Below are 144179 nucleotides of genomic sequence, written 5' to 3'. Positions count from 1 at the left end.
AGCTTGGTGTACAGCTGATGTTTCCAGAACAATTAACAGTCGGCCATCGAGTTTCGAGACCTTATAAAAGTTGTCCACCTACGTTGAAATTTAATAAACTTGTTCCAGCTCTTGTTATTGCATTTCGCTAGTGTCGACGTCAGTAACTGAATAAATCATCGAGATTCATTTTTTACTACATTCTATGACTTGTTGCAACATTCATTTAGGTTTAGTAATTTTATACAGTGTGCACTATCCTTTGCTCGACCTGGTACAATATACGATCTTCACAGCATTCTGGGGCGTCTTGACCCGGGCTAGAATTGATCCCGACTCGATTATTTACAGACCGCAGTCATACAGCTGGAATATTGCTGAATGCGGTATTAAACAACATTCAAACGCGCTTTCAGCATTCAGTCACCAATGTGTCTTTTATAATCACCATAAATTCGAGCAAAGTATTGATGTTGACTACGACAGACCGTTATGTACAAATGTGACTGATCAGTAGCCTTGAACGTCAGCCAGTAGATCCACAGACATCCATCACCCTCCAATCACGTCATCCTCAGGCTTCAGAGCCAGGAGATGGATAGCAGTGACCCTCATTACACGGGGTAAGAGCCGCGCCCTTTTTGCGTCTCCTTGATTAAGATGACTCGAGAATTTCAATACATCGTCGAATCAAACATGTGGCTTTCAACTATATTCTTCGTACACTACGTATCGAGACTACCTACTGCCGTTTCAATGAGTTGGGTTAAACGCCGCTTTTAACAGAAATCCAGTTATATCACGACGTGTCAGCTTAATGTGGGAGGAAAGCCCGAAATGATGCAGGTCTCAGACATTCACCTTGGTGAAACCCACGAGCACGGGTATGGTGCTGACAAACCCAGAAACAATCTGGGCGAATCGGGATTCAAACCCACAATCAGGTTTCTGATGTATGCAAGGGACGCAACCCTGCACAGCTAATTGCGGCGCCTTAGACGACTAGACCACCATTTCCCTCTTGCCTTTCAGTGATAGTTGATACGTTAGTTCATACATATAACTTCATTCAATACACGGTAATGCTCCACAAATATATATGGTTTGGTATGTTTATTTTTTTAACGCCGGCAATATTCCAGCTTTTTGACGACCGTCTGTTAATATTCGAGTGTGGCCAGAAAATCCAGGGATTGATATCATGAGCATCGTTCTACGCAATTGGGATACGATGACATGCATCAACCAAGTGATTGAGTCTGACAGTCGCCTCTTGCGACCAGCATGTGTGCTGAAGACCTATTCTTACAGGGATCTTCACTGACTGATACTTTTGTGCGTCTGAACAGTGTGTGGTTGAAAAAAACTGAGTCTTCCCACGTAGGATATATAGGACACCATTAATAATGTTCATGTAATAAGTACAGTACATTCCATGCTTACAGGCTGCATTTGAAAACCAAAATGCACCACCAGGCACCAGTGTCTAGGTGAGGTGAGGTGAGGTGAGGTGAGGTGAAGTGAAATTGGGTTTAACGTCGCGTCCAAGATTATTGCACTTATATAGCGACGTGCATGTACGTGTGTGTGTGTTTGTGTGGCTGCTTGTACTAGTCCCGACTGATGCCGATTTATAGTGCTAGCCCACTGAGATACCATGCCGCAGACACAGTTTACTGACTCCGAGCCGACCAGTCCTTGTTTTAGCCCCTTAATGCCGAGCGCCAGACAAGGTAACAACAAGTACCATCTTTTAACGTCTTTTGGTATGACGCGGCCGGGGATCGAACCCCGGGCCTTCCGCTCTCCGGTCGGACGCTCTACCACTAGACCACGGAGGCGGTCCCAATGACTAGGTATTCTCTGTTGAAAATGGACAGAATTGGTTACCAAGCTGCCGTCAATGACCTCCCAACAGCCATCCATGCGAACATTGTTTCGACTTTAGTTGATGATGTTCCTTCATTTGCCGTTGTGATGCGGCGGGCCGCGGAGTTCAAGTGGGGATGAGAGAGTCCGAGGATGAACCAAGTTCTGGAAGACCTTCAACTGCCCCACTAGGAAAATGTTGACACAAAGCATGCCATGATTATAGATGATCGACGACTCCCCACACGCCACAGAGTCTATACATTAGTCATCTTTCATGAGAGACTTGTCAACATTCTGAGAATGAACTGGGTTGCCAAAGGTTTCAGCAGCTGCGTTGCAAGGCTTCTGATCAGAAACTCCAGGCTCTTCATCTCGCGTGAGAATATACAATGCCTGGCGGTCGCCAGTGGTTTGTTTGTTGCTTAACGCCGCACTCAGCAATATTCCAGCTATATGACAACGGTCTGTAAATAATCGAGTCTGGGCCAGACAATCCGGTGATTAACATCATGAACATCGCTCCACCCAATTGAGATACGATGACATGTATAAACCACGTCAACGAGCCTGACCACCCGATCCCGTTTGTCGCCTATAAGGACAAGCATAGTCGCCTTTTACGGCAAGCATGGGTTGCTGAAGACCTATTCTACCCCGGATCTTCACTGTTCGCTCGCCAGTAAGGAGACAAAACAAAGGACTGGCCGCCTCGCAGTCAGTATAATATTTTTGAGTGGGGTATCCATGTTAAACTGCGGCATGGTATCACAGTGTGCTTGCAATATAAAACCGGCATTAGGGACCGACCATTTCATTTTCCGGGGTACCGTGGATTTTGATTAGATATTTTTTTCAAATACTGCTACAAAACCAGATTTTTTTTAATTTATAAACTATGAGCATGAATTTCGTATGTAGAAAAATACCTTTCAACAACGTAATTTTTTGCAGCAGCAATTTCTTTTTTTTCAACAGTCTGAAACATAATTAGTACTAGCAGCCACACTATAACCTTGTACACGACGTTAAACCTCATTTCACCTCACCCACCACATATGACGGAGTGTCAGTTTAATGTCGGGTATCCGGTCCCAAGTTTCTCCGTTTGGTGAAAGCTACAAGCTTAGGCATGGTGGTGACAGACCAATGATCATAATCAGATTATATCTGAGATTCGAAACAACAATTAACGGATCCTGGCAGAGCTAAGGGACGCAACACTGCAAAGCAAATCACAGTGTCCTATACCGCACATGTGTGTTACGTATATACTGAGCAACTTTTGTTTGTTTGTTTGTTGTTTAACGCCGAACTCAGCAATATTCCAGCTATAGGACGGCGGTCTGTAAAATTTAATAATCGAGTCTGGAGCAGTCAATCCAGTGATTGACATCATGAGCATCGATCCACGCAACTGGAATACGATGACATGCACAAATCAAGCCAGCGAGCTTGACCACCCGATCCTGTTAGTCGCCTCTTACGATTAGCATAGTCGCCTCTTACGAGAAGCATAGTCGCCTTTTACGACAAGCAAAGTCGCCTTTTACCTGAGCTACTAATACTACAATGCAATTTGTTCAGCAAGACAATAAAATCTTTAGGAATATTCCTGAACCTTTAATGCAGATTCGCTATCCTAATGTACTACGGACTTTGGCTATTAAAGGTTTCAAATGAGGATATGAGTATCAACTGACGTGTGAGTGGGGGGAGGGTGGGACAGGAGTCCCTGACCTGCCAAAACTCGCATAAAAACACCAAACTTCCACTGAAAATTAGTACTGGCAGAACACATTATCGGAACTCGAACCGTTCCTAATGCTGGCTGCAGACCAAGATACATCAAGACATCAAGGGATGTCTCCCAACATCCACTGCTGGAGGAACATGAAGATGCAAGACAACATCCGCTTTTATAATAGAACCAGGGTCACCAGGATCAACACATTGGATCAACCGTAACCACACAGGACGAATCAACCGTAACCACACGGGATGAATCAACCGTAACCACATTGGATCAACCGTAACCTCACAGGACGAATCAACCGTATCAACACAGGACGAATCAACCGTATCAACACAGGACGAATCAACCGTATCAACACAGGACGAATCAACCGTAACCACACGGGATGAATCAACCGTAACCACATTGGATCAACCGTAACCTCACAGGACGAATCAACCGTAACCTCACGGGATGAATCAACCGTAACCACACAGGACGAATCAACCGTATCAACACAGGACAAATCAACCGTATCAACACAGGACGAATCAACCATAACCTCCCGGGATGAATCAACCGTATCAACACAGGACGAATCAACCATAACCTCACGGGACGAATCAACCGTATCAACACAGGACGAATCAACCATAACCTCACGGGATGAATCAACCGTTACCTCACGGGACGGATCAACCGTAACCTCCCGGGTGTGAATCAACCGTAACCCCACGGGATGAATCAACCGTAACCACACAGGATCAATCAACCATAACCTCACGGGATGAATCAATCATAACTTCACAGGATGAACCAACCGTAATTTCACAGGATGAACCAACCGTAATTTCACAGGATGAATCAACCGTAACCACACGGGATGAATCAACCGTAATTTCACAGGATGAATCAACCGTAATTTCACAGGATGAATCAACCATAACCACACAGGTGAATCAATTGTAATCTCACAGGATGAATAAACCGTAACCACACGGGATGAATCAACCGTAATCTCACAGGGGAATCAATTGTAATCTCCCAGATGGACTAATCAAGGCCGCATTGATCAGTATTCCAGTTGTATCATGATGTGTCAGGTTAATGTGGATGGCCCGACGTGATACAGGAGAAACCCAAGAGCACGGGTATGGTGCCAACAAACCAAGAAACATAACCGGGATTCGAACTCGCGTCCATTGGTTTCTAGGGTGCCTAGGGGACGCGTAAAAATAATAAATTTTATATGGGTTTCCTGATTGTTGTAATCTAGCTCCTTCCAAATGTAATTTTCCACCCTCGGAATATATACCATGACGGTAGTTTGTTTGAAGGATTTGAAGGATTCAGGTCTTGTGTGTGTTATACAATACTCCCTGCTGTGGAGGGGTATTATTGCAGAGTGTAAGGTCAAAATTAACTTTCGCACCACCACGCCCCTTGTTCGCCTCTTTCTACCCGTAAGACGATACAAGCAAGGTCATTGGTGTTCTGTAATTGTGCGTTTGAGAGACCGTCATCTTACTTTGCATCACAAAGCCAGCACCAGCAGTGTAGAAACCAGTGTTATTTCCTCATCCAAGTACACCACGTCTAGGTCATCCCCGCCGAGCGGTATCGTTTTCTTCATGCTCTAAATCAGGACCTCCTATCTATTTGAATAAAAAGCGTTAAATGGGTTTAAAATGAAGGCGTATTGGTTGCATAGCTTCCGTATTGGAACCGAATGCATTTATTATATCGAACGAAAAGAAACACTATCGGATTTGACAGCGGTCGTCAGCGGAAGATGTGCACAATCACCATGGGAAACTCCGTCAAATGTAGCGAAATACATTTGGCTGTATACGTCAAAAGCCGATCGTAGTTAAAAGCGTGTCGTCTGAGGCGACTAACGGGATCGGGTGGTCAGACTCGCTGACTTGGTTGATGCATTTCATCCCTCCCAATTGCGTGGATCGATGCACATGTCGTCAATCACTGGTCTGGTCCAGACTCGAATATTTACAGACCGCCGTCATATAGATAGAATACTGCTGAGTGCTGCGTTAAACAACAAACAAATAAACAATGAGTCGCGCCCAGAAAGAAACGGCTCTTGACTTAACAGGTCTGACGAGCTGGGAGGTGCCTTTGTTCACGGTTTTGCATCGTGCACAAAGCGCATGGCGTTCACGGTCTCCGTTGTTTCAGTCCGTTAACGTTTGTCTATACAGGTTCTACCCCAGGTACAGGTTCACCCTCAGGCATAGCAACCTGCTTTCTGATCATCATTGTTCATTTTGAAGATCCCGATTGCCTCGGTTCTGTGGCCTCACATGTACAAGATTTAACCGTAAACATTTTTTGTTTGTTTGTTTGCTGTTTAACGCCACACTCAGCAATATTCCAGCTACATGATGGCGGTATGTAAATAATCAAGTATAGGCCAGACAATCCAGTGATTGACATCATGAACATCGATCCCTGCAAATGGGATCGTTGACATGCACCAACCATGTCAGCGAGTCTGACCACCCGATCCCGTTAGTCGCCTTTTACGACAAGCATAGTCGCCTTTTATGGCTAGCATGGTCTGCTGAAGACCTATTCTACCCCGGATCTTTACGGGTCTCGTAAACATTTATACAAGTTGAATAAAACACGCGTCCTTCCTTTAATATCCTCGTGCTAAAATGTACACGTATAATAATATAGATTTGTGATATTACACAGATGATACGTTTTCCACTTAACTCAGTGTATGTATTAGCAGTTTCATAACGGGCCATTAACTTTAAATTCTAGCGCAAATCAGAGTTAAAATGCGGAAAACAGATATTATCGTGATTTAGAGCTTTGATTTGTCAAACGATACATGGAGCCCTATGCCATCCATTTTACTCCATTGCATAAACCCACTCACCACAATAATCTGTACTTTTTAATCAATCGAACAAAGCATCCTACTAGCACGGCCTTTCATGGCTGCTCCTGAAGATTTGCTCAGACCACGTGCAGGTAACCCGCGTTTTCCACGTGAAGCTCGTGATCCTCGCCTCATGTTAATCCGGTTTCATGAGAACCGGCTGAACCGGTTGCAGATTGGTGTTTAAGAAAAAAAAAATAACGCTTCGAATTTGTTTGTGACGATTTATATTCCAGAGAAAACACTTCCCGGTTTTGGTCGAAACGCCCTCTCCCTGTGTTTACGTTTACAACCAAACCCCGGGGCGTGATTTCAAAATTTCCTAATAATATTCTTATTGGGTGAGTTTCCATTCCTCCCGGCTCATCCAGCGGTCAACGGTTCCGGAAGTGATGACCGTTGCTCATACTGTTAACCACTTGTTTGATGTTGATGGTGTGTTGATGTTGACGGCGTGGATCGTTGCCCGCATTATAAATCACTGGACTGTCTGATCCTCTATATTCATAGACCGCCGTGCTATTTATAGCTGGAATATTACACACGCAGAGAAACACACACACACACACACACACACACACACACACACACACGCATGCACACACACACGCACGCACGCACGCACGCACGCACGCACGCGCACGCACGCACGCACACACACACACACACACACAAATAAACCCGTTTCTGCTTTGCCTTACATAACCCAAGGGCAAACTGTGTCAAACGCTTGTTGTTGTATAACGCCCGTTTTGTTTCAGTTATCTGATTTGAAACAGCTGTGTCAAAATGCGGAATATCAGACAGTATATATCGTTGTCTGTCGCGTTTGACATTTGTCTTCTTACCTATAACGTAGGTCCGACATATTACATTAATGGTATTAATGACGTTGAGGTGGGTTATTAGCATCGTGAAGCCAAAATAAGTTCAATTATTAGATTTTTTTCTGACAACAAATCCTTTAATAACTTGAGATTAGTTAGGTAGCCCATGGTGTGTGTGGAGGAATTGAGAAACACCCCCGCAATATTCAAGCTGTTTGACGGCGGTCTGTAAATAATCGAGTCTGGACCTGACAATCCAGTGATTGACTTCATGAGCATTGATCCACGCAATTGGGATACGATGACATGCATCAACCAAGTCAGCGAGCCTGACCACCCGATCCCGTTAGTCGCCTTTTACGAAAAGCATAGTCGCCTTTTACGTCAAGCATGGGTTGCTGACGACCTATTCTACCCTTGGTGTTCACGGGTACACAAGGTAGTGAGTGTGTTGGGTTAACAGTATTTCAGGAATATCGTGACGTGTCAGTTGGATGTCTGTTGAATGCCCAAAGTGATGTCAACGCTAACCACTTTGGTGAAATTTAAAAACAAGAGCATGGTGCTGAGAAGCCAAGAAGACCAGTAAAGATCCGGGTTATAACAGGTCTTTAGCTACCCATGCTTGCCGTAACAGGCGACTATGTTTGTCGTAAGAGGCGGCTAATATGCCAGCTCAGCAATATTTCAGTTATATGACGGCGGTCTGTAAATAATCGAGTCAGGACCAGACAATCCAGTGATTGACATCATGAGCATCGATCAACGCAAGTGGGATACGATGACATGCATCAACCAAGTCAGCGAGTCTGACTGCCCGATCCCGTTAGTCGCCTATAACGACGAACATAGTCGCCTTTTAACTCCATTATTAACAGACCGCCGTCATATAGCTTGAATATTGCAGAGCGCGGCGTTAAACAACAAACAAACAAACACTGTGACCACTCTTGAGGCGGTTCTTAAGACAGACGTGATATTTTGGAAACCTATGTTAGCTCGGAGGTAACATATATGGTACAATGTCAATGGCAATAGACAGGGACATGTAAAACAAAGTTTAACATTGGGGAGGGTCAGTTTGTGGTTTGTGTTTTCATGCATATATCCCCCCTCCCCTCCTCCTACTAGTGGACTACATGTTGTCTTGGGTAAAGTTTCCTTGACAGAAGTTTCAGTGACGACTTTTCAAGTAATTATGTTGGGCATGTATTACAAACAAGAAAACAGGCTGGTCAAGCCTAAACGTGAATGTCCAAACTCAGGAAAGGTCAAATACCGGACTTGCTCGGACACATAGGTAGACGATAGAATGTAAACACAGAAGTGTTACTCCCATGTCTGTATCCTAGCGCTGGATAATCACAGTTATCGTACCTCCATGTTAGAATGACGAGATCTGACTGGTCCACGAGATCTTCACAAAATACTTCATCATACCTCCATGTTAGAATGACGTGATCTGATTGGTCCATGTGGTCTTGATAAGATGCTATGAATCCCGTCTGCGAAGGAAATACATTTCGAAGAGGGAGTATAAATCCTTTATACCCTACCCCGGCACGAAGAAAACGGGATGCACGTGGATTAGAATTAGATTAGAATAAATCCCTTATATACCCCACTTCGAAGAAAAAAGCCGCACGCTTTTCAATAAAAGTCACGTGACATGGCACAAGTTAACCTCAGCTCAATCGAACAGCTGTTTTCTATCAATCTTAAATTTGCTTTTAATTCTTTCCCAATAGCAAATTAAAACATGTCGGTAAGATACATCCGTTGTAGCAAGATTACTCGGGGTACATGAGGTTTTATACGTCCCTCTTTATTTTTTATACCACTCGCCTACGATCTCAACTGCGTGGATCGATGCTCATGATGTAAATCCCTGGATTGTCTGTTCCAGACTCGATTGTTTACGGAACGCCGTCATATAGCTGGAATATTACCGAGTTCGGCGTTAAACAACAAACAAACCTAACCTACCGCGGGATGCCTAAAACTATGTTCCCCTCGTGATCCTGCTACAACTTATACTATCTCCCCCCCCCCCCCCCCCCCCCCCCCCCCCCCCCTCCCTCGTCATCAGAATATACACTGACCCTGATCGTGTGAGATGAGATTAGTTGTCAGCACTATCTGATCAAACAAGATTAACACTTCAACCTGGATATACATAAACTATAGCGTTGCTGCGTAGACCAGTGATGGTCTAAGTCCGTTGACCTAAGGTTCACATGCCTTTTCGGAATCATTGGCAAAGGGTGGTGTCAATGTTTATGTCACTGATTAAGATTACTGGTTGTTCGGGGACGTGCTTAGATGAGAGCCTGACAAGACTAGACTTCAATTGAGTGAGACAGGTTATGACGTGAATTGACCAGACCCGATCCGTTTTTCTCGAAATATTTTAATTCATACGTATTTGAGTAATACGCGATTATTATTACGATTTGATATCAATAAGGTATGAAAAATCGCCATAGCACGATAATGTTCAATAATGTTTTCTAACCACTCCGCAGCAAAACCTTTTTAATAAATCATTCAATATTTCTTGATGCAACTTTGTAAGCACATCATTATTTGTACACCATTGGGAGTCCGAGTTAAAATAGGTACCCGGCAATATATGATTGTTTTGAGAGGCGACTAAATGGATCGTGGTCAGTTTTCGTGCCTTGGTTGATTGTGTGGCACCGTACCCTCACAGTGGGACGAAACCAAACAAATATCAAATATGTATATTAATTTAAGAACCTTCAATTTGTTTCCTGTTTTGTTATATAATTATAAATATCATATCCAACACTGTTATCAAATCAAAAGTCCCTTGAAAAGTACCATTACTAATTCACATAGACTGCAGCACCGGATTGAAAACATGAAGCTTCTACTATTTGTTATTCTGCGGAAAAACTTTGCTACATCGATAAGCTATCGGTACGTGGGTACATATGAATTTGGGTTCTCAGTTTCAGTTCATATCTGTTCACATCTGCGACACCGAGCAGACGACAACCAGAAAGACATTGGCCAGTTAACGTGAGGGTTGACCTCTTACCACTTGGCCCAACAAGACGGGCGAAATATATATGTGGACTTGAAAAATATATGGGTCAGACACATCATGTTTCCCTTCTCATCTGTAATTCAACTCTCGTAGCAGACGATACACTATCTGAGACTGGTCAAGGCTGGTCATCTTAAGGAATAAATGACCTTGGGAAGGGAAGTCGAGCATCCACGAAGATGGCACCCGTAAAGATCCGAGTTATAATTGGTCATAGGCAACCCATGCTTGCCGTAATAGGCGACTATGCTTGTCGTAAGAGGCGACTAACGGGATCGGGTGGTCAGGCTTGCTGACTTGGTTGATACATGTCATCGTATCCCTCCTGCGTTGATCGATGCTCATGATGTCAATCACCGCATTGTCTTGTCCTGGCTCGATTATTTACAGACCGCCGTCTGCTGAATGCGGCGTTAAACAACAAACAAACAAATCATACAGTGAAGGCCAAGAAGGTATAAACATTATTGCTTGAACTACTTCACAGGTACGTAGAAGTGAAAACATAAAATAAAGAATTGTATTCAAAATTTATTTCACAGCATAATTTAAAGTTATATTTACATATTTGCAGCAATTTCCAAATTTGCTAAATATCATTACGTGATCCTTACATTAATAAGGTAGCATTCAACAAATCATTGTTACATGATCAAAGTGAAAACATCTTCTAAAGCTGCATTACAAAACTCTGTGTCATATTTTACAAGTTTTAAAATAATATATGTATATCAAAATCGTGATGCTAAATATGTACGTTAATAAATAAATAAAATAAAATATCAACAAATCTTGCTTCACTTGCAATAGTCTGCTTTGTTATTGTTCAGATCGGACAATGTACTTGTCAACGAAAACAAAAGGACCCAAGTAAAGATATATTTTCGAAAAAGGTCAAGGTTGACCGTCAAAACATAGCCCCAGGGCGGCACAACAAAGCCTAATTAGGTCAGTGTTCCTTGTATGGTAAAACGTGCCTGATATAGGTTACTTGGCTATGTATTTATACAAATATCTCCCTCGGGCGAAATATTTCACTCAAAATACGATTAATGAATGTCATATAGCGTGCCATTTAATAACCGTTAAGCACGGTGAGGACTTTGTGAGCATCAGGGAACGTGATGAGAAAATATAAGCTCACGTGACAGCGCAGTAAAACTAGTTCTTTACGTATCCTCAAAATAGAAATACTACCGTTATGTATTACCTCATCATATATTTGATTGCAGAGAGTTCATATCTAGTCGGAGTAAACAAGATAATAAAGGGTATTTATAAATGACAAGATAAAGAACATTAATAGGATGTAAATATTCCTTTGCCTGACAAAGAGCAATGGTTAAATCACCATATAACGACTCCTTAAGACGTGTTTGTAATGCCATTCCGTGACAATGGCGTTTCTTGTCCAATGCAATACCTGTGATACTGCTATAAACGTTGTGTGTTATACATTATTAAAATAGCCAAGATGTTAGTGTTCATCTGTGTTAAAATTGTGGGCTTAAGTTCTAAAGGGTGAAGTAGAAATAGTCTGAACATAAGAACTTCGTCAGAAATAAGTGTTAAAAGTAACGATTGTCCTTAATGCAATTACCAGAGATTTATCTTGGATTCCAAACTAAATTACCTTCAAGTTGTCATTCAATTGCGAAACAGTTGTTGTTTGTTTCAAACCTGGGATTGTTTAAAAGTTTGTTTTTTTCCGAGGGACCACACACTGAAATTTACTCTACATTCAATCCAATCATACATTTAAAGCCTCGTCCTCCAAATGGATCATGTTATCAGTGGAATCGACATAGCCGAAACATTAGTTATAACTATATTAACATGAATTGGCAACTTTACTTTATATTTGCTGCAGACTTGGGGCCGAATATCGACCTCTAACCAGATCTAAATAAATCCCTCTAATTACACACACAGAACGGGTGGTTGTACATTATCAGAATAAGATAAATTGTTGAAGACAATTTTCCCGTACTGCGATACATCTAAATACGGAAATCCACGAATTATGAATTGCCCTGACAGATTAACTTTATACATATAAATTAATCGGGTGTTCTTAACTTATTTTGAGTAGTATGGATCAAATGTTGCGATCTTTCATTGCACAAAAACCTGTTTTGTGGTTGAACATCCCAAAACGTCGTGTTAATTTATTAATATTGTAAGTCGAACTTCGTTATCTCGAACACCGTTATCTCGAACCCGTTCTCTTGTTGGGAATGCCTTACTACTTCGATTGCCCGGATATCTCGAAGTTACAACACGGTCCCGCTAGGTTCGAGACAATGGGGTTCGACTGCAGTGCCGGTTTAAAAACATGAAGCTTTACTATTTGTTATTTTGCGGAAACAATTTGCTACATCGATAAGCTACATGTTCTGATAAAGTCTACAAACGTAGGTACATATGAATTGTGTTTCCCAGTTTCAATTCAGATCTGTTCACATCTGCGACATCGAGCAGACGACAACCAGAAAGACATTGGTCAGTTGACGTGAGGGTTGACCTCTTGCGACTTGGCTCAACAAGACGGGCGAAATATATACGCGGACTAGAAAAATATATGGGTCAGACGCACCATGTTTCCCTTCTCATCTGTAATTCAACTCGCGTAGAAGACGATAAACTATCTGAGACTGGTCAAGGCTGGTCATCTGAAGGAATAAATGACCTTGGGAAGGGAAGGTGAACATCCACGCAGAATGGCTTGAACATTGCACGAAATACAAGGTAGCAGTTCATTCGAAGGCACACAGAAAACACACCGTACTCCTAAATGTATTTATACACCTCAGAAAAGAGGTCCCGATGTCTCGCCTTCCTGAGTCTCATTGCCCGCGAGAAGACGTGTTGCATTTACAATATTGTACACACATTTGCTTGTACGTCACGTGAACCGTCTTGAACTTTAAGCACAGACGCAAGAGCATTATTGATAGTCCTTCGCACCTTTTTCTCCACTTCCGGTGAGGCTTCCACATAGCACGTGGCCCCCAACTTCCGAGCGAGGGTGTTTCCCTCGGCCGCTGAGATAGGTTTCTGTCCGTTTGTGCGAAGAAGTCTGAGAATGGTCGTCACTTCACGAAGATCGGCCTGTGTTCCGACTAGAATATATGGCTTCTCCGGTGCGATCTGACGTATTTCCGGTAACCATATGTCCTGCACGTGTTGTAGAGAGTCCGGTTGGACTACCGAGAAACACAGCACGAAAATGTCTGTTCCTTCGTATATCTCTTTCCTTATCGGCCGCTCATCCTGAAACAGAAAAACTCCATTACTCCACACGCTCATTGAACGCCAATTTAGACCAAGAACTCCTTAACAAAATGCTGGACAAGCTCCGTCTTCTAAAGTTCAATTAGCAACGCTCTAATACAGGTGGATGATCGTCATTTTATCTAGATCGATTTTGCAAGTATCAGGGATTCTGGTGGCGTGGTTGATATTGAACTGTTGCAGTATGGTGCAGGACAAAATCAACACCATGTTTACTTAAAATATTCGATGATAATGGCCCATCACCCAGCTGTCAAAAAGGATTATTTATCTGACTTGGTGTGGAAGAAAACAAATATTTTAATGGGAGTCCGGTATGATGGGCTTGGGTACTTAAAGAAGCTTATTACTTATGGTAATTGTAGATGAGTGAGTCAATGGGTCTTTGGCGTTGTACTGAAAAAATAAATTTAACGGTTTGCAAGCATAGCCCAACCGGGAACACGGAATGTAGGCATTGATCAGCGATGAAAACGCTGTTAATACCATCACATCTGAGATTAACTATTGGTGAGTGGGTATCGTTTTACGCCGCTTTTAGCAATATTCCAGCAATATCACGGTGAGGAAGCAGAGTGTGTGAGTGAGTATAGTGTTACGCCGCTTTTAGCAATATTCCAGCAATATCGCGGCTGGGGACACCAGAAATGGGCTTCACACATCGTACCCATGTCGGGAATCGAACCCGGGTCTTCGGCGTGACGAGCGAACACTTTAACCACTAGGCTATCCGACCGCCCCCTCTGAGGAACCAGAAATTGGCTTCACAAATTGTACTCATGTGGGAATCTTAGGCGTGACGCGCAATAGCTTATATACTAGGCTACCCCATCGCCAATGTTGACTTTGGTGATCGGTCACCAGTCCATGAAGTAGACATACTCCTGAACCATTGTGATCATCCCATTCCAACTAAGGCACTATTCCACCATACCTAGTGTGCTTCAACATTATTTCAACAATGGGCTTGATATACGAATGAGTGAGTTTGGTTAAGCGCTGCTTTAAACACCAATATCACTGCGTAACAAAAGTCAAAATTATGGAACCCGACCTTCAGCGTGACGAGCGAACGCTTTAACCGAGGGGCTAGTTCGACATGACAAGGAACTAGATAGAGCAATCTTCCTTCCGTCCTGAGTGTCGGTTTCAGTGTACGAGGGCAGTTGGCCCGGAACAAACCATGTAAACAGTTGCGATGTTGTACGTGATCTCACACCACCGCTCCCGGACAGGCACTTTAACTGGAATAGGGCTATGGTCTAATTACGCGAAACCTCCATTGTTCGCTTTGAAGTGCATAACAATGAGTGTCTATAGGCAGGGGAGTTAAATGGAGGAACTTATACTGTATACAACCCCCGTGAGGATTCTGAAGACAATGGATTCACGGTATACATCATGCTAGCCCTGTTATATGAAAACGGTGTGAAGTGCAACGTAAAACAACATTCACTCGCTCTAGTGAACCAGGTTATAATTTCAAAAAGGGTGTGTGTGTGAAGGGGGGGGGGGGGGGGGGGGGGGCGTTGGTGAAATATGTAAGTAAATGAATGAGTAATATTTAACGCCGCACTCATCATTATTGCAGCTTTTGCTGTAAATGTATATAGGTGAGCTTCGATCAGTGAAAGAACTTGCCGAAGACACGAGACAGTGGTGTCCCGATTCAAAACGTCAACGCCAGAAAACAACCACTCTCGGTGACCCTTCATCACGGATCCGTGCTTGTGTCTGACCTTAGTTTCAATTGACTCTTAGCACAAGTGACCTTCACACCCGTCCATCGGAAGTAGTCGATATAATCTGCTCAAGCAGAGAGAGGGTCAGGTTACCTTCGAAGGGGAGAGTTTAGTGGCAAATTAGTGCCGAATAACAAACGAACTGTTACATGGATTTGTTTATTTGTTTGTTGTTTAACGTCGCACTCAGCAATATTCCAGCTATATAACGGCGGTTTGGAAATAATCGAGTCTGGACCAGACAATCCAGTTATTGACATCATGAGCATCGATCTAAACAATTGGGATACGATGACATGTATCAATAAGACAGCAAGCCTGTCCACCCATCCCGTTAGTCGCCTCTCGTTGCTGAAGACCAATTCTAACCGGGATCTTCACGGGTAACAGCTACTAGTACATGGAATGTTATATACACCATTAACAGACCCAAATCAGCTGACCATAGTATGATATATTTCCCAAAACAATATCACTTAAATCAATACCATTTGTTTTCATATTTACATCTCAACCAAAGAATCCTATAAATATACCCACCAAATAAAACATTTTATTCATGACTTTATTTGGCTTTAAGCTTGTCCTTTCTATATGTATATTCGATGTGTTTGTAAAAATGTAGCTGTGTATTACATCGCATCGATCTGTTCCTTAAGGGAATGTATTGCAATAATATCATCTTATTTATAATACAGACAATGCATGTTGCTCTACGGAATAAACGGTACACGAAACGTTAACTTCAAACAGGTCTAACGGAGCCAGTCCCTCTATTCCTTAGAAATAGTGCCGGAATTCAAAGGGCCTGGTGTTCGGAGATGGTATGGTATACATCTCAACAGAATCAGGCATTCTAATCCAAACCGCAATAACTCGAAAGGTTATTTATGTATTTCAATTATTTGAGGCGACGTGGCTATTCTAAATGTCTTCTTGACTTTAAAGTCTGTAATATTAAACGGTATAGTTACAAACCGACGTATTCGAGTACAGATTTGAAACAAGACGTGAGGCGTGTTAATGCGTCTGGCCACATTTCACGTACACGAACCATGATATTGCTGGAATAGTTCTAAAAGCGGCGTAAAACCATACTCACTCACTCAAGGACACAAAAGTCACCATTTAGTACTTAAAACAATTACAATAGTTCATGCATAGTGAGTGTGCTGGGGTTTGTGCTTTTTGCAATATTCCAGCAATACCACGTTAATGGACACCAGAAAATGGTTTCACACGTTCTACCCATGTTGAGAATTAACCACTAGGCTACCCATCCACCCTTAAATGCATAGGATGCACTGATAGACATGTAGACATTGTACAGAAGCCCTGAAACTGTCATTGTGCCACAAGACACCTAGAACTCATTCAACATCATACACATGAACAAGCGAAAACTAATTCAATCTTCTGCAAGAAAATATCACAAAGCCCGTTTGCATATATCACCATGATGAGACAACGAACACACTAACGCGGAATCGAATGACTAACTACCCATCGCCGTCGTTGACGAGACTAGCCTACTCCGACTGCCGTCCCTTCAACATTAAATCAGCTGTTTCGTTTCCATAGCAACACGGCTGAGATAGCTTTTCTAGTACATTATACTAAAAGAATGAAACCACGTATCAAGTACGTCGACAGCAAACTACTACGTAATCTCGATCAGGGCCTATGATACATGAATCAAGACCCCGATGATGAATATAGAACTTTATCGCTGAACACTCGTTCTGGGCTGATGGTCCGTGTAATGGAACCGCGTTGAGTGTATATAGCACGTTTGTGGGAATGCTCGTTAGGGGGCGTTCATTTTAAGAATACAGCCCTAACTAGGGGTATCGTGGAAAATGTACAAAGCGCTGCTGTTATCGTTTGACAGGATGCAATAAGGAATGGCGAAACGTAATGATCACAGGTGCGCTGTTCTCCGCTATTAAGTGAAGTCACAACATATGCATAGGGTCGCCAGACATCTAGGCTTCCTCATGTTTCGGGAAAATGTCCACAAAGGCCTTCTGTTATGGTCGGGATTACCATATGGCCTAGGGGGAAGGTCTGTTGGAACAATGCCTGATCGACATCACTTTGTATTAGCTGCCCATTGATAGGTTCCACTAGTTCTAGCCATGGAAGTAATTACCACAAACTCAAGCGGCCTCAGAAACAGCCTTCACTGCACATCCCCATCCTTCTGTGTGGCCATCTACACATGTGCATGAGATAGATGCAGTGCTAGTTTGCAACAGTAAAACAAGGGAAATGTGACTTGATATGTCTTGAGTGAGTGAGTGAGTTAGGTTTTAAAGCCGCTTTTAACAGTATTCCAGTTATATCACGGCTTGTCAGCTTGATGTGGGAGGCAAGCTCGAAGTGATGCATGTCTCGGACGTTTACCACTTTGATGAAACCGACGAGCACGGGTATGGTGCTGACAAACTTAGATACATAGTTATATGTCTTGATAATTAACATATTGGGGATCTTTTTTAAAAAGAGATCGCATATATGGTCTCTGTTTATACAGATGAAGACCTTTCTACAATTCTTAAAAACTATAAAACAATTAGGAATTTCACGCGAACAAAAACTGTCAAATCAATTTTAAATTTGAATACTCTCTTATTTCGACATTTTTGACAGAATTTAAGACATGCGTTGTATGCCATTGTGATAAACCGATCTAGAGTGAGTGAGTTACATGACGTCGTGTCACCTTACAGTGGGAAGAAAACCCGAAGTGATGCAGGTCTTAGACATTTACCACTTCGGTGAAACCCACGAGCAATAGTATGGTTACAAACCTGGAAACATAATCGGAGCAAACCGGGATTCGAACCCACTATCATAGTTTCCTGTCGCGCTGAAGGGACGCCACACTGCACAGCGAATTGCGCGCCTTAGACAACTTGGCCACCCGTGCAAATCTAGAATTAAACGTCAATGCCAAGGACCTACTTCACTGATACTCTCCCTAACCGTAGTTTGCTTGTTCGATTGGATTACTTAATCTCACAAGCCCTTTAACAGAACTGGCATATCGCATGATGTTATCAAATCGAACATCTATAAGGGAAGCGAATGTTTTAAAATTTTCAATGTTTGTAGCCAGTAGTGCATTATAGATGGATGAAACACAAGAGTCGTACATAAGTCTTGTAGTTGACATGGGTTATGAAACAGCATGGCATGCACATTCTGAGTATGTGTTCCAATAATCATGGCCCTTAAAAAAACACGCTGGAGAACGTAAACAAATTCCTGTAAGAGTTTGAACGGTTCTATTAGCTTCAGGCTCGCTCGTTAGATTTGCTACACCTGTTCAAAAGCTGCACGAGAATGAGGGGGAACACGGACCCCCGCCCCCTGGGTTTTTCCACACCGACACGCACACAGACATGAGAGACTGTATGACACGCGATACACTAACCAGTTTGATCGAACAAACGGGATGATTTTGTGCGATAAAAATTGGCCGTATTTTATCTCCTAATGGTAAAAACAGATCTTGATTATTTGTCCAAGGGTGAGGAATACAATGATATTCGAGCGCCGCGCGTGTGTGTCTCCATTGGAGCTATGGAATCCAGGAACTGACAACAAAGGATAAGGTTGGAGGTTTTTGGCACCTTTTCAAACCAGAAAGTCAAGAGACTGGTCGCTAACTGTTATCGCATGAATCAGAACACAGAACATGTTCTTGGTGCTTGTCATGCCAAACGGATCAAGGTATAGCGGGCTTATTTTTTATGGCAAACAAATGTACTGTTTGCGTAGGTAAAGCCGGAATAAGGAGAATAGATGCACTTCTGATTCACTTTGTAAGAGTGCATTGGCATGCTGACCTTCAAAATGTCGGATGTTTAAAAACTAACCACGTGTCTGGGATTGTTTAGCACGGGCGTCCAATTTCGGTGCGTCTGCACCGCCTGAGTATAGAGCGCTATGACATTCTTGTTAAGACACCGACAACGCAACTGAAAACAAACCTGAAATTGAAGCGAGGATTTCAAGCTGCATCATGAGTGACATATTTATGCGGTTCAACTGGCAGTATTTAATTTGTTCATGCTTGGTCAGGATTAAATACCAGTTCTTTCCTGTATATCCGGGGGCCTTGACAGTTACTGGGCAAGGTTTGGAACATAACACCGAGTGACAGTCTGCCGGTCACCCGTTAAGACTGAGGAACGTAGATGTGGTCATCCAATGATGTTTTATGCCGCAGTTTAAAAACAGTAATATGGCAGGGGCTGTAAAATGGTCGTTTACCTCTGGTTTTTACTATCACACCGATATTATTATTACTATTATTATTATTATCATTATTCTAATCATCCTTGTCTTTCAGCAATCTTTCATAACATATACAAGGCACGCACAACGTAAGAATCTGACCTTCATTTCCACCGCTGATGCTGACGTTGCTATGTACGTTCAGTAAGCACGAGATAAAATGTTTGCATTACGTATTACCACATCAGCAGACAAAACAAAACTGCACTTTAACCTTGACTCGTGGTGGGGCACATGACAAGGGTCAGGTGTACGATAACAATCTCGAGTTACCTGGGCGGTCAGCGTTATCTGCATTGTGTACGTGATGCTGCGGAGTTCAAGTCTGGTCACGTGATGACATGGCCTTGACCTTACATTTTTTCTCAGTTCTACTATGATTGACATCTGCACTGAAATTCATCACCATATGATCGGTCATTAGACATTTTATGGGGTTTTCTTACCGCCTTGAGCTATATGTACCGATAAATAGGGGAAAAGTCTCAGTTTACAAACAACTGTTTGACCCGGAGGAAAGAAGACAGAACATAAAGCCGGATACGAAGGGGGAAGTTGTGTTGAAATATGTATCGCCTCATGTTATGACAGACCGTAATCACATAAATCAATATGTTTCACAAAAGTGTTGTACATAGCATCTGTGATAGTAATAGGGTGACAGCTGATTTCTCTGCATGACTTGTTTTAATTAACTGGCAATATGAGACAATATAGTGTACAAATACTTCGTATATTCCCTGTAGCTCACCTGGATATTGTTCATTTGGACATTATTAGTAATCACCACAAGGGTCAGTTACAAACGACTACGATTTAAGCCATAAAAAAGAGTAGTGTCCGACAGGCTATAATTTTGAAGGATTCTGGCTGAGGGGCAAAGGTTTGCATCCAAAATGGCTATCACAGCGGCCATGTTTGAACTGAGTTTCCGACATAGGATCATTGCTGCATATATAACAAATCAATTGTTGCTTCAATGACTTTTCAATATCGTTGTCTTGGCCTACGAATGAAATCAGATCTGTTTTCTGTGAAAAAACATGTTTGATAAACTCCAGAATTTTAATAAACTTTGCAGAATTTACGACAGACGGTCAACGTCACTCGTGTATATTTCTTTTCAATAAAGCTATTTTATCTTCGCAGTCTATGTAGAAATACTCTGTTACTTATGTCTGTTGTAAGCCTCATCCTTCAAAGCCTTCATATCGGTTCTAACATTCATCTGATTCAAACGGTGTTACCTCTTCCACTGTGTCTATCAACTCCAGCTTGATTCGCCGACCTGCCAGCTTCAGACTTCCTGAAAATACCGAAAAAAGTGGAAATAGTTATTTGTGCATACATGAGTTGAAATTCAGAACAGGCTATCCCTTCTTCTAAATGTAAGGTGAGTGGGTGAGAAGGGTTGTATGCCGCTTTTAGCAATATTCTAGAAATATCACGGCGGGGGACACCGGAAATGGACGTCAGACATTGTACCCATGTGGGGAATCGAACCTGGGTGTTTGGTATGACGAGCGAGCGCTTAACCACTAGACTACCCAACCGTCCGAAAGGTGAGGTGGGGTGTAATGGATTTCAACGTCGCGGGGCGGTGGCGTAGCCTAGTGGTTCAAGCGTTCGCTCGTCACGCCGAACACCCAGGGGCAGATAGAGACCCCAAGTTCAAGGTGCGAAGTTCGCTGTTTCAAGGCTGCCTCAGCGGCATTCCTGGGGGAGGGGTATGTTATGCCGAATAAGTGTACACAGAAAATAAACATCAGCCAGGTCCTCGAATATATTTTCGTAACATAAACTGTTCTTTGGGCATCATAAAACTGTACAATTAAACAGACCTATGTCAAACAAAGGCCACAGCTGGGCCACGACATGTCAACGAACTAGAAGACATGAGGTTGAAGGTCAGCCTCCTAAAATATATGAGTTCTTTGTTTGTTGTTTAACGCCACACTCGGCAATATTTCAGCTGTATGACAGCGGACTGTAAAATATTTAATCCAGAGATTTATAGTATTATGAGAGCAACGTGTCATGCCATTGTTTGATGTAGGGTTTTCCTGTTCAACGCTGTACTCGGAAATATTGCAGCTATATGGTGGCGGTCTGTAAATCGTCCGGACCAGACAATCCAGTGATTGACGATCATCATCCAACCCCCCCCCCCCCCCCCCCCCCCCAATGCTTTAACATAGATTTACAAGTCGTAGCTTTGACGATCGTAACTCCCATGCTCTAACATAGATTTACAACAGTCGTAGCGCTAAGACCATCGTAAATCCCATGCTCTAACATAGATTTACAACAGTCGTAGCGCTAAGACCATCGTAAATCCCATGCTCTAATATAGATTTACAACAGTCGTAGCGCTAAGACCATCGTAAATCCCATGCTCTAACATAGATTTACAACAGTCGTAGCGCTAAGACCATCGTAAATCCCATGCTCTAACATAGATTTACAACAGTCGTAGCTCTAAGACGATCGTAAATCCCATGCTCTAACATAGATTTACAACAGTCGTAGCGCTAAGACCATCGTAAATCCCATGCTCTAACATAGATTTACAACAGTCGTAGCGCTAAGACCATCGTAAATCCCATGCTCTAACATAGATTTACAACTGTCGTCGCTCTAAGACGATCGTAACTCCAATTCTTTAACATAGATTTACAACAGTCGTAGCGCTAAGAGGATCGTAACTCTCATGCTCTAACACAGATTTACAACAGTCGCAGCGCTAAGAGGATCGTAACTCTCATGCTTTAACACAGATTTACAACAGTCGTCGAGCTACGATCGCTTTGTTCAACGGGGTCCTTCACTTCGGTCTAGTTTAACACGTGGCTCGTAAAAATCGCGTAGATTCCAAGGTTTCATTCTTGTGGTGACCGCTAATTAGGAGAGCTATTGACTCTGACTGCACGGTGCATAGATTGGTGACACTCAGCGGAGATCAAAGCGTCTATGAACACGAGCCCTATTAGGCTCACCATGCACATGAGTGAGTGAGTGAGTGAGTGAGTGTGGTTTTACACCGCTTTTAGCAATATTCCAGCAATATCACGGCGGGGGACACCAGAAATGGGCTTCACACATTGTACCCATGTCGGGAATCGAACCCGGTTCTTCGGCGTGACGAGCGAACGCTTTAACCACTAGGCTACCCGACCGCCCCACCATGCACATGAAGGTGCCACGGGAAAATCTACTGAAATAATATTCAAAACGTGTAAAGTCCGTACTTTTTTCCCATCACTCACTCACCTTTGTGATACCAAACCCTCCTACATCGATTTACCTCACTCATTAACGACACTAGATGTACTTATACTGGGAGTATCATAGACTTCATTGAGTCTCTGAAAACAGAATTTTGATAGAAAATAGCATTTAGTTAAATGTGAAAGGAACCCCAGTGAGAAGAGTCCCACAGTCCCTGATCCATATTATTTTCCCTTCCGCCCAGTTCTTTCTGTAATGCAAAAGCCCTAAATGAAGCAAGTCTAGATTTTCCTCAGGTCTGAATCTCTCATCTCACTGGGGGCTCTTTTTTAATTCAAACGGAGTTATTTGTTTCTATCCAAATTTTATATTTTCAGAGACTAAGCTTTAGTCTAACGGAGATCCTGAACCTGTGAAAAATCTAGACTTACTTTGTTTAAATCTACAGCATTACATACAGTAAGGGCTGGGTGGAAGGGAAAAAATATGGTTCAGAAACCGTAAGACAGGCTTGTGCTATCATTCATATGTTTAAAATGTCAACCACAAACTAGGTTAAATATGCTAAAGTGCAACCGTCTCCATCTTCTTCATGAAGATGAATTACAACGACTTGAATGTGATAACCTTCTATCCTTTTATTAGTCTGTATTATTTGCTATCTTTTTTTCAGTTGCTGAAGATGTAAATTCCATCTGTAAAGGTCAAACACAAGCTCTAGAGCATACACCAAGCATGCATGGCACGATGAACAATGTCTTGTGCACATTTCTAGGCTAAGGGACCGACCATTTGCTATTCTGGGGGATGGGGAGTTGAGGGGAGGGCTGAAACTAAATGACAAAAATAAATTATCCCAGAAATAGTCACAAAATATTTTCATGCTCATAGTTCTATTTACAAATAAAATCTAATCTCAAGACAAAATTACCAGCAACCCTCCTCCAACCCCTCGAATATCAAATGATCGGTCCCTTAATGGTAGTCCGTTAATATTAATACTAATAATGCTAATACGTATTAGTACAAATGAATAATTCAGACAACATGCGACCGATTCAAAGTACTGAGTAGTTGAATCATATTAAAAGATCAAACATATAAAATCTAAGATATTAGAGTTGGTAAGTGTTGAACGATGGCCACGTTTATAATGTTCGCTAATAACCACAGATGTATCATCTAAATACTCAATCTCGTTTCGCCTTAGAAATTCTAAGAGACCCATGCAGTGCTGCGTATTTGTTGTTTTATCGCCCTGAATACGACACCCTTGCCCCGAAAGAGACACCCATATTGATTTTCTAACTGGCAACCTTCTCAACTGAAGCCACGTTTCCGCAAACACCCAAGACACGCGTTGCACTTTCGTTGAGATTTCGCTTTTGAAACCTTCCTGCATTGTGTCTAACGTCGCTCGCTCTGCAATCTCCTAGATCAAATGATAGCGGATGAGATCGCTTCTTCTTGTAATGTGACCCGCGATGAAGGAGACGAAGCTAAATACAACGCGAATAAAAAATACGGTCATGTCAGCTACCGCGTGTTTGAAACTGGGACACTTGGTGTGGCATGGCCTGGTGTAGTGTGGCGCCTGCACGTGCACATCATTTGTTTAACAAGGGAGATATAAGTATTGAATCTCGATTTCGAGGTCGGTCATTTCTCTCGGGGACAGTCGGACATTATACATTTGACAGCCATACATTGAAAAGCTGGTTTATGGATCCAATGAGCAGTATTCTAGCTATATGACGGCGGTCTGTAAAGAATCGAGTCTGGACCAGACAATCCAGTGATTGACATCATGATCATCGATCTACGCAATTGGGATACGATGACATGCATCAACCCAGTCAGCGAGCCAGACCACCCGATCCCGTTAGTCGCTTTTTACGACAAGCAGAATCGCCACTTACATGGCAAGCATGGGTTGCTGAAGACCTATTCTAACCCGGATCGTCACAGGTCTACTACATCACTCGTAAACACATGAGGCTGATATGTGGTTGTCGCCTTTCTCAAGCATGGGTTGCTGAAGACCTATTCCAACCCGATCTTCACGGGTATCTTCGTGTTAACAGTAAGGGATGCGTATAACAAGTCAAGGCTACAATAACGCTTTCAAAGCGTTAGATTGTGCATAGTCACCTTTTACGGCAAGCATGGGTTGCTGGAGACCTATTCCAACCCGGATCTTCACGGGTCGAGTGAGTGAGTGAATACTACTTAACGTTACGCGTATTCGCGGCAGTTAAACACTGACGATGATACACTAAACAAGCCACGCTGTAGTTACTTGAGTGAGTGTGTGAGTTGGTTTCACGCTGCTTTCAACATGATTCCAATTATTTCAGCTAAATGTGGAATGAAATCCTAGTTACTTGAGAATGTGTGTTTGCACTAATTCATAGGACACAAATAGGACAAAAAAACAGAAAATATATGCAATTATTCTTCTTTACAATTTGACATAGACGGAGTTGCGTCCCTTATTCGTGCCAGAATCTGCTGATGGGTTTGAATCCCCGTACGCCTATTCTGAATCTTGGTCTGTGTTCAACATTAGCGTTCTTGAGGATTTAACACAAATGGTAAACGTGGAAGTCAAAAGAGATATTCCAACCCTAGCCGCGTCGCGATTATGTTTCTCGGTGTGTCAGCACCATACCCATGCTCGTGGGTTTCACCAAAGTGGTAAACGACTGAGACATGCATCACTTCGGGTCTTTCCTCCCACAATAAGTTGACATGCTGTGATATACCTGTAATACCGTTAAAAGCGTCATCAAACCCAACTCACTCACTCCTAACCTTAGAATCAAAGGCCCAAAACAGTTACCTGTAGCGTGTTTCTCGCTTCCCGGCTAACTCTTACCTGGATCTCCCGACCTTACAAATTATTTTGTTTTTCTCGATGCGCCATAGCGTTTATCACCAAGCTCGTAGTGTCCGTTAGACTAACATATAGTCTCTGAAATGAACATATCATACAGAAAAAAACAGTTGTTCAGTTATCTTAATAAAAATCTAATAAAAAGGGAGCCCAGTGATTCTCTTCATTTTCAGAGACCCTGATACTGCAGTAATCTAGACTTGCCAAACATTATAGACTTGCATGGGCTGTAGTTGATATAAATGTATCAGGGTCTGTAAGACAGACTAAGTGTCCGTGTTTTATGCCACAAGCGGAATTTGTTGGGCTAAACTATACATTATCTTCATCTGCATTCCAAAGCAGGCTTTGACATACTGCACGTTTCCGTTTTAAAGAGAATTTAAAGTTTTTAAAAAACACAACGTTCCTTACTATTTTCGGACGGGCGGGAAAAGCTAACACATCTTAGTGGGTGGGGTGGTTAAGCATTCTCAAACAAAGAATGTTAAATATGAGGGTCGCTAGCCAACAAACGTTTATAAACCTCGTGTTGACACTTTGCACTTGCTGGTAAAAGTTATTCGTTGTGTCACAGCTGGTAATTCAGCCTAATGTATTTCTGATGGTCTGTCATAACTGTTTTGCAACAACGGAATCAAAATCTGCAACGCGGAGTGAAATCAATAATACAGCCCATCGAGTCTTATACAGTTACCGGTGAGCTTCAAGTCCGTGCAACAATCAGCAGAACTGATTTCAAGACTTCTACCCTCGTCACTGTGAAGTGCTCACCGCAGATACATATTTACAGTACAACATCCCGCGGGGTTACCGTCTCAGACAACGTCCACAGCACGCCATGCTTGGCTCTAAAAATGAGGATCGGATGGTCCAAATATGGATAACTCCCATACCTTAACACAGATTTACGACAGTCGTAGCGTTAAGGTTGTTTTGGACACTGGCATCCAGATCCCAAGCGAATCATGCTTGTCGTAAGAGGCAACTAAAACGAGGATCGGATGGTCACAATGTGTGATTTTTTAACATGCTGATTATTTGTAATCGCACACTGACGAGCAGGGCGTCGTTGTACAAAGCGATCTTAGCGCCAAGTTGATCGTAACTCCCATGACTTAACACAGATTTACGACAGTCGTAGCGTTAAGGTTGTTTTGTACAATGGCACCCAGTTCCCAGCGAATCATGCTTGTCGTAAGAGGTTACTAAAACGAGGATCGTATGGTCACAATGGGTTAACTCTCCAGATGATAACTTAGAGAACGCCGTGATTTCTCAGTACAACATTCCGTGACAGACCAGATCCCCAGCGAGTCATGCTTGTCGTAAGAGGCAACTGAAACGAGGATCGAATGGTCACAATGTGTAAATTGTTAACATGCTGATTGTTTGTCTTCGCACCCTGACGAGCAGGGCGCCGCTGCACAAAGCGATCTTAGCGCCAAGTTGATCGTAACTCCCATACCTTAACACATATTTACGACATTCGTAGCGTTAAGGTTGTTCTGTACAACGGAAACACGGATTGTTGCTCACGGTATCAACAACGAGTTGCCTGGCTCTAATTCGTTAATTGCCAAGAGGCCGCGATTCGTTCAGAAATGGTGCTGACTTGTAAATCAACATTTGTTCATTCTGTCACAGGATAAGATCATAAAGTTACCCTAAACCACAATTTTAAACCACCTTGATTATTAACGTTACGATGTACAATTCATCGAACATATTCGCATTCTAATTTAACCCATACAGAACCCCTCCACTCCTTTGTTATTTGATTCGACCGGAATTGTGCTCCCAGTATAAAGAAATTGCAAATTTCGACATTCCAAGTTCCGTCCTTGGATCCAGCCTTGTGCTGAGTGGTTGGGGACAAGGCTAGGAGTACTACGGGGGCTTATAGCTTGGCGTGTACAGGTAGGCGGGTGATCAGTTGTCAGCTTCTGTTTCTAGGCCAAGACTCGTGCGTGTGGGTGGGGACTTGCGAAACATCAACACTTCTCTAGGTTAGTGGGTCCTGTGTTTCTTACTTCACATGGCCTGAAAACATGACCCTGTCTCCATGTGTGTGGGTGAAAGGGCACACCTGAAATAACGCTGTCATAATCTACTAGATTCAGTTAAAGTATTGTTTAATTAATATAACCTGTGGCTTACCTGTCGTTGTCTTAACAAAACGAATCTATAACGAATTGCCAAGAGTCGGAACCCTGCATGGCTACCCGAAATATTCGATATATTAAATATGGTTGTCCATTACTCATTAATGAGATACACACAGAGAACCCTGTATAAACCGGATTGCTCGTAATGAGACCGTCTAATATGCGGGTCGTTCGTAATTAGAACCCTTTCTAAACCCAACTTCGTGTAATGATACGGGTTTCTGTCTAAACGGGTTGCCCATATTGAGAATCCTGTCTCAACAGGATTGTTCATAATGAAAACCCTGTCCAAACCGGGATTTTTATAATCCGAACCCTGTCCAAATCGGGCTTATTAATAATGCGCACCCTGTTCAAACCGGATTGTTCTGAATGCAAAACCTTTTCAAACATGGCTACCGCTAATGCGAAGCCTATCGAAGTCGGGTTGTTCTAATGACAACCCAGTTGAAACCGGATTCTTCCAAATACGAACCCTGTTCAAATCGGGCTGTTCCTAATGCGAAACTTGTCCAAATCGGGCCATTCCTAATGCGCACCCTGTCCAAACCGAATTTTACCGAAAATGAATCCTGTTTAAACCGGGCTCTTCCTAACCTGAAACCTTCCAAACTGGCCTCTTCCGAAATTAACAGTTTGATTGGCATTCTAGAAGTTGACGAGTAAACAAGAAAACATACAACTTCTGATATAGTGCTTTCGGTGACGTTTAAATGTAGATTCACTCCAGCTTGAGAACGGTGTAAGAATCTACATCCGTGATCCAGAAAGTTGTATATTTTTATTTATTTACTTACCTTTCGAAATTGAACTCTGTCCTAACCGGGCTATTTCTAATGCGAACCCTGCCTAGTTTGTCATATGTGTGTAAGGTTACTGAATATCAATCACTGACGCTAGTCCATACGGCTCAGTCTAAATTTGGAGCACCTGTGACTGGGCTATAAAACTGACCTGAATAAGGAGCAACGTCCTATGCCAGTGTTTGTTTGTTTGTTCTTTAAAGGTTCTTTGTCTGAACCAGACAATCCAGTGACAGACAAAAAGAGCATCAATCTACGCAATTGGGACACGATGACATGCATCAACCAAGCCAGCGAGCCTGACCACAGTTAGTCGACTCTTACGACAAGCATGGGTTGCTGAAGACGGTGCTGGAATAACTTGTAGTTGTGAGTGAGTTGGGTTTTAACGCCGGTTTTAACAGTATTCCAGTTATATCGCGGCGTGTCAGATTAATGTGGGAGGAAAGCCAGAAGTGATGCAGGTCTCAGACGTTTACCACTTCGGTGAAACCCACGAGCACGGGTATGGTGCTGACAAACCTAGAAACATAATCGGGGCGAACCGGGATTCGAACCCACAATCATAGGTTTCTGGCGTGCCCAAGGGACGCAACTCTGCACAGCGAATCACGGCGCCTTAGACGACTGGGCCACCCGTACCCCCAATAACTTGTAGTAAGCACTTTCACACACCCGTAACAATGACATACCAAGCTGGTATTTAACATGAATGTCCTGTCTAGAAGCTGGGCCAAGGAATCTATAAGATTATATTTTTATATAAATACTCCATATCCCGGCTGATATACTATCTTGACCACACATGTGTTACCACCAGGATCCTTCCATAGCTTAGCCCCAGGTCAGCGAGTAGTTCAATCACCGGGCATATAGACAAGGTCATACGAATATACAAAACATCGTCTTCCTTCATTCCACGGTCGTTGCACGTATTTCAAACATAACACACAAACAGGCAATGTGTTCACACTACAGTGGACCTGGTTAAACCGGACGATGCCGCCGTTCGCTATGAAACAGTCCGGATTAATGCATGTCCGGAATAACTGGTGACAGGGGGTTTAACATCACTTTCAAGATTATTGCACGTGCATGTTTTGCATTCGTGTGTGTGTGTGTGTGTGCGTTTGCCTGTATTATACGAACTAATGCCGGTTTTATAGTGCTAGCCCACTGAAGTACCATGCCGCAGATATAACATGAATAGATCACTCAGACACAGTATACTGACTCCGAGCAGGCAAGTCCTTGCCTTATCCCGTTATTGCCGAGCGCTAGGCAGGGTAACAACAAGTACCATCTTTTAGCGTCTTTTGGTATGACACGGCCGGGGATCGAACCCCTGACCTTCCGCTCTCCAGGCAGATGCTCTATCCACTAGACCACGGAGACGGTCGTGTCTGGAATAGCGTGCCACGGTAAATGCCCGGTCTAACGAAGTGTCACTGTATAAGACAGGTGCCTCTTTTGTCGTAAAACGTGGTTTTACGCAACCTTAAGAAAATGACGTCACTGCGGAGTCACAAGTGACGTAAGCCGCGTAGCTGACAAAGCGACGTAAGCTTTAAAACCGTAACCTAATACTCTGCAATAGATATAACAAGTTATGACTCTTTTTAAAAAAAAGAAAATGTTTCATGTATTATGATGTTATTGTTATTTGTTGTTTAACGCCGCACTCGGCAATATTTCAGCTAATATGACGGCGGTGTGTGAATAATCGAGTTTGGACCAGACAATCCAGTCATTGATATCAAGGGAATCGATCTACGCAATTGGGTAAAGATGACATGCGTCAACCAAGTCAGAGAGCCTGACCGCCGGATCCCGTTAGTCGCCTCTTACGACAAGCATAGTCACCGTTTACGGCAAGCATGGGTTGCTGAAGACTTATTCTACCCCGGATCTTCAGGGCATATGTTTTATGAAGATAAATATCATGGCACTAGTGTGAATAAAACATACAGTTATCAGAGATGAAATACATGGGTAAATATATTAAAAAAAACGCTTTCATTGACAACATTTGTTAATCCGTAAATGGATTAAGAGTATCAAAATGATTTAGAAACAAAATTGTCACCCATATAAATCTACTCATATTTTAACATCATGCGCTGTAGGGAGGTTCCGGGAATACGGTTGTATAATGGGCAGGAGATGTTTTTCCTGAATAAACATATCTGTCTGTTTGACTGACATTGCTTTTCCATATTTTCGAGTTTTTTTAATCTTGTTTTATACACAGCGTACGGGAAAGGGAATAGCTGATCGAGGAGCGTCATTAAAGAGCCATTTAGGCTTATCTGTGAAACAAATAAACTAAATCAATCATCATCACCATAAATTTGCAAACTTATTTCACAGCCTCTCGAGGATGTGAGCATGTACAACAGAGAATAAAACAGCAGTGAGCAACACGGAGGTAATTAGCCCTGACGCTGAAACCCAAAGGCAGGGATGTACATATCCCAGCGTGCACAGTTAATGAGAAGGAATACTGCAAGTTTAAACTTGAATAACACACAACATAGAGCCTACGTTGGTACATCCTGATTGCTTGTGAGACAGCGAACACTTAAAATAGCACCAAGCAAAGTTGATTTTTTTCCGTAACTCGAGCTGCGAAGTGGAAAATAAAGTCGAGGAATTTTACCAAGTCATTTGACAGAAAGATACACGTGTGCCAAGACAGCTCCACCTAGCGGGAACGTTGCGAAGCCCAAGGCCATGTTATTCAGGAATGCGGTTGGGAATGACGTTCAAATTTAATTACGATTTCTGAGCGACATCCTTAACGGACTGTATCCGACTTAGCCTCGTTCTCTATCAATATTAAATGGTGTCTGACTGGGATATTGCAGTGAGCTCCAGATAACAGGCTACTGATTCCTATGATTGACGTAACACGACAGTGGTGAGGTGACATGGGGTTTAACGTCGCGTCCAAGATTATTGCACTAATATAGCGACGTGCATGCATGCGTGTGTGTGTGTGTGTGTGTGTGTGTGGCTGCTTGTAGTAGTCCAGACTAATGCTGATTTATAGTGTTAGCACACTGAGATATCATGCCTCAGTTTAACATGACTGCCCCACTCAGACACATTATACTGACTCCGAGCCGACCAGTCCTTGTTTTAGCCCCTAAATGCAGAGCGCCAGACAGGGTAACAACAAGTACCATCTTTTAACGTCTTTAAGTATGACACGGGCAGGGTTTGAACCCCGGATCTTCCGCTCTCCGGTAGGACGCTCTACCACTAGACCACGGAGGCGGTCAACAAGACAGTGAGAGTACCAGGATGACCGCATCACTGCCATGGACAAGTCGGTAGCAAAACGCAAACGTACATGTACGCTGCTGCTTATTTGCGTTGTCAATATATAAGAGGTCCTTCGTGTGAGTACTGGGGGTTTCAAGGTTTTAGATGTTGCAATTTGCTGTGAAGAGTTGCGCCCCTTACCCGTGCAGGGATCCGCTGGTTGCGGATTCGAATCCCGATAAGGCTGCAGAAAGCCCACTGAACTTGGCCCTTTATTACAATGACCAGCATCACTTCGGACGACCCTCCCACATAAAGCTGACACACCGCGATGTGACAACTTAAAAACTGTTTGTTAACATTGTTTTGAGGTCAGATTCAGTTATAGGGATTTTCAACATTATTAAAAAGAGTTGTCCCCGGAAATTCTTGAAAAAATAATAATGCTTGTTGGGAAATAAGAAATTGTCAGCCACATAAATTACACTGTTGCAATGTGGCTTTTAGAAAAACGAACATGAAATGGCCCTAACATTACATTTATGCCACGGGTTGCCCAGTCGTCTAAGGCGCCGCGATTCGCTGTGCAGAGTTGCGTCCCTTGCGCACGCCAGAAACCTATGTTTGTGGGTTCGAATCCCGGTTCGCCCCGATCATGTTTCTAGGTTTGTCAGCACCATGATGGGCTTTCCTCCCACATTAGCTGACACGCCGTGATATAACTGGAATTCTGTTAAACTCAACTCACTCACTCACTAAAACACGGAGTCAGTATACTGTGTCTGAGTGGGGTATTCATGTTAAATTGAGGCATGGTATCTCAGTGGGCTAGCACTATAAAATCGACATTAGACCGGCCTAGTACAATCACACACACACACACACACACACACACACACACACACACACACACCTATGATTGTGGGTCCGAATCCCGGTTCGCCCCGATTATGTTTCTAGGTTTGTCAGCACCATACCCGTGCTCGTGGGTTTCACCGAAGTGGTAAACGTCTGAGACCTGCATCACTTCAAGCTTTCCTCCCACATTAAGCTGACACGCCGCGATATAACTGGAATACCGCTCAAAGCGGCGTTAAACCCAACTCAATCACTCACACCATGGCCCAAAAGGTTTCCGTCGTAACGTTCCTCGACCACGTTATACACGTGTGGTAAATGTCAAAGGTGGACCGCGGCATGGACCTGATCTGTGCACCCTTATAATAACATGCTTTCGTCCTCACGATGCGATCAGGCGGTGGGAAAAATATCGCAGATGGGAGAATGTGGAATTGCAGGATGTTTATCAAACGAGCTTTTCTCACGTGCGCACGGACGCGATAGGGATCATTGACACGCCATGCACAGTAACCTATCATTATAAACTGTGAGTCGGGTGGAGAACTGACGAAGATATGTCAAGTGCTGGTATTAGAGTATATGATGCAATCTTATCTCAGATCGTGTTTCGAGACGAATTACCTGAGGAAACCTTTATAATGACATGTTTCCTCCGTAAGCATATGCTTTGAGTAAGAGAATGTAGACAATGGTGGTCGGGGGTAAATCATGTTGCATTAAGCATGCTATTGCTGGCATTTCTATATAACACTGATACTCGTGCTGAAGTAATAATGTGCCGGATTTGGGGCGAGGTACACTGACATTTAGTCCCAAAATAAAGCTATCTTATTTCAAAATAAATATCTACAAAATAAAATATAAAATCCAAATCGAGTCCAGAAAAATCCTTAATTCAGGCTGACGCAATCTAGACTTGCCAAATCATTCTTGACTTGAGTTGGACTTTTTTTCTCTAGGGTCTGGGAGACAGATCAGGGGCGAGGTGTCGGGCAATGATTTTAGTAGGGACAGAGGGGGGGGGGGGGGGGGGGTTCTTCAATAAGCGTAGTTCCACAGCAACAAATAACTGTCACCCCTGACTTCGGTCACCGGTTAGCCTGTTATGGCCTCGAGTGTTACAGGCCGTCGCGAAATACTTGGAATAGTGTTGATTTCGGTGTAAAACAATATTCACCTCAAAGAAGAACATAATATTAATAGAACTTGGGTGTCCATTTCAGAGTGAGTGAACGAATGTTGTTTTACGACGTGATCCCTAAGATGATGAAATCTAGACCTGGAAAACCAGTGATTGAGTCTACAAAGGCGCTGTGAATGAATCATCAGAGAACGGTTTGTTTTGTTTGTTTGTTGTTTAACGCCGCACTCTGTAACGGCTGTCTGTAAAGACTGGAGTCTGAACCAGACAATCCAGTGATTGACATCATGAGCATCGATCTACGCAACTGGGATACGATGACATGTATCAACCAAGTCAGCGAGCCTGACCACCCGATCCCGTTAGTCGCTTTTTTTACGACAAGCATAGTCGCCTTTTCACGGCAATCAAAGAACGGTGTATCGCAACAGAATGTGCCACTGTGTCGTGTAAGGTGGTATGCATGCACCAGATTAAGAAACGTGTTATGAAAATAAATTCTAATATTCTATCTTATGTCGATTTACTGATATAATTAACTCAACTGTTTCAAAAGATGTATATAGTGCTGTTTGGTATCGCAACATTATCAACTGCAAAAGAAACGTATCATGTAAATATCGTGGCCTTAGGTTTTACATACGTATCGTGGCCTTAACGTTTAGATACGTATAATATCGTGTATCGTATCGTGGTCTTAATTTTATATACGTATCGTATCGTGACCTTAATGTTATGATGCGTATCATATCGTGTATCGTATCTTTAATACGTATCGTGTCGTGGCCTTAACGTTTAGATACGTATAATATCGTGTATCGTAACTTTAATACGTATCGTGGATGGCATCGACGTTTTTGAAATCAGATACTTATCGTATCTCGGCAGTCTAGTTACGTATGTCATCGTGTATTCTATTGCGGTCTCACTAATAACACACGTAGCGTGTCGTGGCACTGACGGATACGTACCGATTGTGTATAGTAGTGCCGCTTACTAACTTGATACATATCGTGTATCATATCGAGGCCCGATCTCATTAAAATCAGATCTTTTTCTCCGACACGACACCTCTCTGCGCTAAGATCTGAAGACACCTCCACAGAAGGTCGGAGGGTCGGGTAGACTAGTGGTTTAAGCTTTCGCTCGGCACGCCGAAGACCCGGGTTCGATTCCCGACATTGGTACAATGTGTAAAGCCCATTTCTGGTGTCCCACGCTGCAATATTGCTAAAAGCGGCGTAAAACCATACTCACTCACTCACTACACAAAAGGTCGCTCCGGGTGAACACTGATCGAACCTTGACCGCTTACGCCAAAAGAAAGCTCCGTTTCGATTTATTCAAATGAAAACACACATAGAATATTCCTTCGATGATACTCCTCTGAGGCGTAGAAACCATAGAGCTCAGACACAACAGGATGTATGAAATATCCCCAATATAATAGCACTGCTTTACATTCGGAACTTGTCGTTTTTGTTCGTTTTCGCGATACAGAAATCAGATATACTGGTTTGAATGCTTCGCCCACTCGTACCGAGAATTTAGAAGCCTCGACGCTGATTAGAAAGTTCACCTATGTGAGGTCATTACGCAGAGAGGTGTCGTATTGGTGTAAAATGATTTAATGGGATAGGTCTCAGCGTTACTATCAAGATCCGTATCGTGCCGCGACCTGGCTAACTTGATAATACACTTATATACCTTGAAGTACAGTCACACCGGGAAAAGGGCGGTGGGTTAGCCCAGTGGTTAAAGCGATCGCTCGTCACGCCGAAGGCCCGGGTTCGATTCCCCACATGGCTACAATAGGTGAAGCCCATTTCTGGTAACCCTCTCCGTGATATTGCTGGAATATTGCTAAAAGCGGCGTAAAACCATATTCGCTCACAACCGGAAAAAGGACACTATAAACTAATGTGCGCTAGACTGGCTTCCTTGTGTTAACCACTGCGCTACCTATGTATGTCACGTTGAACACTGCAGCGAGGGAAACTGGCGACGTGACCCAGTTACCATCAGTAGACTTACATTCGTCTTAATCTAATTTAGAGATCGTATGAACTGTGGGATGTGGAAATATACAGGGAGGCCTTGATGGCACGAGTTTGTACATCCCATCTGTCATCGCCGAGCAGTATTTCCGACATATGAGCTTGTACTAACGTGATCTGTAGCAAAGGATTAAAACCTGTCCACGAGAGTTTGTCAAGGTCATGTGTTGTTAAAAAACAATTTAATCCCGAGTTTCTGTATGTTCATATGTACCGGCACTGTCAGATAAATTAAACAAATGTACATGATTTGTTGTTAATAATATAAAATGTTTCAATGGAAATCTATTAACAGAAATTACAGGTCGTTGCTTCGATCAGGCTCAAATGAATAATTTTGAGAAGTTTTGTTTGTTGTTTAACGCCTCACTCAGTAATATTCCAGCTGTATTACGGAGGTTTTAAAATAATCGAGACTGGACCAGACAATCCTGTGATCGATATTGTGAGCAACGATCACCGCCGTCGGGGTACGATGACACGCAATAAACCAAATCACCGAGCCTGACCATCCGATCAATCTGGTCGCCTCTAACGGACAGCATGGGTTGCTGGGGACCTATTCTACCCCGGAATCGCATGAGGGTTTTGACAGGTTTCTGATTTGAAAAACTCGAATAAGCCATGTCAGAGCAGCCAAGTCTTGTTGTGCATTGTGCTTATACGGAGAAACATAATCGTATATAATAGACCTATCGGGAAGCACATGAAACGTTCGCCTGTAGTTGAATCTATGTTGCGGTGGTACTATCGTCAGCCGACAGAGGATTAGCCTTGCTCCAAGGCTGTACTGAAAGATAAATCCATGGATGTGTAGTAAATTTCTCCTCCTAATAGGCAAGTCTAGATATGTGCACTCCGGTCTCTTTTAGGGATAACCTGTTCTTATTATTTACATAATTAAAAAATGATGATTAAAAGTAATAATTATTGTCTTAGAGACTTATGCAAGTCTAAGTGAAGATATTTATAGGCAAGTAGACCACGGTCGCTTTTCGCGTTGAACGCTTTATGTCGTTATTCGCTGTATTTAACTCGGTGGTCCTTGAACCGGGTATGTCAAATTCCGGTAGACGATGGTTTGATGGGTGTGTCTGTGACAAAATGTTTAAACATTTATAACAAGGATGTAGTAATTACAACAGGTGTGTCAAATATCCGATTTACGTGTGAAAGTTGACAGTGTGTATTGTCACCGTTGAGATACATGTTTCCAACATGACGTCATATTGTGATAAAAAGCGCGTGTTAACAGAGCTGCCTTGTGAATCTTGTTTACATAAAGCTGCTGTGAAATATACATTATGTACTCAAAATTTCCTCCAAATTTCGGCACAGTTCAAAGGCTTATACGAGTTTATCGTGTACGAGAATGTAACGGTAGTTAAAAAATCGGGGTACGTGACTTCCGGCCGTGCCCCTAACTCAATAAGCAGTCGTCCAAATCTTGACATTTACAACCATCTTGAGGACGTACTGATGAAATGCGGATGTGAACAAAAAACTATCTATAACAATGCGCTGTTTCCCATGGCCGTTTATGCGCACATTAGCCAAGACGGGAAGTGAATACTTTACACATGACGGGTGTCAATGGGGAGTGAAACGCTGTCTACAGAGTTAAAACAAGTGTCAAGTTTAAAATTTAAAAGATTTTTAAGCAGGGAGCGTTAACCAGTTTCGTTTGAAGAGTGACTTTTGGTATTTAAATGCAATGTAGCTCAATGAATCAGCACACGTTTGACCTCAAGTTTTATGATGATGATGAGGAGGGTGTGAATGATCAAGAGAACTTAATTGTAATGGTAATAATATTCATTATCTTTAATTCTATTTATGATTTATACTTATCATAATCAACATTATTATTTAACTATAATTATCATGTATTGTCTCATAAGACATGTAATGTAACTATATGAAAATAAATATCACATTTGGGAATCACAGACATGCCAAACACATCAAACCACAAAATTGGACCAAATTCAACATACACGCTTCTAAGTCGCCAAGAGGCAAACCTGTTTAAGAAGAGATAGAAAAGGCTGAACTTGGAAAAAGCCGTTTTCATTGATAAATGTCCTTCCGTGTAGTGCTGCGTCAATAATACTCAGGGAATGATATATTCATAATGATCATATTCATAAACAGGGAAATGATCTGATATGACGCCAATAGATTTAAAAAATGACATTGAGACACCAACATTCGTAACGTAACACAATGGTAAAGATAAACAAAAATCAGAGAAACAAAGGATATATGACAACACAAGCACGTGCGACTTACCCGCGTGGTTGTCAAAGACGGATGGTACGTGCTGTGTGGGGTAGCGATTTGTTGCATACCCCAATAACATGCTCGTCTTGCCTATGGAATCATCTCCAACAACAACACATTTAATCCTTTTCTCGTTCCTCGCCTCTAGCACCATTTTAATCGTGCTCCGAGCACCTGGTTTTGTCGTCTGTCATAGGCTAGCTCGCCACACTCCACAACAATGTCGCTGCTAGCGAGAGACTTATTTAATATACAGGCCTGGCTGTCGTCACGGTGCGCGAGGAAATCCCCTTCCGTCGGTCTCGTGCTAAATTTAGCTGACGACACATCAGAGTGACTGTCATCACGCACGACTGTCCTTCCCGCCTTCTGTACCCAGTGTCGTCTGCTCGTTGTCGTCTGCTTGCGACTCCTGCCTGACACACCCAGTGACCGCGCGAGTTGTTGAACCTGCCTTGAACTATCTCAGCTCGTGGCTCTCCTTCCTACCAGAACAAGAGATCCGTGATGCGCTAATGCAAAATGAGGCTCTAGAAAGATGGGTCAGCTTCCAGTCGAAATCATTCTTTCAAACGAGGCATCAAGATCCGCGAATGCAACTAAAATAGATCGACGTATCAATTTACATATTTACCATATGGCTCGACATCCTTGAAATGAACTCAAAATAAGAAGGAGTATATAGTGGAGCAGGCGTTTGAATAAATTTGGCAATCATGATGTTTATATTACCCCTCGACATACCTAAAGGAGAGCACGCAATTTCGAGCGCTCTTGCATATGGTAACGTGAGGATTTTAAGGTGCCTTATCAGTGTTGGTTGAGAGAGGGGCCTTCCTCATTTCGGAAAGACATGTTTAGAAAAGCACATCTCGCTTTCAAACAACATGAGTATAAATAGACGGGAGAGATATGTTTCAGCTATCAAGCCTTGAACGCATTAAGCTGTGATACGTGTGATAGCATTATTTTGAGGAAAATTCGATATTGATAATGTGTCTTAGTAAAAACTATTCCAGCTCCGCGATACATTATTTTCTAAGCGTTTAGTATTCAGCCACATTTACCACAATTTGTCTCGTGCAGTCTCAAAAATAGCTTTGTACATTATGTCGGTCAACGGTTTTACTGATAATGGCACGGTTTGTACCGATGCCAAAAAAAACTGAGTAGCACAGATATATTTGCATCAATAACAGATTACCCTGAAGGGTTGGTAGTTTCATCGTTTCAAATAACGGATGAGTTTGTGTAAGATAAACCTCTGAACCTCAACGATATTTGAAGAGCATATATTTTAGTTAAAAAATGCCCTATAGGCAAACTACGAATGTTGCATGAAAGATTGATGCTATATCACTACTTGCGGACGTGATAGTTTACTTTTCTTTAACTCAAAACATAATTCATATATTTAATTTATAATGAGAGTCTTTAAATCAAGAATGTGTGATAAATGTTGCCAAATGTCTTCTCTATGCAAATGAGGAAAGATATTTGGTCCTATTAATCGTGAAATGTATATCTGGTATTAATTACTGTCAAATATATATGGTATATATCTTGCTCTGTATATGCGCAATAGGTCTGTGGCTAGACGTATCTAAATAAAGACTGGTACTTCTTTATTTATTTATTTTTGTTTGTTGTTTAACGCAGCACTCAGCAATATTCCAGCTAATTACCGGCGGTCTGTAAATAATAGAGCCTGGACGAGACAATCCAGTGATTGACATCATGAGCATCAATCTACGTCATTGGGATACGGTGACATGCATCAACCAAGTCAGCGAGCCTGACCACCCGATTCCGATTGCCTCTTACGGAAAGTATTGGTTGCTGAAGTACAATTCTAACCAGGATATTCATGGATTCTTCCTTCATGAAAGTCATGCATCTGTTGAAACGTAGATCGTATACACATGTGAGGAAGCAAAAGATACAGAAGCGAGAGGGGTGGAGGACATACTACTGTGACGGCATCATTTCATGGAAAGCGTTCCAGGCCATTCTCAAGGGTCTGCAGCAGAGTTCAGATCTGTAACAGTTAAACCATACAGGTGGAAGCATAGCTACAACTGCATATTAAACACTACCCAGCAGGCATTACAGCGTTGAAACAACGTTGAAACAACGTCACTCTTCAACGTTGAAACAACGTTGCAAATTAATTTCATATGAAAATTGAACTGACGTTGACACTTCAACGTTGTTTCAACGTCAGTTGTCAACGTTATTTCAACGTTGCTTCAACCTTATTTCAACGTTGTTTCAACGTTGCGTGCCTGTTGGGTAGATATGTCCGTATTTCATTCTGATTACCGAATACCTGAAACAAACACAAACTGTGTAAAGGGAAACCATGACTACATTATAAACGCTTACTCCTGCCATTATAATATGACCAATAGAACACGTGCTGTCCGAAATAGAATATTTGTATTCTGTGGCAGAAGGCGTGAACGCGTCCAGTGTTCAATAAAAGAACACGTACATTTAGAGGATGGGTAAGGTCATATTTTTATATTTCTGACCGATCGCCTCCACGATATTTTTAACCCGAGATTTACGTCAATCACAGTGGTAAAAACAAGCCCTTTCTTCACTCTAAATAGGCTTAAAGGTGTCCAGCATTGACAAAGACACGTAACATCTGGCCTTGAAGCACGACGTGAGCAACTACGGCGCTGCACTCTACGACGTTGTATACGGGGATCTTTATGATTTGTCCGTGGCTGAAACAAAAGGAGCCTGCTAAATAAATTTAGAAGACATGCGCACTCATGTTTACATTACTGACAGAGTTGGTGAACATGTAGTGTTGTGTTATTTGTGTTGCTTAAACAAATGTATATAAAAACACACCCTTGTTCTCCAAGGTTGAGATATCTCTTGTTCTGGATTTTAGAGGAACGGGAAACGTCCGCAGGCGTGTCTAGACAATGTGTCACATCTCTGTCTACTCCACGAATCCATCATTTAATAACATGTTTCTTTAAGCATATTTACCACTGAATGAGAAATAACTTAAAATACAAGGTATGAACTTTGTCGATGGATTCATAACACTTAGTGACCCATATTTCCGAGCAAACAAAACTAAATTTAACACAATGGGTGCAATTTTACCATCAAGTACACTCTTCAAAAAAAGAAACGCACAGGTAAATTTTTAGTAAACTATTACATGTATGTCTACTGTACCACGACACTATTACACCACGTGTCTGTCTACTGTACCACGACATTATTACAGCACACGTCTGTCTACTGTACCACGACACTATTACACAACATGTCTGTCTACTGTACCAAGACACTATTACACCACATGTCTGTCTACTCTATCACGACACTATGACACCACATGTCTGTCTACTTTACCACGACACTATTACACCAGGTGTATCTCTACTGTACCACGACACTATTACACCACATGTCTGTCTACTGCACTACGACACTATTACACCTCATGTCTGTCTACTGTACCACGACACTATTACACCACATGTATGTCTACTGTACCACGACACTATTACACCACATGTCTGTCTACTGCACTACGACACTATTACACCTCATGTCTGTCTACTGTACCACGACACTATTACACCACATGTATGTCTACTGTACCACGACACTATCACACCACAAGTCTGTCTACTGTACCACGACACTATTACACCACATGTCTATCTACTGGACCACGATACTATTACACCATTTGTCTGTCTACTGTACAACGACACTATTACACAACATGTCTGTCTACTCTATCACGACACTATGACACCATATGTCTGTCTACTGTACCACAACACTATTACACAAGGTGTCTCTCTACTGTACCACGATACTATTACACCATATGTCTGTCTACTGTACCAAGACACTATTACACCACATGTCTGTCTACTCTACCACGACACTATTACACCATATGTCTGTCTACTGTACCACGACACTATCACACCACAAGTCTGTCTACAGCACCACGATACTATTACACTACTTGTGTGTCTACTGTACCACGACACAATTACACCACATGTCTGTCTACTCTACCACGCCACTATTACACCACATGTCTGTCAACTGTGCCACGCCACTATTACACCACATGTCTGTCAACTGTGCCACGACACTATTACACCACATGTCTGTCTACTGCACCATGACACTATTACACCACATGTCTGTCTACTGTACCACGACACTATTACACCACATGTCTGTCTACTGCACCACGACACTATTACACCACATGTCTGTCTACTCTATCACGACACTATGACACCACATGTCTATCTACTGTACCACGACACTATTACACCACATGTCTGTCTACTGTACCACGACACTATCACACCACATGTCTGTCTACTGCACCACGACACTATTACACCACATGTCTATCTACTGTACCACGACACTATTACACCACATGTCAAGATCATATATATATATAGTGTAAATACATGGTTTAAATACATTGCTAAAGATTTGATAACATCTGTGTTTTTGGAGTTCAACAAATTTATCAGTAATTGATTGTCTTTGTGTGATATATTTAAATTAGATAGAAACTTTGGTCTTACAAGTTTATGCATTGAATGAATAAAAAGAACGTGATTCTCGTCTTCAATCTCCTGTTTGGTACAGTTAGTACATATACAATTACCAGAATCAATAGCATTGGTTCTACGACATGTATTGACATGGATGTTATGGAGAGAGATTCAAAATTTACAAGGACCTCTCAATACAAATTCACATGGAAATACAATTAAATATCTTTCTGGTTGCAACAATGATTTAATACCAGCATTATGCCTGAGGAAATGGGAGGAGAAAATTTTTTGGTGCCTGTTTTGCTGAATATTTTTAATTGTCTTTGTTTAAATGTAATTTTTTTCATTACAAAAGAAAATCCAGCATTTAATAAAATGTTTCTTTAAGCATATTTACCACAGAATTAGAAATAACTTAAAATACAAAGTATGAACTTTGTCGATGGATTCATAACACTTATTGCCCCATATTTCCGAACAAACAAAACTTAATTTAATACAATGGGTGCAATTTTACCATCAAGTACACTCTTCAATAGAAGAAACGCACAGGTAAATTTTTAGTAAATTTATTGTACCTAATAAAGTCGATATACTTAATTTAATATCATAGATACAAATATGAAATTTTGGAGCTCGATAGTCACATGTTGTCGTTGTACAAAGGCCTTGAAAACTGTTCATGTCACATAAGGCCACAATATTGCGCTGAACTCAGTATCTCGTGTGACCGCCCCGGGCAGCAATCACGGCTCTGCAGGTCCTCGGCACTGACTGGATTAGTGTACGAATCTGGAGATCTCGACGGCCAGGGCAAGGCGCTGATGTTTGCATTGTGAAGGTAGTCTACCGTGACACGAGCTGTGTCCGGTGGAGCGTTGTCCTGTTGAAACAGCTCCCTCTGGCGGTCAATGATTAGAAGAAGGTGGGGTTGAAGAATTTGATTCATGTAGCGATTTGCTGTCAAATTTCCCTGAACCACAACCAAGTCAGATCTCATGGTGTAGGATTTGGCCCCCACACCATGACATTAGCGCCACCGACATTGTCGAATTCACGTACACAATGTGGGGCAAAAAGCTCATCTCGACGACGATAAACACGTTGTCTGTCATCTCGCCGGTGAAGAAGAAATCGTGATTCATCGCTAAACCACACGTCCCGGGTTTCTCAAATTAAAAGGCTATAAGGTATGGCACCAACGCAAGCGTCGCTGTCGATGGATCTGTTACAAAACAGGGACGATAACTGGTCTTCTGGGTCAGAGTCCAGACTCGCGAAGATGGTTCCTGACAGTCTGACAGTATACAAATTGCTGTGGAAAATGAGATAAGTTTGTTTTCTTTAAATAATTTATAAACAGGAAGCATTGTCTTAGGCGCCTGTAGCGCTAAATGTTTACAAGCCATAGACCAATTGGACATTGAGGACATTATTAGTCCTAAATGCTTATAATAGCTAACTACTTTCAAATATTCACCACAATATGTCCAATTGTCATGCTTCGGAAAACAATTCCACTTTTGCTAAAACCAACAACACTGGCTTTCTCAAGGTTTACTTCTATTTAATGCTGAAGAATTGTAATACATTAAGCTGTTTCTGAGAGCCTAACCCACAGCAGGACACCAGAGCAACATCATCCGCGAACAGCAATAGCATAATCTCTATAATGTCTTGTGTCACAAACACACCATGATGACATTCTTTTTAAATTTTAGGAACAGGTTTGTTTATGAAAGTGATGAATAAGACTGGGCTTAAAATGCATCCTTGTCGGACACAGCAGGAATGTCTTGTCAAGTTCTGCGCAACAACTGTATTTTCAGGCCCAACTTAAAGACATAATAATAATCAAAACAGAAGTGGTGTCAATGTGGAGGTTGGTCTTCATTTGTCAGGGTCGTGATCTGGACAAGTCGTGACTCATGAGACCCCAAGACGTATGTGTGTGCTAGCAACGACACTATGATTAAAGGGGGTTAGCGACAGCCATCAACTCGATTTAACCGCGATCAACAAGCCTCAGTCTCTTCACATGTAGACCAAATTAATGGAAATGGCGGGGTCGTATTTGTCTACGGAAAATAGTGTCAATGGGTTCTGGTGGTCGTCCACGTGACTGGTAGTTAGAGTGACGTGCGGCGGCCCGCATAGTAGGCTCGCGCCTTTGATGAGTCGAGACAGGAACTAGTCGCTGTCTGACTGGTCGCTATATGTAACATGCGACTACACCGGAGATCGACTCTACCTTTTGAGGAATTGGGACGGGAACTCGTCCATGTAAAGAATTTCGCGTGGGCGTGTTGTAGTTTTGAATGAACTCGCTGTACTGTTTACCCGCTACTAGTAGTGAACTAATTCCACACTCAGGTACAGTCAATATTTAACTGCCCGGTCTCTTATCTACATTTGATTTATGTACGTGACTGAAAGTTCGTGTTGTGAATGAGATATAGATAAAGCCTTTGATAGGCATTTGAAGTTGGAAAAACACGAATACATGCCACTTTTTTTATGGATAACCACTTTGTTATTGTTTGTCACGACGATTCAGAGCTACTTCTCACTCCTTCATCGGATAAATACTGCATAAAGTTAATATATATCTGTATATAAATCATGTTACGTTTACACAACAGTTATACCACAAAAGAAAACAAAATAATGAAAAAAGCCAATGAGATAGGATGAATGTACAAAGATAACAATGTAATCACAAAGCCAATGAGATAGGATTAACGTACAAAGATAACAATATAATGACAAAGCCAATGAGATAGGATTAACGTACAAAGATAACAATACAATGCCAAAGCCAATGAGATAGGATTAACGTACAAAGATAACAATATAATGACAAAGCCAGTGAGATAGGATTAACGTTCAAAGATAACAATATAATGACAAAGCCAATGAGATAGGATTAACGTACAAAGATAACAATATAATGAAAAGCCAATGAGATAGGATTAACGTACAAAGATAACAATATAATGAAAAGCCAATGAGATAGGATTAACGTACAAAGATAACAATGTAATGACAAAGCCAATCATATAGGATTAATGTACAAAGATAACAATATAATGACAAAGCCAATGAGATAGGATTAAGGTACAAACATAACAATACAATGACAAAGCCAATTAGATAGGATTAACGTACAAAGATAACAATATAATGAAAAAGCCAATGAGATAGGATTAACGTACAAAGATAACAATACAATGACAAAGCCAATCAGATAGGATTAACGTACAAAGATAACAATACAATGACAAAGCCAGTGACATAGGATTAATGTACAGAGATAACAATTTAATGACAAAGCCAATGAGATAGGATTACGGTACAAAGATAACAATACAATGACAAAGCCAATGAGATAGGATTAATGTACAAACATAACAATACAATGACAAAGCCAATTAGATAGGATTAACGTACAAAGATAACAATATAATGAAAAAGCCAATGAGATAGGATTAACGTACAAAGATAACAATACAATGACAAAGCCAATGAGATAGGATGAATGTACAACGATAACAATATAATGACAAAGCCAGATAGGATTAACGTTCAAAGATAACAATACAATGACAAAGCCAATGAGATAGGATGAATGTACAACGATAACAATATAATGACAAAGCCAATGAGATAGGATTAACGTACAAAGATAACAATATAATGACAAAGCCAGTGAGATAGGATTAACGTTCAAAGATAACAATATAATGACAAAGCCAATGAGATAGGATTAACGTACAAAGATAACAATATAATGAAAAGCCAATGAGATAGGATTAACGTACAAAGATAACAATATAATGAAAAGCCAATGAGATAGGATTAACGTACAAAGATAACAATGTAATGACAAAGCCAATCATATAGGATTAATGTACAAAGATAACAATATAATGACAAAGCCAATGAGATAGGATTAAGGTACAAACATAACAATACAATGACAAAGCCAATTAGATAGGATTAACGTACAAAGATAACAATATAATGAAAAAGCCAATGAGATAGGATTAACGTACAAAGATAACAATACAATGACAAAGCCAATCAGATAGGATTAACGTACAAAGATAACAATACAATGACAAAGCCAGTGACATAGGATTAATGTACAGAGATAACAATTTAATGACAAAGCCAATGAGATAGGATTACGGTACAAAGATAACAATACAATGACAAAGCCAATGAGATAGGATTAATGTACAAACATAACAATACAATGACAAAGCCAATTAGATAGGATTAACGTACAAAGATAACAATATAATGAAAAAGCCAATGAGATAGGATTAACGTACAAAGATAACAATACAATGACAAAGCCAATGAGATAGGATGAATGTACAACGATAACAATATAATGACAAAGCCAGATAGGATTAACGTTCAAAGATAACAATACAATGACAAAGCCAATGAGATAGGATGAATGTACAACGATAACAATATAATGACAAAGCCAATGAGATAGGATTAACGTACAAAGATAACAATGTAATGACAAAGCCAATGAGATAGGATGAATGTACAAAGATAACAATATAATGAAAAAGCCAATGAGATAGGATTAACGTACAAAGATAACAATATAATGACAAAGCCAATGAGATAGGATTAACGTACAAAGATAACAATACAATGACAAAGCCAATGAGATAGGATTAACGTTCAAAGATAACAATATAATGACAAAGCCAATGAGATGGGATTAATGTACAAAGATAACAATATAATGAAAAAGCCAATGAGATAGGATTAACGTACAAAGGTAACAATATAATGACAAAGCCAATGAGATAGGATTAACGTACAAAGATAACAATACAATGACAAAGCCAATGAGATAGGATTAACGTTCAAAGATAACAATATAATGACAAAGCCAATGAGATAGGATGAATGTACAAAGATAACAATATAATGACAAAGCCAATGAGATAGGATTAATGTACAAAGATAACAATACAATGACAAAGCCAATGAGATAGGATTAATGTACAACGATAACAATGTAATGACAAAGCCAATGAGATAGGATTAATGTACAAAGATACCAATATAATGAAAAAGCCAATGAGATAGGATTAAGGTACAAAGATAACAATATAATGACAAAGCCAATGAGATAGGATTAACGTACAAAGATAACAATATAATGACAAAGCCAGTGAGATAGGATTAACGTACAATGATAACAATATAATGACAAAGCCAATGAGATAGGATGAATGTACAAAGATAACAATATAATGACAAAGCCAGTGAGATAGGATGAATGTACAAAGATAACAATATAATGACAAAGCCAATGAGATAGGATGAATGTACAAAGATAACAATATAATGACAAAGCCAGTGAGATAGGATTAACGTACAAAGATAACAATACAATGACAAAGCCAGTGAGATAGGATTAATGTACAAAGATAACAATACAATGACAAAGCCAATGAGATAGGATTAACGTACAAAGATAACAATATAATGACAAAGCCAATGAGATAGGATGAATGTACAAAGATAACAATACAATGACAAAGCCAATGAGATAGGATTTACGTACAAAGATAACAATATAATGACAAAGCCAATGAGATAGGATTAACGTACAAAGATAACAATATAATGACAAAGCCGGTGAGATAGGATTAACGTACAATGATAACAATATAATGACAAAGCCAATGAGATAGGATGAATGTACAAAGATAACAATATAATGACAAAGCCAGTGAGATAGGATTAATGTACAAAGATAACAATATAATGACAAAGCCAGTGAGATAGGATTAATGTACAAAGATAACAATATAATGACAAAGCCAGTGAGATAGGATTAATGTACAAAGATAACAATATAATGACAAAGCCAATGAGATAGGATTAACGTACAAAGATAACAATATAATGACAAAGCCAGTGAGATAGGATTAATGTACAAAGATAACAATACAATGACAAAGCCAATGAGATAGGATGAATGTACAAAGATAACAATATAATGACAAAGCCAATGAGATAGGATTAACGTACAAAGATAACAATATAATGACAAAGCCAATGAGATTAACAGGAGAGGATTCAATTAAGTACATAAGCAATTAAGCGATAAGGCACTTACAGGTAACTGTCCACACTGCAAACAACCAGAAACCCCAGAACACGCACTCGTCCACTGCACACACTACCTAACACATCGAACCGCATTACAAACCATCCTCATTCTAAACAAGGCTCTCACTCTAGAAGCAATATTAAACCCGCAAAATAAACTAGAAAACTTCAAGGCCTTAGGCGTATTCTTAATAAAAACGGAACTAATAAAACGCATCTAAAAACACAATAACCTACCAAATCAAAATCACATAAACAAACAAACATCCACCATACCCAGCTCCCTTAGTTCTCCTCCCCAATCCCATCGGTATCTATTCCAAATTTCAAAATTCCCAAATTCTATATAAGCAACCCCTAAAACCCCCCTCTTGGGTTGCACAGACCACTTTCGCCCCTTTCGGAAACACATTAAATGGCCTGGCCGGGCCCGTGTGCGAAATACGCATCAGTCGGAAAGCGCACGTTAAATCTCCAAAGTAAGTAAGTAAGTAAGGCACTTACACGGCATTCATCTGATGAAGGAGCAAGAAGTAGGAACGTCGTTACAAAGAATAAAAGAAGTTGTTATCCAGAAAGAAGTGTCATGTATTCGAGATATTGTGTCTCTCGTACATCTAGCATCAGTTAACAGGAACCAACCATTTAGTTTGTTTTCGCACACCAAACGAGCTGGTTCTATAATACTTGTGACTTTAACCAAAGTAGTCTATCTATGGAGGGGCGGTCGGGTAGCCTAGTGGTTAAAGCGTTCGCTCGTCACGCCGAAGACCCGGGTTCGAATCCCGACATGGGTACAATGTGTGAAGCCCATTTCTGGTGTCCCCCGCCGTGATATTGCTGGAATATTGCTAAAAGCGGCGTAAAACCATACTCACTATCTATGGAATCCTAGAAAAGATTACGCCCCTACAAAAACAGGTGAGGTGAAATTGGGTTTAACGTCGCGTCCAAGATTATTGCGCTTATAAAGCGACGTGCATGCACGTGTGTGTGTGGCAGCTTGTACTAGTCCGGACTGATGCCGATTTACAGTGCTAGCCCACTGAGATACCATGCCGCAGTTTAACATGAATATCCCACTCAGACACAGTATACTCCGAGCCGACCAGTCCTTGTTTTAGCCCCTTAATGCCGAGCGCCAGACAGGGTAACCATCTTTTAACGTCTTTTTGTATGACGCGGCCGCGGATCGAAACCCGGACGTTCGCTCTCCGGGGGGACGCTCTACCACTAGACAACGGAGGCGGTCCGGTCAACCTATGGAATCCTAGAACGACATTGTCGCATTGTCGCCCTTGCAAAAACAATCAAACAGTGTCAAAATTACCCAATGCGCGACAACGCGACATTTTGGCCATTTGTCGCGTTGTCGCGCTTTGAATAATATTCTTTTATTTTACCAAAGGGCGACAATGCGACAACGCGACTTATTTTGACCTTGAAAAGTGTCGCGCTGTCGCTTTTGCGACATTTACTTGCCACTTTAACGACTTGTCACCAAAAACGATTATGAAGAATAATCACCGCTCTGCTCACAGTTTTAGACAATCGATACCGGATATTTTGTGTGAGGGTGAATGCTGTACCTGCAAGGCTACCGCACCTTCCAGTCTTCTAGAAGACTTGTATCATCAACGAACAGGTTAAATCGCAGAATATAGAGGGCACATGTTATCACATGTCTAAATAGATGGAAAAAATCAGTCAGCTATATAAAGGAGAGGGAACATTTCATTACCTATCTAAACGAATTGAACACTTTACTCAGCTACATAATGTACACTTCTAAGGATTCGATTATATTCGTTGGACCAAGTATTGCAGATCTATACCCAAGGGTAGTTGGTGACATCTGAAATTCACCCCTAAACCGTAGAAACTATTTAAAGCATTACTGTAAGCGTCTGGTTTGTGATGGAAAGCTTCACATGCTAGAAATAGTCCGATGTTACCCTGAGACGTATCTGCAGTTTTCATTGAAAACAAATACACTCTTCCTTTAATCATATGGAGGGGGGTCGTCTACGGCGCCGCGATACGCCATGCAGAGTTGCGTCCCTTGGGCACGCCAGAAACCTATGATTGTGGGTTCGAATCCCGGTTCGCCCAGATTATGTTTCTAGGTTTGTCAGCACCATACCTGTACTCGTGGGTTTCACCGGAGTGGTAAACGTCTAAGACCTGCATCACTTCGGGCTTTCCTCACACATTAAGCTGACACGTCATGATATAACTGGAATACTGTTAAAAGCGGCGTTTAACACAACTCACTCACTCATTTATTCATTTGAATGGACATGAACCCGCGTCTCGGACTGATTCACCTTCAGATACATGTCAGCGGCGGAGTTGACGCCACTGACGACGTTCATTTAGCCAGCGCTGACATCGGAGTACAGAACGCAATCAGTGTGTCGTGCACGGGTAACCAGTACTTCAATCAGACGAAACCGTATCAACAGACAGAACCCAGTTCTGTATGCCCCGGATGTTCGGGCAGATTCCTTGAGTTGGGGTAGAGATCTCATCGATTCTCAGCGACAGGCTACCGCTCACAGGTGACTTTGATCATGACCTTGACAAAGTAACATGATTTTTGTCTCGGGCACACTCGGTAATGTCCGGATCGATAGTTCCGATTGACATCGTGTTTGATCGTCTGCAGAAATTGTTTCACGGACGCAGCACGTCGAGGTTATCCAGTTGAGCATGCAATGTAACATACGGGGAATTGGACTACTTTTATCGATCACAGTTGACATTAAAGGTGCAAAAAAATCAATACGTTATTTCTTTTTTATATGAGAAACCAAACATCAGAATTTAATATATTTTACATTGTTTACGTAAAGATATCTGAATTTTGTTTTGAGTGTCAGACATTTTTCATGATATTATACACATTTATAGCATACACTACAGGCTACATAATAACGAGTTTGAAACATGTTTTTGCAGCTTATGATTAAATTCATTTTTAATCATGGAGTAAGAGATACGTCGGGTAATGTGCGAATATATCGGACTTTAAATAAAATAACTCTCCATTATCGCGTATCAGCTGTAAATAGAACCAGCGGGAAAAAACCTCAAAGAATCCATCTCTACACTCTGTCGCGCCGCAAAGACAGCCGTGAACCATCTATGAGGGATGTAATGGAGAAGGAACAGATTCGTTACACCCTCGTGATATACGCAAAGACCGCCTCCGTGGTCTGGTGGGAAAAGGGTCTGCCTGGAGATGTCGGGGCTCAATCCAAAAAGGCGTTAAAAGATGGTACTTGTTGTTACCCTGTCTGGCGCTCGGTATGAAAGGGATAAAACCAGAACTGTTCGGCTCTGAGTCAGTACACTGTGTCTGAGTGGGGTATTCATGTTAAGCTGCGGCATAGCATCTCAGTGGGTTAGCACTGTAAAACTGGCTTTAATACGGACCAGTACAAGCTCTCTCTCACTCACACACACACACACACACACACACACACACACACACACACACACACGTGCATACACATCGCTATATCTCTACCCCAAATTGTGACGTCACGATTAATTATGCATTTTCATTTAATTATCATTTTCGACGGTTAAACCGTCTTCAAAACAATCAGCTTGTGGAAGGGTGTGTGTAAAATAACATGGGCTATATATACAAAAATATTCGATAAAAATGTAACCAAACATCATTTTCGACGGTTAAACCGTCTTCAAAACCATCAGCTTGTGGAAGGATATGTGTAAAATAACATGGGCTATATATACAAAAATATTCGACGTGTACCTTTAACTGGGACCATAGATTTTTTCCTTAAAAATATCATTGTGTTGTTTGATTAACATAGCGGATTCCAACACTTATTGCTTTTGAACACATGTCACACACAACACGCACAACTGAATATATTTGTAACATGAAATTTGTATAGAAATGCATCTATGAATGAATAAATAAAATAACAGCATGCTGTCGATGTTGGATTTCTATACTGAATATGATATATAGATATAGATAATGGCTTGATGCTAGAATTGAGTGAGTGAGTTAAAATTTAACGTCGCTTCTGCATTATTTCAGCCATAAAGCGACGAGACCAAGATAATATATTCACAAGAGTGAGTAGGTGGGTGTTTGGTTGGGTGGGTGTCTGGTTGGGTTGTGGATGGTTGTGAGTGAGTGAGTGTTTTTTAACAATAATCCAGCAACTTCACGGCCGAGGACACCAAGGATGGGCACCCTACATTGGGCCACCGTCACTAGAGAATGCTTCACCCACTAGGTTACCACCCCAACGACCCCCAATCGAGACCCCCGGGACACGCCCAGAGTTCCCAGCGGCCTTGCACAGGATTTCTTTGTGTGATACTTCGGCTGTAACACTGTGATTCAATTCAATTACGTTATCCATAACGTTATGGAGACCATCTGCCCGTGGTTACAATGATGGTGACACACGAGGAGTGAGACGTTTATGGCTTGAATAATATATTCAAGTTCTGTATGACATCAACATTTGTAGATGACATTAACATGTTATATTTATGTATTGACGGTAATTTATAGTACTTTTCATTAATATATTTGTTTCTGATTTCACTATTATATTCACATATATATTCATTTTCAACGCAAGGTTTGTCACAAAACATACAAATCCGTTGTCCTGTTGGTTGATACACGTATCGCGGTTACATCACAGCTGTATGATACATGTACAAGGCTTATATCACAGCTGTATGATACATGTACCAGGGTTATATCACAGCTGTATGATACATGTACCAGGGTTATATCACAGCTGTATGATACATGTACCAGGGTTATATCACAGCTGTATGATAGATGTACCAGGGTTATATCACAGCTGTATGATACATGTACCAGGGTTATATCTCAGCTGTATGATACATGTACCAGGGTTATATCACAGCTGTATGATACGTGTACCATGGTCATATCACAGCTGTATGATACATATACCAAGGTTATAACACAGCTGCATGATACATGTACCAGGGTTATATCACAGCTGTATGTTACATGTACAAGGCATATATCACAGCTGTATGATACGTGTATCAGGGTTATATCACAGCTGTATGATACATGCACCAAGAGTATATCACAACTGAATGCATGCACTACAGTTATACCACAGCTGTATGATACATGTTCACTGTTATATCACAGCTGTGTGATACATGTACCATTTATATCACAGCTGTATGATACATGTACCATGATTATATCACAACTGTATGATACATGTACACGGTTATATCACAGCTGTGTGATACATGTACCATTTATATCACAGCTGTATGATACATGTACCATGATTTTATCACAGCTGTATGATACATGTACACGGTTATATCACAGCCGTATGATACATGCACTAAAGTTATACCACAGCTATATGATACATGTTCACGGTTATATCACAGCTGTATGATACATGTACCATGATTAGATCACAGCTGTATGATACATGTACTACAGTTATATCACAGCTGTATCATATATCCATTACAGGTATATCACAGCTGTATGATACATGTACTACAGTTATATCACAACTGTATGAAACATGTACCATGATTATATCATAGCTGTATGATACATGTACTACAGTTATATCACAGCTGTATGATACATCCATTACAGGTATATCACAGCTGTATGATACATGTACTACAGTTATATCACAACTGTATGAAACATGTACCATGGTTATATCACAGCTGTGTGATACATGTACTACAGTTATATCACAACTGTATGAAACATGTACATGGTTATATCACAGCTGTGTGATACACATACTTCTGAATGATACACATACCGCGGATTTAGTACTACGGGAAAAAAGATGTACAAGGAATATATATCAACTGTCGGACAGTATTCGTCGAAGCTATAAATCTTGCTGACAACGTCCAGACAACATAACAAGTGGTCGATAGTAGGAGTATACCGTAGACTCCAATCCCCATAGAAACAAGAGCCAAGGTGACAGACTAGCTCAAATTGAAAAAAAAGCACGGGGCACAGCAAAAGGTCACTCGGGTAAATACAACGCTGAAGATTGTGAAGGCAGACCTACCACACCTTCTATAATAATTGTACATCTTTAAAGGCGACGGCTTTGATAATGCAATGTAATCTATACAACCGATGCGAGGGGTTCACCGTATGGCCATTAATATCGTCTCTATCGTTAGGTACATTCGATCAATCATCCTGACGGAATGCAGACGACCGTCACGTGTGCAGGAATGCAGACCACACCACATGATCTGACCAGCACGTTAATTACCATATAAGGTAAGTATGTTGTACGTGTATATCACCCGCGTAACATATACAATCAAACGCCACCCGCCCACTCCTACAAATTGGCACGGCTATTCCTGGTCGTGTCACTGTGCACGTATAATCAGCCTCACTCGTTGGACGGGGTCTGTTGGACCTGTCTCACTCAGCGTTACCGGCCTCGACTGACGCTCAATGTTCATATATGATAGCAAATAAAACAGTGCGTAAAACTTTCTCACATGGCTGATAACGATGAAATGTTTGTTGTTATTTGTTTATTGTTTATTAATGAGGATCCGAGCTCGTAGAAGTACATGTAGGTTTTCATTCGTGTTATTATTTCCACATGTTTCAGGTTTTTTTCACCTGTTTCATTTTTGACGAGATGAGAGAGAATGATAGATTTTGCCGCAAGTTTTATTGAGTATATTGATGAAAACTACACCTAATTTCTGATGGTGATGTAAGCTACGCTGTTCAGTTGTTAAGTGTCCATTTTTAAAAATAAATAAATATTTTTAAAAAAATTATTTATTTTTTTATTAATTTATTTATTTTATTATATTTTTATTTTTTTTATTTTTTTATTTTTTTTTGGGGGGGGGGGGGTTAGAATATATTGATATATTAAATAAGGTACCCAACAATATGATATCCAAAAATACATTCGTAGATGGGAACAAAATCTTGCCTTTAAAATGACGGAAAAGATTGGAAATGATTTATCGTAGCCGCAACAGATATAATGTGTCCTAAAAACAAAAATGGTTCCAATACAGTATTATTCATAGAGTTACTCCACAAAATGGGATATAAAGAATAATTTCTTTGCAATTTTTTGTAAACGATAAAAACAAACCTCAATGCACATGTTCTTTGATTGTGAAATTGTAAAACATGTCTGGAACAACCATGCAAAATGGATCAAAGACAACTGGAATAGAACTAGAGTTTTCAAAATTGACAACTTTATTAGGATACCAAGAAAAACGAAATCTTATAACTGTATATAAGCGAAACATACTCAAATCAAACATTTTCGACTTCCTTCCAAATTTCCAACACATCACGCAAGAAATAACTCATATTGCATCGACAGATATATTTCATATTCACAATGAAAATGCACACAGTTCATGAAATTTTGGTCACTCTGTCACCATCTATTCGAGTAAACTCACGAGTTTACACAATTCCAGTAAGATGTCTTGTTATCTTGACACTGGAATAGTTTTGTTTGTTATTATCCATTGATATACTTTGTACCTTGTATGTATTTAAGATTGTGTGTTTTTTTAATTTTTTATTTGCTGCATTATTTAAGATTGTATGTGAACTATATTCTGTAATGTTTTTTGTGTACACCAAAAAGAAATAAAAGCTTTAAAAAAGTCTCCAATTTATTATTGTATCATTACATGAGAATAGCAGCGGTGTATCGACAGAAAATTAAGATGCTAGCAATAAGTTGCAGAACATATTTTTTTATCACGCTTATTAAACAGATCAAACACAAGTCGGCCTGTATTAAATTAACAGAGATATCACTAAGATATCCCTACCACGATATGGACGTAACACATTGTAAGTGTAGAACAGTTTGATCATTGTGATCAAACCCAGATATCCAACTAATGAAGCAAACACAGCAATATAGAACAACCTCATCCACGACAATTTTCACACAAGTAGCCGGATCATCCTCTAAATTAGCCAAAGATCATGTAGCTATAAGAAACGACTGAATGGAAAACACTATTGTACATTCATTTTAAAGTATATTATTTTGTTTTATTTTTATAACGATTGTTGACCCGTGAAGATCCGGGGTAGGATAAGTCTTCGGCAACCCAAGCTTGCCGTAACAGACGACTATGCTTGACGTAAGAGGCGACTAACGGGATCGGGTGGTCAGGCTCGCTGACTTGGATGATGCATGTCATGGTATCCTAATTGAGTGGATCGATGCTCATGAAGTCAATCATTAGATTGTCTGGTCCAGACTCGATTATTTACAGACCGCCGTCATATAGCTGGATATTGCTGAGTGCGGCTTCAAACAACAAACAAACAAAACAAAATCATTTAAAAAATATAATCTCAGAAGTAAATGGTAGTGTGATTAATATTTTACAACGCTTCGATAATCTGGTAACTGAAGCGTGTTGAAAATTCCTTAGTTTCTACTTGCAGCCACACAATGTACATCCACTGTACAGTAAATTTACGTTTTGTTTGTTTCTTAACGCCGCACTTAGCAATTCACCAGCTTTATGGTGGTGGCTTTAATTAACCGAGGCTGATAAGAGAACTGAGCTCCCAGTGGACTGATGCTAATGTGTCAGACTCTGGTGTTTTTTTGTGAAAATATTTATATCTAGTTCAGGTTCTTACATTTCTCTAGCATTATTGTAAATTGTAAGTAAAGCAGTGTCTTGGGTTAGTGTGTATTGTGGGATTCTGGAGTTATTAACTTATAAATTAAGGGTGGTTGAGTAAGTCCATGTTAATGTCATTGTTTCTTGTAGTGTAGGGCAGTGCTTTAAGCGTTCGCTGATCACGTGGAAGATCCGGATTCGTTTCCCCACGTGGCTCCAACGTGTGAAGCCCATTTCTGGTGTCCCCCGTCGCGCTATTGCTGGAGGATTGCTAAATGCGTGAAACCTCACTCACCCACCCCTGTGCACTTTCAACCATGTTGCGCTTGACCACCTTTGAAGGCAATAGACAATATACAATTGACACATCTGATAAACGGTCAGATTGTTAAGGTTAGGAATATGTAGAAGGCTAGCTGATATATATATATATATATGTGTGTGTGTGTGTGTGTGTGTGTGTGTGTATCAGCATTTGTTTAACTTTTTATCTCTGGGATGGTGATCATGTCGCCATATTTATTATTTATTATTTCATAATTTATAACAGCTTACTAAACAATTTAATTGCATCTCACCTTTCTTTTATACTTCTCTGTGTGAGTGTTTATTGAGTGCTTGCATCGAGTTTCATGATTATGTAAATACAGGAATTATGGGATGCTAAGAATACTGACCTCCCAGTGGACTGAGGATAAGACTACTGACCTCCCAGTGGACTGATGCTAGGAATGCGGACCCCCCAGTAGACTGATGCTAAGACTACTGACCTCCCAGTGGACTGAGGATAAGAAGGTTGACCCCTCAGTGGACTGAAGCTAAAACTACTGACCTACCAGTGGACCGATGCTAAGAAGGCTGACCTCCTAGGGGACTGATACTAAGACTACTGACCTCCCAGTGGACTGATGCTGAGAAGGCTGACCTCCAAGTGGACTGCTGCTAAGATGGCTGACCTCCAAGTGGACTGATGCTAAGACTACTGACTTTACAGTGGACTGATCCTAAGACTACTGACCTCCCAGTGGACTGATGCTAAGACTACTGACCTCCCAGTGGACTGATGCTAAGAAGGCTGACCTCCAAGTGGACTGAAGCTAAGAAGGCTGACCTCCAAGTGGACTGATGCTAAGAAGGCTGATTTCCAAGTGGACTGATGCTAAGACTACTGACCTCCCAGTGGACTGATGCTAAGAATACTTAACTCCCAGTGGACTGATGCTAAGAAGGCTGGCCTCCAAGTGGACTGAAGCTAAGAAGGCTGACCTCCAAGTGGACTGATGCTAAGAAGGCTGACCTCCCAGTGGACTGATGCTAAGAAGGCTGACCTCCCAGTGGACTGATTCTAAGACTACCGACCTCCCAGTGGACTGATGCTAAGACTACTGACCTCCCAGTGGACTGAGGCTAAGACTACTGACCTCCCAGTGGACTGAGGCTAAGACTACTGACCTCCCAGTGGACTGAGGCTAAGACAACTGACCTCCCAGTGGACTGAGGCTAAGACTACTGACCTCCCAGTGAATTGATGCTAAGAGTACTGACCTCCCAGTGGACTGAAGCTAAGACTACCGACCTCCCAGTGGACTGATACTAAGACAACTGACCTCCAAATGGACTGATGCTAAGACAACTGACCTCCAAGTGGACTGAAACGAAGTGAGTGAGTGAGTTGGGTTTAACGCTGCTTTTAACAGTATTCCAGTCATATCACGGCGTGTCAGATTAATGTGGGAGGAAAGCCCAAAGTGATGCACGTCTCAGACGTTTACCACTTCGGTGCAACCCTGGAGCACGGGTATGGTGCTGACAAACCTAGAAACATAATCGGGGCGAACCGGGATTCGAACCCACAATCATAGGTTACTGGCGTGCCTAAGGGACGCAACTCTGCACAGCGAATCGCGGCGCCTTAGACGACTGGGCCACCCGTGACCCCTACTGACGCTAAGACTACTGCCCTCCCAGTGGACTGAGGCTAAGGGTACTGACCTCCCAGTGGACTGATGCTAAGAATACGGACCCCCTAGTGGAGGCCTACTGTGGCCTGCAATCAGAGAGACTACAATCAACAAGTACAAATAAAAAATACTGTTTATTCAACCAAAATCAGTACAAAACTCTGTAAAGATAACACACCTGAAGAGCACAACAATAAACAGTCTAGCCAGTAGAAGTAAAGCTATCACAAACATGGAATGTCACATCTAGGATGAAGGCGATACTGGACATGGGACTTACAAAGAGTATGTTCACACAACAGTCACCTCATCACGTCATTCCCCAACATAGACCCAGCCTCCAGGGATCTGGATCTACATTTCAGGGTGACAAATACCCTGGATTCATTGCTGACATAGCGTTATTTGTGAAAAAACTACATCTCTCTTTTTAGCAACTTTATAAGAATATCCAACTAAAACTAGGCAAATTGATTCTATTTTTGGTGTTCACATCAGCTCCTATGAAACCTAATTGGTCCAGGGTATTTTCTTTTGATCATAACAGAACTAAGCTAGAATTGTGGTCAGTTCAAGACGCCAATGACCATCCTGACAAAGACATCTTCGAATAGACTTTCCTTGACTATTCAGTGGCCATGCCAAAACACTTGAAAAAAGTGGTTATGTTAAAATCTTTCAGATCTTCTAGCACAGATGTGATGAAGAATACAGAGGTATTTAGATAAAAGTTATCTTCTTAAATGCTACACTTAATGATCAAGTTCAGATTTTTCTGCTAAAATAATGCTCTGGATGGACAAAGAAAAACATGTACCAAAAATGTCAACATGATTTTAAATAAGTGACTTTTATGTATGCTACAAGATAAAGCATAAAAACTGAAAAAGCTCATCTATTGAAACATCAGCGGAGAAAATGTGCGAGTAATTTTGTGAGGTTGTGGGAGGAAATAAGCAGATCCTGGCACCGAAAAGGGAATTGCAATGCCTTGGACTTCCTGTACTTTCATGATATTAGATATTAGTGTGTTGCCCTGATGGAATCTTCTCTCTCATCTTTCATATACATTTGTGGGTTGGGCTTGATGTTCTGTGAACAGTATTTCTGTAACATCACGGCACGTCAGCTTCATGTGGGAGGAAAGCTCGAATTGATGCAGATCCCGGAGGTTTACCTCTTTGGTGTAACCAGACCAAAGGGAGGCGATGACGGGTCTTGAAACGGATGAATCAGTTCGGGTTGAATTTTAGATTCGAAACAATGATCATAGGTTTCTGGCCACCTAAGGGACATAACTATGCACGGTGAATTGCAGTGCCTTGGACAACTCGTGCCCAACCATTGCAAAGTCCCCCATAAACTGACCTTCAGACCTCGAAGCGCCAAAAAATCATCACTGCTGACTTCTACATCAGTCTGGCATCCCACATTATAAGCGATTTACACACAACATTAAACAGTGATAGAACATTATGCATACATAGACAGTGACAGCATGCTACTACCAACTCTCACACCATAATCAGGATCCAGACATAAGTATTGATACAGTATTAATTTGCACACACATGAATACTTGTGACACATCACAATGCAATTGTGACTGTTTTTTTCCATTTGATTTCTTTCAATTGGGGTCTCAGGAAACAGAGTAAAAATAATTTATTCAAGTTAAAATTACACATCCATTTAAACTTGTTTTCCAACACATCTTAATCTGCTAAATATAAAGAATTATAAATACATCATCCAAAAGTCTCACATGGACAAAGTCTGATAATTTCATTCAGATGTTCATCCTACCTTGCCAGAATTCATTGATTTCATAAACCCAATCTCATTTAAATCAGACCTCAGTTCTCGCTACCGCTAAACAAAGATCTGAGGACATCCCATTAGGGGTCACGTCAGAACGACCTTTCATCCTACCAATCAGAGCATCGCTTACCAGATTATGAAAGTGACAGTCAGAATGTGATTTCTGATCATGCAGCCTCGAAAACTTTAACTCCGAACGATAGTTACGGGTTTAACAACTGTATCCATACAATCTAGACCATCTCTTAGCTATTCCAGAATGTTCTTTTGTTCAGGTTTCAAATTTGTAATCGAGAATTTGTCTAAATATGTTTCGAAGCGTAGTCGCCAATTTGAAATTAGTGCCGTAAAGCACGAGAAAGCTGCCTTCTGATTGGTCATTCCATTGGTCGGTCAAAGTTCGCGCAAGGTCGGTCTGACGTGACCCGTAATGGGATGTTCTCAGATCTTTGTTTAGCGGAAGCGAGAACTAAGATCTGATTTTAATGAGATTGCCATTAACCATGATCACCAACCATTTCAACTAGACTCTTTCTAGAAATTATAAGACGCTTGTCCCAGATTGATGAGATGAATTCCGAGAAACAATAAAAAAATATTCCCATCTCATTTATAAATATGGGAATGATATCTACAACATTATTTATTGTGGCCTTATCGAATACACAGTAACTTTTTTCAAGAAATGGTCAGCAAAAACACCTGCATTTCACATGACACTCCATGAACATGGACATTGTTCATTGCTGGTATTCCACATATAGTATAATACACTCTTTAATGAACATACATACAGCTGGGGACCACACCAACATTTACATATTTTCATTAGGTACAAATCCTTGTTCTCAGCATATTCTCAAACTCATGAAATAACACAAAGTAACATTAAATTGTAGGTTTACAAAAAATGGGCTTGTTCTCATTTTATCTGTATCAACTTAAAGACCAACCCTGGTTTAACTTTCCAACATCTGTAGCTAGCTGGCGTTATCAGTTTTATTAGGAGGCCCTTTGTTTACCGTATATGACATAAAAGCGCCCAGGGCGCTCTCAAAATCAGAAATAGGGGGCTCTTATTAAAATATTATTTTGGTAAAAAACTACAGAGTTGAAAGATCGTAAATTTTGTGGTTTATGCTGACAGCTTGAAATGTTTATATACAACACATATATTTTTCAAGAAATTTAATTTCCCAAAATTAAGGATGCATATAACACATGTATTATACAAGAATAAATAACTCTTGTGTACATTGATCAATCGGAAGGGGTGCTAATTGGGATTGTTCACAAGCCAATATATTAGCAAATATCGCCGTGGGCGCTTATTACGTTGAATACGTTATATGTATCAAGGGAACGGCACTCCTTAATTGACTCAACTGCTGGGCCAGTTCTGGACTTTTGCTAACATCAGGAAGTAAGTTTGATGACTCTGTGAATGTATTACAACTCAAATACAAAAAATATGAATTCTGAATGGCATATTTAAAACCCAATATAAATATACATAACATAGTCACCTATAAAAAACAAATATCCACTTCTCTAATGAAGTTCATGAAAACATGCATCCATAGAGGCTATTGTGTTCCATAATGGCTATTTTGGTAAAAGAATAGGATGCAAGAAGTCTTTAACTGTTGATTATCTCTCTTCAACCCCAGAACCACAAACCATTGCTTGATGAGTCCAGCATTCTAAGAGACAGCGTGATGACAGCTCAATAAATATTACTGATAACAGTCAGTAGAGGGGAATAACCTAACTCGGGTCGGCCTTAAGCCCTATTAATTATTTTTCATTTCCAGTATCAGCAGTCATGACAAGGGCAGATAACTCTCAACTGACAACTCATTGTTCTGTGAGAAATTAAGTATTAATTATCAGAGATACTTTGCAAGGTACATTGTTTTGTTGACAAACCCAATTACCATCTTCAAATCTGCTCAAGATTTTCTCTTAGAGCATTACAAGCTCCTTCCCAGCGTGTGACACCTTTGTTACACTCTCAGTAACATCGCTGCCACCAGTGAGGGCGCGGCCATTACAAGAATCTTGAAATTTGCCCTCTAACCCCAAATGTAGTAACATTTATACATTTGTTTATATCTTTGGGAATGCCATCATAGTTCATTTTGAAAAGGTTTAAGACTGACCATGTTTTCAAGATGAATTTACTTTTTTGTTTGTACAATCAGATTGGTTCGAGATTTCAGACTGACGGAAAATCACTCAACTTCCCTGTTACATGATAGTTGGAACAATATAGAAATTCAAATTGACAAACAAAGAAAATAATTTAGCTGGGGTAAGATCATTCGGTGTCACGGCAGTCATCACTTGTTTGTAAATATAACAGTCAGTTGGTTGTGAGTTCAACTCCAAGCATGGTTGTGGTCACCTATCACAGTGGGGAGTTTTGACTGGTGGCAGCGATAGTATAGAGAGCTCCGTGAACAGACTATCACTGTGGGGAGCTTGAGAGCATTTATGACAAGGGCTGATAACTCTCAACAGTGGCTGCACATAGAAAAGACAAGTATGACTTTTCAGTAGTTTTACTTAAACATCTTCACCCTACTCCCAACTCAAGAAAAAGACTTGCTTTCTTAAACAACAAAACTATATTAGTATGACTAACCAGTAACCTTGACATTTAATTCATATATTAGCGGACTAATCTTGTACATTCAAATTTGAAGAGACCTTGATGCTGCTATCGTCCTGTTGTATTTGAAAATTATACTCTCCAGTAGCATTTACCTCCCTTTTTATATTCTACATCTAACAACTACAAGTGTAATTCAGTGTTACTTATTCAAGCTGAAGGGTTATTGTGCAAACACAAATACACACACATAATTAATGTATATATATGCACACAAGTCAAAAATATAAAATAAAATAAAATTTCACAAACTAATTATTTGAACAGTTTTGTTTGACATTCAGTTTCTCAAGAACAAAAAGACAGTAACATAATAATAATAGTTTTATAAAATTTTGATCAAATGCTTTGAACCTTTGAGTAAACAAATGTTTCTAACAACACAATTTTTGAGCAGTCAAACAATTTCAGTCAGTTCAAAGGAATGTCAGAATGTACCTACGCTTCATCTCCATCCGTATACTCCATTCACATGATTTCTTAAATATTTTTCTTTTGTACAAATTATGTATCCACATCTGCATTATCATAAAACGGATTGGGATGAAGGTAAATCTAAGTCCATCACACATTAAACAACAATTCTGTTAACAGTAATTAATTGGGGGTTCAGTTTTGCTTTCAACATATTACAGTTATCTCATGTAGTTCAATTAATAAAAGTAAAGGGCTTTTTCTTTAAATAGTAGTGCATATCTTGAAAATTTAACAAACTTTAGACAAAAGAATTGTATGATGGATGAAATAAAATGTAATTGTTCACATAATGCCTACAAAGGGCAGCCATTAAAGTTCATCTTTGCGGTCAATCCAGGGTTTGACGGAGTCTAGGTCATCCTGCACCTCCTCCTTGTTGACGGATGGCAGAGCACTGAAAGAAGAAGTCAGGAAGTGTTACAAGCAATGTTTTATGGGGTACATGTTATTACACAGTATTCCAGTTATATGACAGCGGACTGTAAATAATCGTGTCTGGACCAGATAATCCAGCATTTGACATCATGAGCATCGATCCACGCAATTGGGATATGATGGCATGCATCAACCAAGTCAGTGAGTCTGACCACCCGATTCTGTTAGTCGCCTCTTACAACAAGCATAGACACCTTTTACAGCCAGCATGGGTGCTGAAGACCTATTCTAACCTGGATCTTCACGGGTTGGTCATTATCAGAACCTCGAAGTACTAGACACATATTTTCAAACCAATAAGTACAGTACTGCTCGTTTCTAAACTGGTCAATACTGATATGTTACTGCGTTGCCATCATTCAATGACCTTGTGTAGTACTTCAGATTTTGGTGCAAAACTAACGTAAGCATAACCGAGACAAGAGAATTCGTGTGCGTTATTATTAGCCAATGACAAAGCCGGTTTGGGAGGAAATCTGTTTAACATGTTTAAGTTGTTGGTTGGTTGGTTTGTTGTTTAACGCTGCACTCAGCAATATTCCAGCTATAATTGAGTCTGGACCAGACAATCCAGTGATTAATATCATGAGCATCGATCCACGCATTTGTAATCAATGACATGCATCAACCAAGTCAGCGAGCCTGACCACCCGATCCCGTTAGTCGCCTTTTACGACAAGCATAGTCACCTTTTACGGCAAGCATGGGTTGCTGAAGACCTATTCTAACCCGGATCTTCACGGGTAACATGTTTAAGAGGAAGGTAATGCCTGATATGGGAAACAGAAGTTTAAATTTAAGAATTTTTGTAGGGGATAACAAATATGCAAAGTATGGTAACAATTAATCATGAGAGCGTATAGTATTGTTTTCCTGCGTATCTGAAAAGGTTGTTGGTTGCAATCCATCCATATTTGACTACTTTCCATCCGTACAATACACTGATACATCATCTATCCGGCTGGGACGAGTCCGAATTTACTACCCGGGTACCCACCCCTCTATTACCTGACCCTACCCTGGTACCCTCTGTAGGTCTCAAGAGATAGGTACAAAATGTCCGGTTTGGCATTTGGTTCTTACCATAGCACTGGCAAAACACATTTAGATACATGTATTAAAGAATTTGGTCATGCATACACTGAAGTTGACTCAAGTTATATCTTTATTCAAAGATATGAAAAGTCAGAAGGAATTGGTGCACAGTCAGAAAGAAATGCGAACATTTGTGACTTGTAGTGTAACCATAGAGTTCCAGATAAGTTTTGTCATTAAACAATACATCACGTGACTAACCACGGGTCCGGGTAGTCCTGTGGGTACCCGGGTCCTACTCAGTACCCGCCCGACCCGGGTACCCGAGTTACCCGTCCCAGCCCTACTATCCGGAACAGTGAATATGCTTACATAATGTACATACATGTATCATACTGCTTTCCCCATTAGCAGATTCCTGTCATATCCCATTGATATACACAAATGATCCTATCAAAAATGTTTTGTGATATTATGTCATAATCGTCAAATATTAATATACTTCAGTATTGCTTGATTGTTTCTGCCTTCAAAATTAACTGGGGCTGTGGGTAGCCTAGTGGTTAAAGCGTTCGCTCGTCAAGCCAAAGATCCAGTTTCGATTCCCGACATGGGTACAATGGGTGAAACCCATTTCTGGCGTCCCCCGCCGTGATATTGCTAAAAGCGGCGTAAAACCATACTCACTCACTCACTCTAAATTAACTTACACCATTTTCATAGGGATTATTCATTTAACCAATGAGTTACAAAAAGGTACAACTTTATGCATAACAACTTCTGGTTTGATGTGATGTTTCGATGTAGATTGTTACACCGTTATTAATTTTTATGACGTCAGATTTCTTTCACTTTGAAATCCACTGTCACAAACCTTTTATCAATAGAAATCAAAGGTTTCACATCTGACTGCCTATGAAGATCTAATCAAGCAATAGACTATTTTAATTAGGATCCATTCAGCTAGTCATAGCTGTATAATTCCTTTAATTCTTATCCTCAATGTACATCTGGCTTAATTACCTGTGTGCTTCATTACCTGTGTGCTATGTGCTATTCTTACTGTACATTCGGCTTCATCCAATTGTATCATATTCATCTGTATGCTACTTGTTATATATCACCTCTTGTCGTCGATGTTAATCTGCTGCTTATCACAACATGTCATGTATATACCTCTCACCACTTGGTTGTCGTCAATTGATAACGGTGTAAGACTCTACATCGAAATGTCACTATATACAATAAACCAGAAGTTGTTATCAATAAAGCAGAGCTCCAGATAAGCTTTTGGTGCTGTGGGTATTTTACCAATGCATTTTAAAATCACTGGGTATCAGTAATTCTATCTGGGTATTCAAATTTCTGTTACCCACTAGTGAGTTAAAAGTTTAACGTCACATTGGCAATATTTCAGCCATATGGTGACTATCCTCTTAACATGCTTAAGTGATTTCTACACATTCAAAATGATTTCAAAAAAAAAGAGGAAATGTCTAGGGGGGTCTGGGGGCATGCCCCCCCCCCCCCCCCCCCCCCCCGAAATTTTTAATAAAACATTCTCACCAAGAAATGTAATAAGTCAATGGCAAAAGTCAATAAGTAAAATAAACAGATGGCAGATTCAGTAAAATTTCGAAGTTAAAGCAGTACTTTTAAAAAAATGAGCATAGCTTTCGCGCACCTGGCTACCCGCCAGGTCTGGGAGCAATACTGCCATAAACTTCAACCCCCATCCCCCAGACACAAGGACAACTGTCACAAGCGTGCAATGTCTGACCCTTTCCCCATGTTGAAGCATATTGAAAAAACTTACCTTGTACTTAACTTTTGATGAAAACAAAACAAAATTCCATTGCAAACATAAGACATTAATACAACATGAACAACTGTAAAACATCTCATTCACTTACAGGCTAAAAGACAACTTTATGTTAAAAACAAGCCATCAGCTGACTGAGTATTTACAATTTCTGTGTGACGCCACATCCCATGTTATAGTGCAAGTATTCGTGATAGAATACGTCTGATGTCCTAAAACCTACGCTGGTGAAAGCTCTGATCGAAAACAGGACAATCCGCGAAGGTTGTCCGGTTTTCGATCATATGTTTTCCTTTAATTTTTATTCTATTTTTACGAGGAAGATCATTTTTTCCGAGGATTACTGTTTTAAAAAACCCGATTTTCCGCGTTTCCGCGGAGATTTCACATCCTTGAACATTGTCACAGCTTGAGGTGGATAAAGAAGGTCAAGTAAACGTTGAAATAACAGGATAGGGATTTCCTGTTGACCTGCTTAACATACATGGCCTGTTCAATAGTACCACAAGTATAGGATTTGTATCGGCATATCTGGAGCTCAAAATATGTTTTTTAATATCAATATTACACATGGAAAGACACATATTCAGCTTCTCACCATGATACAAGCTGAAACCCCCTACCATGCATTGACCCGTGAAGATTCCGGGGTAGAATAGGTCTTCAGCAACCCATGCTTGCCGTAAGAGGCGACTAATGGGATCGGGTGGTCAGGCTCACTGACTTGGTTGATGTATATCATCGATCCCAATTGTGCGGATCGATGCTCATGATGTCAATCACTGGATTGTCTGGTCCAGACTCGATTATTTACAGACCGCTGTCACATAGCTGGAATATTGCTAATTGCGGCGTTAAACAACAAACAAACAATACCATGCATTTACAACCACCATAACAACTCGCAATGATCATGATGATATACTTACTTCACAATAGCAGCAGACACTGTATCTAGTACACCACCTGACAAGGGAAGATAAACACATGGTAAACAAGATAAATATTCTGAAACCTTCATTGTTTGACGAAACCATGTAAATAACACTAAAATGCATACAGTTCTAACACGTCTAAATAAACCTGTCATTAAATGTCTCAAACATGTATATTTGTTGGAATAGTGAAACCAAATAGAATAAAATATTCTTCTTTTTTTTTACTTTCAACACAAGGGCTGTAGGATACCATATTCCCTTACCTGTCAGCATTGGTCTACTAACTCACAAACCTTTTTCAACCTAAATGTTTATGGCATACCAAAGAGCATGCACTGTCAGCTACATAACAAGTATTTGTCACAGAGTGACGAAATATCCCCCGCCTGTACACCATAGTACCAAATATGAAGACAATCCAGCGATTAGTTCTTGAGATATTGTGGCAACACCGTTTTCCAACTCCAAAAACAGATTTGCCTGCTGTGACCTTGAAAATGGGGTCAAGGTCACCAAATCTGACAGGTGTATGCGGTGTCTGTATATACACTATAGTTCCAAATATGAAGACAATCCAGCGATTAGTTCTTGAGATATCGCGGCAACACCGTTTTCTAACTCCAAAAGCAGATTTGCCTGCTGTGACCTTGACAATGGGGTCAAGGTCACCAAAACCGACAGGTGTATGCGGTGTCTGTATATACACTATAGTTCCAAATATGAAGACAATCCAGTGTACAGTTCTTGAGATATCGCGGCAACACCGTTTTCCAACTCCAAAAGCAGATTTGCCTGCTGTGACCTTTAAGACAGGATCAAGGTCACCAAAACCGACTGGTGTCTGTGGAGTCTGTATATACACCATAGTTCCAAATATGAAGACAATCCAGTGTTTAGTTCTTGAGATATCGCGGCAACAAACAGGTGGGACGTACGGACGGACGTACGGACGGTCGTGAATACTATATCCCCCGCTTCGCGCTTTCGCGCGGCGGGGGATAAAAACATATTTGTAGGTTAAATATCCATTTGTAGCGACTTCGTCTCAAAATATTAAAAAACAATGAGAAAATTGTGACTGGAGTTTGTGTGAATGACATAGATCTAACTAAGTTACTTCAGAGATGACATCTTTGCACTGAACATGAAGTTGAAAGAATTAAAACCAAATAATTTTCATGTTTTTTTATTTCTTGAAAGTTGGGACTGGCAAAAATTATAGGGGACTGGTAATTTTTAGAGTTGCAAGTCCACAGGGACTGGCAGTTTCAAAAGCCAGCTGAAACACTGCATTAAACATTATATCACCATGATCACGTGACTAACCACGGGTCCTGGTAGCCCTTTAGGTACCCGGGTCCTACTCAGTACCCACCCAACCCGAGTACCCGAGTTACCCGTCCGAGGCCTAGTTTGCTCAAATCGATTTCTGTCTGAGAATGATAAAATATGCCTCTGCATCATGCCAGCCTAGCCTCTACATGTCATGACAGTGAGTATACCAATTATGAAAGCTTCAAGCTACGTAAAACAAGTCAGTATACATACCTGGCTTACAGACTGTGTCACACATGGCGGAGCACAGGTAGCAGAACTTACAGTACTGGAAACACAAAAAGGTATCTTGTATCATTTTTTGGTATCAGTAACAGTGAGTGAGTGAGTGAGTATGGTTTTACACCGCTTTTAGCAATATTCCAGCAATATCACGGCGGGGGACACCAGAAATGGGCTTCACACATTGTACCCATGTCGGGAATCGAACCCGGGTCTTCGGCGTGACGAGCGAACGCTTTAACCACTAGGCTACCCGACCGCCCCCGTATCAATAACAGAACGCACAGTACTGGAATCACAAACCCATATCTTGTATCACTTGTATTGGCAACAGAACCTACAGTACTGGAAACACAAACAAGTATCTTGTACCACTTGTATTGGCACATTGTTAAAGTACCTCCATCATGTTCAATACTTGTTGAATGAGTTTAACAATTGTTATTGTGTAATAGATCACTCAAATATTTTTTCCGTTGTATGTATATTGTATTTAGCAGGTGCAACCTGTTCAATGAATTGTTGGACATATATCAAAAAATAATTTCATCATGTTCAAATCAAAAACAATTATATTAGATCTAGTGCATATGGTGTATAGGGCAAGATTAATCATGGCTCACTCACTGAATTATTAAGTGTCACAGGTCAATTGTCCATCATCATGATTATTTGTACAACCAATCACTGGACCAAGCTGGACAATGGGAACACGACTGTGATCACTACTTGCTTCATCTATTTACTCATCATCACAGAATTGGAAACTGGGGATTTTAATGTCTATTTGAACAGAAGAAAAAGAGAAGAAACTCACTTTGCACATTTTACAGTTAGGTTTGGAAGCACTTTTTTCACATGGACAGTCTGCATCACAGAGTTTGCAAAACTGAAAAAAAGACAGAAAAATCACGATCATAAGAAATATGATAAACATTTTACCTCTATCATTATCATTATTATTTACATCGAAATCCACTTTAACATGAGCGTGATTATTCCGATTATTCAATATAGCCTGAAGTGAGCGTGATGACTCTACACATATGCAAAACCACTCTGGCTTCACAATTCTCACACGCATTCATCTTATCCATACATTCAACACAGCATAGTCTTTTGTCGTCTCGTTACAATGATAAGCCTGCATGTAAACCAACATGTGTAGAATACTATTGTATTTGCTTCCAATTTACATTCAACTAAAGCCATGGTGAAAACTTCAGAGCATGAGCATCGTACCTTGCAGTACGTGCAATATCCGCAAACAGATCCTTTCGCATAGTCCAAAGTTTCCTCGTCCACCTCTGCTTCTTTCTTATCTTCCGAAGTCTCAGCTGCCAAAGACAGCCCGATCAGGACAAAAATGCTGATTATGACGACCTGAACAAACTTCATTTTCGGGCTCGAGTTAGTGCTTCGAAGGGGAGACCAAGGGAGATAACACCCGGAAGTTTCAACCCAAAAGGGATTTTAAAACGGAAAACGGATTAATAAATGTCATTTACAGAATATAATAACAACATTCTTAAATTGCCTAAATAGCAATTAATATAAGTAAATGTTGATACAAAACATTTATATTGCTAGAAAGAGACTTCAGTGATTTATTGTGATAACATCATTTTATTAAATGCCGGAATATATTTACTAATCGATCCTACTTTTTTCATGCTTGAAACTACGTGTCGACATCCTGTTGAGTTTCATGTGGTTTCTTCTAAGTTCCATACGGTTTGTTTACATAATTACATGATAATAGACAGTCTCTAGTAATCTAACGATATCCGTTCACTACCTGTAGACTTTGAAGTACGGAATCAATCAAAAATCATCAAATATATTCGGGAATAGTGTTCACCTAAACTGTCAATATGGTTTTAGCAGATTTGGGTAGAAAGATTACATCAGCCTTGAAATCATTAAGCAATGCCACAATCATTAATGAAGAAGTTCTCAATGGAATGCTTAAAGAGATATGTGCAGCCTTACTTGAGGCTGATGTTAATATCAGACTGGTTAAAGGATTGAGAGAAAATGTGCGATCGGTAATTGATTTTGATGAGATGGCCGGTGGACTTAACAAGCGGCGTATGATCCAGTCTGCTGTTTTCAAGGAGCTGGTCAAGCTCATTGACCCCGGTGTGAAAGCCTGGCAGCCAACCAAAGCGAAAAACAATGTAATCATGTTTGTCGGACTTCAGGGTAGTGGAAAAACCACCACATGCACAAAACTTGCATACCACTACCAGAAAAAAGGCTGGAAGACCTGTCTCATATGTGCCGACACTTTCCGAGCTGGAGCCTTTGATCAGCTGAAGCAGAATGCCACCAAAGCTAGGATTCCATTCTATGGCAGCTATACTGAGATTGATCCTGTTGTTATTGCCCAAGAAGGTGTGGATAAGTTCAAGAACGAGAACTTTGAAATCATCATTGTCGATACCAGTGGTCGCCACAAACAGGAAGATTCCTTGTTTGAAGAGATGTTGCAAGTCAACCAGGCTATAGAACCTGACAATGTCATCTTCGTAATGGATGCCAGTATTGGACAAGCTTGTGAAGCACAGGCAAAAGCTTTCAAAGAAAAAGTAGATGTTGCGTCTGTCATCATCACCAAGCTGGATGGCCATGCAAAGGGTGGAGGAGCTTTGAGTGCCGTAGCGGCTACCAAGAGTCCTGTGATTTTCATCGGTACTGGTGAACATATTGATGACTTTGAGCCATTCAAAGTGCAGCCATTTGTGAGCAAACTTTTGGGTATGGGAGATATAGAAGGTTTGATTGACAAGGTTAATGAACTGAAGCTTGATGATAATGAAGAACTGATGAAAAAGCTTCGCCATGGTCAGTTCACACTGAGGGACATGTACGAACAGTTCCAGAACATCATGAAAATGGGTCCATTCAGTCAGCTGATGGGCATGATCCCAGGGTTCAGCGCCGACTTCATGACAAAAGGTAGCGAACAAGAGTCAATGGCCCGTCTCAAGAAGCTCATGACGATCATGGACAGCATGAACGACAGTGAACTGGACAGTTTGGAAGGAGAGAAACTATTCTCTCGCCAACCCTCTCGAGCTCAGCGCGTTGCTCGAGGTGCTGGGGTGTCTGTGAGGGAAGTTAATGAGCTGCTAACCCAATACAAGAAGTTCGCTCAGATGGTGAAGAAGATGGGCGGTATCAAGGGACTGTTCAAGGGGAAGGGTGGAGACATTGGGAAGAACGTCAACCCAGCTCAGATGGCTAAGTTGAACCAGCAGATGGCGAAGATGATGGATCCGAGGGTTCTGCAACAGATGGGCGGCATGCAGGGTTTACAGAGCATGATGCGGCAGTTCCAGCAGGGTGCAGCAGGCAAGATGGGCAACATGTTCAACATGGATAGATAAGATACTGGACTTATGTGCTCCGATGATGTGTAGATACCGAGCAGTGTGCTCCGATGATGTGTAGATACCGAGCAGTGTGCTCTGATGATGTGTGAATGCTGATGATGTGAGGAAGCTGAACAATGTGTGGTGATGTGAGGAAGTTGTGTTCTCTGATGATGTGAGGAAGCCATGTGCTCTGATGATGTTTGGAAGCCGTGTGCTCTATTGATGTGTGGAAATCAAGCGGTGTGCTCTGATAAATGTCTGGATGCCAGTGTTGTAACATATAAGGACTGGAATCGTGATGAATGAGTCAAGTCCACATCTTGATGCTATCTGATGGTGATGAGAGTGATAGCCTTGGCAATGATATCAACATTTATCATGTCAATGATATTTACTGATATTAAGTGTTATGATCTGTGGAAGTTTGTTTGTCTTGTAGGTTACAGTACTACACAAAGTTGATTTTGATGAAGTCAAATACAGCAAAAAAATCAGATGTAAGAATTGTAAGTCCTGTCTGAACAATTACAATTCTATTCATGTGAATAGCCAAATCTGGTTAAAATGAAGTGATTTGAAGGTCATTGCGATTTGTTAATTCAATATTTATCATGTTGATTGACTGTAATTGATTTTGTGAATAATCAGAATTTGTTGATTAGTTGTTCTGTTCCAAGTTTGGTTTTGGTATTTCATATTTCTGTTTTACTCTCAATATTTAAAGCCCGTTTTGGTGGTCCATTGGCATGATTGAGTAACATAATGTCATACAAGTCTGGGTTCAGGCCCATTCTTGTCCCTCTTTGGTCTAGTGGATTGAGCATCTGCCGGAGAGCGGAAGGTTGGTGGTTCAGTACTCTGGCCACATCATACCAAAAGACTGTTAATAATGGTACTTGTTGTTACCCTGCCTGGGAATAAAACAAGGACTAGTTCACTCTGAGTCAGTATAGTGTGTCTGAGTATGGTGTGCATATTATACTGTGGCATGGTATATATGTGGTTAACCACTATAAGACCAGCATTAGTCCGGACTAGTTCAAGCAGCCACACACACACTCATAAACGTTGATATATAAGTGCCATAACCTTGAACACGATGTTAAACCGAATCTCACCTCCTCCTCTATGTCATTGTGGCTGAAACATAGCTGTAAGAGCCGAGCAGGTGTACGGTATTCGCTCGCTGATTCTTCAAACTTCAGTACCATTTTGAAATAGTGATCCAGAAACGTTTGTTACACCTCATTATTTCAATCACTGGATTATCTGGTCCAGACTCAACTATTTCCAGTGTTCACAGGTCACTGTGATATAGCTGGAACATGCAGAGTGTGGCAATAAACAATACCCAAAAGCAAACAGAACATGAGTTTTTATTATAGATTTTATTTGTATTTATTTATGCAATGTATAGTGGTAAGATTGTAGTTATGTTTGTCAACATATTTAAGAACAGGACTGTAACCATGGTAACTATGGAAGTGACGAGCAAGTGTATTCAATGAATAAGTCATGGCATATGTATTGCTGTATACAATTTGTAAAAGCATTGTATTTTATTTTTTGTACGTTGTAATATTACATGAAATATCAGAGCATCTTTGCATATAGGATTCGGTTAATTTGGCATGATGGTTAACATAAACTACTCAAAAAAAGTTAAGGACCACCCGATTCAGTGAGTCAATAAACATGTTAACAACTCCTAAAGGTTAAGTGATGAATATATTATAGAGGCAACATTTACCCTGTAGCTTCTCAAATCTTGATAAAATTGCGGAGTCTCTCAAATGCTGGATTCTGGTTATTCTGAGGTATGGATGACTTAAAATAGGTTGACTGGTGGTTGACAGGTAACACTTGCTGTTTGTAAAACCCCTGCCACCAGCAAACCCCCCCCCCCCCCCCCCCCCCCCACTAATAGAAGAAGAATAACTTTGATCTTTCATGCTTATTGGTAATGTTTAAGGTGACACCAGTACATAGGACATGTAGGGTCCTTAGAACCACGATATTTTTGTTTACATTTGTCTGTACATATGCTTGTAAATAGCTGTTGTGCGTTTGCTTGTAAAAGATGGGTATGGTACAGGTATTATGAACGACAAAGATCAGTTTGTAATGTCTTGCAGACCAGACACAGTACAGTGCCCCATTCTACTTAGTTAGTTTAGTGCTTGGATTATTGTAAGTCTTTGTTAGAGTATGGTAGTTTCAATCATCTTAGCGCTGAGATCGCTTTGTGTAGCAGGGTCCTTGGTCCACTTGCACAAAGCGATCTTAGCGCTAAGACTATTGTAAGCCTATGCTAAAGTATGGGAGTTACGATCATCTTAGCGCTAAGATCGCTTTGTGTAACAGGGTCCTGGACTATCGCCAAATATACTCACTACCCAAAAAACGCGAATGCCATACATGTTGGTTAATATATACAGAAACACTCATATTCAAGAGATAATAGATTGGTTCGATGCTCAAACAAACATATTGGTATATTGTGTGAACCGACACTTTTGAACGCAGCACGTGACGTCATAGATCTATGACTCGAGATGCACAATTTCTCTCGTGCAGGATTAGCATGTAAAGTTTGGAAAGCATGTGAAGCATATCATGATAAGAGCAAAGACACTCTGTGGTGACACTTGACTGATTGTTACTTTTGTCATTAAGTGGTACACGTTGGAAACATCTATTCTTAACTTACATAATTCTCCATGTTTCTATGGTTTGCGTTTCTTTTGGCAGTGAGTATATGTTTCTCACCAGCACTGGAAAGACTCAGTGGTTGACATTGACAACCACTAGTTTATGTGAAGATGAATTCCTTGCCTCATCTCCATCAATACTGAGTGTTAAGATGCAGTGAACTGTAGTGTAATTCCCATGTTGATGATGTGGACAAAATGGCATGTGTGCATATTAATGACATTAAAAGTAAATCGTTGTTTAATTTCAAAGAGGTGTTGAGTATGTATTCAATGGCATAATTCAGTGTCATGTTGTGTCTGTCCATTACCTTCTAGCTAGAACAAGCATGGAACATATGCTTTGTTTGTTTGTTGTTTAATGCCGCATTCAGCAATATTTCAGCTATAGTTCGGCGGTCTGTAAATAATCGAGTCTGGACCAGAGAATCCAGTGATTGACGTCATGAGCTTTGATCCATGCAAATGAGATTTGATGACATGCATCAACCAATTCAGCGAGCCTGACCACACTATCCCGCTAGTCGCCTTTTACTTCATGCATGTGTTGCTGAAGACCTATTAATGATGACAGACCGGTTGTGACAAATTCAAGTAAAACCTTGTGAAATTAAACGTTATTGTGATTGATTTATGGTTTCAATCATCCTCAGAACAAGGTACCTCTGTACAATGGAATCTCTCAAAACAGGACATGACTAGTCCAGTTCTCTGTCAATACCAGACCAAATTTGTGGTCATGATCTTACAATGATAAATTATCAAGTAAACTTAGTCTATTAAATTTGGACTGTTTGTTTGGTTGGTTGTTTTTTAACGCCACACTTAGCAATATTCCAGCTTTCTCACGGCGATCTGTAAATAATTGAGTCTGGACCAGACAATCCAGTGATTGACATCATGAGCATCGATCTATGCAATTGGGATACGATGACATGCATCAACCAAGTCAGCGAGCCTGGCCACCCGATCCCGTTAGTCGCCTCTTATGACAAGCATAATCGCCTTTTACAGCAAGCATGGGTTGCTGAAGACCTATTCTTAAATTTGGACCGAGTGAAAAGGAATAGATTAAGAGCAAAGGCACTTCACGCTTAAGGATATTTTACATATATTTTGTCAACATTGTAGATAAATGAAGGAAACATGGGAAACTAAATTTTGCATAATTTTGAACAAAAATCATTTTTGACTTTGCATGTACATCCTGGAACAAGGGTTGCAAAAACAGACCACTGTCAAAAGGCGCTATATTTTGCAACACAAGTCCAATGAATTCTGAAACTCTTTGAAATCAAACATGCAAGTAAAGGATCCTCAAAGTAGATTGACAGTAGATGCAAATTTTGAATACTGACGCAACTTTTGAAACGTCAGCTTATTCCAAACATTAGTGGGTTAATACTTGCATGTCATCATGTTTTCTTGCTGTTCAAAAGTTTTGTAAGAGTCACATATAAACTGACACTGTACCAGAGATACCTTGATAAAAGCATGTGATAACCCTTATCCCTGAACGTGTATTAAAGTTGTCAGATCATCAGGCTTTCTTGTTTGTCATCAGTCACACTAATGCAGAGGCCATCACTTGCTACGATGTCGCTTTCACATGAGAGCAAGATCTTTCAGGTGTGAACTTCATTAAACTGGACTGCAGGTGACCCAGTGGTTTCAAGGCATGGAACCCTCTCTGCAGAGTTGATGTGGAATATATCCTGAAGCTGTGTCAGCTGCCAGGAACTGAGTTCCTCATTAACCTGGAATGCAGGTGACCCTGTGGTTTCAAGGCATGGAACCCTCTCTGCAGAGTTGATGTGGAATATATCCTGAAGCTGTGTCAGCTGCCAGGAACTGAGATCCTCATTAACCTGGAATGCAGGTGACCCAGTGGTTTCAAGGCATGGAACCCTCTCTGCAGAGTTGATGTGGAATATATCCTGAAGCTGTGTCAGCTGCCAGGAACTGAGATCCTCATTAACCTGGAATGCAGGTGGCCAGTGGTTTCAAGGCATGGAACCCTCTCTGCAGAGTTGATGTGGAATATATCCTGAAGCTGTGTCAGCTGCCAGGAACTGAGTTCCTCATTAAACTGGACTGCAGGTGACCCTGTGGTTTCAAGGCATGGAACCCTCTCTGCAGAGTTGATGTGGAATATATCCTGAAGCTGTGTCAGCTGCCAGGAACTGAGTTCCTCATTAAACTGGACTGCAGGTGACGCTGTGGTTTCAAGGCAGGTGTGGGTGGAATATATCCTGTAGCCATGTTCGCTGATTTCAAAGTATCTTACTGGTGTCGTATCATTTCTCAGAAGCAGTTATAGAAGTCCAATGTTAGATTGAAAAAACAAACCATTGACACCCTCACACTAGAAATATCAACGATATGAAATTTATGATTCAAGTAGCCATACCCTTTTGCATCCCAATAGAAGTTATGGCATGATCATAAGGGGTATACGGATTTTTCTGCATCCTGCGTTAGGTTTTATGCCACAAATCAGATGTGAGTGGTATAAAACTTAACGAGGGACGCATAAAACCCCATGTACCCCGAGTGATCCTGCCACAACGAATGTATCTTACCGACATGTTTTAATATGACATTGTAAAGGAATTAAAACAAATTCAATATTGATAGAAAACAGCTTTTTGATTGAGCTGTGGTAAACTAGTGTGTGTCACATGACAACACCGACTCGTAAAAAGTGTGCAGCTTTTTGATTCGAAGAGGGGTATAAGGGATTTATTCTCCACAGAGAAATATATTTTATCAAGATCACGTGAACCAATCAGATCTCATCGCTCAGACATGGAGGTATGATAATGTATATTATATTACTCAACATTTGCAAAGGACCACACCTTTGACTAAAGATGACTATTCTGGCCTTAACAAATGTTGAGAAGTATATTTGTGCTTTTTAAATTTGTAAGCACATGTGACAATATTTTGCAGCTGTAAGATTCTATGTAACAAGCTGTGTCCACAATCCAGTATGAAGATTCCAATCAATCAAAAGAGAACAAACAAAGTTTTTATTTCCAAATTTTTATTCCACTAGAATACATTAGCCCAGTGGATGCTGATCTGTGAGCAACATTACTACTGAGAAACTAGGAACAAACAGCTGATGAGGGGAGAGGGGGGAGCGAGAGGGTGGTACAGAAGGGGGGAGGGAACAGCTAGCTCATGTACATGCAGCACAATATGCATGTTGCAAGACAAGAAATAATAGCAATAGAAAAAACTGTAACACCATGACTTAAACCATTATAATCTATGGAATATGTCAATAATGATGTATAATTTCCCAGCAATAAAGTTGTTCGTAAAATGACATTACCAATACAGTTAACATCTAGACGTCGATAAAGGAAACAGTTAAAATAGGGGTTACCTGACCGAAATACTAAGCAATGTTGGAAGTATGTACTGCTAAAAAGAGGAAATCCATAAAATGTCAACATATCTATAGAAGAATATCAAGTCAAATTCATGTAGATTAGTAGTTCACACGTATAATATTTGATTTGTGGACTTTCTTAGAATATATACCAACTACCATCACGACCATGATTAAATTTTTTCTCTCATGAATATTCACTGTTCAACCACTCATTCACTTGCAGAACACGTACAGCCCCGATCATCGATTTTCCCCAGTCAAAACAACAAAAACACCAATTACACATACCATCATATTTAATTCATTCACAATTTCTATTTGCATCCAGCACAAGTGGTGTAGTGTCATTGTCCTCAACAGGTACTTCTCTTAAAGAGTATGGCCATTATTCCACAATGATCTTAGAAGTCTACTCTAAGATCACTCTGTTAACAGGCTCAAAGCTGCATATGAAATGGAGATCTGATGATTTTGCCAATAAGCAATACATCATTAAATCATTAAAAGTGACAAATTTATCAATGTATTACAAAATAACCTCAGTAGTTCAGACAGCTCAACAGTCTGTTCAAGTACCAATGTGTAGAAAATCGTATCCATCGTCTTACACTGAGCTCGCAGGTAAAACAAGATGGTTAAGTGGTGCCCATTTTCACCTGTCAGCCCCGAGAGCGTCTTCAAGGACGCCATGTGACCAATGGCAGGAGTTCTTACATCTTTAGACCATGTAGTTTGAATTTTGACATGACCATATTAGCATCTTCATAATTTGATTATCGGGTGTTGTGATTCATCTACTTCTCCACAGCATCATTCAAACACTTCAAGAACGCCAAGAAAAAGTTGTTACACCATGAAGTTGTGTTCGAAAACATACAAAAAATAAAAGAAATACTGGCACTACATGTCACTGTCTATGCAAATCAGGGCATCGTTTTCATCTCCACTCAAACCCTCACTGCCAGCACTCGCCACTGTGTGCATCTAGGGACATCTCGCCACTGTGTGCATCTAGGGACATCTCGCCACTGTGTGCATCTTGGGACATCTTGCCACTGTGTGCATCTTGGGACATCTTGCCACTGAGTACATCTTGGGACAACTTGCCACTGAGTGCATCTTGGGACATCTTGCCACTGAGTGCATCTTGGGACAACTTGCCACTGAGTACATCTTGGGACAACTTGCCACTGAGTACATCTTGGGACATCTTGCCACTGTGTGCATCTTGGGACATCTTGCCACTGTGTGCATCTTGGGACATCTTGCCACTGTGTGCATCTTGGGACAACTTGCCACTGAGTACATCTTGGGACAACTTGCCACTGAGTACATCTTGGGACAAATTGCCACTGAGTACATCTTGGGACAACTTGCCACTGAGTACATCTTGGGACAAATTGCCACTGAGTACATCTTGGGACAACTTGCCACTGTGTGCATCTTGGGACAAATTGCCACTGAGTACATCTTGGGACAACTTGCCACTGTGTACATCTTGGGACAACTTGCCACTGTGTACATCTTGGGACAACTTGCCACTGAGTACATCTTGGGACATCTTGCCACTGTGCACATCTGGGGACAACTTGCCACTGTGTGCATCTTGGGACATCTCGTCACTGTGTGCATCTTGGGACAGCTTGCCACTGAGTACATCTTGGGACATCTTGCCACTGTGCACATCTTGGGACAACTTGCCACTGTGTGCATCTTGGGACATCTTGCCACTGTGTGCATCTTGGGACAACTTGCCACTGTGTACATCTTGGGACATCTTGCCACTGTGTGCATCTTGGGACATCTTGCCACTGTGTGCATCTTGGGACATCTTGCCACTGTGTACATCTTGTGACAACCTGCCACTGTACACATCTTGGTACATCTTGCCACTGTGCACATCTTGGGGCAAATTGCCACTGTATACATTCATCTTTAGACAACCTGCCACTGAGCACATCTTGGGACAACCTGCCACTGTGCACATCTTGGGACAACCTGCCACTGTGCACATCTTGGTGCAACTTGCCTATGACCATATCTCAAGTGAACAGCTTGAGGTTTGGAGCGAGACTCCAAAGGGTCATTCTGTAAATTTATCATAACTTATCGTTACTTTTTTTTTTCTCACAGCACCTTAAGAAATTTTGATTTATGACCAGAAAACAAATTCCACTACTTTTACGTACAGTCACAAGACAGACAACAAAATGTGTGACATGCTCACTGCAAGTGAAACATGAAGAATGAACTGACATGAGTACCAGACAAGCACAAACAGAACAGTGTGCAATCACATACACCAACATCTTAGAAACAGACCCTTAAAATCACTAACGCAGCACTACTTAAACAAAGACCCCAAAGGAAAAGTTGGTTTGGGAAACTTATACAGACCAACTACTGTAGTTCATCTCTGATATTTCTTCAAAATAAATCAACAGGACAGTGGAGGAACAGAAGAGGAAGGCTGGCACAAATTCATATACATCCACCACAGGACAAGCCTACAGTAAGCCTAGGCATGCAGTACTGCTGCAGTCACATTAGCAGCTCAACACAGAATTAATTCAAATGTACAAAGTTTCCGCAAGCTAGTCTGGGCCGGCGAGTAGGACACTTATATTCTATTATAAAACAATAAAAATATATCAATCAAAAATACTCATTTCATTTGCATGTACCTTTTTCAAACAACCGTCATTTTGAAGCAGCTGACATCAGAAGAAAGTTCAGTTTTCCTAAATTCGTAATTTTCAGCATGATTTTCACCCACAGCATATCATGAGAACCATCAAGAACCTTTTGGAATGTCTACCTAGTAGTATCTCTACCCGGGAATGTCATTCCAAACTAACCCCCAAAACAAAAAGCTTTCACTTTGACTTATGGTTTTGAGACATTATTTTAGGGAAGCAGCCAAGTCAATGCTTTATTCACCATAAATCGCGCATGGTATAGACTTAAGCACGGGAAACATCCGATATCGTAACATATTACACCTGTTGACATAATTAAGTTTCATATTATTACAAACGACTTGTGAACTGGTTCTCATCTCACCGGGGTCATGCTGACCTGGTTGACATTCAAAATACAGATAGGACTACACTGATGCAATATACATGTACATTATATATAGTGAAAATCTAGACAGTTAAAACATCGAATTCACAGGGTAACATGGTACATACACACTATTACTGAGTCAAATTGTACAGTGAGACGAAACATTTGATATCTGCTTCACTATACACTATATTGATGCATTTACACTAAAGCTTGAACACAAACAGTTTCATGTGGAAATATACATGACCATTTGAAGTTTTTTTAAGACATTCAGGAATGGATTTTTTTTCTCATACACAAGAAATGATAAATCTCCAGATAATATTTTTAAGAGCTTCGAAACAAGATCTACGATATAACTTTTACATCCAACGAAGTCATTCTGTTATGACAAGTCTACCTGCATTTCCGAGTTCATGATAAATACATCTCTAACACAGACATAAGTTGTAGCTTTTAAGGCGATTTTAATTAATCTGTATCTCCTTTGAGAGTATTTTACGAATTGATTGAAACATGTTTTCAACACATATATTTTTCCTTGGATCTTCAGTGACTAACATGAAAAAAAACACACAAATGGGCATGATGTTTGCAAATATTGTCTTCAGAAAACTAGTTCCGATATCGACTAGTTCTGTGTGCAGTAATGACAATCAATGTATGTACACAAAAACATCATGGACTATGAGAATAGAGTCCGCACAGATGAAATCCGCTGATACGTCATTTAGTGTGCAACCAGCACAGTGAATATTGGTGGATGCAGGGAAGATGAGTAAAGCCTCTATCAACAGCGTCATGTGGTCGGCGATGTTGCGATGATGAGGATGAAGTAATGCTGCCATTACGTCCACACAAGGAGGATGTTATGACTTAAGGACGTCCATTTCAGTTGCTGAACATGATCATATAACGCAGACAGACCTGGGATGCGTCATGGACGATGTATTCATTGTATGGCATATACGGTCGAGGCTCAGACTCCACATTGGTGGCTCTGCCCAAGGGCATGTTGGTACCTGTGGAGAAGAACATTCAATTAGAATGGGCATGCTACAGGTTACAATCAATACCAAACGTGGCAATACAATCTTCACTTTGTGGTCAGATTCAAACGTCGAGATTTTGTGTACTTAAACGAAACATGAAAGATTTCTTAGTTCTGTGAATAAGGGAATGTTGTATTAAGCTGTACTAATTTTCCAGACTTCGGAAGGTGGTCTGTAAATAACAGAAGCTCAACCAGGAAAACCAGTGGTTGATACCATGAGCAGCAATCCTCATTCTAGCTCTCTTAAGACAATCATGGGTTGCTGGGGCCCTATTCTGGCCCACAATTGGCTCTTCGCACCCACGTTTGTCGTAAGAGGCGACGACTTACGGTATTGGGTGGACAGACTTGCTGACTTAGTTCATGCATGTCATCGTATCCCAATTGCGTACAGTGATGCTCATGATGTCAATCACTACTTTCTAGTGTCCAACAGCATAAAATTTATATTTTTGTGCTATTTTTAATTTGTAGAATGAAACATTTTGCATAAGGTTAATCTCTTTCAAAGATATATATAACGCCTTGTATGACAGCATTTCAGTCTACATACCAAAAGGCATGGCAACGTCATAATCTGGTGCAGGTTCTCGCTGACCACGAATCTTGATGGAGTTGACAGCTGTGTCAAGATGATCATCATCATCTTGATCTACATCCACCTTCGACGTGCCAAGGGCAACCTAAAGAGAAAAACCATTAACGGTTAGTCAATGAGGCATTAACGATAAGTCAATGAAGCATTAACGATAAGTCAATGAAGCATTCAATGAAGCATTAACGATAAGTCAATGAAGCATTAATGGTAAGCCAATGAAGTATTAATGGTAAGCCAATGAAGCATTAACGACACAAGGCTGGTCAGCAACAGTAAACACCTTACTGCTTCATATTCGTGAATTACCAATCTCCTTAATCAGATCTTTTACTCAGATACCACATCTGTCTGCGTCAAGATCCACATAAGGTGAATCCTTAGCAAACTTAGACCACCCAATGAAAGAAAGATGTGTGGGTTCTTAAGTCAGTTAGATCACAGCTTCATTTCCTTACCACAAATTCAGGAAATTTCAATGTCTGTCATAGAAAACCGACACAAAACACAAATATACCCTTCACAGTAAATTTTTGTGTAGATGCCATGGCGCTAATGTTTGTTTGTTGTTTAATGCTGCACTCAGCAATATTCCAGCTTCATGACAGCGATCTGTAAATAATCGAGTCTGGACCAGACAATCCAGTGATTGATATCATGAGCACCAATCCATACAATTGGGATATGATGACATGTATCAACCAAGTCAGCGAGCCTGACCACCTGATCCTGTTAGTCGCCTCTTACGACAAGCTTAGTTGCCTCTTACGACAAGTTTAGTTGCCTCTTACAACCAGCATGGGTTGCTGAAGATCTATTCTAACCCGGGTCCATGATGCTAATACAAATAGCAGGATGTACAAAACATCCATAACAATATAACAGTGAAGCATTGTATTACCCTTTCAGATTTCCTTCATATACGTTAAAAGATACAGAAGTCAGATACGCTTGTCAGAATTCGCTCACTCGTACCAAGAATTTAGATGCCTCAACACTGATTGGCTGATTAGAAAATCCCCTAATGCGACCTTCTAGGGACGTTCTCTCAGATCTTAATGCAGAGATGTACCCCCTACTAGAAAGATGCAAAAGTCTCACCTGACAAAGCAGCATCAGATTGACATCTGATTCAGGGTTGTAATTGTAGCTGTAGCCGTGACTCTTGGCAAATGCATCAGCAAAATAAATTCCCTGAAAATCGAAGTATAAAATGAAGACAAAACCTCTAAGCCAACAGATGTCCTATTCAACTCCAACACAAGCGTTTGCCACTAATGTGGCTATATCCCCCGCCCCTGTTGCAGAATTTATGACATAATTAAATCTAAACAAACCCTAACCTTTTTAAACCGAGGTGGAACTTGTCCTGGAAATTGTAAAAAAAATAAGTGTTTGGAACCTAAGTCCATCTTGTTGCCATGGAAACGTAAAAAATAAAAATTTCTAACATTTCTAAATAGCAAAAGGCACCAGTTCAGCATGTACTTGACAGACCTGCAAAGTTTCATGAAAAAATATTGAACAGTTTCTGAGTTATGCTCCGGAAACGAAACGTGACAGATTCTATATCCCCCGCCAACTTTGTTGGGTGGGGGATGATAAACAGGTGAAGCTGCCACAGTCAACACAATACTCCAACATAAGGTTCAGTTATTATATCATTGAACACCTCAGGGATATTCATCACATGGTTATATGCGCTTTTGAGCAAAGGAGTGAGCGAGTATGGTTTTACGCCGCTTTTAGTAATATTCCAGCAACATCACGGCAAAGGACACCAGAAATGGGTCTCACACATTGTACCCATGTGGGGAATCGAACTCGGGCCATAGGTGTGATGAGTGAATGCTTTAAGGACAAGGCTACACTGCTGTCCCCTTTTAGCAAAGAAAGCTCCAAGCTATTGAGAGCGTTTCTCACCTCTCCGAACAGATGCCCTGTGTGAGGGGCCTCGGGCGGGGCTATAAGTAGACCCCTGTTGAGGATGCTGATGAAGTTGCTCATGCTGCTGCCGTGCCACAGAAGGCTGTGGTTGCTCATGTTGAGGGCACGGAGCTGTTCCTCCTCGCCCGGCCGAGACAATTTGTAGATACTGTGTACCTTACTGCTTTGATCTGAAAGACACAAGTTACATCATCATCATCATCATCTAGGAGGCAATCAAAGTGTATAAAAATGGGCAAATGTATATTCGGGTACGTGAGGATGTTGAGTGACTGCTAATATGAGGGGACACGTGAAGATTCGAGTTAGAATAGGTCTTCAGCAACCCATGCTTGCAGTTTAAGAAGACTATGTTTGTCGTAATAGGTTACTAAGGGGATCGGTGGGTCAAACTAGTTGACTTACTTGATGCATGTCAACATATACCAATTGCTTAGATGGTGAGGTGAGGAGAAATGGGGTTTAACCTTGCGTCCAAGATTATTGCACTTATATAGCGACGTGCATGCAAGTGTGTGCGTGGCTGCTTGAACTAGTCTGGACGAATGCCTATTTTATAGTGCTAGCCCACTGAGATATCATGCCAAAGTTTAATATGAATACCCCACTCTGACACAATATACTGACTCATCATTTTAAGATTACGTGAAGATTACAGAGACTACTTACGTGATGCGTTGACGTATGTGAGGATGTACTGTGACTCAAGACTATCAGGAGACAATGGTTCTATCTGGCATCCCACAGAACGGTAGATGTAGTCCAGTGGATTCATATCTGCAGAAGAAAGTTTTCAGGGTTCAAGTACAACTATCATCAAACACACATACACCCAACTGTTTCATACGACTATATAGTTACTCTGTCATGTTATGACAGATTAACTACAGTCACTTGGAAAACATGGGCTTCTTTAACTTATTAACGACATAGTCATTTGAAAACAATCAGGTGTTCTTTAACTTCTTTTGAGTAGTCCACATGTCTAAACTGAGTGAGAGAGAGAGTATGGTTTTACGCCGCTTTTAGCAATATTCCAGCAATATCACGGCGGGGGACACCAGAAATGGGCTTCACACATTGTACCCATGTCGGGAATCGAACCCGGGTCTTCGGCGTGACGAGCGAACGCTTTAACCACTAGGCTACCCGACCGGCCCTCATGTCTAAACTGAAGTCTATATAATATCCATAAACCCCCCGGACATGGAGTACATGGGACATCTCTGCCCTGAAACAACAGGTGTAGTAGATTTTATAGTCTGTAACAAGAGCCCTTACCCTTCAAATGTTGTTGAGATCCAAGAACAATCCTGCTGGCGATTTCAATGTCCAACATGTCCGAGAGGAAACGAAGACACACCTTCAACCTTTTCTTCTTATTAATTGGTTTGATGGCCTCATACTCAAACCCTGGAGATGGGACAAGATTGTAGTAGTCGTTTGTCAAAGATGCTATCTGTAAGAAAGGGAGTAAGTTGAGTTAGACACTGTTGTGAACAGTTTTCTCTTTCATCACAGCATGTTAACCTTGATAGGTAGGCCATACACACCGTGCATGGATCCTGACAAGCGCAGGCTGACAATCAGAGCAGCTGTGCCAATGAGAGACAGGTACTAATAAGTCAATACATAGTCCAATCAAAATCGTGTAATGAAACCAACCTACACTTCGTAAAGTGCCGTGCAGATTTTGATCTATTGCAGGACTTGCAAAACATGTGTACCGCAAACTCGGCGTCAACAGATCTTTTCCAAATCTTTTCATCTTTTTAATCAAGGTGCTCACGTGATTTGATGGACTTAGCAAAGTAATACCCGTTTTATCATAATATAGATCGCTGCAGTTTGTTTGAATCAAATGCAAGTGACATTAGAGATTGAAACTGAATAGTCAACAGGAGGGATAAGAAGGGACAGAACTTAGAATAGCCTTTTGAGGCACTTCGTATCAAGCCCAGAAATTCTAGCCTAGTTCAGCAAGGGTGGAAACTGGACTTTCCTAGGCAGTTAAATCCCTTGCCTTGGGAACATGCGAAATAGGTTTCAGGGGACATATTCTAACCTGGCATCCTGCCAGGAGCTGCTACACAAATATAACTACAACAACAGAAACTACGTCTGGTCCTGACGTCAGGCAAAAAGGTCAGGCAAAAAGATCATTCGTATAGTTTCTGTTTCACCATGCAACATATTTCTCCATATTCATGCAGCTTGGATGAAGTCCCTCACCTTGTCACAGTTGTCCTGAAAGGCAGCCATGTCGTTGGTCGCTGTATTCCTCCTCTGCTTCTCTATCGTCTGTATCAACTCACTGCAACAACAAGTCAGTTGAAATAGTTATTGAAGTATCAGGTAGGATTTGTTTGCTGTTTAACGCCAGGTCTGGACCAAGAAACCAGTGATTGATAGTATGATTTGTTTAGTTTGTTGTTTAATGCCTCACTTTGCTATATTCCAGCAATTTGTCTGAACCCGACAGTCCCGTGATTGATATCATATGCATCGATACGATGAGATGCATCAACCAAGTCAGCAAGCTTGAGAACCTGATCCGTGTGTGTGTGTGTGTGTGTGTGCGTGCGTGCGTGCGTGCGTGCGTGCGTGCGTGCGTGCGTGCGTGCGTGCGTGCGTGCGTGCGTGCGTGCGTGCGTGCGTGCGTGCGTGCGTGCGTGCGTGCGTGCGTGCGTGCGTGCGTGCGTGCGTGCGTGCGTGCGTGCGTGCGTGCGTGCGTGCGTGCGTGCGTGCGTGCGTGCGTGCGTGCGTGCGCGCGCGCGCGCGCGCGTGCATGGCTTCTTGTACTAGTCCAGACTAATGACAATTTAATAGTGCTAGCCCACCGAGACACCATGCTTCATATTTAACATGAATACCCCACTCAGGCACAGTGTACTGACTCCGGGCCAAGCAGTCTGTTTAAGCACCTTAATGCCGATCACCAGGCAGGGTAACAACAACTACCATCTTTTAACGTCTTTCGGTATGCCGTGGCCAGGAATCGAACCCCTGACCTTCCGTTACCGTTCTACGGGCAGGCGTTCTACCACTATACGTCTCCAAGCTATCCTGACATCTGCACAGGGGGCATTTAGGCGCCTTGTACAACATGCACAGGCTACTGGGGACTTGATTCTGCCCTGTGATCCCCACTGGGGTAGGTTTGAAGGTGAACTTAGACACAACTCCATACGTTCACCTACTACACATACAAGTGAAAAAAGAACATTCATTCTAGCAACCAATTGATACATAAAAGGTGAAATTGTCCCTCTCAATCTAGTACCAATTAATGATGTGTTTTACGATGGATAAACATTTTACCCTCATTACTGCCTCTGTGGTCTAATGGTAGAGTTACCCTGTCTGGTGCTCGGCATTAAGGGGCTAAAACAAGGACTGGTCAGCTCGGAGTCAGTATACTATGTCTGAGTGGGGTATTCATGTTAAACTGCAGCATGGCATCTCGGTGTGCTAGCACTATAAATCGGCATCAGTCCGGACTAGTACAAGCAGCCACTCACCTCACCTCATCAACTTTCTTATTCAAATCTTAGTGACTAATCTAGGTTTAACAGTTTTTCCATAATATCATAGCGTGTCAGCTTAATATGTCAGAAAAAAACTGAAAAGAGGAAGGTAGACACTGATCACTTTGGTCAAACCATGACCACGGGTACGGTACTGACAACCCTTCCTGAAGACCTTCCATCACCAAACACAAGTTCTTATACTTACTTAGAAGTTGGAGAACAGGAGTTTGTATGTCCGCTACTTGGTGACTCACCTCAACTCAGTCAGGATGGATCTGGCCTCGAGAAGGGCCTCCCTCTGGATGCGGCCGAAGGGCATATACTCTGTATCCACCCCAGCCTTCGACACAGATCTTTGCAACATGGTCTGGTTGCTCTGAAGCAAAATCAAATATGCTGAATAATAGGAATGACTTTTGGGGCTATTTCCATTATTATAATTGTACTGAAATAGTACTCCACTCTTTTGCAAAAGTATTGTGATTGTATTAAACCAACTTTAAGGCTTGATAATTATATTACTCAATGAAATAGAAGCAATAAAGTATTGACTACAATTAGGGCTGGGACGTGTAACTTGGGCCAGGTGGGTACTGAGTAGGACCCAGGTCCGTGGTTTGTCATGTGATATATGGTTTTATGACAAAAATTATCTAGAACTCCATGAATACACGACAGGTCACAATTATTCGCATTTCTTTTTGGCTATTCACGCATTCCTTCTGACTTGTATATTTAGATATAAAGATAGCGCGTCAGTCAATTTCAGTAATGCATGACTTGATCGTTTTGTAGTTTACCTAAATACTCTTTGCCAGCGCTCTGGTCAAACAATTCCTTATTGTAAGTGGTCAATTAGGTATTAAAGTGATGTCATGTCATATCCTACTATGCAGGATAAAATGTTGTCATGATTTAAGAACATGCATCATTACAGTTGGGTTGTTGTCAGCAATATTCCAGCCAGACCACCATATCAAGCTGGTCTCAAATTAATAAGAGCCTCACCTATTTCACTCATGCTGGTCAAGTGATCAAATTGTCGCCGCCTCAGATTTAAGCTGCGACAACTTGGACCTAACTGACCACAAAATGTCCCCCCACAAGATACAGCAACTACATGTGTCTTACCATCTCTTTGATCAGGTCTTGGATGGGCAGGGGAAGTTTGGAGGGAATTTCAGAATTCAATGAAAAGTCGACCGACTTGACTTTGGTATACTTCTGCTCTCTTGGCACAAGGCGGTACTTCTTCGGATGGTTTACATAGCTGGACACAAAGAGGAAGTCTTTGTTATTGAACAGATCAGATACAGTGAAACAAGTTTACGACACAAAATATCACAATTTCACTCTATCACAGTATACAAAAGTGAAAAATCTAACACAAGGAGAATGGCTTTCTGTTTTCATCACAGGATTTGTTGGTTTGCTGTTTAACGCCGCACTCAGCAATATTCCAGCTATATGATGGCGGTCTGTAAATAATCGAGTCCGGACCAGACAATCCAGTGATTGACGTTATGAGCATTGATCCTCGCAATTGGGATACGATGACATGCATCATCCAAGTCAGCGAGCCTGACCACCCGATCTCGTTAGTCGCCTTTTACGACAAGCATAGTCGCCTTTTACGGCAAGCATGTGTTGCTGAAGACCTATTCTACCCTGGATCTTCACGGGTCTTTTATCCCAGGAAGATACTACTCGAAAAAAGGAAGGACCATTAAATTCTGCCATAGATAATCTGTATGTCCTGGCATGACAGAGTAACTAAAGTAACATGAAAGAAGCAGGTGATCCTTAACTTTTCTTTAGCTGTATATTTAGGGAACATTGATCTCTACATTCTCTCCCTCCACTTTCTTCCTTCTGGACTTCCAATTAGTATGCTTTTGTTACAATTCACCATGAACTGAAGTTTGGATAGACTTAAATCATTCAAGGACAGGCAACTCTATATTATTGCAGTATGGCTATTTTGTGGTGTGATATGGGTAGATTATGTGGTTTACATCACTTCCTGTTTGGGATTATGCATAATGCATAATCAGTATGCATACGACCTAGATTAGGTCAAGGGACTTCGTCTAAACAAATGGGTTCTTTTCTAATCAATTTCGAATGGAGGTAGGGGTAATTCCCCTTCGAACACATTCCAGAAACTAGAAAAATGTTAATGTGTACACTTACGAGTAGCCATGACATACCGCAACGAGTCCTTTATTCAATCAAGTGATGAAATATTTTGCTTAAATTTGCATAAGTAAACCGTCGACAGGGGGTGTGGATTACAAGATTTACTGATACCGCGATAATATGGAGCCCACGATAATACAGATTCATACTATACACTTTGTAAGAATATCGAACTGCTGAAACAGCAAAGCATAAAAGAAAACTTGGCTCAAAATATAACCTACGTTTTGACATTATTCCAGTCATTGCCAGTTTTGGAGCGGAAAATTTTACAGAACTCCTTCACTCCATCTTCTTTCTTCCTGAAGGGTGTGTGCTGAAACTGTCCTTCGTCTCCGATACGGCCCCATCTTGTGAATAACATATAAATATCCTTTCCTTTCTGGTAGACCAACTGAAACATGAACGTGGTTAGGATATTACAGCCATATCGTGGGGACCTGCAAAGCTTTCAGTGAAGGATATGATCAGACCAATCAATGGTCAACTCGGCAAGTCACTTCAAGTGGGAGTGCATGTTGTTTTAAGTGGTGTGGTGTGTGGTGGTGGTGTGTGGTGGTGTGTGGTGTGTGGTGGTGTGTGGTGCGGTGCGGTGCGGTGTGGTGGTGGTATGTGGTGTGGTGTGGTGTGGTGTGGTGTGGTGTGGTGTGGTGTGGTGTGGTGTGGTGGTGGTATGTGGTGTGGTGTGGTGTGGTGTGGTGTGGTGTGGTGTGGTGTGTGGTAGGTGAGGTGAAACAGGGAATAACCTTTATAAAGCGACATGCATTCACTTATTGTGTGTGTAGCTGCAAGTGCCCGTCTGGACATGCACCAATTTTATAGTACTAGCCCACTGAGATACCATGCCACATGGATACCCACTCAAACCATAGTGACTCTTAGTTGACCAGTCCTTGTTTCAACCTCTTAATGCCGGCATCAGACAAGATAAGAAATACCATTTTTTTCTTTTCTTTTGGTATGCCGAGGTGTACATGCAATTCGCTCCCTGAAGAATGCTTCACGTGATCAGTGCACTAACATTGTAATGGTTGGCATCATTTGATCATGCTTCAAGTCTACCAGAACAGTGTCTGTCATCTCACCTGCATCTTGTAGAAGTTGTACATGCCGTAAGAACCGTAGGACACATCCACCTTTGACAACAAGACATCGTATGGAATGTGTTGCTTGGTGTCCTCAGCCACCTCGCTGGAACAAGAAAAACCTCACTGGAAATCTCAACAATACGATGTTTGTTTGTTTGTTTGTTGTCTACCGCTGCACTCAGCAATATTCCTGCTATGACAGTTGTCTGTAAATAATCGAGTCTGGACCAACAATCCAGTGATTAACATCACAAGCATCATCTACTGAGAGAATTAGGGGAGGGTTTGGCCTGATTGACATCACAAGCATTGATCTATGCAATTGGGAGTTGATGACATTGATCAACAGTCAGCGAGTCTGACCACCCATCCCATTAGTTGCCTCTTGCAAGCATGGGTTGCTGAGAGACATGTCGACAACATGAAATGATTAACTACATCAAAGGCTTAACCCTTTTTCTGTTACTTAAATTGATATTCAAGCTATATCCCACAGTCATCAGTAGGTATGCTAAGTCTTGGGTACTATAGACTTATCAAACATACTGGAACAGAGTACTAGAGCAAGGTTCTATAGTTGACAGGCCTGGTGAGTGAGTGAGTATGGTTTTACGCCGATTTAGCAATATTCCAGCATTATCTCGGCGGGGGACACCAGAATTGGGCTTCACACATTGTGCCCATGTCGGGAATCGAACCCGGGTCTTCGGTGTGACGAACTAACGCTTTAACCACTAGGCTACCCGACCGCCCCTGACAGGCCTGGATGTTAAACCATCACCGCTGACGCAGATAGGCAGAATGAAGACATGATGAAGTGGTAAACAAATATCCATGCTTATAGGGTAGCATGATACACAATTGCTATGATATGTTTGTTTCTTTGTTGTTTAACGTGGCACTCAGCAATATTCCAGCTATATGATGGCGGTCTGTAAATAATCGAATCTGGACCAGACAATCCAGAATTGCATCAACCAAGTCCACGAGCCTGACCACCCGATCCCGTTAGTCGCCTCTTAGGACAAGCATGGGTTCCTGAAGACCTATTCTACCCTGCATCTACACGGGTCCTCTCCTAAATGAATACTTAAGACACTAACCTGGTATCCCTATTAAGACAATGGCTGTCAACAGGGGTCCGCAAGTCATCTTCATCCATGGCTTCAGCTGTAAGTTTGTCCATGACCTTCGCGTAATCAGCTTGGAAGTCAACTTTGGCCCCATCACTGAGGATTCCATCACTGACTTCAAATGATGTAAATGTAGCCTTTTCCTATGAAAAAATATATTCATTTAATAATACTATTTAAGCTCAGGCAATGACTTTTGAAAATATAAAGCGGGTGGGCGGTGTGTTTTTTTTTGGCGGGGGGGGGGGGGGGGGGGCTTGTTCAATCTAAAATGTAACAAAATAAACAGCTGTGTACCATCAACCGGGGAAAGGGCTTCCCTACATAAAAAAGAATTCAAACTCCTATTGCCACCATGACCACAACAGAAGATGTGCAGTAAAGCAGTGTGCATGTAAAGGGAAGTAACTGAGTGCTATATTGGATCGAACTGTTTTTAAGTAATACTATAAGGATTTCTTTTTCTTTCTTTTTTAAGACTAAGACTAATATTGTTTTTAGCTTTAATTTTTTAGCCTTATTTGGTAGGATAATGCTATATTTCATACTGTTACAAAACCTTTGGTTATAAGTACAAGCATTCAAGACAAAATAAGAACATCACTCATAAATAAGTTAAATAGCAAACATATAAATGATCCGAATAAGCTATGCCCTCATTCTTATAAAAAAAATTCTCCACTGTGAGATCCTATTACAAATGCAAATATTTTTATGACCTTGGTTCTCAACCACATACTGGTATCAGCCCTCCAAGTAGCGACCTAACTTACCATTTAGCGACCTGTATTTATTGCATAAATTAGCTTGGTGACTAAAATATTTCACATACTGAAAGTGAGTGAGTGTGGTTTTACGACGCTTTTAGCAATATTCCAGCAATATCACGGCTGGGGACACCAGAAATGGGCTTCACACATTGTACCCATGTCGGGAATCAAACCCGGGTCTTTGGCGTGACGAGCGAACGCTTTAACCACTAGGCTACCCGACCACCCCCACATACTGAAAGAAACTGGAGAAGAGCATTTTGGCAGTATTGACATCATGACTTCCCTGTGTACAGTGTAGTTACTCTTTACAGCGATACTGAAGCCGTTCTTGCTCCTGTAAAGTTTATGTATTTCTGGCACATTTCTCAGTTTACTTTCACAAAGGCGACATGTTCACATCATAGAAGAATTTTTCGCCATGTTTTCAAGAGCCATCTCTAAGCCACACTGTCCATGACAGTTGGTTGGTTGGTTTGTTGTTTTACGCTGCAATATTCCAGCTATATGACGGTGGTCTGTAAATAATCGAGTCTGGACCTGACAATCCAGTGATTAATATCATGAGCATCGATCCACACAGTTGGGATCGATGACATGCATCAACCAAGTCAGCGAGCCTGACCACCCGATCCCGTTAGTCGCCTCTTACGACAAGCATAGTCGCCTTTTACAGCAAGCATGGGTTTTTGAAGACCTATTCTACCCCCGATCTTCACAGGTCCAGTCCATGACAGAATGACATCACTATGGCTATATTGCATCCTTGATGCATACAAATTGAGAATGTGTGCAAGTAATTTACATTTCCCATTATATTAATAAACTGATGTTGTTTGAAGCATCACTTCATAACAATCGTAGAGTGAATGTTACATACTCACATTTCAATATTGGAAAAAATACACTTCCATGTACAGGGGGTCAGTGGTTTCTTCAATATAACATTAAATTCATTATTCATAATGTGTTTCAGGCTTTTGAGTATGTGCAATGATATGGCATCCTTGGAAATCATGAATCGTGTATCATGTCACCAGCCTTGATCCCCAAAACTTAATTACCGGGACTCCCGGGACTCCCGGGACTAGAGAGACCAAGCTCAACAGCAATGTAATGATCTTACCTCCTTTTCTGATTTTAACAACTTCTGCAACTGTGCTGCAATATTTGGTGCTCCTCGAATCAGTGCATAATGAAGGGGAGTCAACCCTGCATTATCCTTCTTATCAAGTAAGGCTCCAGTGTGAGCTAGAGTACACAATAGTTCAACTTGATCGAATGTGCCGAGTTCTAGTGGGGACACGAGGTGGTGTATGACAGTCCAGCCCTGGTTGTCCGTAGCGTCCAGATCTACACTGCTCGTCTTCTCCACCATCTTAACTGCAGCACCAACACATGCACACATCAGCAATCAATAATGATGATAATAATTATGACAACAACAACAAATCATGATAGCCCATGGCTTATGCTTTTTGTTTGTTTGTTTGTTGTTTACCGCCGCACTCAGCAATATTCCAGCTATATGATGGCGGTCTGTAAATAATTGAGTCTGGACCTGACAATCCAGTGATTGACATCATGAGCATCGATCCACGCAATTGGGATATGATGACATGTAACAACCAAGTCAGAGAGCCTGACCACCCGATCTCATTACTTCCCCTTACGACAAGCATAGCCGCCTTTTACGGCAAGCGTCCATGCCTTATCCACAAGACTTCAACCAGAGCGTATAATTGAACATGATTCCCCCTGACAGATCAATGCGTATTGCCAATTGCATTCTCAGCTACCTGAGGAGTCTACCTGTCAGTGGTTGGCTAAGTGTGATCAGACCTAGATCAGGTGAGTGAGTGAGTGTTTGAGTGAGTTGGGCTTAACGCCACTTTTGACAGTATTCAAGTTATATCACGGCGTGTCAGCTTAATGTGGAAGGAAAGCCTAAAGTGATAATACTATTCTGCACAGCGAACCGCGGCACCTTAGACGAATGGGCCACCTGTGCCCCCGACCTAGATCAGGAATATAGGTGATAAGTTACGCAAGGGTAAATTCTTCATCTGTCTTGTTTCACATTATGGGGTACATTTTCTACCCATTAGGAGACTTGCTGAAATTGAGCCTTGAACAAACATGCCAAAGGCTGATGACAACAGTGGCTCAAGATACCAATAAACTCACAAGAATGGAGGACCTATTCTGAATCCAAATCAGACGTCAAACATTAATGTCACTTATTACTTATATTATAACTATAATCAAGTACTGTCAGTACTGCTAAAGAAAACACTGTCATTCACTACCTCCGAAAAGGCGGAGAAATTCATTCTTATTTTCACAAGCCCCCACCCAAATATCTGCTGCAGCGCTGCAATCTATCTAAATGTAAAAGTGGTCTCAACTAGAAAATGTCAGAAGTACTTCCTGAAAAGTACTTGTCTTGTACATGCGGATTTAATTTCAAACCCTTCAAAATTCAAATTACCTTTTCTGGCCAGACTACTTCCTTGCTTCCTCAGTGACAGCTGCTTGCTGAGGACTGAAATCTTGGCAGGAGCTTCCTCTTCGTCTTCCTCCTCCACAACATCAGTATCATGGTCACTGTCCTCTGCCACTTCTTCTTCTTCATCAAAAATATCCTCTGGCTCTTCATCTTCTTCAGCTTCTATTTCTTTATCATCCAAGTCCATCTGTTTCACAGAACTGCCACACTCACTACCACCCTGGCTCTTACTCTCACTTCCGTTGCCCAACTGTCCGACAACTTCAGGTGTCAATGACATGGAACCATCTGGTCGTAACATGAACACAGTCCGAGATGCACTCCTAAACAATGAGGGCTCTATGTTGAAACTATCTGCTACTGGCTGAGCCTTGGGGTCGTAGGAAAAGTTCATTAACAACTTTACGATCGCACCATCGTTCTGAAAAAAGAAGTGAAGAATGGATCCATATTGTGTAATTTGCAAACAGAAAACCTCCACTACTCCTCATTCTAGAATATATACTACACTCAAACACTGTTTATGCAAGCTGACAACCGAAAATGATGAATAAAGAAGGAATATGCAGGGATCAAGCTTTACTTCGAGACAACCATAAGTTCGACACAACAGTGTTTGTCAGTACATGCTATTGTGTGACACTTTACTTTATTTCTCCATCAAGGAGGCAAAGACAGTAAATAGTTATTCTTATCCTGTGGTCCGTAAAAAATTGAATCTGAATCAGGCCAATCATGATCCTCTCACAATGAGTGAGAGAGCTTGGTTTAACCTCACCTTGAACAGTATTTCGGTTATATCACACGTCATCTTAATATGGGAGGAAAATCCCTAAGTGTTTTAGATCATAAATAGTTAGCCCTTTGAGACACCCCAGCATTGGTATGGTGATGACAAACCCAGAAACATAATGAGGGTGAATCCGGTATTCGAACCCATGATCGCAGCAAATTGTGGTGCCTAAGATGATTAGGCCACCATACCCTCAAACCAAACACAAACAGGCTGTACACACGCACTGAGACCATCCCACATTTTGCCAAAGAGTGATGAGTCAGTGAGTTATGGTTTATAGTCACATCGGCAATATATAAGCCATATCGTCAAGAGTGATGATGAATAGAACCTTTTTCTCTCATGGTTCACCAACAAAATGCCCCAATAAGATGCTTCTTAATTTTGCTGCTTGCCACAATAAAATATCTGACACACAGGTAGGGCAGATTTTACACAGAAATTAAAAGATTCTTTCAAACAATATCAAACCCTTCTGTTTCACAAATCATATTTTTATGAATCATTTAAAAGGCTTATTATCCATAACGTTCAGACACTGCATTTATAAAAGTATGCAAAGACATCAAATTTAAGAAGGAACTACCAGGACAGATAATAAGTTAACTTAGCTTAGTTCAGTTGTCTATTTTATCGTTTGTTGCCAAACTGCAGTCATTACTATTTCATTGAATAGCAACCATCGATGCCATCACTGTATGTCACAAAATCACCAAATGATTTTTTCAGTCACCCCCTGCACAGTGTTGGAACTAAAATACATTGCAAGGCTGCCGTCAGGACCCCTGGCTTTAGAAGCTGCAGGCCCTAAATAAACTCAGCTAAAAAACTGTAGCTTATTGTGACAAATAAATCAACACTTATTTTTATTGCAGGCCAAAAGGACCCATGCAAATTTAAACTACGGGCCAGACACAAGATCTACCTGCCACAGGCCTTTAGGCAGCCGTTTGTTTAGAACACTGCTCCTACAAGCAGCATATGTGCTGGGGATTGTATTCTCACAAGGATCGCCACAGCTGAATGTTTCACAGGACTTACTTGTCGTGCAGCATGCATGAGGGGTGTGCGCCTGGTGCTGTCGTCAAAGTTGGGTGATGCACCATTGTTGAGCATGAAGCTGACCAAGCCAAACTTGAAGTAATGTATCGCCAGGATTAGGGGCGACACCAGCAGATCCCCCTTGTCTGTAAAGTAGTCCGGATATCGGTTGGACAAACAGGACCCCAGCAGGAGGGAGTCGGGCAGCGGGCAGTCAAACCGCACATCAAATGATGCACCCTTATCCACCAGCATCTTCAACCACCTGAACAGACGAAAGAACATCAAGTAATGAAAGGGAGTGAATTGGGCTGGGCTTTCAACATTATTCCAGTTCTATATGCACTGTAAATGTAGAAAAAAAGCCCATACCTGACACCAGAGTAAGTATGGTTTTACACCGCTTTGATCAATATTCCAGCAATATCACGGCGGGAGAAATGGGCTTCACACATTGTACCCATGTCGGGATTCGAACCTGGGTCTTCGGCATACGGGTGAACGCTTTAACCACTAGGCTACCCGACCGCCCCCCTTACACCAGACATTCAAGTGATTGATATCATGAGCAAAAACCAATGCTGTCAGAGTATGATGATATGCTATTAACCGAGTGGCAAGCTTGACCACCTGATCTACTGAGTGTCCTCTCATGGCCAGCGTATGTTGCTGAGGGCCTATTCTAACCTGGAATAGCCCCAGGGTTCCCCCATTCTATAAGCACAGGATGTAAAACTTCCCAGCGTCAAATGAAGGAAATGCTATCTCGTTGACAGTGGTTCTTTCTGAAGTCGGAAGAGGAAGACTCACTTTGTGTTGACATCACAGATGTTCCACATGTAGGCTGACATCACATCTCTGCCAAACTCATCCTTGTTCTTCACATCCAGGGCAGGGTCATTATCTACACAAACAGACACAGGTATTCATAAACCACAAGGTTTCAAAAAACAGTGTGAATGAACATGGTTTTACACTAATTTCACAATAATTACATTAATTTTGATGTACCGTATTTTCTTGAGTATAGTGCGCACTTTTTTTCGAAAAAACACAGCTGTGTAGAAGGGGGTGCGCATTATACACGAATTATGAGTTTGGATGTTTTTTTCCCCCATGGAAAGACATTACCGTGAGCACGAAACACCGGGAATACCATGTCAACAAATCCATACTGAAGTACGCAAAATAATTATGTAATTACACTGTCTGGCTATAAAAAAGTGTTCTTTGTATATCTGGACTTATGTTTGTAACTTAATTCATTGATTTTATTCAAAATTCCTTATGATATTGTTTTTATTAATTTCGGCGAAATCGTGTGTGAAGCGATCGGAAGATCGCACAACTCACCGTTATTAACAGCAACCACGGTCAGAATACCGCTATTGACGCCTTGAAACAAACTTTAGTTGACAGAGAATGGATACATATATCATAAATGACATACTTTGACTCGTTAAAAGTCATATTTGTTTTTGTTTGATGATTCTATGTCAACATAAAATTCTCGCGATCACGTGATCACGTGCGCGTGAGCCTTGACGGTGACTGGTCAGACTGGTTCCATGTAAAAAATAATACCCGGGAATAGCGATCAGCTGCTTCGCTTAGGGTTATTATTATTTTAAATATGTTTAGTAAAGGTTGCATATAATTAAGAAAAAAATGGAATATATTATTCCTGATAAATAAAATAGTTTCAGATACAATTGTTGCCGATCCTTGCATTAAAAATCTTATAAAGTTATATCATTGGGTTTGTCTTGACCGAATCACCGGTCGATTCCAAGAAAACGTGTGTACAGCTGATTGCTGTTTCCAGCTTAGTTTACGAGAAAATACACAAGGTAATCTTAATCCCTAAATATAAAACAATGCCTAGCAGAACAATAAATACTATTTAAACGGTAAATAAACATGTCTGGTGATTTTTTATCTCAAATTTCGAATTTGTACTGACGAAGTTTCTCAGCACCCGTTCGTCTGCCGGACTTCGCTGAAAGGGTACTGTGTAAAAATTTTCTGCGCATATTCAAATTTCTTTTTTTCCAAAATATTGAACCCGCTAGAGGGGGGTGCGCATTATACATGGGTGCGCACTATACTCAAGAAAATACGGTATTTCAGTTCATTGTCGACTTTAGAAGGAAATATTTGCAAGTACATTTATTAGCAGACGTGTTTTCCAATATCAGCTGTTATTTATTTTTGTGTCTACAGATGTGTAGCAATAGAATTTAGTCGCCACAAAATATTTTTCTAGGTAGTCATTTGGCTACCTCTGAATTTTAGACAGTAGACAAATTGAAATTTAGGTCGCATTGGCTACCGTTTCAGTCGCAACTTTGAGGCCTGATTAATCCCCTTGGCTGTACTGTGAAGGCTTAAATACATGGTGCTAACTTACCAATCAAAAACTGTCCCATCTGTACTGGCAAGTGATGAATGGCTGCGTACTGAAGAGGAGTACAGCCATGTTTGTCTCGCAGCCCCACGGGCACGCCTTTGTCACGCAACATCTTCGCTACCTGGTTTGTATACAAATACACCGTCACACACGAAAAGCAAAATCTACAGTGTAATTTGTTGCCCCTCGGAACTAAAGTGTACCAGCCAGGACACTTCTGATCCATCTTCATATCCAGTGATAGTCATCTCAGCATGAGCTGGATAATGAGCAGCCCTCATCTAGTTAGTCTCCTTTTTCATTCAGCCTGACAGCATCTTGTTTTTTATGGATCATGTTGTTCATTAAGCTCGTTTCTATATTCATTTTACATGTTTGTACAGAATACTTCCGCTAAAGAACATATCTAAGTTTTGTTTGTTTGTTTGTTGTTTAACGCCTCACTCAGCACTTTTACAGCTATATGATGGCTGTCTGAAAATAATCGAGCCTGGACCAGACAATCCACTGAATTGGGATATGAAGACATGCATCATCCAAGTCCGTCAGCTTGACAACCAGATCTCCTGTTAGTTGCATATTACGATAAGCAATTGGTAAGCATGTGTTGCTGAAGACTGTGTGTGTGTGTGGAGAGAGGGGGGTAACAACAAGTACCATCTTTCTACTTCATTTCTGCTTCTATGTACTCCAACCTTCAGTCAAAAATCTAAAATCACTGTTGAACAAAGTCTAGTCAGTGAGAAGGGGATGAGGGGTCATGCAGATGTTTAGTGGTTGAGGAAGTTTAGCGGTTTAGGAGGGCAGGGATTTATGGGTGAGGGTGAGGAGAGGTACCGGGCAGGGAAGGGAGGGAGAGAGCAGATGAGGATGTGTGGGAGACAAATCAGCAGCATCTTATGTTATACTCTTAAACAATCCAGGCATCTAAAGGGACATCACTCAGTAACCTGCGTCATGGAACCATCATCAACCCATCTTCAAGCACTGGTGAATAACAGAGCAACAGCACTCACCTTGAGCTGTGCATCCAGATTGGACGACCCTTTCGTCTTCAAGATGAGCATGTGGAACAAATTCCTGCCTTCTTCATTGATTGCCTGAAGTCGACTTGGCTCCGGGATCCGCTTTATCAGCCGTAGTGCCACATTGTACTTAGCCTCAGTGAAGGCAGCCTGTCAAGCATCGTGTATTACAGCAAATTAACAACTGGTGCAATTACATTTTGTTTGTTTGTTGTTTAACGCTGCACACAGCAATATTCCAGCTATTTGATGGCGGTCTGTAAGTAATCGAGTATGGACCAGACAATCCAGTGATCGACAACATTAGCATCGATCCACGCAATTGGGATGTCAGCAAGCCTGACCACCCGATCCCTTTAGTCGCCTCTTACAACCAGCAAATTCCCCTTTTATGGCAAGCATGGGTTGCTGAAGACCTATTCTACCCCGGATCTTCACGGGTCGCAATCAAATTGGTACTCATCTGGACATATACTGATGGAAATAAATACAGGAACAGTCAATTAAGGAAGCATGTGTTTTTGTCGCTTCCTTTCAACTCTTACAGACATGAAGTATCCATATTGATTATAGCATCAAACTATCTATTATTTAGTATAAGGCTTATAAAAATACAAGAATTGATTCTCAAGAAATGATTTTGAAAATATAGTGCGGGCAAGGTTTGTTTTTGGCTTGTTCAAACTAGTATGTAATCAGATAAACAGTTGGGTACCATCAACCTTGGAAAGGGGCCTCCCTACATAAACAAGTATTGCTACTATTGCTGCCATGACCATAACATGAGATGCGCAGTAAAGCATTGCGGATGTAAAGGGAAGTAACTGTTTGCTATATTGGATCGCACTGTTTTCAAGTATTAGTACCTTTCATATATTTTTTTTTTAAAGTGGAAATAAAACCGAAACATATGCCAAGCTTTATGATGATGTCGGTGGTGCCTGAGAACCAAGACTTTTACTTTTTTAGCCTCATAGACATGAAGTATCCATATTGATCATAGCATCAAACTATCTATTATTTTGTATGAAATATTTCACAAAAATGGAGCAAAAATCTGTATTGAAACATGTGGTTTCATGACTCAAGTATGGCACACCACATCTTTAGAAGACACCCCTACACTGTACATCATCAGTGTGAGTGAGTGTGTGAGTTGGGTTTAACGCTGCTTTTAACAGTATTCCAGTTATATCACTGCGTGTCAGCTTAATGTGGGAGGAAAGCCCAAAGTGATGCAGGTCTCAGACGTTTACCACTTCGGTGAAACCCACGAGCACGGGTATGGTGCTGACAAACCTAGAAACATAATCGGGGCGAACCGGAATTCGAACCCACGATCATAGGTTTCTGGCATGCCCAATGGACACAACTCTGCACAACGAATCGCGGCGCCATAGACGACTGGGCCACCCGTGCCCCCCTCATCATCAGTGAAAGCTTGTTTGTGTAATGTGAACTCTTGTACCTACCTCCACAGCTGAGAAGTCAATGCCGTTGATGTCCAGTATCAAGTGAGCCACACCCTGAAGCTCACTCCGGAGAGCTCCCTGAAATATGAATGTCAATTCATTTAGCAAGGCTCAACACTCAAAATCTAAAGTACAGCATCCCATCAGGGATAGAAATTAGCACTAGCCTGTTAGTCCGAGCCAATTTCACCAATGTTATAGGTACCCTAAGGGCTGGTAGAATTTCAAACATTTTGGAGGTGTGTCTGTATGTTATCACTATTGGGGCTAGTAGAATTTCTAGGTAAATTTCCATACCTGCCCAGATCAAAAGATGTATTGTCAGAATATAACATTACATTGGTTGAATGAGTTTGGTGTCAGTCTGCTGTAAACAGTATTTCTGTTATATCACAGAGTGTCAGTTTGATGTGGGGACATAAGCCCAACTGATGCAGATCTTAAACAATTACCACTTTAGTGAAAACCACAGGCACATGTATGAGTGAGTGAGTTGGGTTTAATGCCACTCTGATCAGCTTTCCTGGGTAGTCAGCTTAATGTGATTTTGAGTGAGTGAGTGAGTTGGGTTTAATGCCACTCTGATCAGCATTCCTGGGTAGTCAGCTTAATGTGAGAGGAAAGCCCAAAGATATGCAGGTCTCAGACGTTTACCAATATGGGGAAACCCACGATCACAGGCATGGTGCTGACAAACCTAGAAACATAATCGGGGCGAACTGCAGTGGTAGAAACTAACAGTTTTAGTCCACTAGTCCTTATAATGATAACATATAGCAAAACCCTTAAAATGGCAAATTTCTACTAGTCCTTATCATACCTTAACTATTGGGCAGTCTGGCAAGCACTATGAGACCAGTGCCCATTTCTAACCGACAATAATAGGTTTCTGGCATGTCCAAGGGATGCAACTCTGACCAGGTATTTTTGAGTTAAAGAGACAGAACATTTTTTCAAGTCCTTCTTAATAAATAAAAAGACAATTCTCTGGAAGGGTGAGGTGAAATTGGGTTAAACGTCGCGTCCAAGATTATTGCACTTATATAGCGACGTGCATGCACGTGTGGGCGTGTGGCTGCTTGTACTAGTCCGGACTGATGCCGATTTATAGTGCTAGCCCACTGAGATACCATGCTGCAGTTTAACATGAATACCCCACTCAGACACAGTAAACTGACTCCAAGCCGACCAGTCCTTGTTTTGGCCCCTTTATGCCGAGCGCCAGACAGGGTAACAACAAGTACCATCTTTTAACGTCTTTTGGTATGATGCGGCCTGGGATCGAACCCCGGACCTTCGCTCTCCGGGCGGACGCTCTACCACTAGACCACGGAGGCGGTATTCTCTGGAAGGAGAAGCTGTCCCCCTTCCCAAGGATATGACATGCTCGGTCCCTACACCCGATGTGATGGTCAAAATACAAGCGACTTACCTGGAACACAGGGTACACAACCTTCTCTGGTTTGATGACCTTCACCCACTGAGTGAGGGGCCTCCAGGTCATCACAGATCGCTGCTTCTTCTTGTCGTTGTCAGTCTTAGCTATCTCCTCGGGCGGAGGAACAACAATAGAATCTCGTACACTATCACAACGCTGGATCAGCATGATAGCACAGCTGGAACAAAATGTAATCAAAGTTTGGCTTAAATAACGTAAAATAATCTCATCAAAGTTGGTAACAAGTTGCGCCCAATAACGTGAATCATGTTCGTTTTATCTGAATTGTCTTTAATCAAAGACGCAGAACCCGTAGATATCTTTATACTTAGGGGTGTCACGACAAATTGAAATATTGTTATATTGCTATTGGTAGGCACTTAAGTCAATAAATCGATTGTTAAATCAGTTTCCGATTAATAGTATCGATCTCAGTTAGGAATATCGATAGTGTCGATTGTATTTACCATATCAATAAAATACATGCAATGCTGTTCAAATTCGTTTTTCTTTTGATCATGAGTGGTAGTAATTTACACATAGTAATGTGGAAGTTTCTTTTTCTTAAATTATTCGGGTAAAGAAAATACAAATCAGTCATATCTCAAACTTTACTTTTTATTTGTTGTCATGGTTATCACATTCAAAGGAAACTTCAGTTCCAAGGTTTAATTCAACTCTAAAATCCATCTAAAATGATACACTGAAAACTATCAATATTTATCGCAATAGTTGCTTGCAATATCAATAGTTATCGCAATAGTTTCTTTCAATATCAATAGTTATCACAATAGTTTCTTTCAATATCAATAGTTATCACAATAGTTTCTTTCAATATCAATAGTTATCGCAATAGTTTCTTTCAATATCAATAGTTATCGCAATAGTTTCTTTCAATATCAATAGTTATCACAATAGTTTCTTTCAATATCAATAGTTATCGCAATAGTTTCTTTCAATATCAATAGTTATCGCAATAGTTTCTTTCAATATCAATAGTTATCACAATAGTTTCTTTCAATATCAATAGTTATCACAATAGTTTCTTTCAATATCAATAGTTATCGCAATAGTTTCTTTCAATATCAATAGTTATCACAATAGTTTCTTTCAATATCAATAGTTATCACAATAGTTTCTTTCAATATCAATAGTTATCACAATAGTTTCTTTCAATATCAATAGTTATCGCAATAGTTTCTTTCAATATCAATAGTTATCACAATAGTTTCTTCAATATCAAATAGTTATCGCAATAGTGATTTCCTGACCAACAGTCACCCCTATTTATACATTCCAAAAAGTTCCAATAAGACTATTGTATTGCAGGTCGACAAATTTCAGTGTATTGCAGCATTGTGATACATATAGTATTGTGATTTGTCTCAGCCCTTCAACCAAGTGCATATTCACCTTTCATGCCGATGTTTCACAGCTAACGACAACGGGGTGTTACCGGTGTGGTCCTTTTTGCCTATCTCTGCCTTCCTCTGTAAGTACAAGTTTATGAATCATCATTCCATGACAACAACAATTCAACATTCAACCTCTGCAGCATCAACACCTACAACATTCAAAACCTACACCATCAACATTCAACCCCCACAGCATTCAAAACCTACACCATCAACATTCAACCCCCACAGCATTCAAAACCTACACCATCAACATTCAACGCCCACAGCATTCAAAACCTACACCATCAACATTCAACCCCCACAGCATTCAACACCTACACCATCAACATTCAACCCCCACAGCATTCAAAACCTACACCATCAACACCTACACCATCAACACCTACACCATCAATACCTAAAGCATTCAACACACACCATCAACATTCAACCCCCACAGCATTCAACCCCCACAGCATTCAACACCTACACCATCAACACCTACACCATCAATACCTAAAGCATTCAACACGCACCATCAACATTCAACCCCCACAGCATTCATCACCCACACCATCAACACCTACAACATTCAACACCTACAGCAATTCAACACACACCATTCAATCTCTACACTATCAACTCCTACAGCATTCAACATTTACAACATTCAACACCTACACCATCAACATTCAACACCCACACTATTCAACACCCACTGCATTCAACACCTTCAACATTCAACACCAATCAAAGAAAGGCTTCATGATATAATACAGCCATTACATTCCTCTTCACAGAATTCACGATAGATAACTTTCCATTTCAAACACATTTTTGTATTGTTTGATTTGTTTGTTGTCTTATGCCGCACTCAGCAATATTTCAGCTACATGACAGTGGCTGGACCAGACAATCAAGCGATTGATATTGTGAGCAACAATCCATGCCCTCAGCGTAATATGACACGCTATCAACCAAGTCACAGTGCCCGACAACCCAAACCATTTGGTCTCCTCTTTTAACCAGCACAGGTTGCTGGGAACCAATTCTACCCCTATATCCCGATAAGGTTCATGTACACAACAACCCGTGAAGATTCTGGGGTAGAAAAGGTCTTCAGCAACCCATACTTGCCGTAAAAGGCGACTTTGCTTGTCGTAAAAGGCGACTAATGGGATCAGGTGGTCTCGCTGACTTGGTTGATACATGTCATCGATCCCAAATGCGTGGATCGATGCTCATGGTGTCAATCACTGGATTGTCTGGTCCAGACTCGATTATTTACATAGCTGGATATTGCTGAGTGCAGCGTTAAACAACAAACAAACAAACAAACAAACAAATCATGTACACAACAAACAGCTGATGCACCCCAATGGTCACCCATCAGCAACATGGCACAATATCAACTACATTGTACTTATTCTCATCAGGTAGCTGTTTTTAAAAGACTTGTTTGTTGCTTAACGCCACACTTAGCAAAATTCCTGCTATATGATGACGCTCTGTAAATAATCGAGTCTGGACCTGACAATTCAGTGATTGACATCATGAGCATCAATCCACGCAACTGGGATACGATGACATGTATCAACCAAGTCAACGAGCCTGACAATCCAATCCCGTAAGTCGCCTCTTACGGCAAGCATGGGTTGCTGAAGACCTATTCTCTACCTGAATCTTCATGGGTCTATTTTTCCAAAAGGGCATGGGAAACCTTGAACCTATTCAGCTCTGCAATCTCATTGGGTTCTCATAACATAGGCACCTGTCATAAATAACACCAACTTGGAGAATACCTACCTGCATTAAATGCATGCAGCAGATAGTTGCACCACGCACAGATGCACAGTGTAAGGGCGTCTGACCAAACGCATCAGCATCATCAACGCCGCGGGTGCCCATTTTTGACGTCAGCAAACTACACAACTCTATAGGATCCACAGAAGAACCATTCGTGTGCCTGAACAAATTCAAGAAAACCAGTAAGCAAGGTCAACAATGGAATGTTTTCATACAGTGCTAGAGATCACGGACAAGGGACCTGGAGAAGACATTCAGCTCCTAATATCTGTCAACATCTGTTTGGCCTTTTGTGAATTCATGGATGGATGGATGGATGGTTTGTTGTTTAACGCCACACTCTGCAATATTCCAGCTATATGATGGCGGTCTGTAAATAATCGAGTCTGGACCAGACAATCCAGTGATTAATATCATGAGTATCGATCCACGCAATTGGGATCGATCACATGCATCAACCAAGTCAGCAAGCCTGACCACCCGATCCCGTTAGTCGCCTTTTACGACAAGCATAGTCGCCTTTTATGGCAAGCATGGGTTGCTGAAGACCTATTCTACCCCGGAAACTTCATGGGTCTGTTGTGGATTCAATAATCTTCAGTGATGTTTAATGAACCTATCTGTAGCAGAATGTCGTTTTTATGTCAGCACTATTCTAGCAATATCACAGGGGTCTGACAATAATCAGCAGTGGATGTGCAATGCTCCATGTCATTGGAATATGTAGACTAGGGCTGCATGGTAGTACTGGTATACTGCAAAATACTTCTCAAACAATTCATACTGAAATATTTCTTCTGTGTTCTGGGCCCGTTTCTATAATGTGTTGTCGAATGATTAAGTTAGATATCTATTTTTACATGTTCTCAAACTAGTTTTACGAAAATCTTTGTCGGCAGAATTTTATACAGCTTAATATACATTGTTAATGTCAAATTTTGTTTCGTCACGATATGGCTGAAATATTGCCGATTTGATGTTAAACTTTAACTCACCCACTCACTCTGTGTTCCGGTTATCGGTTATATATATGCTGACTTTGACATCGAAATATTTACTTAAGTGTGTAGAAAAAGGATCTGCAGGTACAATCACCGTCAAACACTTTGCAATACAGATACATGGAATGAAACATACTTCAATGTAATTTGTTTGCCAATAAGCAGCTATAATATCAGCCAGGACCCACATGGTGACCACCCAATCCTCTCATCGTCATCTTCCTTAGGCAAGCATGTTCACAGACTACGAAAGTCCAGTTTCCACTATTGCCAAAAATTCGGCTGGAAGTATGTGGCTAGATTGTAGCGCCACAAGTGGCTATTACGAGTTATGTCCCTTCTATTGACCACCTATCATATAACTTGCAACTGCTTCAAATAAAATGGTGGCGCCCAATCAAGATGATCTGATTGATAATCAAGGTCTATATTATGTTAAAACAGGTCTTCCCTCGCGAAGTTAATGAAATCATTTGCATACCTTGATTAAAAACGTGAAAAGATTTGGAAAATATCTGTCAACGCACAGTTGGCGGTAAACATGATTTGCAAATCCTACAGTAGATCGAAATCTGCACGTTGAAATCCATGTTGTTTGCGAACCGGATATCTAGTTCATTATGCTATTTTGATTGGACTATGCATAGACTCACCAAAAATGTAACTATGGAATTCCAGCTAAGTTCAGCAAGGATATAAACTGGACATTTACAGTCAGTTAACTCCCTTTGCTGGGAAGATGTCTAATCGTCAACTACAGCCGATACTACATAAATCATAACATTCTGTTAGTGAAGCTTATGCGGACAAACAACCTGCCAAGAGAATGTCCTCTCTCGTAGACTATGAATGCTTATCAATGAATGAATCCAACACTGGTAAAATATAACTTAAACCATTTCCTTAATGTAATGGAATCTTCTAATTCTTGAACCTGCCTCCCTACCTTCCAATCTTGACAAAAGCATAGTGAAGAGGTAGTCGTTCTCGGATGTCCTTGGCAAACACATCTGCCCCTTTCTCCAGAAGGTACTCCTCCAGATCTGTGCTGGTGTCGGAGGAGCCATTGTTGCTGTTGATGGCTAGATGGAACACTGTTCGTTTGTGGTTATCAACAGCATTCACATTGGCTCCCGCTGACACTAAAGCCTGGGCCATGGACATCATACCTGCTTCACTAACTGAAAACACAACAGAGGGAAGTTACTTCGGAAACCAACAAAAACATACAACTGAACAAAACTAGGTTATGAAGCTCACTTGGGTTCTCTGAAACATATTTTAGTCAGCACATAAACTTCATCCATTTGAAATAAAGTCCCTGTCTTGAAAAATTCTCTTGGGTCCAATAAGCACAGCTGATAGCATGAATAGTGAAAATAGTTTACAGAACACTAAAATCTACTCAAAAATGACAAAAGCCATGTTCAAGCTAGTGGACACATAAAATTCATGAAAAATATTTCTACATGGCTGTTTTCTGCTAACTGTCAAGATACACACATACAATTCCTATCCAATCAAACAAGCTGAACACGTGGGGGAACTGTGTGAAGAGTTCCCCGATGAGTGCAAGTTCTGCTTTTAAACTAAATATTACACCATGTCCCATAATTCAGCTTACCTCGCTGTTGGACAACAAAATGTAAGGGTGTCTTCTGAGATTTCTTGTGTGTAATATGAACATTTGCTTTAGCATCCACCAACAACTTCAACAATTTCTCCTGACCAGTAACTCTGGAAAGACTGTACGACCTGAAAATAAAAAATATATTGTTTCACATTATACACAATAAATTATTGTTGCAAACAAGTTTTGTTTTGTGTCATATGTAACGTTTAATATACATACCTTTTTTCCACTCAAGAATGACCAAATGCATATTTCAATGTATCTCTATCAATGAAAAATTAAGGAACATCATTTTGTTCAACCCAAGGCCGGATTATTCAGGGTTTTTCAAGACGCAAAATATTGCTTCCTGTACGCATAAAAATTGTGAATGGATGAAAATAATTTCAACCAGAGCCCTGATGGGAACAATAGGTGTATCAGTGGATGACTTTCTTCAATCTACTATTGAAGTCCCCATCAATAACAGGCTAAAAGTTTCTGAGCTTGAGCAGTGACCCCAATATTCAATGTTTGGATCCCCAAAATGTATTGCTGCGAGTTCCTTTAACTCCAAACTAGACAGACCCAGGTATATCCCTGTTCACCTTTTTAATGTCAATGTCAACATGAGAACTTATTGGAGGTTTACGCCATTCTCAGTAATAATACAGCCACAATGCAGTAGTCAACAAACCAAGCCTGGTAAACCACAGGTCGACAGTGACAGCATCACACATCTGTACATTAACAGAGATAACCCCTAAGACTTTCAATGAAGCCATCTTAATTACCAACTCCACATTTAATGACAAGCATGTGGTACATCCGTGGACCGCAAAATGAGATCAATGAGAGAACGTGGGTACAACTTACATGGCAACACAGAGTAGTGGAGAAACTGGCCCATCTTCCTCACTGCTGGATGATGTGTTGGCGTCTGCTCCGTGCTTCAGCTGAATTAGGAGACAAAACACTAAAGGCAAAGAGTAGATAACACTACAGTAGCAATTCAATAATCCCCAGGCTGTAACTTTTCAAGCAGACCAGAAAAAACAGTGATAGTGCACATGGTGCAAGGAAAGATCCACAGGTCAAGGTGAAATGGTATTTCCTGGTTTGCCAGGAATTCACTGCCATTGTGAACAAAAATTTAAACAAGTAAACCTGACACACTTATAGGTCATTGTGCAAAATCATAGAATAATCAACCATAGTTTAAGTCAGAGAAGTCACTGCCATTACATGATTTTTCCATTACAGACACCAACCAAATAAAGAACTATTCCGATACAGTCGTAGGGACCTACTCTGCCCTGCAATCTCAGGTTAGCACTTTTAACAAAACATATCCAAAAGTCAAATCCCTGTAGCTGTTCATGTCCTACCAAAACAAAATTACCACTCAGAGCTACTTCTATAGTTTTTTGAAAAATTCAGAAAAGGAGACAAAACATTTTTGGCACTCACGCTAATAATAAGTAAAAACTACCCTTCTGTATATTGAAGACCATCTTCCCGAGGCAAGGGCTTTAGCTGACTATGAAAGTCCAGTTTTCAGCCTAGTTCGGCAAGGGTGGAAACTTGACTTTTATAGTCAGTCAACGCCCTTTCCTCGGGAAGACGTATGCCATGGTTACACAGCAGCAGGAGAGCAGACAGGGGGCTACTGTTTGTAGACAACAGATGAGAAACAACATACCAGTAGGCTGACCACATCGGACTTCCCAGCCTCCACAGCTGCCGCCAGTGGGGTTTGGTCCTCAATGTTCTTCACTTCTAGCTTGGGTTTGTATTTGAGGATAAGCTCCAGGCCAGGAAACTGCACCTTGACACCACCCCGGTCAACGACCGGTTCCCCCGAGACCTTGACCATCATGTGTAGGGGGGAGGATTTACCTGCAGTACCACATACATGAGTGAGTGCATACGGTTTGGGGAAGGAATAAGACACAGTATATCAGTTGTTTGTTGTTAAACGTTAAAAAAACAACCTATAGGCTTGACTCTGAGCGAGTCTGGTTTAACGCCGGTTTTAACAGTATTCCAGTTATATCATGGCGTGTCAGCTTAATGTGGGAGGAAAGCCTGAAGTGATGCAGGTCTCAGATGTTTACCACTTCGGTGAAACCCACGAGCACAGGTATGGTGCTGACAAACCTAGAAACATAATCGGGGCGAACCGGGATTCGAACCCACAATCATAGGTTTCTGGCGAGCCCAAGTGACGCAACTCTGCACAGCAAATCGCAGCGCCTTAGATGACTGGGCCATCTGTGCCCCCGGCTTGACTCAGAAAGTAAATTAGCTCGTAATTGTGTTTCGGAAATTAGCTCCGTTGTACACAAGATACAAAAGCTTTATTGGGTATTTACGTGTGCTGTTTTTATACATTGGAGTTTTTCATTAAATGCATGCGTTTCTGTACGCAAGTTAATTGAAAGTGATTGGGTTTTGAATATTTTTGGGGAGTATTTTACGCAAATAGGCAGCTTCTCTGTAGCTCTGCACAGCGCTACCACTGTGATTGTAGCGCTAGGATTCAAACCCACATCAGTGAAACAGTGTTGCATGACTCTGGACCACAGCCACCCATAAAAATAAGACAACAACAATGGCTTTAACATAAACAATCCCAATTGACCTTAAGGCAAACTCAACCATACCTTCTTCGCAGTACTGATCTCTTTCTTTCACTGGCATCTTCCCATCAAAATGCATCCTCTCAACAGTCTTGTTAATGTCCGATCCGGCCATATCCACCATTGTACGAATGAAGTCACGTCCCTGTTGGTAAATCTTTTCCAGCTGAGCCAGAGACCAATTCCCATCATTCTGTAAAAATAAATAAAACACAAGTCAAACTCACTGAAACTTCAGTGGCTACGAGCTGTTTACAACAGAGACAGGAACATTCCCAACACTACAGGTCCACAGTTCCATATGTACGTCGGAAGTCTGTAATAATCAGAGCTCCAGATAAGCTTTTGGTGTTGTGGGTATTTTACCCATGCATTTTAAAATCATTGGGTATCAGTAATTCTATCTGGGTATTCAAATTTCTGTTACCCACTAGTTTTCACACATGTGGGTATTTAAGATAAATATTTAAAAACACTATTCATCTAGTCCCTGCAAACTGGTGTCGTGCGGGTTCGAGAGCTTTATAGGACTAAAAAATACTACGATACTTCCAAAAGAGAGTGTGATGGCAAATGATCATGATGTAACTGTCATCGTGGAGTTTGGCAAGGTTGACGGAATGCCCGTTTATAGTTTCAAAATAAGTTGCTTATTTGCTAATCAATAAGCAGGGTTACTTCACAATATTTTGATGATACACACAAGTTTTATTTTTGTAGCATATCTGTAATGTTTGTTGCATATTTTATACGCTTGGATTTTATTTTACTGCGTATTTCTGCATTTCTGATGCGTATTTTACGCAGATACGCAGCTTATCTGGAGCTCTGAATAATTGACCTCCAATCAGCTCCAGATACAACAAAGTGGAAATAGAGAAATGATAACTATCAGGAAAAAAAAATTCATCTTGATGTTGTACAAACAGACTATACTGGGGGAATATGGGGATTCCACCACCCAAGGGACGCAACTCTGAACAGCTAACATCAAAGTGCAAGTCAAATGTGTTTGCAGTTCATTCTTGTACGCTTAACCATATGTTTGTTTGTTTGTTTGTTTGTTTGTTGTTTAACGCCGTATTTAGCAATATTCAAGTTAATTGACGACAGTCTGTAAATAATTGAGTCTGGACTAGACAATCCAGTGATTGACATCAAGAGCATCGATCTAAGCAATTGGGATACGATGACATGCATCAACTAAATCAGCGAGCCTAGCCACCCAATCCCGTTAGTAGCCTCTTACGACAAGCATAGTCGCCTGTTACAGCAAGCATGGGTTGCCGAAGACCTCTTCTACCCCTGATCTTCACGGGTTTCTTAACCATATGACGATGGTGAATCAATAATCGATATGACGGCCGTGAATCAAAAATCGAGTCTGGTTCAGACAATCAAGTGAGTGACATCATGAGCATCAATCTAAGCATTTGTTTGTTTGTTGTTTAATGCTACACTCAGCAATATTCCTGCTATATGACATCATAAGCATCGATCTAAGCAATAGGAATACGATGACATGCATCAACCAAGTCAGCTAGCCTAACCACCCAATCCCTTTAGTCGCCTTTTACGGAAAGCATGGGTTGCTGAAGACCTATTCTAACCCGGATCTTTACGGGGCTGATCTACGCAGTTGAAATACGATGACATGCTATCAGAAAGTCACCGAGCTTGACCCCCTGATCCATTTAATCATAGGTTCCTGTGGAATTGTATATTCTTACCAAGAATCACCATAGGTTTGTGTGTTTGAGGTAGAAATTAAAGTCCCAGACTCCTAAACATTCAAAAATTTAGTTCCTACCTCATATTCCTTGTAGGTATGACAAGCTCTGAGCAGAGGGGTCATTCCGTCTTGGTCAACAGCCACAGCCATCTTCTTGAGAATGTTTTCCTCCACTGTCTCCTCCTGCATAGGTTCATCCTCGATCTCGCCATTCACCTTCTCCACCTGCTCTGCAGGCTTCTTCTCCACCTTTTCTCCATTCAGCTCAGCTGTCTTTTCGTCGTTCACTTCGGCTGATTTGCCGTCACTGTTTCTCGTCTGCTCATCCACCTCCATAGCCTCATCCTTCTTCTGGGAGATTGGGGCATCAACTTTCTTAGGTTTCCGGGCAGATCGGGCTTTCTATAAAAGATATTATCTCCCTGTACACTTGATGAAAAACTAACTAATACAAAGAATGGAGGGACCAGATTCAATTCAAAACTACAATGTGCTTTTACTCACAAAAACAGATGCCTCCCCCATCCCTTTTTTATTAATACATTATTACTTGTTATCATAATGTGTTTGCAAATACAAACAAGAGTCATCAAAAGATGACAAATTCCCCTGGCCCCAAAGGTAGCTAAAGCAGCCCCTATTAAAGTGAGAATGAGTGAGTGAGTATGGTTTCACGCCGCTTTTAGCAATATTCCAGCAATATCACGGCGGGGGACACCGGAAATGGGCTTCACACATTGTACCCATGTCGGGAATCGAACCCGGGTCTTCGGCGTGATGAGTGAACGCTTTAACCACTAGGCTACCCGACCGCCCAAAGTGAGAATGAAAAGCTATGAACCAACCAGTGATAACGACAAACAGGAAATGGTTAATGGTTTCAACTGAAAATAGGTTAGTTTGTAAAACTGTAGGTGAAAACACTGGTTTCTGTTTAAAGAAAAATATTTTCATGCAGGAGTGTTTTACAGATGCCAGACATTCTGAGAGTCAAATATATGTTTCTTTCTTATCCAACTCAACATTGCTCAAAGCCATTTGTCTCAACAACAATCTATTGTACACAATTCACCACTACACCTTCATAAAGTCAGAAGACAGTCATCTCCCATGGACATACCTGATCTGCCAGGATCTCAACCAGTGGAGCCAGGTCGGTGGACATGCACTGGGCAGCCATCATGTGGAGGACGTTCTGGTGCGTGTTGGGGTTCTTCTCCGGCGACACTGAACCGCCCTTCTCTACCAGGAAGTGCACCAGCTTCGAGTTCAGCTGCATACCAACATTAGGAATGTAGTGAGGGAGAGTGAATTATATATAATGCTGGGGTGCATGAACACATACTGGTGCAGTACAAGAGTCAGGATTTGTAGTACCACAATACAAATACTGCATTGTTAGTACAATGCAAGGGCAAGCAATATGAAAATTAATTGTTAAAATATCACTTCATTTTCCCTTTTATTGAAAGTTTAATTTGTTAAAGAGTGCGAGTTTATCTACTAGGACTGGTACGATCCACAAACTGTGCAGTCTGATACGTACACTTCACACCACTTTCAGCAATATTCCAGCAATATCACAGTGGGGGACACCAGAAATGGGCTTCACACATTGTACCCATGTTGGGAATCGAACCCGGGTCTTCGGCGTGACGAGCGAACGCTTTAACCACTAGGCTACCAGACCGCCCCTCAATATGTCAGGGGTCACATGGGACAACTTTGCCCTTTGAGTAACTTTTCAGAAACGCGAGTCTTACAAGGTCAAATAAAGCTCCTTGAGGGTTGATATCCCACAGGGTTAGAAATTCATTGGTAATTCACCAGTCTGCAAAAACAATCAATTAGAGAGCTGCCATCTACCTAATCGCTAAAGTGGTAGTCCACAAGGAAATGTCACTAGTCCTTCCTGAAGTATACTAGTCTCAGGCTAACATCCCTATGTTAATTTCGGACCCTGTTATAGAGATTTATTTTGGGGGACCCTGTCATCTTTCAGTGTAACCTTGTAAAAAACCTTGAACAACTTGATTTTCAATTGTGTTCTCCCGACAGCCAGAGTATTTCTCACCTGTTCTATAGCCAGTGTAATTGGTGTCCAGCCATCATTGGTCGCCTGTGAGGGATCACAGCCCGCTTTAATCAGAGATTCTGCTATCTTCACAGTTGTTTCCATGGAGCTGTCACTTACTTCATCTCTCTAAACACAAAACACACCATTTTTATAATAGTCACAAAGATCCCACAATTCATTAGCAGCAATAAAAATATAGCGTAAAATGTGAGTCTACTGTCATCAAAATGCTTACAGCACTATGTGCGTATGTTTTTGGTATCACCACACTCAACAATATTCCAGGTATACGACAGCTGTCTGTAAATAATTGGGTCTGGGCCAGACCATCCAGTGATGGACATTGTGAGCATCTATCCACGCCATCAGGGCAACCAACTTCAGGAAGTGTACTTAAGAGTTATACAGACACACTTTGTTAGTTTGTTTGTTGTTTGCCGCACTTCGCAACATGTCTGATATATGATGGCAGTCTGTAATTATTTGAGTCTGGACCACACAATCATGAGCATCGATCCACTCAATTGGGATCCCGTTAGTAGCCTGTGACAACAAGCATAGTCGCCTCTTACGACAAGCATAGGTTGCTGAAGACCTCCTTTAACCCGGATCTTCAAGGGTCAGACAAACTTTAAAAACACAACTTTCAGGTATCCATGTAGGTGGTGAAATGGGGTTTAACGTCGTGTTAAAGATTTTGCACTAAAATAGCTACGATTATGAATGTGTGTGTGGAAGCTTGTACTAGTCCGAGTCCTTGTTTTAGCTCCTTGATGCCAAGCGTCAGGCAGGGTAACAACAAGTACAATCTTTTATCGTCTTTTGGTATGACGTGGCCATAGATCCAACCCGCGGATATGGTACCACAAGACCAAGACAAGGGAGGCAATCCTGTCATGCAGAAGTCATCTTATACCAGTTATTTTGTCTCTTTAAGTGATTACAATCAAAGAATGTGTAGAATCATGAAAACATTTGCTCATTTGGCAGCCATGTGTCTCTGATCATGAGATACATTTACCATAATTTGGAGTTTGCTTATTAGTCAAAGTTATCAATCACATGACCAAAACCTATCCAACACTTATGGCATCTGTGGCCCTGAGTTTGTCATAATGACATTACAATACAAAAGTACATGCAGGACACTGAATAAGCATTTCCTACTTGAAGAATTTCCTAATGTTTTAAAAGAAGTGAGAGTCCAATTTTCAACTTACATAATAATTCTGAGAAACCTTAATGCTGTTGGCAGCTAAGTGATGCAGCTGAAACAAAACATCAAAAGTCATGAATAAGTGAGTTTTGTTTGTTTGCTGTTTAACGCCGCACACAGCAGTATTCCAGCTATATGACGGCGGTCTGTAAATAATCGAGTCTGGACCAGACAATCCAGTGACTGACATCATGGGCATCGATCTACGCAATTGGGACATGATGACATGCCCAAACCAAGTAAGCGAGCCTGACCACCCGATCCTGTTAGTCGCCTCTTACGACAAGCATAGTCGCCCTTTACGGCAAGCATGGGTTACTGAAGACCTATTCTAACCATGGATCTTCATGGGTCCAATGAGTAAGTGAGCGAGCCTGAGTTTTGAACCTATTATCAGATTCTGGCAGGACAAAGTGACACAACTGCGCAGCGAGCAGCGAATGGTAGCGATGACTAATCTACTTGTTCAACCTAAACAGTTAGTGAGTGAGTTGAGTTTTAACGCCGCTTTGAACACTATTCAGCATTAGAAATTGGCACAAGTCCCATTGTCCTTGCCAAACTGCCCAATAGTTAATGAATCATAAGGACTAGTAGAAACTTGCCATTATTAAGGGTTCCGCAATATGTCAAAAAAAATATTAAAATGTTAAAATTCTAGCACTAAGGATGACTAAAACAGTAAGTTTCTATAGTAAGGTTGACAATGTAGGACTGACAAAAAAGGTCATGCACCACATTGGCAGGGATGAGAATGGATATCTTCCTTTTCAGCTGAAATGTCTTTTCAATGGAGCATGATCCATAATTTGGGGGTGTTTATGGACCCCCCCCCCCCCCCCCCCATGAATCCATCAGATTTTAACAAATTTGTGGTCACTAAAATTCGCAGATCCGCGGAAGATTCTCACCCCAGCATTGGGTACACTACAGTAGGAGGCAAAAATAGCATTTCTAGGGAATAGTGCTTTTGAAATGGAGAAAATTGCCTAGTGCTGAACTTACAGCATTCCTGCCCTCCAGGTCTGTGATGGTGGGATCAGCCTTCTTGTCATTCACCAAGTACTCCACCTGGCGGACTAGTGCACTGGTAATCTTGCTCCGCACGGCAATACTTGTCAAGGTCAAACCTAATACAACAAGAAGTCATAGTAAGCAGTCAGATCATGTCCAACCAAACAAAAAAAGGTCAAAAAATTTTGTAAGTTGTTGCAATGTATTCCTTCAACGCTCTCAAATGCTACTCCAAGCTGACCACCCAATTCATTTAGTTGTTTTTTACGACCAGCATAGGACGCTGGGGACCTATTCTTATCCGGAATCAGCCAGGCAGTCTGAGGCAATGGATGTGCAAGAACTTCAAATATCCAAGGGTTCTAAGGTCACATGCATACAAATTGCTAATGAGCACTGCCAATTTGCACTGTCAAAGTCAACGGCAAGAATAATATCCATTGTTCGAAGTAAGCAATTTGAAGTTTTTTAGTTTAGAATATTGATCCGACCAAAAAATTGAATTTTATGAAAGTTCTATGCAAGTATTAGACACAGAACTGACCACTTTCATCCTTGAAGTTGATGTCCACCCCAGGCTGGTTCAGGAGGAGCTCCACCATGCCCATGTTGTTCTTCAGGAAAGCTATGGCCAAAGGAGTGCACTGAAAACAACACAGCGTGATCTTCAGAAATGGACACACAAATCACAAATAACTAAAGCAATGGTATTCACATATTTGTCGGTGATTTGTCTTACCTAGATGTAACCCTAATTAGAGCTTTGGAATTATGAGTGGGGTAAAAAAGCTCAATTCCATGTGAAAAAAGTACTGCTAACAGTACGACGCAGGTTTTCGCTTCAACATTTTCGCCTTGTTCAGAAAATGATATTTAGAATATGATATGCAGCATATTTTGGGAAAAGGGGACAACTCCATGATAAACTTGCTTGAGAGAATTTTTGAGTGAGTGAGTGAGTGAGCGAGCATGGTTTGATGCCGCTTTTAGCAATATACCAGCAATATCATGGCGGGGGAAATCAGAAATGGGCTTCAGGCATTGTATCGAACCCATGTCTCCTGCGTGACGAGCGAACGCTTTAACCACTAGGCTACACGTCCGCCCGAACTTTTATAAGGACATTTTGGACGACTGTCAGTCAATGTCCTAGAAGACATATTGATCTGAAACCCTGATGGCCACCATTTCCAATACGGTGGCTGCAGATGTAACGGAGGTAGTCCTTATCTATACAAAAAGGCTACATGGGCAACTTACATTCCAGCTGTTGGGCACAGCTGTATCAGCACCAGCATCATTGATGAGCATCCGGAGACAGAAGTACCAGCCATACGCGGCAGCATAGTGGACGAGGGTGTTGCCGGACGAATCGGCACGGTTTGGATCGGCCCCCAGGTATAGTAGGTAGGATGCTACATGACTGTTTCCATTTATAACTGCATGGGTCAAGGCTGAACGCTTAAACTTGTCTGAAAAAAACCCAAAGGTAGTGATTATGAACTGGAGCAAATCTCAACTGGGTGGACTGCAAAGTTTACTTTTTTAGCTGAAAACAATAGAAGATTGTTGGTTTGTCCGTCTGTCTGTTTGTTTGTTTGTTTAACACCGGACTCAGCAATATTTCAGCTATATGACAGCGGTTTGTATATAATAGAATATGGACCAGACAATCCAGTGATTGACATCATGAACATCAATCCACACAATTTGGATACAATGATATGCATCTGAAGTCAGTAAGCCTGACCACCCGATCCTGTTAGTCGCCTCTTACGAAAGAATTGTTGCCTTTTACAGCAAACATGGATGGGTGAAGACCTATTGTACCCCGGATCTTCACGGGTTTAGAAGATTGCTGTATATCAACACTGGAACTGTCAAGACTTACCACCAAAGGTCGCTTTTAGGCATATTCACTATAAGAAGTATTTTTTTGTTTGGTGTTTAATGCTGCACTCAGCAATATTCCAGCTATTTCAAAGCAGCCAGTAAATGATCAAACCTGACAAACCAGTGATTGATAAGCAACTTCTCATATCATTGGGGTATGATGACATGTCATTGAGTAAGTTGGGTTTAACACCACTTTGAACAGTGTTCAAGTTATATCATGACCTGGCAGCTTAATGTTGGATACATTAGTTCAAGTTGTTACTGTAAATGTGTTTGCAAACCCGAAAAACAATATGAGCAAATTATAGCCTGGTAAGATAATGGTTACATGCAGAAATATTCATTAGCTGTAGAGTTTGGGCGGGAAACAAATGTTACTGGTTTGACATTTTGTCCAATAGTTCCCATGAAAACACAACAAATTTGTAAAAAGAAAATTGAAAAATATCAAAAGGCAATAGTTGTGGTTATTGCACATGTATAGTTTCATGCAGAAGTATCATTAGTTGAGAGTTATGGCTCGGAAACGCTGCTGTTCGAGAACAAGACCTAAATGTTTCAAAGGAAATGTAACAAAATAAAATTTAGAAATATGGCAAAATAGCAAAAGGCACTAGTTAAGCTGATGTGCAATACATATGCAAAGTTTTGTTGAAAAACGTTTGAGAACTAAGTCGAGAAATTGTTTCCATGGAACGATAACAAACATAAAATGTAGAATAATTTCAAAGGCACGCATGCACGCACACACACCTTTCAGCAGTGTTTAGTAAGTAAAAACAAGTGAATTACTAAACTGTAATCTGTGGGTGTGTTGTCTGAGGCTGCACTAAACTTCGCCCTTTTTAATATCCCACAACTCATTAGCAGCATTAGATATATAGTGTAATGTGTGAGTCAACTTTTACTCTCTGTGTGTGTGTGTGTGTGTGTGTGTGTGTGTGTGTGTGTGTGTGTGTGTGTGTGTGTGTGTGTGTGTGTGTGTGTGTGTGTTTGTGTGTGTGTGTGTGTGTGTGTTGTTGTTTTTTGTGTGTGTAACAGTATTTCATCTACAGGACAGCGGCCTGGGACTAACAAACAATTCATTGATAATATGACCAACAATCCATACAATAACACGCAAGACACCAAGTCATCAAGCCTGACCTCCCGATCAATCTACTCACTTTGTATGGTACTAACAACAGAGTTGCCACAACATGTAAACCTGTGGATTCCACAGCCTGGCATGATCTGGCTGACACACAAGCATTAAGAAACTCACCCAACAGTTCCACTGTGGCCCCATTCTGCACTAGAAGGCGTGCTACATCCAGGTTGCCAGTCTCAGCTGCCATCATCAAGGGACTCTTCTTCTCTTTGCCAGCAGAGACCTGCTTGTTGAGGTCAGCACCATGTTTGATGAGAACTTTGACCACATCCTGCAAAACACACGAGTCCTTCCATGAGTAGGAAACATGATCTCTAATTGACATATAAGAAGCCGGGTGGAAATTAGGAATAATCAGATGTGCCCAAGGGCACTGGGCCTGTTTTTTCAGGTTTAGGTGTGCCTTGTCTTTATTACCTCCTAATTATAACAAATGGTGATCATCTGCTCAACAATCATCATGAATAATCACTTCTGTTTGATACGCAAAACTTAAATAATGTTTGTGATATTCCGTCAATAAATGGAAAGACGCGATTACATTAAAATGTGTTTTGTGCAATCTTGAACATTTCGTCAAATGCTGTATGATACAGTCAACAGAAATCACCGAACAATGCCGATTAATTTCACAAGAGGAGGTCGTTGATTTTCACAACAGGAAGCGATTTTGGCACACGCAACTAATAGACAAAACACTTTCGATTCACAGTCTTATTTGTCAAGACATGAAATGAAAATGAATGCCAGTACTAAGTACTTTTAATGAAAATGCCCATGCCCACAAGGCACTGTACATAAAAGTCAAGCTTGCCATTTCCCATTTAACTCAACTAACAACAAATTCATCATGAACATCAATTACCCTTAATGTCCTAGACTATGTTTGATTATGAACTACCCATGAATATTCATAATGTGTAAGGCAATCTACTGTGGTGGTGTTTGTACAACTTAGTCAAATACAATTCATACCCCACACTTCAAACTCGCCCTGGGACAAAGAAATAGCTGTACATAACTAGGTATATAATAAATACCTGTACATAACTAGGTATATAATTTCAGAATTGCTGATGGTCATGTTCAAGTCCTGTCTGTATTTTCAATCACTTTAGCAATATCGAGGGGGGATAAGACAGGACCTGTAACAGCGACCTATGTCAGTGCGTATGATGACAGGATTTCTCATGACACCTGACAGGGGGTTATATATTTGTTGACACACGTTTATATGCACAATGCAGCCTTTCAAATGACGCAAAAGCTATGCATCACATGCACTGACCTGTCACTGTTTTGGGTTGCGTTTTCACCCCTTGACAAGGTGTGCGAAAAAGAGATTGAAAATACAGATGGCTTACACACAGAATTTTCACATGATCAACAATTCTGAAATCTTATATCTAGTTATGTACGGGTATTTCTGTTTTTCTCTTCTTTTTTCTTTCTTTTATTGTTTATACAAAGAAGTACCTGTTACATAAAACAGACTTGAAACCCACAAAGCCTGCAGCATGAAAATGATATTTGACAACGTTTTATCAGTAAACTAAGGATTTTTTATATACAGGTACTCCTTAGTCCCATGGCAAGTTTGAAGAGTTTGGCATGAACAGTATTTGATTGAATTGCACAAACACCAAAACACAAAATCACCTTCCACGCTATTGTCTCATGAAATCTCCACCATTCCCATGTGGTGGTGTTTGTACGGAAGTGGCAACTCCGTCAACAACCCAGGGAGGTGACCTGTCCCTGTTTCAGCCCCTTAATGCCAAGGGCCTAGACAGGGTAACAAAAAGCACCATCTTTTAACGTCTTTTGGTATGACGTGGGCGGGGATAGAACCCCGACCTGCCGCTCTCCAGGCAGACGCTCTACCACTAGACCACAGAGGCGGTCAACAACCGATGTAGGACAACTGACTTACCGAGTGCCCATTGAGGATGGCCATATGTATGGGGCAGAATGAGTTTCTGTTTGGCCGATTCACCCCTCCGATGCCCCACTTGTTCATCCCAACATCATTCAACACACTGGCTGAAAACACAAAACAAATTCAATATCAACTTTCTGTTACCTGAAATGAAATCGACATGTTTTACCACTTGTCCTGTTTCCCACTTTACAAATTTTATGTCGAGTCAGAACACATAGAAACGATTTCTTGCAATAGATTACTCGAAAAATGTCCACGGTTGAAAAGCATCCGACTGTTGTGATTACAATTTGGCAATTATTATGCAATAACCAGACAATTTACAGGGCCATTTATTTATAATGATAACAGAACGCAAGTGACAGCTCGAACAGCTTCTGGCACTGACTGTACCATGCTGTGTACCAGCCAGCAACTGCTCGAAGGGGAGTAAGTGAGTGAGTTGGTTTAACGCCACTTTTAACAGTATTCCAGTTATATCGCGGCGTGTCAGCTTAATGTGGGAGGAAAGCCCGAAGTGATGCAGGTCTCAGCCATTTACCACTTCGGTGAAACCCACGAGCACAGGTATGGTGCTGACAAATCTAGAAACATAATCGGGGCGAACCGGGATTCGAACCCACAATCATAGGTTTCTGGCCTGACCAAGGGACGCAACTCTGCACAGCGAATCGCAGCGCCTTAGACGACTGGGCCACCCGTGCCCCCGCTCGAAGGGGAATCATTGGCGCGAGTTATAAACATGGTCCAAGAACATGACATTTACAGACATGGGACACTCAAAGGAACCTTGTATCATGCTGCAATAACAAATGACTCGGGTAATAATGCACCCGACAAAATGATCCCTCACTTGTCTGTCAGAGAACACGTCTTTAAACATACACTGTACATAGTACATCTAGATTCAGTGTGTTAAAAAAGTGCCTATCTGGCCCGAGGCAGGTAGATTTCGTGTCGGCCTGTACTTTCAAATATGTATTGGTCAGTGTTTGAAATAATTTTAATACCCAACAAGACAGTCAAGCAGGTCACCTATCAGTGTTGCCTGCCCATCTTCAATGTTACCTGCCCGCTTTCTGACATTATAAATATTTAAAAAATGCAAAAATAAGACACAAAATGCGTCTTGATTCAGTTAAAGTAATGCTAACAAAAACTTGGGAATCTAAAGGAGGTATAATAAAACTGAAACCGTAAGTCGTCTTAAAGTTATCTGCAAGACAGTCGTGCAAGTGGAGGAAAATGTCAGAATAGTTACCAGCCACGGACATTGGTATGGGTCCTTAAGGCCTGCAATAAATTTGTGTCTCGAATTCACACCCATGATCATAGGTTTCTGGTGTGCCCAAGGGACACAACTCTGCACAGCGATTTGTAAATGGTCCACAAGATGATTGCAGGCACTCCAAAATGAGTCAGCTAACTTTAACATCACAAAAGTAAAGAGTCTTATCCAGAGTTGTACTTCAAATACCCACCATCATTTTTAGCCCTCTTCAGCAGGACGTCGACGTTGCTAGCCCGGCCAGCTCGACAAGCACAATGAAGTGCTGTGTTCCCCTCATTATCAGCCTCATTGATAGTGGCGCCTCTGGAAAACACATAAAAACACTTTGTAAGCAAAGGGTCAAAATCAGGATGACACACCAGTCCCTGGCACTGTAAAGGGACACAACTCTGCATGGAGAAAGGGGCAACAGAGAGCATTGGGCCACCGTCCCCCTTGGTCTAAATAAGCTTTAATCCAGTTTTTCTTAACACCATTGTTGTGACAACACCGTAACTGTAAACAAAGGTTGAATAAAATCAAAGGTTATCAACTACAAATATTTATGCAAACTTTTGGTACATGGAGATCTCTGGACCTCCCAACATTTCAGCAGTGTTAGAAATTGGCACTAGTCCTCGCCAAACTGCCCAATACTTGGTATGAGTTGAGTGAGTGAGTGAGTGAGTGAGAGTGAATGAGTGAGAGCAAGCACGGTTTTACACCGCTTTTAGCAATATTCCAACAATATCACTAGGGTACCCGATTGACCCCATAAGGACTGGTAGAAATTTGCCTTTTTCAAGGTTTTGCAAAATGTTAGCGTCATAAGGACTACTGGAATGAAGATGTTACTTTCTATCGCTGTTCGCTGTATGATCGCTATTTAAGAAAGGAGATTAATGGCCTCTTACCTCTCCAGCAATAGATCCAGTGGTCCTGTCCCCTGACAGACTGCAGCGAAGTGGATGGGCCTTCTGTTCCGCTTGTCAAAGAGGCTGATATCGGGCTCTATTTGCAGCAGACGAGACAGGTACTTCACATTGGGGTTGATGGCAGCACAGTGCAGGGGCGTGATCTGAAACAGACATTGGCATACCACAGTTGAATACTTGTTGAATCTCAACCAAGGAAAGCAACACCTTGGCAAAGTCTTCAAACTACTCAGTGACACGTATTATTTTGTTTGTTGTTTAATGCTGCATTCAGCAATATTCCAGCTTTACGATGGCAGTCTGTAAATAATCGAGTCTGGACCACACAATCCAGTGATTAATGGCATGAGCATCAATCCAGGCAATTGGGATTGATGACATGCATCAACCAAGTCAGAGAGCCTTGACCACCCAATCCTGTTCGTGGCCTCTTACGACAAGCATAGTCGCCTTTTATGGCACGCATGGGTTGCTGAAGACCTGTTCTACACCGGATCTTCACGGGTCAAGTGGTCACAACAAAGGCTACTTACCCCTTCATTGCCGTATGGCTTCTTTCTCACGGATGCAGACAGAATATTGCTTCGTAAATCCTCTTTTTCAAAATTGAGCACCTGTAAAATGCAGAAACATCTTTCATAGGTACATTTGTTTGTTTGCTTGTTGCTTTATGCAAGCACTAAGCAATATTTCAGCTATATCGGCGGTCTGTAAATAATCAAGTATGGACCAGACAATCCAGTGATTGACATCATGAGCATCGATCCACACAATTGGGAAATGATGACATGCATCAACCAAATAAGGGAGCCTGTCCACCCGACCCTTATGTTCTCCATAATATTACCTACCTATGAGACCAATGAAGATCTGGTTAGAGAATAGGTCTTCAGCAACCCATGATTGCCTTAGACCTATTCTCTAACCAGATCTTCATTGTTCTCAAAGGTACGTAATTTTACGGAGAACATAAGGACATACTTTATTCATGTCAGGGCTACATTTGACAATACTGAAACAAAGTAGCAAATGGCAAAGAATCACATTAAAAGAGACTTAATTACTATCGGTAGTTGAAACTACATGTCTTATTCATACAAGTGAGTGAGTTTTTAAACTTGGAACAGTATTTTAGACATAGCAGTCAGTTTAATGTGGGAGGAATTGATCTCGATTCAGTTTGTTTCTAGAGCATAATAAATAGGAGTCTGATAACTCACATCAGCAACGAAACTTACCTCTGAATGAAGGTAATTGAAGCCAAGTCCCCCTCGTTTCTCTGCATCTGCCACCAACTTAGCAGCAATCTTCCTATTGCCCAACGTTATGGCTCTATAGATGTTCTCCAGCAGAGTGTTCATCTATAACATAGCAACGCATCACTGTACGTCCGTCGACAAAATCACCACAGCATGACGTCTGGACATTACTTGGGTAATGGTTTATATAGCAGCGTGCATGAACAGACTTGTCCTTGTCTTATTCCCTTAATGCCGAGTGCCAGGCAGGGCAACAACAAATACCATCTTTTAACGTCTTTTGGTACGATGCAGCCGGGGATTAAACCACCGACCTTCGGCTCTTTCCACTAGGGGCATGGGGGGCGGTCAGTTGTGTTGGAACTATATTCTTCACATATTAACTTATCTTTATGAAAAGAAATAATAATTAAACAAGAAAACTGCATAATCATTATTCGACACCATGAGGCACATTATAATTTTGTTTGTAGCAAGCACCAAAAAGATTATTAAACTAACAGCAGGGAGGTAGGCTGGTTAGGGTGCCACTTGTAACTTGCGGGATTTTTGTTTTACCATTCACCATATTTCTTGTACATGTTCCTTTGTCTAGTGTTATACATTTCAATTAGGTAATTATAGTTTCTCAGATAACCCTGCGTAGATCTTTTTGTTAATATGGGTATATGAAAACAAATTATGGATACATGATCTATCTGGTTTTTAAGTTACGCTCTGGTAATGAAAGTAACATGTATTTGGGTTTAGTCCAACTTGTTGCCATGGAAACAGCAAAAGGCACCAGTTTAGCATGTGTTTGATATATACGCAAATTTTCGTAATAAAATATTAAATGGTTTCAGAGTTATGCTCCGGAAACAAAACATAACAGGCGGAGGGACGATGACAAATGGACAGACAGACATCACACAATCCTGTTATCAACCTCCCACTTTGTGGTTGATGATAGTAATCACTAAGGTTACATACTTCACAGTAAGTGAGTGAATATTGACTAATGCCAGTCAACAAGTTTCCAGCCAATCATGGTGGCCTGTAATAGAAATGAATCTGGACCAGACAACCACTGACTGTAAGCACGAGCAACAATGACCAACAGTTCATTCTGAGAAAAGCTGTTGCCTCATCAAAATCAGATCTATTACACTGATACTCTCTGCATCAAGATCTGAGGACCTCCAAAGAAAGATGTGTCAGGCAAATCCTGAGCAAACTTTCACCTCCAAAGTCAAACCAAGAAGACAAAGTCATCTACCGGTATATACCCTGTCCATTGTCCAATCTTAAAGACAATGATATGCGCAATCAAATGTGACATTTCTTCCATTCAGTTCAGAGTTGAAGTCCAAACTTTAAAAAATTATATAGAAAATATTAAAAATGCATGGGAATCTAAATAGCAAAGGGCACATCTACACCATATGGTGATAATAAAGTATGTGTGGTTTCTTGAAACATCAGCTTTCTCAAACAATTTGGTTTGGTTTCTTTACCGCCCTTTTTTCAAATTGTTTTACCTCTGCCAAAGAAAACCGCCACAGAACACAAATATGCCCTCCATAGTAACCCTTTGGGGATACATGCCACAGCACTCACAAATGACATGATACATTAATATCCACAACAAAATTATTTCACATTCCTTGATCATATTTGTTTGAGATAAAGAAATCTGATCTTGTCTGACTGTTTCACTTTTTCATATAGAGAATTTAGAAGCTTTGATTGGCCACTTAGACAGTTCACCTGATCCAACCTCTGATGGAGGTGTCCTCAGATTTTCACACAGCATGTCGGAGTAGTGAGTGAGTATGGTTTTACGCCGCTTTTAGCAATATTCCAGCAATATCACGGCGGGGGACACCAGAAATGGGCTTCACACATTGTACCCATGTCGGGAATCGAAGCATGTCGGAGTAAAAGATCTGATTATAATAAGATTGAAATGGCCCCTATCCAATTTCTTCTGAATGTCCAAACTACTCTGTCACATTTTCCACAACAACTAACAGGTTTTCAGGGTCAGGGTCAGGGTCAGGGTCAAGGTCAGGGTCAAGGTCAAGTATGTCTTACATGTTCCTCTCCCATTCCTTCCTCCTGGTCGGCAGCTAAGACAAGGTCAATCAAGGCAGGGTCTGCGTCATACTTGAGAAGACATTCAATCACGTAGTCCATGGACATCTCATCTGTTGTTATGTCCTGAAACAAACAGAAGGTTTCAAAATGGTAATATCTGGGTGCTAAGACGGATTTGAGGGAAGGGGAAGGTAAAATACATTCAGCAGCATGTTGAAGTGAAACAGTGTAACAAAACTGTCAATCATGTATGGAACCTCTACAAACTTGCAATATTAACATCACATGCTGTTGTAATCAACCCTTTTCCTGGATGACTGGATGGTTTCATGAAATCTGTGACCTGATTTTTGGGAGAAAAACTCATTAGACACTTCCCTCTCAAAAATAATGTCCAATCTACGAGAGCATGTTCGAATGTCCAGAAATGACTTCATGTTAGAACAATGATTTTATCGTGAAACAAAACATTGCTTCATTCTTCATTGTGATAATCGCATAGCTATATCTTTTTCTTTTTCAACATACGTACAACGGAGCTAATTTCCGAAAAACAATTATGTGCTCATTTACTTTCTGAGTCAAGCCTATATATTTAGAACAGTAATATACATTTTAAACATTATTTCATTTTTTTTAAATCTTAAAATGTTCACTAATTTGGGGGAAAACCCAATAGAGTGATAAATGGATGAGTGAAATAATATTGGTTACCCAATGAAAAATGTTATAACCCAATTAAAATAGAAAACCTTGAGTAAAAACTCAATTGTTCAAAAAGTTATCTGAAGCTCTGGACAAAGCAGTAAGTAGAATACATCTAGATGCTCACCTTGAGGAAAGCATCGTTGCCCTCGCGAGCTCCTCTGCTGACATTGAGCGCCCTGATATTCCCCACACCGAGAGACACTGGGTTGTATCTGCAACAGACATACATCACTGGAGTGAAGATAACCCCTTAAATTCAAAACAAACTATTGAAACAAGTTCAAACTTTTTAATGTATCTAATCAATTACACTATTTTCTATAATGAACAGTTTTTATCCACTAATTGTGGATAAGTTCACTTTTTATAAGTTGTTTTATAAGTTTCTATTTTAAATTCCCGTATTGGGATGAAATGAGAAGCACATGTTGCCACCCGACAACTTTTGCACAACTAAACTGAAAACCACAATGACGTGACATGTTAAGTTCATCTTGCACGTGAAACACAACATTTTCATGTCCATTTCATGTTCGTTTGGTGCGTTTTGGCGCATTGTTTTACTGTTGCATTTAGTCACACAGTCCTTCTGTCCAATCACTGACAATGTTTATCTAAAACTACAGTCAACACACAGGGTTAGGGAAGAGTAAAGTAAAAAAATCAAGATGTACTAGCAGCCGTGTGCAGCCTTAGTTTGGTGTCTGGGTTTAATAGTGATGCAGATGATTGGTACGATGACAAGCAATCTCATTAAAATCATATGTTAGTTCTCGCTACCGATAAACAAAGATCTGAGGACATCCCATTACGGTTCACGTCAGAACGACCTTTCATCCGACCAATCAGACTGTCGCTTACCAGATCATGAAAGTGACAGTCGGAATGTGATTTCTGATCATGTAACCTCGAAAACTTTAACACAGGGTATTCCAAACGATAGTTACGGGCTTAACGACTGTATCCATACAATCTAGACCATCTATTAGCCATTCCAGAATGTTCTTTTGTTCAGGTTTCCAATTTTTAATCGAGAATTTGTCAAAATTTGCTAATGTCGACTTCCTGTCAGTCATTCCATTGGTCGGTCAAAGTTTGTGCAAGGTCAGTCTGACGTGACCCATAATGGGATGTCCTCAGATCTTTGTTTAGCGGTAGCGAGAACTAAGATCTGATTTTAATGAGATTGGATGACAAGTAATCTACAAAGTCACTTAACCTGAATATGTACCGGAATCACCACAGCGGTTTGGGAAATAAGCGTGTGTATAGATTCATCCTGTCAGTGTACAATAAAAAATATGTTGCTTGGTCATTTTTATTTTATTTCAAAGCAGCCCCTGTAACCAACCAATCCCCATTTTAGACCCCCTTTGACCCTCAACCCCCTTCGTCTATCAAGACTTTCTGCCCTGACTTACTTAAGTGTTGTGTCACTGAAAGGAAAAATTTCTAATTCACCCACCTTCCGACATCGGACTCCTTCAGAAGGCAGGAGGGGCTCTCTTGTTTATGTCTCTTGTTCTCAGGGTTAAAGATGTCACTGATCAACAGCTCCAGGATGTCCTTGTTGCCTTTCTGTATGGCATAGTCAACAGCCGTCTTTTCACAGCCAATGGAACGAGTCACATCCAGCTGTTGAAAGAATATGTACCCTTCATTATTCCTGATCACACAAGGGTAACTACCACGTTATATTGATCTTGTATGACAGAAGATGAATCACAGCAAGGTGGTTTCATTAAATAGTCTTTAGATAATAGTCTTTTATGTCTCTCCGAAAAGACAATCCATTCTTAACTTTTACAAGAACTATTCAACGTTTTGTCAAAATCATGTCAATCTGAGTCAGTGAATATTCCAGGTATGTCACGACTGTTAATAATATGGTCTGGGCCAGGCAAATCAGTGACTAAAAGAATGACGTACAATCCACACCATTTTTGAGTACTACAATCCACAACATTGGGGCACTACAATCCAGATCATAGGGACACTACAATCCACACCATTAAGTGTAAAACAATCCACACCATTGGAGCACTACAATCCACACCATTGGGACACTACAATCCTCACCATTGGAGCACTACAATCCACACCATTGGGACACTACAATCCACACCATCAGGGCACTACAATCCGCACCATTGGGGTACTACAATCTACACCAGTGGGACACTACAATCCACACCATTGGGGCACTACAATCCACACTATTGGGCACTACAATCCACACTATTGGGACACTACAATCCACATCATTGGGGCACTACAATCCACACTATTGGGGCACTACAATCCACACTATTAGGGCACTACAATCCACACTATTGGGGCACTACAATCCACACCATTGGGACACTACAATCCACACTATTGGGGCACTACAATCCACACTATTGGGACACTACAAACCACACTATTGGGGCACTACAATCCACACCATTGGGGCACAACAATCCACATCATTGGGGCACTACAATCCACACTATTGGGGCACTACAATCCACAGTATTGGGACACTACAATCAACACTATTGGGGCACTACAATCTACACTATTGGAACACTACAATCCACACGATTGGGACACTATAATCCACACTATTGGGACACTACAATCAACACTATTGGGGCACTACAATCTTCACTATTGGCACACTAAAATCCACACTATTGGAACACTACAATCCACACTATTGGAACACTGCAATCCACACTATCCACACTATTGGGACACTACAATCTACACTATTGGGACACTACAATCCACACTATTGGAACACTACAATCCACACTATTGGGGCACTACAATCTACACTATTGGGACACTACAATCCACACTATTGGGGCACTACAATCCACACTATTGGGGCACTGAGGTACAATGACACACAAACTGCCAGGTCAGAGCCGACCATCAATTCCCATTTGGGGAAATAACTTCATGCGAGTCGAATCAGTACTCATCGCACAGACATGTTTCAGTCATTTAGTTAGTTCATTTCTACCTAACTGCCTGGTTACTTTCCACTGGTATGGAATGTACTGACCCTGTAGACGTCACTCTCACTGGCAATCAGAGACTTCAACAGGTCTATGTCCTTGGTCAGCACAGCACGGATCACCTGTCTACTTTTCACAGGGACTGATATGAATGGTATCTTCTCTCTGAAAACACAACAAGCAATCTCAATCTACATCAACTTTCACTTGTCATGAAAACATTTCACTTGTTATTTCTACATATTCATGCAAACACAAAAATACACAATCATACAGCATAATTTACACCTACTTGGTCTCGAAGAAAAGAGCTTTTTCAAGCACTTTGATTTTTGGATTTGGCTTCAACTTTCTATCAGGTCCCTTCTTTTTCGCTTCCTTTTTCTTTTCTTCTTTCTTTCTCTTCTCTTTTCCTTTCCCTTTTTTCTTATCTGAAAACAAAACAATATAATTGGTGACATGTGCGAGTAATATAATTATGTAAATGTATGTGTAGTAATTGGCAGCATATAATTCAACTACTACTACAAAAATATCAGATGCTATAGTGGCCAGAATTAAACAGCAATCACCAGAATGGTTCTGTCCTAGGACTAGAGTTATCTGCCCTTGTGATCCACATGACCATGGCAGGCTTGATCAGTTTCTGGAAGGGGCAGTTTCTAAGGGACTGGCTGTACATATATATAAGAGTGACAAGATGGCGATTTTTACTTGCCAAGTCCAGTTTGAATACCTATTTCAAAACACTGAATTCATTCCACAATCCAATACTATTCTGGATTCAAGAATGAGACAGGCCTGTTTCATGATATTCAACAGACAGTATCCTGAACATCCATGACAGCACTAACATTACAGGGCCTTTCACATCAGCCATAAATAACATACTCAAAGAAAAACGATATGGAAAGGGAAGTAACTCTAATTAAAATCAGTTCTAAGCAGCAAGTTTCTACATCTGTACATTTGAAATTCCCCCTACATACGGCCAGGAATCGAACCACTACACCATAGAGGCCTGTGCCAAGTGAAAATATGGTTTGGGAAAGGTAGTAACAAATTGTGCAGAATAAACAAGAATTACTTGGTCATGTAATGTTGAGTGTTAGCCTACCTTTATCTTTCCTTTGAGACTGCCTCTTTTTACCTGGGAACATTGAACACACTGAGTGAGTGAGTGAGTGAGTGAGTGAGTGAGTGAGTGAGTGAGTGAGTGAGTGAGTGAGTGAGTGAGTGAGTGAGTGAGTGAGTGAGTGAGTGAGTGACATATTACACAAAATATCATGCCAGTTTTTAGATACATATCTATATCCTATTGTCAAAATTCATTCAACAGCTGTGTCACAGCATGGGGTATTGGGACGTTTTGAAACTGTATCCCTGACAGAACGATGTATGATTTTTCTTCAGAATGCAATACTTTCTGAAAACCATTTAAGGAAAGTAATTACATATGTCATTCAATTAATTACTTTTGAGGATTTAGGAAATTTGTGAAACTATAAAGATTTACACATTCAGCCTTCCAATAAAAGACAGTAAGTAACACACCTTTCGACAAAGCCACTTTGATGCCTGATCTGGACTGTTTGGGAGTTTTTGCCTTCCCTTTAACAGACTTCCTAGGAGATGGTTCTTCATCCCAGTCTGAAAGAATCCAAGACCATAGTAAGTCACAAATTACTCACTTCCACAATCCTTACTGCGTTCTTCTTCATGGCCATACAGTATTCGCCGTAATAAGTACCCCATGGCACTAAGTAACTCCGAAAAGCAAGTTAAACATATTTTCAGAGATTAAGCGGTTCAAACTTTGACGAAACCATCACATTTTTTAAAACGGTTACCAGCAGGCAAATATGTACACCTGTTATACGCTTCTGTTTTCTGTAAATGAAATCTGTCACATAGACAAGAAAACATGGAATGTTCAGTCTTAGTTGGAGGCTCTTATAGAGATAACTGGGACTGCTCTTTTTAAGCCCTGGGCCTAATTACAGGTTTTGCCTATAAGTATTTTAATTGAGTAACATTTTATACAAATTTAAGCTCAGGGCTTAAAAAGGAAAAACAGCAAAGGCATGATAGGAAGACTGAATCTCCCAAGTTAAATGCAACAATGCTCACAAATGGAATGAGAGCGCAACACCTTAACATAAGAACAAGTTCAAAATCGAAATGCTGTCAAAAAAGTAACAACAAACCGACATCGCAGCTACGCCTGTCTGGCATATGCTACAACACTTCTTGAAGGACATCCAGTGAGGGAGATCAAGCAATATTTGAATTAAATTCAAGCCCATGGGCCTAAAAGTATTGTATTTTTGTTTTTAAGCCCATGGGCTAAATAACAAGGGGGCTTAAATACGTGTAGTCCCAGCCCTGGTACAGAATGGTCTAGAAACTGGTTGGGAAGCTGTTAGTGGAGCAGGGCGCTTAATACGGCAAGTCATAACAGAAGCAGTTATGTCATTAGGGAGCTCATTCAAACACAGAGAAAATGTTTTATTACAGAGCTACAGATAAGCTGCTTGTTTGTGTAAAATATCCCCCAAAACTATTCAAAACCCAATTTTCAATTAACTTGCATACAGAAACACATGCATTAAATGAAAAACTCAATTGTTTGAAAACAGCACGCGTAAATACCCAATGAAGCTTTTTCAACATGCGTACAACAGAGCTAATTTCTGAATCACAATTACGAGCTAATTTACTTTCCGAGTCAAGCCAAAATTTAAAACCGTTATCTACATCTAAAACATTATTTCATATTTTTTTTTAATCTCAAAATGTTAACTCATTTTGGGAAAAACCCAATAGAGTGATAAATAGATGAGTGAAAAAATACTACCCAATAAAAAATGTAATAACCCAATTAAAATAGTGAGTATGGTTTTACGCCACTTTTAGCAATATTCCAGCAATATCATGGCAGGGGGACACCACAAATAGGCTTCACACCCAATTACACTAGAAACCTTTGAGTAAAAACTCAATTGCTCAAAAAGTTATCTGGAGCTCTGTTTATTACTTAACTTTTGACAAAATAGAAACGGAGGCAATTCCACAAACATATGACTGGTAGTTATATGAGTTCAATTATACAAACAGTCCTCAGTTCATTTTGCACGATGGTTTCGTGAACACATGAATGAATTAAATTTTTTTTAAAACAGTCAATGTTCACTAATCTTGAGACTAGTGACTGTGTGAGAACAAAGATCAACTGACCTTCTTCCTCCTCCTCTTCCTCCTCTGAATCTTCTTCCTCTTTAATCTCTTCTTCTTCAGCAGGAACAATGTCTTCCTCCTCCTCAAAAGGCTCCCCACGTTCAGCCTTCACTGCTCTCTGGAGAATCTTCTCAGCCCTCTCTTGTTCCGAGTGGGGTAGACGCAAAGTGTCACGAGCAATACGCTCCATTCGGACATTGGTCAGCACGCACTCAATGTCAGTGTGGTCAATATAGTCCATCTTGTAGATGTTGGGCGGCTGGTCCAGATTGAGCCACTGGATGCGGAACTGGCGTGTAGTGCTGTGTACATTCTGCTGAGTCTTGCACAAGTACACAGAATCTGTAAGAGAAGTAGTTATCATAATCATAAATGTCAATTAGAAAACAGCGATATCATTATCCCCCACCATGGGGCACATTAGAATCATATGGCAGTGAATATAAACTATAAAAGAAAGAGTCCTATAAAGCCCTAAGAAGAGATAGGCACTAGGGTCGCTTTATGTCATCAGAACAATATGATTAAATGTGAAATCAATCCACACAAAAGGTCTCTTCTCTGAAAAAAATAAATGATGGCACCAATTCCCAAACTCAGTGTTGATAAGTATCTCTTAGATAAGAGAAAATCAGCCTTCACACAGCTCGATGTCGCAAGGGTAAAACTAGGCTGCGATACTGGCTAGTGGACATGCTTGCCTCGGGGAGATGGATCTTGACTAACCTGCATGTTGTGAAACAATATTAAAGAAATATGTGGGAATTTTGCAATCTCGATAGAACCCTGATCAGCTCTTTATAAGGATTTTCAGACAAACGATGGACAATGTGCCCTTTCCTGAGTTTATTTGGGCCATTGGTCCGTTGGATCAAAACAGGTGGGGGAGGTGACATGGGGTTTAATGTCGCGTTTGCGTAATGCACTTACATAACGATGTGTGTGTGTGTGTGTGTGAGTGTGAGTGTGAGTGTGTGTGTATGTGTGGCTGCTTCAACTGGTCCGGACTAATGTCCATTTAATAGTACTGTCACACTCAAATACTATGCTGCAGTTAATATGAATACCACACTCAGAAAACAGTATACGGACTCCGCGCCAACCAGTCCTTGTTTTAGCCCCTCAATGCCGAGCGCCAGCCAGGGTTACAACATGTATCATCCGTCAACGTCTTTTGGTATGACATGGCCAAGGGTCGAACCCACGACCTTCCGTTCTCTGGGCAGATGCCCCATCCACAAGACAATGGAGGCTTCGGGGAGCAAAACATCCGCATTGCTAAATTTATTAAAACCTGCAGTTTATCGGTATACAAAATAACCCATGCGAACTTACTCTCTGCACCGCGTACAGCCAAGAAGATGCCTTTCTTGTACAGGATGACGATTTCTTCCTTTGGAGGTTTTGGTTTTACTGCTCCCTCCTCCAAGACTGGGGACTGGAACCTAGCAACAGGGATACGCTGGCGCTTCAACGGGGTACGGGGCTCCACATTGTATATCTTCTTTCTCTGAAAAACAACATAAAATATTTCAATCGTAAAATACAAACTAAAATGGTGTTTACCTGTATAGCAATGCATAGTTCATACCCCATAGGCTCATCGAGTGGGGTGGGGTGAAGTTAGGAATTATTTGGGGTGTCACAGCTGTAATGGCAAAGTGAACATGAAAAAGAGTTGTACATGTGTCACAACCAAATTCCCTACCTCTGTAACATGACTAACATGCATCTGTTCAATGTCAAAATGGCCTGTGGAGATGCGGGGTAGAACAGGTCTTCCGCAACCCATGCTTGCCGGAAAAGGCGACTATGCATGTTGTGAGACGACTAATGGGATCGGTTGGTCAGGCTCACTGACTTGGTTGAAGCATGTCATTGATCCCAATTTCTTGGATCGATGCTCATGTTGTCAATCAATGGATTGTCTGGTCCAGACTCGATTACATACAGACCGCCATCATATAGCTGGAATATTGCTGAGTGCGGCATTAAACAACAAACAAACAAACAATGTGAAACACTGTATTCAAGAGAAAGATACAAGGACAGTAATAAGCTCACTTGCTTGGACCAGTTTTGTTAATCAAATGTATCCTATTAGCAGAATTTCAAACATTTTGAGGGGTATTGCTTCATGTTATCACTATTCTGGCTAGTCAACCTTCTTGGATAATTTGTTTGGTTTGTTTGTTGTTTAACACCGCACTCGGCAATATTCCAGCTATACGACGGCGGGCGGCCTGTAAAATAATGGAGTCTGGACCAGACAATCCAGTGATTGACATCATGACCATCGACCCATGCAATTGGGATCGATGGCATGTATCAACCAAGTCAGCGAGCCTGACCACCCAATCCCCTTAGTCGCCTTTTACGACAAGCATAGTCGCCTTTTATGGCAAGTATAGGTTGCTGAAGACCTGTTCTACACTGGAATCTTCACGGGTCTTCTTGGTTAGTGTTTATCCCTATAAGTAGGATACAACTTCTCACAATTACATCGAAGGTATCCTTGACCATTGACAAATGAAGATGATATTTGATGTGATAGGATTTAACAAACATGTTGAGTTTAGCATGCCTCAAAACTAACAAGGATATACCCATTGAAAACCATGTTTTGCGAAATCTGGATGCTGACCTTCACCTCTGACCTACCCTGACCAAAACCTTTCCAAAACAGGGCACCATCTTAGGGGAGGCTTATCAACCATAGTTAATGATCAACGCATTCATTCTTGAGAAATTAACCGTAAAATAGATTTGTGATTAGTTTCTGTATCATGACCTTGACCTGCTTCTTGACAAGGCTGTTAGTTATTTCACAGCGGTAGAAACTAACAGTTTCAGTCCACTAGTCCTTATAATGATAACATATAGCAAAACCCTTAAAAATGGCAAAAATGTGTGTATGTGTGTGTATATATATATATATTGAATAAAAAAGGTCAGGCATCATGAATGTTTGGGAATATGTGAATATGTTTCATGAAATTGTGTGCTCAGTCTTCACTTAAAAAAAATATCTTCCAAAATATTCATGATCCCTAACATTTTTCCATGTTTTATAGCTTCTTCTTTTATAAGCAGAGCTCCAGATAAGCTGCGTATCTGCGTAAAATACGCATCAGAAATGCAGAAATACGCAGTAAAATAAATTCCAAGCGTATCAAATATGCAACGAACATTACAGATACGCTACAAAACTAAAACTTGTGTGTATCATCAAAATATTGTGAAGTAACCCTGCGTATTCGATACGCAAACCAGCAACTTATTTTGAAATTATAAACGGGCATTCCGTCAACCTTGCCAAACTCCTCGATGACAGTTACATCATGATCATTTGCCATCACACTTTCTTGTGGAAGTATCAAGGTATCGTTCTATAAAGCTCTCGAACCCACACGGCACCAGTTTGCAGGGACTAGATGAATAGTGTGTTTAAATATTTAACTTAAATACCCACATGTGTAAAAAACTAGTGGCTAACAGAAATTTGAATACCCAGATAGAATTACTGATAGCCAATGATTTTAAAATGCATGGGTAAAATACCCACAACACCAAAAGCTTATCTGGAGCTCTGATAAGTATTTCCAACAAAACCCTGAACTCTGAGGGTGAACTTACCTTAACTCCATGCCCACTTCCTCCGCTGCTGGAAGCTTCCTCCTTTGTTTTACTCTTGTCGCCTTTCTCCATTGTGTTTGCCTACAACAAGAAGCATCGGACATGATTTAAGATTTTAGATTCCCGTGAAGATCCAGGTTAGAATAGGTCTTCAGCAACCTATGCTTGTCACAAGAGGTAACTAACGGGATCCGTGGGTCAGACTCGATGACTTGATTGATGCATGTCATCCTGTCCCAATTGCGCAGATCGATGCTCATGATATCAATCACTGGATTGTGTGGTCCAGACTGGATTATTTACAGACCTGACCTAATTGTGAAGCAGGTATGCAATATATTGGGGATGTAAATGTACCACTGTGCATAAAGCAATTTTTACACCAATATATTCCTGCGTTTAAAAGAATCCCAAATATCAAACTTATCAATTATGAGAAAAATGAGCGAGTGTTCAAATCTGGATAAATCCTCAGCTGAACCCAGACTGACGTCTTTGAATGTGATCAGATGACTAACTGATTTATTGATAAATCATTACATTCCCCACGTGCAAACCATGACCGACTCTTGGATTAAAAATTCAAGGAACTCATTAAATTCTGAGTGCAAGCAATATGACCATTGGGAAAACCATGCTGCTGCACTTCCAGCAAGCTTGTATAATATAATTTAAAACCGGCATAATACTTTAATATGTGATACCTTAAAAAAAGCTGTCTAAAATGAACCAACATCAAAATACATACTGCAGCCATTCATTGGCACCATATTCACAAGGTATCCTGCAATAATCATCTTGGTATTATTCGTAAAAATAAAATCAAAAACCTATCCACACATCTTTCTTTAAAGATTCGAACTGTCTGAATGTGATTTCAGAAATTAAATCTATTACGTAATACATAAAATGCACGTTCACTTGGCAGAACAGATTTTTTTTTCAAAATCATGAAATCTGCATGAAGGATCTTTGCATGCCTCTGTGCCCTATCCGCCTATGTCGGTGTTATCAAATACTAACTCATTACCGTATGCGTAATATCTCAGCAAAACAAAACAAAGAAATCTCAAAAATCAATGAAGTCAGATCGGAGAAGGTAATGTGGACGCATATCATTCGTAAGAATAAGGTTCCGACTTTTGCCTTCAAGTCGAAAAATTGCATCCCGTTTAATTTCAACGTATTACGCAGATACGTTGTTTGTAAACAATAAAATAAATACAATCGCACCTCAAGATAAAGCGCGCTAGGTATGCCTATCTATGATGACAACACTCGCCGAATGCCGAGACACCACAACGATACCAATTCACAGGAAATTGGGGTCCATTCAGGCAACCCATTGGACTACAACCAGAGCGCAAAACGCGCCAATCACTGTATCACATGGCTAAAAATTGCAACAAAATCACAATCTAACATTACATATATCATACGCACCGTATACACCGTTCACATCAACAGCTTAAAACAACGCTGAATGATTTAAATTCGATGCGTTTTAGCAGAATAAGCGATATATATTTTCAAGTGTAAGCCGGCATTACGAACACATGGTCGCCATCTTTCTGGCTCTTCTATTCAGTTTACTTCCTCCCCTTTTCTTTTGCAACACAAAAACCGTTTGGTGATATATTTCGATCTGTCATGCAAAGTCATTCCTAAACCTTACACTAAGGTATAATACAAAAATGAATACTAATATAGGATATAATCCACACTTTCCTTTACCTGTTTTAGATAGTTACACTGAAGTTCTTCGTACGGGTAATCCGCTAGACATAACAGCGAAAAACACGTGGTCACATGATCAAGTGCTCGCAAGCTGTAACTCTCAGCATTGCGTTGTTGGTCGCTGTGCAATAAGAAGACTAGAAGTAAAGTAGGCTTCGCTAGCCCACGCGTCGTAAAGAGGACCCTTCTATTGTGACCTCAATGTCTCGAAAACATATTTCAAGAACAAGCATTCTCTCGGCATATCTAATTACAAGAAATTTACACAGATCTAAATTTTAAATGAAAATCTTTGTAAACCTTCATTCATTTCCCGGACATGTCAAGGATGATTATCAAAATAGATCAGGTCTTTATTTGTACCCCATCAGCAACCTTGTTAAGCAATTACATATCTAGTTTGATTATAAATTTAAGTTGACGGGATAAGTTATGCATATGGCATGACACTTTTGTTGCAATAAAACAAGGTGAATTTTCCGTTTGACTTTTAAGAGGAATCCCAATAGAAACACGTCATCAAAGCTGTTACTTGCCATGAAGCGAAAATAGGATTAATGACATAATTAACTGGGAGCTCGTTGTGCAATATCTTCTTATAGAAACGTCAAACGATCTCAACCGCCCCGAATACCTATACAATCACATAGGGTTCCGAACCTTAAA

The 144179-nt window shown here is 40.9% G+C and overlaps 4 protein-coding genes across 5 annotated transcripts; 1 reads left to right on the top strand and 3 right to left on the bottom strand.

Annotated features, from left to right (window-relative positions):
- Positions 1 to 10912: 10912 nt before the first annotated feature.
- LOC124152446 (cdc42 homolog) lies at positions 10913 to 39049 on the bottom strand. Its single transcript, XM_046525382.2, has 3 exons — positions 38449 to 39049; positions 20983 to 21041; positions 10913 to 13667 (listed from the first exon to the last, which is right to left on the bottom strand). The coding sequence occupies exons 1-3, from the start codon at positions 38591 to 38593 to the stop codon at positions 13269 to 13271; spliced, it is 603 nt and encodes a 200-aa protein (XP_046381338.1). The 5' UTR covers positions 38594 to 39049; the 3' UTR covers positions 10913 to 13268.
- Positions 39050 to 62865: 23816 nt separating this feature from the next.
- Positions 62866 to 72038, bottom strand: LOC124152444 (sarcoplasmic reticulum histidine-rich calcium-binding protein-like). Its single transcript, XM_046525381.2, has 5 exons — positions 71826 to 72038; positions 71401 to 71472; positions 70575 to 70629; positions 69018 to 69054; positions 62866 to 65190 (listed from the first exon to the last, which is right to left on the bottom strand). The coding sequence occupies exons 1-5, from the start codon at positions 71979 to 71981 to the stop codon at positions 65106 to 65108; spliced, it is 405 nt and encodes a 134-aa protein (XP_046381337.1). The 5' UTR covers positions 71982 to 72038; the 3' UTR covers positions 62866 to 65105.
- A 215-nt stretch (positions 72039 to 72253) lies between these two features.
- Positions 72254 to 76926, top strand: LOC124152443 (signal recognition particle 54 kDa protein). The gene has a single exon (XM_046525380.2). It carries the CDS (start codon positions 72458 to 72460, stop codon positions 73973 to 73975), a length of 1518 nt encoding a protein of 505 aa, XP_046381336.1. The 5' UTR covers positions 72254 to 72457; the 3' UTR covers positions 73976 to 76926.
- A 5805-nt stretch (positions 76927 to 82731) lies between these two features.
- LOC124152442 (poly [ADP-ribose] polymerase tankyrase-like) lies at positions 82732 to 143361 on the bottom strand. Of its 2 annotated transcripts, XM_048388600.1 has the most exons (51): positions 143220 to 143361; positions 141777 to 141857; positions 139476 to 139650; positions 138141 to 138482; positions 136458 to 136553; positions 136021 to 136053; positions 135196 to 135334; positions 134951 to 135068; positions 133361 to 133530; positions 132020 to 132107; positions 131185 to 131310; positions 129088 to 129210; positions 128383 to 128463; positions 127829 to 127992; positions 127126 to 127238; positions 125636 to 125745; positions 123817 to 123973; positions 121917 to 122128; positions 121201 to 121300; positions 120648 to 120772; positions 119647 to 119694; positions 118424 to 118552; positions 117470 to 117622; positions 116428 to 116751; positions 114642 to 114810; positions 113678 to 113874; positions 112852 to 112931; positions 111988 to 112118; positions 111310 to 111544; positions 109363 to 109522; positions 107573 to 107649; positions 106154 to 106337; positions 104722 to 104799; positions 103241 to 103399; positions 102225 to 102345; positions 100625 to 100718; positions 99815 to 100079; positions 97960 to 98398; positions 96595 to 96851; positions 94669 to 94841; positions 93563 to 93668; positions 92702 to 92871; positions 91410 to 91548; positions 90533 to 90654; positions 88981 to 89062; positions 88030 to 88207; positions 87418 to 87525; positions 86725 to 86918; positions 85903 to 85995; positions 84760 to 84889; positions 82732 to 84174 (listed from the first exon to the last, which is right to left on the bottom strand). In XM_048388600.1, exons 2-51 carry the CDS (start codon positions 141846 to 141848, stop codon positions 84044 to 84046), a joined length of 7470 nt encoding a protein of 2489 aa, XP_048244557.1. In that variant the 5' UTR covers positions 141849 to 141857; positions 143220 to 143361; the 3' UTR covers positions 82732 to 84043. The 2 variants fall into 2 exon arrangements, with proteins under 2 accessions (XP_048244557.1, XP_048244558.1); XM_048388601.1 differs by lacking the exon at positions 136021 to 136053.
- Positions 143362 to 144179: the final 818 nt, after the last annotated feature.

This window comes from Haliotis rufescens, unplaced genomic scaffold, assembly GCF_023055435.1.
Source record: "Haliotis rufescens isolate VD_foot unplaced genomic scaffold, xgHalRufe1.0.p SCAF_74, whole genome shotgun sequence".
NCBI classification, from domain to species: domain Eukaryota; kingdom Metazoa; phylum Mollusca; class Gastropoda; order Lepetellida; family Haliotidae; genus Haliotis; species Haliotis rufescens.
The sequence above is the reverse complement of the archived record's forward strand: the minus strand, read 5'-3'. Positions and strand labels throughout refer to the sequence as shown.

Bases quoted from the DNA above. Each gene is read 5' to 3' on its own strand.
- LOC124152443 (XM_046525380.2), top strand. From the start codon at position 72,458: ATGGTTTTAGCAGATTTGGGTAGAAAGATTACATCAGCCTTGAAATCA.
- LOC124152444 (XM_046525381.2), bottom strand. From the start codon at position 71,981: ATGAAGTTTGTTCAGGTCGTCATAATCAGCATTTTTGTCCTGATCGGG. The intron at 71,473-71,825 runs GTACGATGCTCA...TCTTTTTTTCAG, and splicing joins GATATTGCACGTACTGCAAG to TTTTGCAAACTCTGTGATGC. The intron at 69,055-70,574 runs GTATGTATACTG...TTCCCTTGTCAG, and splicing joins TGACACAGTCTGTAAGCCAG to GTGGTGTACTAGATACAGTG.
- LOC124152446 (XM_046525382.2), bottom strand. From the start codon at position 38,593: ATGGTGCTAGAGGCGAGGAACGAGAAAAGGATTAAATGTGTTGTTGTT. The intron at 21,042-38,448 runs GTAAGTCGCACG...CGGTATTTTCAG, and splicing joins CGTCTTTGACAACCACGCGG to GAAGTCTGAAGCTGGCAGGT. The intron at 13,668-20,982 runs GTAACACCGTTT...TTTCTGTTTCAG, and splicing joins TGATAGACACAGTGGAAGAG to GATGAGCGGCCGATAAGGAA.
- LOC124152442 (XM_048388600.1), bottom strand. From the start codon at position 141,848: ATGGAGAAAGGCGACAAGAGTAAAACAAAGGAGGAAGCTTCCAGCAGC. The intron at 113,875-114,641 runs GTATGGTTGAGT...GTGGTACTGCAG, and splicing joins AGATCAGTACTGCGAAGAAG to GTAAATCCTCCCCCCTACAC. The intron at 86,919-87,417 runs GTAAGTAGTCTC...TGTGTCTTTCAG, and splicing joins CACATACGTCAACGCATCAC to ATCAAAGCAGTAAGGTACAC.